Genomic DNA, 120,844 nt, shown 5'->3' with positions numbered 1-120,844 from the left:
GTTAGGAAGCTGCTGACGTGGACTCTTGAAGGGTAAAGGGGCTACCCAGCTGTTATTTGTGTCTTTCTGTAGTCCAGCCTTCATTATTTTCATGAATGAAGCGTCCTGAATTGAAGGAGCAACTTGGTTATCCTCTTTGGTCCTCTTGAACACATTGCATCCAAGATGGTCAACATCGCAGATGGACTCTTGTTCAGGACATGTTGGAAGATGGTCTGCAACCTGGATGGCGCTGTACCTTTCTTTAACACAAAACACATTAGGGCATGGGTTAAAGATAGATGGCCTTCGCAGCTCTGTGGTATTTGTATAGAAGGAGCTGACTGCTGATGGCCTATGGACACTGCCGAGACACACGTTGCCCACAACAACCCACCCCAGATCTAACTTCTGAGCATAGGGCTGGTTGTGTGAACCATTCACTTGTTTGCGGACTTTATGTAGTCTGATAACGTCCCGCCCTAGGAGAAGCATGATCTGGGTATTTGGGTCCAGATCTGGGATGAGGTGTGCCAGTGACTTTAAATGTGCATGATGAATAGCGACATCAGGGGTTGGAATCTCATCCCTGTTGTTGGGAATTTCATTGCATTCTGTGAGACTGGGTAATGGAATGCGGACAGTCCCATCAAGAGATTCCACCTCATAGCCACTTGCCCTCCTACCTGCTGATTCTTTTACTCCTGCACATGTTCTCAGTATGTATGGCGCACATGGGCTTTTGTCACCAAACACTTCAAAAAACTGTGAGCGAACTAACGACCTGTTGCTTTGCTCATCCAAAATTGCATACAGCTTCACTGCTTTTTCTGTGTTCCCAGCTGGATATACCTTCACGAGGCATATTTTGGAACAGGATCGGTCCATCAGATCTCCCCCACAAACCTTTGTGCATTTGGCTGTGATGTCCGATTGAGGCAAAGTTTCAACTTCCTCCCCGCCATGGTCTGGAGCAGGGTCCTTCACTTCTATCCAAGGTGCAGGCCCTGGATGTAGAGCTGTGTTGTGCCTTTCACTTTTGCACTCAGAACACTGCACTTTGACCTTGCAATCCCTAGCAAGGTGCGATGATGCTGAACAGCATTTGAAACACAAATTGTGCTCCTTCAAGAACATCTTGCGCTCATCAATCGGTTTTTCTCTGAATGCACGACATTTGCGTAATGGGTGTGGTTTCCCATGGATGGGGCATACTTTATCACAATCATCAAGCTTTGATGAGAACTTACTAGAATCAGAACTAGCTCTGGAGGATACGTCCGTTTTACAGACTGAGATTCTTCTATGCTTGTTTGGCTGCCACGCTAACTTTTCAGTCCTGGGGCTGATGTCTGTCTGAGTGATGAAGTTGAAGCTTGGATCGTTGGCAATGCTAGCCTCCTGGCTAACAAACTCTACAAAAAAGGTAAAGGGCGGATACGGCACATGCTCTCGCCGCTTGTACGATGCGCCAGCTGAAGCCCACTTTTCTTGCAGACGAAAGGGGAGCTTCTGCACGATTGGGTTGACACCTCTTGCTGTGTCGAGGAATGAAAGTCCAGGTAGGTCTCCTTCATCCTTAGCCGAAAGAAGTTCCATCAGAAGATCACTCAACTTTGTTAACTTAGTATAGTCTCGATTTCCTACCTTTGGAAATGTGTTAATGCGCTTGAAGAGAGAATCCTCTATTGCCTCTGTTGAGCCGTAGGTTCTATCAAGTCTTTCCCATATCATATCCAGCCCAGCTCCTGGATGATTAACATGAATTGCTCTGATCTGCTCTGCGTGTTCTTTTGACTCCTTGCCAAGCCACTTTAAAAGAAGATCCATCTCTTCACTCGCAGTCAAATCTAAGCCACTGGTTGCAGATAGAAATGAGCGTTTCCAGGCTCTGTAGTTCTGTGGCTTGTCATTAAATTGAAGTAAGCCTGTAGACACAAGTTCACGGCGTGCAAGATATCTCACAAAATCATTTGGGTTGGGGCTGCCATAGTTGGCGTTAGGAGATATGGGATAGGCTGAGGGAAATGCACCACTATAGTCATTTTGAGATCTGAGATTCTGGGTTGGAGTAGCAGAACTGTGTTCAAATCTTACTTGTCGTGGCTCGTGAACATCTTCTTCCTTACAGATCTGAACTCCATGTGAGCTGGGGAACGGCTGTGATTTTGTTGGCGTAACACTTTCATGCCGCTGATGCTCTGTCTCTGATACTTTGCCTTGGTCCGCAACATACTGTTGTGTTCGTTGAATAGTTTCTAGAGGGTCAGAATCTAGTACAAGGTCACAACTACGTCTTTCACTATTGATATCAGCTGCAGCTTCTAGCACTTCTGCCTCCGCAATGGCTGCAGCAGTTTCTTTCTTATATTCTAGCATTTGCATTGAGGCTTCCAATTTAGCCTTTTCTAGTTTTAGGTTTATTTCCTCCTCAGCATAAGAAAGACGAGCCTTTGCTGCTTCTGCACGTGCTCGTGCCTTGGCTGCAGCAGACCCAGTTGATGATGCATAGGAGTGCACAGAAGGAGCGTGCGAATGCGTTTTTGACATGGTTGTTTCTTCTGACGTGGACTGAACAATTTCTCAGCGAATCTCTGCTTAGATGTGCTAATTGTCCATTAGTTGATTGTGATGATGGTCTCCCTACCATCTGTCGGCGTTTCCACGTTATCTTGCCCGCTAGGAAGTGTGGTTTCACTGTACTGCCTCTGCTATGGTTGGGCAGTCAGCTAAACTCCTTCCCCACATCAAGACTCTGACGACACGATTCCCGGTTCACAGGTTTATTGACACAGGGAAAGGTGAAACTGTAACAAACAGTACAAGGCATAATCACTGTACTTATTCACCATGTACATATATAACGATGAAAATATATTAACCCAGTTTTTTAATATGTCAACATGCAATGTTCATATGAATTACTTCCCTTTTTAAGTCAAATACAAACATCAAATTATGATTTTAACAAGTCTTGCTATAATGAATGCATCCAATACGTTTGTCATTCCCCTTTAACCCTTTAGAGCCGATCGGAGCGGGAACGCTCTGTTATGCGTAACTATTTTTAAATCCCAGTAGCACTGCAACCACGTAAGCTAGCGCAAAAATTTTTTTTTGCATATGAAACCGGAGGAGTTGTACTTACATCTGATGCCATCAGCTTGTCCTAGGTCACGGTTTCCTTCCACATAAAGCTTTGCAAAAACTGCATAAAAAGCGCTTGCAGGAACAAAAACATAATATTCCAGAAACACGCTTTACCGATCTGATCAGCTGTTCAAAACACTTCCTACGTTGGAATAGACGTCAGCGCGAACTTTTGCATTTCCGCCATTACCTGCCCGAAACCGGAAGTGACGTCATTTTCGCGGAAATGTAGTCTTTTTTGCGATCAGGGCCTCAGGGCCTATACTGCTCTTTTTAAAAGTTATCTTTGACTTTATGACTTTCTGTGTCGTTTCTGGGATGCTTAGGACTCATATTGCACTGCTGGAAATAGTTTATTTTGATGCATATGCTGCTTTTTTGCAAATTTGCAGTATAATATTTATTTTCGTTTTTCCTGCAGTGTATAAAAATTCAAAAATAAAACTATGAAGACACTCAAAATAAATTTCCTGTGGTGGGAAACTATTTTGTGCAACTTTTTTGTATTTACAGTTTTGAGGGATAAGACTCTTAAATTTCTCTAACTACAAATATATGTTAAAAAATCAAAAACGATTTTCAATTTTTTTGTAGTTTATTGCACTTTTTTGCAATTTATGTAATTACTATGCACTTAATGAATACATATTATTAAAATCTGGGCTATAATAGTTGTATTGATGTATAGCAACTTGAAATGCTCCCAAAAATGGCTCCACAGCATGTAAAAATATAATATAAGCTCTGGCGGACTTGGTTCTATGGTAGGTCTTAAAGGGTTAACTAGCTCCATAAGCGATTGCTAGCTTAAACTGCATAAGATTGGTTTTATCATTAAACTTACAGAAAAATGAACTTACTTGAAAGAAAGTGGTCTATACATGCACATAAAATATAAAACAAGTCTATACATACCCACAATGCTACCAAAGGCATAGGATGTATGTGGATGCTACTGGATTTATCTGGCTAAGGCCACCATGCTGCACATGCCTTCTCCTTAATTCACAGACTTACTTCCTGTTTACCAATGACATCATGTCCTATTACAGACTACAGGTTTTAAGGTGGCACCAGAGAGTTACAATTGCATATTTAAACATTTACCAAATCCAAGAAAACAGTCTACCTTAAAAACTTTTGATATCAGAACAGCCCCTCTGGCCAACACCTGGGCCCTGTTTCAGGAAGCCGGTTTAGAAAACTCAGAGTGAAAAACGATACGCAGGGTTGAGTAACCCCGAACTGTCCAACTCGGAATATTCGGTTTCAGAAAGGCTGATAACAATTAGTTCAGTCAACGCGGAGTTGCTTTAACCCCAAGTGAAGCGCGCGGACGAGGATACATAAAGCCCTGATTAGTGGAGCACAGATTAAGCGAGTCACCATGGAGACGGAGGGAAAGAAGGCGCGGTCAATGTATCTTACAGCGCTTGAGGCCGAAATTCTGATGGCAGCATATGCCGATAACACGCAAATTCCGCGGAAAAAAGTAACACAGCCACAGCTGCAAAAGAAAGAGAGCATGCATGGCAAAACATAGCCGACAGAGTCAATGCGTGAGTGTTAATATAAACATTGATCGAGGGATTTCCACCCATTTAACACGTTATTTTATCATATGTTATTTTATTTGTTATTTTATACATTTTATTTTGTGACGTGATGTGAGCGCAGGTGCAACCCAACAGGCCCCAAACGTTCCTGGCAGCAAGTAAAAATGAAATATAAAAATATAGTCCAAACAGGTAAGGTGTAATTGTATTATGAGCCATAGTGCTTGGTCTGTTTGTCCGATGTAAATCAATTGCAGTTAGAGGCTACATTAATTTTCTTTCTGTAAGCACTTATTGAAATTATCTGAGCACATTACAAGTACATATTTGCTTACTCTGTATGCTCAAAGGTGACCCGTTATAGCCAACAGAAAAAAAGCGGAGGCCCGAAAAACAGGTGGGGGTCCTCCACCACCACCACTCACAGAGGCTGAGCAGTTGGCCCTCAGCCAAAACAGTGGGCGCCCTGTGGCTGAAGGCATCTCTGCGGGGACATCCTCTGAGTCAATAACCCCGCAAGACACAAGTGCCTACATAGGGGGTGAATTCAAAATAATACATGATGGGCATACATCCTTTCTTCACAGTCACCTTTGCAGTGCTGCTCATTCATTTGATAAACTCTTTACCATAATGGAGTATTTTGTAGTGAAGTTATTTTCCTACTGATTTTGCCTTCCCTCAGTCTTGGTTGTCTTTGAGAGCATAATGACAATGAAGTGTAAGCTGAGTGCTATATGTTTGTTAATTGCCATTTGGTCCCTTGTAAGTTATAAGTGACCTGTATAAACCTCATATTCTATCAGTTGATGGTGGTGGTGTACTGCATCTGGTGCAGCCTCCTGTTGAGCCAGACCAACATGCAGTTGTGAGTAATACTCCACAGATTATATGAGGTTACAGTAGAACAGCAATGTTGTTTATTTCTTTACTACAGGAAAATAATGAAGAAACATTGACAGCTGTTACAGAGGAGGAAGCAACAGAGACACTTTATGAGGTTTACATCTTTTAATACTTTGTGTACAGGAAACACAGGCGACCAATAAAGCCAGTTGAACAAAAAATCAGTTTATTCTTCTTTCAACATGTTGAGGTGATGGGTCAAAAGAAATGATTGTGACATATGGTGTCTCTGACTGCGCTTCCATCTTGTATGTCCGTGGGAGGGTCAGGATGTTCATGGTTTGGATCACTGCTGCTGTTTGGTTCAGAAGGACAGTGTTCTCCTCTAATTGTGGCAATGTTGTGAAGAATCACACATGCCACAATAATGTCACATGCCCTTTCTGGGGTGACTGAGTCTTTGCAGGCACTGGAACCGGGCCTTAAGCATTCCGATAGTCATTTCAATTCTGGCTCTTGTCCTGCAATTAGCCAGATTATATCGCTGCTGTGGGCCCGGTTCAGGGTCAGGGTAAGGGGTAAGCAAATAGGGTAAACATGGATACCCCCTATCACCAAGCAAGTAGCCAGTGAACTCTCCTAAGACAGAAGGGTACACTTCAGTTCAAATGTCCCTGAAGCAATTGGTCTTTATATATTTTAAAGTATTCTCAACTCACCATGTCCAAATTTTGTGCTCAGTGTACATTCACGGAATATTTGTGAGTCATGGACAGAGCCTGGCCACTTGGCTTCCACATTTGTGATAATGTTGGCAGCATCATGATCTTCACAGTGCAGAGAACACAAATTAGCATCCATTACTATAATGAAATAATCTGTTAGTTTGAAATGCTACAGGGAACTATGTACCTGTACATTAATGCTGTGGAAAGACTTCCTGTTCACATAGTCTCCTTCATTTACTGAAGGAGCAATGATTGGAATGTGAGTGCCATCTATACAGCCAATCACGCCTGGGAACCCTGAAAATAAATGTAAAATTTAAGTAGTAGTTCAAGTATCACCACATCATAAATTAAGTTTTGTTCATCCTGATACCTGCAATTTTGTGGCATCCCTCTTTGATAAATCTTGTGGGTCTATGACCGGGGAACACCACAAACGTGTACAGGAGACGTTTCAGTGCAACTGTAACATTCCTGACTGCCCGACAGACGGTAGCCTTGGAAACGTGCTCAGCGTCACCAATATTATACAGAAAGCTCCCGTTTGCAAAAAACCGAAGTGCAATACAAATAATATGTACAGAACTGAGAGGATGTCCGCGATGTGTCACATGAGCAATATTAGGCCTGAGGATGTTATTCAAATAACTTATAGATTGTGCTGAAAAACGGTAACGTTCACACAGGAAATCATCAGGAAATGATAAAATGTCCAAACGCGCTCTAATCACTCTCTCCCGGCGGAGAGCTCTGCGGAGAATTTGGGCTTCACGATCTACTGGCTCTTCAAGGAAGGGGCACGCCATGTCTGACACTTCCTACTGTCAGGTTTCCGACAAAGGGGCGGAGACAGTCAGGGTTAGTTGTAGTAAACCTGCTAGGGGGCAGGTTAGCTTCACGGAGTGTGTCGTCATAGTGACTCACTCAGGCTTCAGCTGAACTCGCTTTGTGAAACCGAAAACCCAGAGTTTTTGTTAACTCAGGGTATACTTACTCAGTTTTTCCACTAAACCGGCTTCCTGAAATAGGGCCCAGTAGGCGATAGGGTAAAGTGTCAGATGCGCTTCCCAAACCCCTGAGCCACGGTCGCCCTATACTCAGTCCTGTATCAAATATCTTGATCTTAATTCATACAGTTCAACTGTTCTGTGTGTATGGAACTTTGCCTTTGTTTTATTGTGTCTCTTCATATAATGGCAGCAAAAATGAGGGTTTAAGTTACTGGGTATCATTTCTATTTTATTTTATCGTTTTTAAATAGTGTGAATTCATAACAACAGTGATCCCTGCTTTTAGTGTACTGTAAGAACAGCCATGGTTACTTCTTGCTAACTCGACACACTTTAGTTCAAAACACCTCACATGTGGGAATAAATTCCTCTCACCGTCAGCTGATCATTTGTGATATTATTCATAAAAAATCATGTAAAGTTCATCACATCCTTGAATACAAAATTCCAATACTTAACCAGCAAAAATCAATTCTTGACTTTATTTGTAGATATAATCATTTCCACTGCAAACTTAAGCTTTCTAAATAACCTATATTCAGTTTTCTGTTGCCTGTACATATACCTAATGAGGTTACTATAGAATCTGTGGCAAGATCTGAAAACTGCTGTTCACAAATGCTGTCCATCTAATCTGACTGGGCTGGAGCTGTTTTGCAAATAAGAATGGGCAAAATTTTCAGTCTCTAGATGTGCAAAGCTGGTAGAGACAGACCCTAAAAGACTGGCAGCTGGAATTGCAGCAAAAGGTGGTTCTACAAAGTATTGACTCAGGGGGCTGAATAATTACGCACACCCCACTTTTCAGTTATTTATTTGTAAAAAATGTTTGGAATCATGTATGATTTTCGTTCCACTTCTCACGTGTACACCACTTTGTTTTGGTCTTTCATGTGGAATTCCAATAAAATTGATTCATGTTTGTGGCTGTAATGTGACAAAATGTAGAAAAGTTCAAGGGGGCTGAATACTTTTGCAAGCCACTGTAATTATGTCATTTTTATCAGCTATGGAGTCCATTTTAAATATATTAACATTCATAAAATTATTATTTGTTAAACAAGGTACAGAAGTAATAAATTATTTTATGTATCAGTTATTAACGTAATCAGTTAACTAAAAGTTCCATTAGTTTAATTTAAGATTATTAATTAATTTATAATGGTTATAATAAAGGTTGACTGAATACTATTAATCAGTACCATAGCAGTCATGATGGATTGCTTCCAAATGTTTGTTTTACCAGGATCAAAATATTTAATGGCTGCTGACTTTCTGAGTAGTAAATAAAAACAATGCAAGGCAACGATTCAGAAGTGCGCTCCTAAATCTTATGCTTCATTTGAATAAAAGTGGATTTAAAAAACAAAAACAAAAAGCAACAAAAGGTTTTAGATACAGCACTGTGCACCGATATTAACAATGATCAGGTGTGTGTTTGTTCCAGGTACTGTAGCTGTGATCGGCCTCGACCCAGTGAGCAGAACACATCCTTACACTAACAAGTGCTGCGATGTTATCAAACTGGCATGACACTACCTTCATTCAGAGCAGAATAAGAGCTGCATTCTTCGCCGTCTCTCCAACCTCATATTTTCATTCCATTTACCATTTTCTATTTTTTTGCAGTTCAAATGACAAGATCAGTAATACATTTAGGATCCATCAATTTACGTGCTTGATTTAATTAAACTGTCTGAGTGCAAAGCAGGAGGAATCAACTCTGCAAAAAACTGTAAGAAGCGAGAGCACGTGTTGTTGGAGATTCTCGAAACTGATGTTTAGTCAGCAAATTCATCTATAGGGTGATAGATGGTTTCTGTCTCTTCAATCAGATAAGGTCTTAGCTAATTTTCAAGCTTTAAAAACAAATACTGCAAACTAGGCCTAGTGTCTGACTTGAAGTGTGGAGAGCTCGCTCAGAGCAGAAATTTATGAGCAGAGAGGAGTTCTGGATGGAGCCAAGTGTCCATGACCTCTGAATAAAAACCCTGAAATGGTCTACATAGCCAGAAGGCGTGAAAGAAGTCATCATCTTAAATGTCAACAGTGTGGACATCTGCTGCAGTAGGGGAGACCGGGGATAGTTGTAACGTGGGTTAGTTGTAACACTTCCAATTTCTCCAATCAGGGCTACGTTTCAAATGATGTGACTCATCCTGTGCATGCCCAATTCAGTTCTGCTATCACATGTGAAAAATCAGCACATTTTGTCAAACACAGACAATTTAACATGAAAAAAAGTAATTTGTATGCCAAAAAGTAAGTTTTTCTATTTTATTTCAATTTCTAATAGCATTATCTGCTTTGCAGTTAAACTCATCAAACTTAAATGATGTTATTTGTATGTCTATGGGGATATATTCTGTGTAGGTCTTTAGTGCTAGTGTTTTAGCCGTTGGCTGTAATGTTAGCTAGTTCATGGCTATAGTCTGGGTCAGTTGTAACAGCAACAGTCTGGGTTAGTTGTAACAATAATGCAGATGTTACAACTTACCACACTATTACTTTAACTTATATTAAACAAGTTGGGGCAACGACATCAGCAGAGAGAGGTTCACTGGTCACTTTTGTATATGCGGTTAATGCCATTGGCAACACAATTCCTCCACTGTTTGTGTTCCCACACATACATTATGCAGACCTCTGTGTCAGAGATGGACCAGTAGGAAGTACTGGTAGTGGAAATAAATCAGGATGGGTGCAAGAAACAGATTTCCTCATCTTTCTGAAGCACTTTGCAAACCACACCAAGGTAAGCCATGATAAAAAGTAATGGAATTGCGATGCTGGTGAACAACTACATTTTTTCAGCTTCATTGTTATGTTCAAAATTGGTGCAAGAGTTGTAGGTTATAATGCCCACTGAGCCAATGAGGCCAAACTCAAGGAAGACCAACCAAAATTAATGAAATATTCAGTTGCAGAAAATTCCATAATTTGTCTTTTTTGGGGGGTTGGAATATGTTCAAAAGCTAGATTTCTGCATTCTGTCACACACACACACACATAGCTACATAAATGGATGTAAGTGCGTTCATGTGTTGAATAAACAAAGATTACATGTTAATGTTTCGTTAGTACCCTTATTTCATTGTGTTACATTTCACCCCAGGATATGTTACAACTAACCCAGACTATGGGGTTAATTGTAACATTTCACTCTTTGTGTTTGAGACCATACCATGCAATGGGTAATTGTGCTGCAGAGCTGCACTATTTAATAGCCGAGACATGTAAATACTTTGCATTACATTTTGAATCCACTACCTTAAAAGAGCTCCAATTTACAGACAGAAATGTCAAAAATGTCTCCCCTACTTTGTGTTCAAGCGTATTTATTTTTAGTTTCTTAAAAGTCAAAATTTGGCATGTCTACCTTTACTCTTCAAAACAGCCTGAACTCTCTTTACCAGCTTTCTTTAGTTTTCTTTAAGTAGTCTTTCGGAATAGTTCTCCAGGCTTCTTGAAGGACATTCAAAGTTTTTCTTTGAATGTTGGATGTCTTTAGTTCTTTTCTCCACCCCACACTGCTTTAATAATGTTGAGGTCCAGGCTCTTGGGAGGCTAGTAATGGCGATCCATGGTGATTGTTTTCTATCCAGGTAGTCTTTTGGCATTGTGTTTCGGATCTTTGTCATTCTGAAAAATGAAGTTGCTGCCAATCTGGTGCTTTATAGAGGTTTTCCTCTTGTGGATGAAAATCTGACTGTACTTTTCTGGATTCATTAGAAGCCACAGACCAAAATGAAGCCCAGGCCATGACAGGGCCTGGCGGTGGTGACCTACATGAAAGATATAAGAATATTGTTGAGCAAGACATGCTCATTCTCTTCTCAAGCCCTCTTGCAAAAGATCACAACAAGGTCAGCATGAGGTTAGATTAGATAAGTATAGTTTCAGGTGATTTGATTATTATTTTGTGATTACAGTTTTTTCTGAATGCTTAAACCCTAACTGTGATTCCTGTAGCACAATCTCTAAAACTATTCAGACTTATAGCAAAACCACTCACTGAGTGTGCAAAACTAAAAGCACAAAAACTGCTTTGCACTCAGTTTGCAATTTTGTAACACACACTTTGCAAAACTGTAGGCACAATTCACTGCACAACACTCAATTACCAAATTTCCAACACACTCCTAGCAAAAGTATACACATGTATGGCTATCATTAACACTAATTTGCCAACTGTCTGGCACACTTTCACATGTGAAAACTTTTTTAGATAATTCGTTCACTTTGCAATCAGCCTAAGCACTATAATACAGGTAAGCTGTGTGTGCGGAGTACAATGGAGGGAGCAGAAAGAGTGAGAAGTAGAGGAGGCCGAGGAAGAGGACGTGGAGGTGAAGAAGTAGGATGAAGAGGACGACAAGGACAAGGAGGAGCAAGAGGAAGACGAGGAGGGGGGAGAGGAAGATGAGGAGGGGGGAGAGGAAGGGTAGGAAGAGTAAGAAATAGAATTGCTGATGACATCAGAGCTACAATAGTGGACCATGTAATCAACCGTGGAATGACCCTGAGGGTAGCTGGCCAACGGGTCCAGCCTAACTCGAGCCGCTACACTGTAGCAAGTACCATAGGGACATCTTGAAATGAGAATCGGTTAGTACAGTCACTTCGCACAAAGATTTGTAGCACTGCCATATGCCAATGAGAAACACACCAATACCATTGATGTAAAAATACTGAAATTGTTACTTTACAGAATTGCTAGATGACCAGATGCTGGGGGCAGAGGAAGCATGTTCACTGCAGACCAAGTAACCCATATAGTCATTATGGCGATTGCAAATAATCCTATACTTGGAAATAAACACTTGTGTTTGTTTTGATGTGTTTGAATAAACACCAGTACTTGAAGTTTGGATCCCTCTATGCTTATGGATCTATGACAGAAGTATGAGCTCAAACTGACATAGCCTACCTTGTGCACAGAGAAAGCAAAAGCCAGATGTGTTTTGTATTCATACCATCAGTGTGCAGTTGGCGCATTGTGTGCTTAGTAGATGATGGCTTGTGTGTACTGTTTGATACGGAAACACCATTTTTACGAAGGTGTGAAGAGTTAATCTAGCTGTGTTTGCTTTTGCAAGAGAACTACAATGTTTTGATTATTGGGTGACAGGTTTTCTTATTTGTGTGAAGAGTTTTGCAAAATTAGCCAATAGTTACAAAAAATGTGCTTAAGCAATCAGAAAAAACTGTAATATCAGTTCGTACTGCTTTTGCTCTGCTCCTGTTAAAGTTCTTTATTAAAATATCCTGCAATAAAGTCTAGATTGTCGACATTCCCGTTTTAACCCTTGTGAAACAGTAAAGGTAAAAATCTAAGTATTAATCCTCAGCATGAATAGCTCTTAAAGGTTACTCAAGTCTTTTAAAAATAACAGACTCCTGGGGCCTGATTGATTGATATTTTTCCAAATGTGAGTAAAACATTTTGGATCATAAATGAATGTTTTAGTTTATGTAACTCACATCCATCCATCCATTGAATTAACTGCTTATCCAGTTCGGGGCTGGAAAAGGTACACAGTCATTTGTACCTGGTGCTGATATAATATATAAGTTTAACCTGTAAACATTTACTTTTACCAAAATAAATTTAATCAGTGGCAAACCTTCACTTGTAGCCTTTTCATCAAACATTTCACTTCAATTTGCATGTATTGAAGTACCCCCAATTTAAAATAGGTAAATAAAAACAAAATTCAATTATTTGCAGTGTAATAAACTCATATTTTATTCACAACAGAACATAGAAACACATCAAATGTTTAAACTGAGACACGTCACTCTTTCATGAAAAATTATGACACATCTCAAAAAAGTTAGCATATGGCATGTTTGCTACCGTGTAGCAAACATGCCATGCAGACCTGATAACCTATTTATGTTTTCATGAGGATAAGTAACAACGTTGTTAACTATGGAAAAAATAATGACATCAATATTCAGTGTGACTGGAGAATTTAAATGGAGCACTGGGGTTTTTAACAACTGCGGGGAGAGTGGAGCTGGAAATTGACAGATGTACTGGTGCTGCATCTATAGTGATGTGGACTCTGTTGCTATGAGGAGAGAATAATGTGAAAACAAAGCTGTCAGTTTACCTGATGATCTAAATTTCTACCCTCACAACTGTATGGAACCATACATGCTGAAAGGTTGGGACTGATAACCAAGTCTCAGTAATCCACTAATCAGGCGTGTCACATTTCTCTAAAAGGGCACTTTGTGAACAACTGAGATACCCCAACAGCTTTAACAAAACAGCATTATTTGATGCCTTGGGGGAATGAAAATTGATCCCTGATGTATTACTTCAAAGTTACACATGTGGTGTCAAACATACTAACTTTAAATGCAAAACTAAAATGGTAAAGAGTTAAATGTTTACAATTCAGACTTTATGCACACAAATCATGCAGTTTCATACCTGGACTAATATAATTAACTAATAACAACTTGAAGAGTGAACAATTTAAAGTGATCCCTCTTTGATTGAACAGTGTTGTAGCACAGTCTTCTGGGACTTGATCTCACACGTTCAAACAAGCATCTGAAATGAGACAAACCCATTTAAATATTCAGAGAAATTCTTGGTGTGTGTGTGTGTGTGTGTGTGTGTGTGTACCATCAGTTTTCTTCCTGCTCTTCTGCACAGGCTGTTTCGTCCATGTCAGTTTGAAGTCAGTCACACCCTGCTTAGCGAGTGCTGCTTGCAGCTAAATAAGAGGAAAGAAGATAAATTGTGTTACTTTTTATTTCGTAGCTTTTTTGGAGGGGGCACTTTTACGCCTGTCATATTTGTGTTTGACACTCACATTGTTTTCTTATCAGTACCCTTACTATAATTCGTGCCACCTCTAAAATACATGATTTCAGGAGTGGAGAAATTCCCCATATAATGCTATTTTTTTATCGGTCATTAACAGTAAGAAAGGATCCAAGCTGAATCTTGGTGTTTCAGCTTGGATCCTTTCTTACTGTTGAAACATGTTTAAATTATACAGCTTTCTGAAGTGTGATGGTAGCTGTCCTATTTTACATGGAAGCAAACAGAGGTGAGAACATTTTTCACATTTTCTTTAAAACTAAAATTCATTATGACACATAAATACAAAGGATTTGGGGGGTTTTTTGTACATTTTCAAAGACCTCTATTTTTTCTCTTTTGAATATTTGTTGCTGATCATTAATAGGACAAAACTATTTCTTATCGAATTACTTGATTAAGCAATGACCTAATCGATAGATTACTCGATTACTAAAACACTTTAAAGCTGCACCCTTAGCCTTTAGTTTACAGTGTAAATCACAGTGAGATTGATGCTTTAGTTATCTAGTGGTATTAAATAAAATGGAATTGAATTAAATTTCCCTTAATCCATCTTTCAACAAGTGAGTGATTGTATTCACCTTTCCACTAATTCCATTAAGCTTTTAGCTGAGTAAATGGTGAATAACAGGAAGACTTAAGACTTATAAACATAGATGAAACATTTTGTGTGTGTGTGTGTGTGTGTGTGTGTGTGTGTGTGTGTGTGTGTGTGTGTGTGTGTGTGTGTGTGTGTGTGTGTGTCAAAAAGAAAACAAGAATAAAAACACAGACAGATAAACACAACACTGTTGTGTCTCCATTCTCAAAGTTAATTTGATTGAATTATTTGCGCAAAGTACAAAAATGAATGTAACAAAATCTTATGATCAAGCAGGACTAACGTGTTTTGTTGTTTATGGCACACACACACAGTATACCTGCTCCATCAGCGCAGCCTGGTTATCTGGAGTTTCCAGGTCAACATCAGTTTGGATATTCATGCTCAACACTGTCTTCTTTGATTTGTGAACTACACAAAAACAAATCATTTCAGAATAAATCAGATCAAATTTGACAAATACTTGGTTTAGAGGAAGTTATTAATACTATTTTAGCATATTATTAGATGTTCTTAGACTAAAATAGAATGTCTTCAGCATATACCAAAACCTTGTTAAAATTTCCAGAACAAAAACAAATTCAGTGCACTCCTTTGACCTGAATGAACCTCATAGCTTTTATTATTGGAATTTCTTTTCGTATAAATTTGTCAATTTTTTGTTAGTCTTTGTGCTAAATTTAGATATTTGAAATATGAAGCTTACGATTTCAAGAATTAAATGAAACAAAGAAGTGTATTATTTTCATTACGTCTTGCTTTAAATATTTTCTGGTCGTACCATCTGTGGTAACTGACTTGAATATTAAAACTAGGGAAATATCATTCATACCTGCATAGCAGAAGAAAGGATGTTGCTCACTACATGGTTCAGTGGTCCAGGTTCCATTTCCCACCAGTACAGCAGCACAATTATTCTTATTGTTAGGTTGTCCAGTTTTCCAGTTCACGAATGTGCTGATTTGTTTGGTTTCTGACCAAAACCAGACTGGAGAAAAACTAAGGCCAATCCACAGTGGTTCATATTCAAGATTATTATTTCGAAATGCACGACTGACTTTATCAAATGTTTCCACATCAAGGATTTGTGCCAGAGTTGAATTTTTGTTTTCACAGCTGATTTTGGCCTCATTCCAAGTCACATCTGTCTTATTAACAATGTAATCACTGCCTGTTAAAGAAACAGAAGTTATAGATTCCATTAGTAACATTATACATATATTAATGATTTCATTTATGTTTTTAAAAATAGGCTATGCAGAAAAAAAGCTGTGATTTAAATACACCATATAAATCATATGTCAGTACTGCATATATACTTCATTATTATTTTAATGAATATCCATCAGGTTTGAGTTTCACCGTGAGCTTTTTTCCAGTCTCTAACTAGAGTATAAAAAAAAGTTGGATTTTTATGTTTTGAGCCTCTTTCTGAAAAATAAGTACCAAGGTCAATTTAATATAGTGGAGTGAAATCTTACAACAAATAATCTTGATTGATACCTACCATTAAAACAAATGAAATAATACTTGTATTTACATTTTTCACTATACCACCACCCATGGTAAGTGAGCCCACAGTACCCAGTGTCAGCCCGTGGTTCTCGGGCCCACATGAAATATGTGGCTTGTGTTCCATCCAGCCAGACCCACCCTAAAGGGCCCACGAGTCCTATCCAGGCTTTGCCTGTGTATCCCCCAGCTGAGGTGTTCATCAGTGCAGTGTTGTTCTCTGGGTTAGTAATTTGGGCAAGTCCAGTGTACTTCATGATGCAGTAAGTGTTGGCCTCATCCCAGGTCTTATTCTCACTGATAAAGTAATAGATGTTTGGAAAGGAAGCAGTGGAGACACAGAAACCTGAAGAATAAAATAGATTTTTATTTGACGTTTTACGAAGAAATACTGTTTATATTTATTCAGAATGTTTGTATACTTGGTACTGCAGAAAATGTTACTTTCTACAGTAAATAATTTCCTCAGTAGATCCTATAATAGGAGAAATATGTCAGTGATGGTTCAACTTGTGGTGTGGATAGAAGACACTTTTTAAATTGTACTTATGTTAGTGAATCTGAACATTTCTAAGTTGATACGCGCTCCTGCGGTATGTGGAGTCAGCATTCTATCAAACCATGATTTCTCAAATTAGAAAACACAATTAGCTTTTCATTGAGAAAGAAGTGAAGTTAAGCAAGAAAAACATACAACACTATGAAAAAATGCAGGACAGTACTGCAGTTGTAGATATATGAATAATAAATATATTAAGCCAAAATTTCAGTCTACAACTTTTCTGTCCCTGTGTTGTATTATTATTTATTTATTTTTACATTTAGTTAATTCCTTACTTTTTATTCATTTAATTATAGTCATAATGTTGGAGCAACAGCGGTCTTCAAATATCATTTCATAAAACTCTATGCAATATTTGGTCAGTTATTACCTCTCTTTAAAAAAAATCAAGGTAGAAACAATTTCTATTTGGAAAAGAACTGTGAATTATAATTATAATTACATACTGAACAAGAATTTAACAAACAGCACACTCCTGAAATATTACCTGAAAGCATGAGAAGGACTACAAACACATCCATGTTCACTTTGATTAACTGTGGAGAAAAGAAGTTCAGTAGAATTTATAAATTGAAAGCTATAATAAATATACAACATTCACTGTTAGAATGAGAGTGGTTAAAAAACAAAGCGATTAGAAAGGACCGAAATTCTTACAGGTATTTAAACATACCACAAAATGTTTTGTGTCTTGTTTTCTTGAATGTTTAACCTGACACTAACTAACTAGCTTTAAATATATAATATAAAAATCTCCTCTATATTTTTGCATTTAGTTAAGGGCCTCGTGTTAATGTTTATACCTTAATATAAAAATCTATTACTACAGCAAATTCAAAAAGAAAGTTGTATATATGTAGATAGATAGATAAAAACTTACCACACTTCTTGAGTTACCAAACACGAACAGCTGCTCGTCACTGTGTGTTCCTTTCTCTCTGAGGTTGCTGTTATAATATAATGCAAATAAGTGGAAAGTTTAAATTTCACTTGTGACACACCCTTGATGACACTGTGAGGCTTTCTCGTGACCCTCCCATATAAACTGTGCTCTCTTTAGAGATTTACAACTTCCATGATTTCTTATGAAAGAATTCTCTTTTTCACATTGGTTATAGTTGATTAATATAAGTATTCACAGCAAGATGTGACGCCGACATAAGTCACATTTTTGTTTGAACTGAGTTTTACCAAAGTAAATTACATCAGTGGTAAAACTCCACATTGTATCTATTTAATAACGTGAAAATTTTATTGAAATTGAGCACTGAAAAAACTTTTAGGAATGTTGCAAGCTTGTGCGGCTGTGCATGCAAACCTCCACTGATTCATTCAAATGTTCAGACCACATAATGTAAAAATCTATTACAAAATCCATTTTACATTACCAAATACGATAGCTGAAATGTAACAATATGAAAAGTCTTCAGAAGCATCACCTGATGTGTGAGGAATTTTGGAGGAAATTAAATTAAATTGGTTTGTAAATAGAGTTTGCATCATTATTTTTTCTTCATTAGGATTTTAAATTGAATCAACTTCAACAATTATTGCTATTATTTGTTTGTTTGTTTTTTAAAATTATTTGGGGGTCACAACCGAGTTTTTTAGTTAACATAAGTAGCATCCGTCCATTGTTTACACATACACGTAAAACTAAGAACTAACAACTAAGAATTTGTTGTAGTTTAAACAAGTTATTATAATAATAACTATGATTATGAACATGTAAATATTACATAAGCTCATAGCTGCTAAACATTAGTATTGTTATTGAGTGACAGTTATATTTCCCTTAAACAAATAAAAGAATAACATTTTTTGATCATATTTGTCATAAAAGAGGCTCACAAGAATAAAAATAAGACTAATGTGATAGGACCATGATTGCACTTAATTTTTTACTTAATTGTAGGTCATGAGAATTATTTAACGAAATTATTTTCTCAATTATCATGAAAGTACAAACTGGAAACTCCAGAATTTTGATCTATTTGGATAGCACAATCTACCAATATTGTTTTTAAGTACAATTTTTTAATACAATTTTTCATATTTGAGCAGTGCAGCATGAAAGTTGAATGACTTTTTTTTTTTTTCATTTTTGGGATTATTGATTTCATGCTATAAAGTATTTTGTGCTTTATTTAGCAATTTTGTAAAATGTAACTATATATCATCTAAATGTTTTTTATCAATTTAAACTGTTAAACTATTGAACATTTTTAATGTAATGGTCCCAAAACAGCTCTTGATTTATTTTGATGGCAAGAAAGATCAGGGAAAATTTTAGGCGCTTACATTTAGTTTGTGAAATATTAATTTTCAAACATGGTTTGTGTGTTCTTTTTTCAAAAACTGTAATTAATCTGGTGATTTCATGGGGCAGTAATGTGAATTACAACCCCATCAAAATGAACTACACAAAGTTTTTTGTGTCTGGATCGTAATCTATAAGTTTGCATTATACGTTAAGCGCACATAAACACATATTTGCCTACAGTGTATGTACTGGTCCAACTACTTGCACAAGTACATACAACATATGTTGCTTAGTTATGGCGTTTCATGTATGCCCTGCCTGCTAGCATCTTGCACACTGCTGTTATGTGCTGGATTGTTTCAGGGGCATCTTTACACAGCACATGGGATCTTGCCTGGTGTGATGAACTCCAGCCTTTATAGATCTTGTGCTCAGAGCTTGCCTCTGTGGAACCTTCTGGCTAACAGAAGGCCGGACAGTCCTGATCCTTAAGGACCCCCAGAAGGGACCGGCCCCATCCAACTACCGGCGAAGTGATTGAAGCTTTCTAACATCTTGCTGCATGTAGAAAGTGATCTGAGCTTCATCTCATCTCCTTCTTTTACACAACATCACTGTTGGTCTTCTAGTCAAGTATGTCACAGTGACTTATTGGATGCGTGTTACCAGCTAATTTGTCTTATGATTTTCATATGAAAATAAAGTCGAAGACTGACTGACTGACTGAAGGGTGGCCAATTCATCGTCTGCATTCATATGTGGAGCATTCAGATCTCAACCTTAAAACAATATTCAACAAACTTGTAAGTATATCTTTATATTTTCACCATTTGAGTGTTATAATACATTTAGATTTTGTTATTGTTAATGTTTTTTTATTGTCTCTTTACATAGAAATTACAGATGGAACAATATGTATTCATTCTATTGCATATATTCTATGTCAATAAATGAACAGTGTTTGTCTCTTTTTAGTTTAATATTGACCAAAAATAAACACTGAAAAAGAAAATGAAAGACATCTTTCAACAATGTGACAGAGGGCTTAACTTTTGGACTCTTAGCTGTAAGACGTCCCCCAGAGCCATTCAAACTACATCAAAGTGATGAAGTAATAGATAAACAATTAAATGACAGAAAAGTTCCTGTTTTTTCATAATGTAGTATAAAAAAAAATCTGTTTCTTTCTCTTGTGTCTACAGTAAAATAAGTAAACAAATAATTTATCTGGGCAATTAGACTGTTAGAACAATTTTTACTGTAATTTTTATACATTTATTTCTTACAATTTAAGTATCTCCTCTGTCAGTATCGCCTCTGTCAGTGCGCCCCAGGGTGGCTGTGGCTACAATGTAGCTTGCCATCACCAGTGTGTGAATGTGTGTGTGAATGGGTGGATGACTGGATATGTAAAGCGCTTTGGGGTCCTTAGGGACTAGTAAAGCGCTATATAAATACAGGCCATTTACCATTTACCATATCTAGTGTCGTATATTTTCAAAACACACGTCACAACAACTTTGAACTTCACCCCAGCATTAACAACAATAAGCTTTCATCAAATATCCCCAAACTTTAATTTAATTTATCACAAATTACCCAAAATTACCATGGACATGTCACCCGAAATCTACTTACCAGATTTTATAATTTACTTTAATTTAACCACTCCTGAGCCAATTTAAAGGTTGAGATCTTCCATTCGGCGAACAGATAATTTAGAATTCATCCAATGTGCACAAATTTGCATTTTCTTTGAACAGGCTTGTGCTTACCTTTAAATCTTTTTAGACCGGTCTCGTGTCCGCCTCATATCAGATCGCACCTTTCCGTCTGCACCTTCTGTGCTCTGCAAAAGCATGCAGTTTCCTGTCAGCCTGCGACCTAGTTTACACTCAGAGCTGGCCCTCTCTTATTAAAATACATAAAAGAATATATAATCAGCAAATAAGCACTAAGAATATATATTTATTTATTAACAATAGTAATCTTCTTTTTTTTAACATATCCCCAAAGTAAACTTTTAAAGTCATTATTTTCTGAGCTTATTCTCATTCTCAAAAGCATGTTATGTCATTCTTTAACTGATTAACACGTCAGTCAGAGAAAACTGGAAACAAATGCAAAGTAATGCAAAAGCTCTAAAGTTGGTGTTTTATTTATACCCATTTCCTTCTCTTTACAGTGAAATCAGAAATGGGCTGTTTCCCAACACTGACTCTCCTCTTCTTTGGTAAGATCCCAAATTTGTATAATGGAAATGTGTGATTTGAATTGTAAAGTTGAAAAGGAAAACAGTGTGTCAAAAAGAATTATATGTTTCATTTTATTAAAACTTTGAGGAGGTGCAAAGAGGTGAAACAATAACTTGATACTCCTTTTCCAGGCATTATATAAACCCCTAAAAATGATCTTCTAAAGCTATACCTTTGACACTGTGCATAACATGAACTACTCCCATGCAGACACTTCCTCAACTCTCACTCATAAATTTTCAGGGACAAGAACTTCACGTCTCTCTTTTATGAGCAACTGCTCTGCTCCATGTGTCTGTTTCAATGGAGAGCTGCAGAGCATACACAAACAGATATTGTGTAAATGCAAAAAAGCAGTCCAATATATTTGTTTAATATGCACACAGAAGGATATATACTGGAAGGACATATATAAAATGATTTCAAGATTCCTTACAGTGTTACAGTGTTGCCCATTGTTATTTGAGTTGCTAAATTCTAACATTGTGTCTAAGCTCTGACTAAAAAGGTAAATATGCCACGGTTGAAATAAACTTGAATTATTGTTTCGTCTTCAGATAATCGAGTAGTTATGACCCATTCATGACCCCAGCAACGAAGTAAAATATGCTGTTGGGATATGTTTAAAAATAAAAATATTTTCTATTACAAAAACTGTATGCAGATACTTAAATCCCAAATATAATGGCAAACACTGAATTCAATATTGATCATATAACATTTGGTCATTACTGCAACGTTACTGCCCTCCTTTAGCAGTTTTTATAGTAGTAGACTGGTACCCTGTGTAGCCTGTCAAAAAAAAAATTAAAAAATTATAAGGGCAAAAAGAATCTTTAATGTTTGTTTTACCCTTTTCTTGTGTGTACTGTGAGGAATCTAATACTACTTATACTATCTATTATCATTGTTAAGGATTTAGTCTCTGCTCCTGCTCAAAGTTCCCTCCTCGTAAGTACTACTACGTTGACAAAAAAAATTAGCTGGAACGATGCTCAACAATACTGCAGAGAGAAGTACACAGACCTGGCCACCATTGAAAGCATGGATGATATAAGCAGGCTAAATTCATCTTTTTCCTACGACTGGGCATGGATTGGACTGCAGGATGACCCTGAATCCTGGAAGAATACGTTAGGCAATGACACCAACTCCTGGAGATGGGCAATAACTGGTGAAACGAGCAAAATTGATTACCACAACTGGGACTCTACTCAGCCAAATTATTATCTTGCAAAAGAAACCTGTGTGATAATGGGTCTTGGAGGAAAGTGGAACGATAAAAACTGTGGTGAAAAGAAAACTTTTGCTTGCTACAATGGTAAGAAAATATTTTCATTCATGGATTTCACCTACTGACCTGACTACTGACTTCACCTGCATTTTTCACTGGCAGATTTGACAGAAAGCATCACTGAAGATTTGCTGTATAAAATATAAGAAAAACCTTAGCTCAAAAAGTTTGAACTTATTTGAAAACATTAAATTGATTATCCAAAACTTGTAATCATTCACTGCAATGCTAACTGATTAATATCCCTAATAAATTGAACATCTATCATCTGCCATGGATGCTTAAACACTTGCTTCATGTGTTTCCCCCTCACTGGTTCATTTTCTATCTGCTGCAGTTACAGAGCAAAACAAGAAAAACTACATGTACATCTCTACTACAAAAACTTGGACCTCTGCTCGAGAACACTGCATAAAACTAAGCATGAACTTGGCAGTGATCGAAAACAGTGAGGAGAACGCTGAGGTCAGTTCATTAAAACCAAACAGTGATGACATTTGGATCGGTCTGTACCGAGTGCCATGGACCTGGTCTGACAAGAGTCAGAGCCCCTTTAAAAACTGGCAAAGTTCCAGCCCAAATAACCCTCCGGGTAACCAGCATTGTGTGGTGGAGAATAACCTCCACGTGTGGGATGACGACATATGTACAATAAAATATGTTTTCATTTGCCATCAAGGTAAATGTTCAATAACACACACACACACATAAAGAAAACTTGTCCTGACTAACCCTAACTCCTGTTTCTCAATTTGTCAAAACTTACTGTTATTTTATAACAACATGTCTCCTTCTAAGCTGCAAAGTTGAGGACGACAGTGAAGCTGAAGTTTGTGACTGATGTTGACTTAAGTGACTCTGCAACTAATGCCCAGATCCTCCAGCAGGTAAAATCCTTGTTTTTGCTTGTGGAAAAAAAAAAAGCAAACAAACAAACAAAAACTGAAAGAGCAACCTACTTATCTTTCCATTCTATCACAGCTAAGAGCCAAGCTAACAAGTCAAGGATTGACTGATTTCAAACTGCAATGGAACATTCAACCCAAGAAACAAGAGAACGAGGAGAATAGTGAAACTTAGAGAGATTTGGGGTGCTTTGGATCATTGCTCAGCCTTATAACTCAAGTGTGCTAAAGATTCAGGGCAGAAATTGATGACCAGACATTCTCCTGAAGGATTTTCTAATGTTTTAGAAAAAAATATATATATATTTTTTATGTTAAACTATGACAAGTCACCCAGTTACCAAAGCATAAAAGCAGCCCCAAAGCATTAGACTACCACAACTGCTTTTTTTGATGTGATATTCTTTTTATGAAATGCTGTGTGATTGTTTTTTGCATAGCACAGTAAAAATCTCCAGAAAGTTTAACTTTCGTCTCATTAGGCTAAATGGTTTGATAAACAGTTTAATGATTTTGAAACCTTAAATACTAAATTGACCTACGGTTTTGTTTTTATCTGATATGGTTAAATGTGAAATGTCTGACTTGGTTTTGTTTGATAAACAATTTGGTGTTTCTGAAGATAAATATTAAATTGACTCTTATTTTTTGTTTGTTATCGTCAGTCAGTAGCTAAAAGAATTAACTGGTATTTGTTTTATGTTTATTTTTTGAATTTTTGATCCTTCTACTGATTTGCAATTTGTTGTTATCAGTTAACAGCTATAGAGTTAACCGCTAATTGGGTTTCTATTCTGATTCTCCCTTAAATTGATTTCTGACATCAGCACAGCAAATTCAAAAGTGTTAAATGTTTTGGTGTTAATAGTCTTCTTGCAAAAGTAGAGTTAATTTTACTCTAAGCAGAGTCACATTCTTTTAATGTAACTCTGAGGTGTAAAATGATAGTAGTTAAAATCGAGTGTTAAAAATGAGTGTTTCTCTGTCAAATCTGGAGGTGTTACAATGGAAACATTAACTCTTGACCTCTTAACTCTGAACTCCTACAGAGGCTATGACACCAATAGAGTAAATTCACAGACTCCGCCCCCAGCACGGCTCCAATTGAAGCTGAAGTGAAGCCGTTTCAGAACATTTTCCTCTACATATTTGAGTTGTTTGCCATGCTTGGTAAGTCATTTTTTCAAAGATTGTTTCAATTATTATTATGAGCTTTTACTTCTGTGGCTCTTTGGAGTTGAGACAAAGCTGTGTGAAAGGCATTAGCCATGTTGCTCGCTGATAGCATAATATTCTGTTTTAGCTAGCTGAAAGGTATTGTTTGCGGGCAAATACCACAGCCTTGAAAAAAGCTTGCATGTGAATTTTCAGTCAAACCTTTGGTCAAATACACCTAAAACAATGTCTAGAATGTGAAATATTGGTATAATGGTGCTACTTGAAGCCTGAAAATGATCGCCCATAAAAAAAAAAAAAAGAGCGAACAGCAGTAGCAGACGTCCTGACTGGATTCTACGTTAGCATAGATCCCTCCAGAGTTTTGTGCACACGGTTTAGGTAAAAATTAAAAAGGTTGAGGTTTTACATTTAGTTCAGTATTACCTGTTGCCTGTGTCTTTGTCTTTTGGGAAAATACTTTACACAAGTAATGGCTCAAAGAGGATTTCTTTTTTTTTTTTTTTTTTTTTTTTTTACTGTGCTGCAATTGTTTACTGGATTATTTGTGCCGTTAATTAGTGTCAACTAATTTTTATTCAATCTCCGCACAGGATATGCTTGTGAAGATGGAATATGGGGGAGAGCAGAAGTGCATTGAAGTTCCACAAAGGGATGAATGAAGGACATGCATATTGTATTGAAGAAATAAGTGATGAGAATGCTGTTATTTGCATTTACCATGTCAGACCTTTTGATAAACAACATTCTAATGAAAGTGAGACCATGTACACTGTTACATCTTTCAGAAAATGTTTTGAAATTGTGGTGCACAGTTCAGAATAAATGTTTTTCAAAAACCATTGCATCTTTTTAGTAAATGTTTATTTCCAAAAGAAATTTCTAGAAGTTCAGAACAGTAAAATTCCCGCTTTTTAGAATGAATTAGAAGATAACTCTTACGTAGTTAAACTAAAATACTCTTTGAGAGTTAATATATAAACTCTTAACACCAAGTGTTAAATTATCAACTCCAGACAGATTTGGTGTTTAACACTAAATCAGAGTTAACGTACCAACTCTCCAAAAAGAGTTAAATTAACACTCTCTGGTGTGGACCCATATAGACACTTTAATAGTGTTGAAATCAAATCCGACAGTGTTAATTTGGACATGCTGGATTTGCTGTGAGGAAACAGCTATAAAGTTTGGCATTTGTTTTCGTGTCTGTTTTTGAATATTGATCAGTTTAATTTGATATTGTTATCTGTCTGTAATCAGCTGAAAGCTATAGAATTTCCGGTATATGTTTCTGATCCTTGCAGTTAATCTTGAGATTAATTTTTCATTATCAGTTGGTGACAAGTTAATAGTCTTGGGGTTAGTTTTTGCTTTTACATTTGATCTTATATTTGATTTTTGTCGGACTGATAAATGTTAACAGTTCTAAATTAACTGCTATTCTGTTTATGCTGTATAATTTTCTTTGATTGACTCTTATCTGTTTAATGTATAGTCAACTGAGTGAATCAATTCCTCAATTCATTCTCATATTTGTTTTGTTCGATTCTGAAATAATTACTGTTACGTTTATTGATAAATCAAATCTTATTATGTTTGATTAATTTCTTATCAAGTCTTGTTAGAGATTCTTTTTGAGTTAATTCCTAAGCTGAATTTTGGCATGGTTGATCTCATCTTTTATTAGTTTAATACAGTGTTTTTCTTTTTTGAATTAATTACCAGCTGGGTTGAATAGCTGTGATTTTGCTTGCTTTGAATTAAAATCATTAAGTTTGCAGTTTTTATTTTCAGTATTATTTTATTGTTAAAATTGATATTTGCAGTTTTGGGAAAAGAGAAAACCATTGCTTTGTCATCGTTTCAAAATAGACATTGAGTGTCTAATTCTTAGTCATTGGTGAAGTTGAATTTCGGTTTCGGTTTCAAAGAATAAAAGAAAGACGTAATAATAATTAGACCTGGGAGTAAGGGAGCCCTTGTTCCTAGAAGAAAACAAAAACCAGATAGAAAAAAAGAAAAAGGGAGGAACTTGAACAAAAACAATAAAAAGAGAATTTAAATAAAAATGTAATGGCGAGCATTGCAATTTCACCCAGAATGGAGAATTTGGATCAATTAGAGAAATATGTCAACAATAGAGAAAATAGCTGCACTATTGACTGCCTAATGACTGATCCATTCTGTAGCATGGAGGAGTCGGGATTTTGAAAAACAGTTTGAAGGTGTCAGCAACACATTTGTTTTCCATAATAGTTTTTATTACTGTTCATTACATCAGCAGGTACAAATTTTATCATGTTTAATGTTAATTAGTTTCTATTGGAATTCCAACAAAAGGTAAAAACTAAAAGTTAAATATAACTTTTAAAACTCTAGCTCTATAAATAAATAACTGAAACATAACTGTAATAGTAACAAAACCTTAGATATAATATCAAGAATAGCAAAAAAACGTCCTCAGACTTAGTCAGAAATTGATTGTTCCAACCATAGAAAGAAATTCACATGCAGCATTGTGCAATATCACTTTTAAAGACAATTTCTTTTACTCCACATCAAGATTACTACTATCAAAAAAGTAATCCATTACATTATAGCCCTACTTTCAGAAACAAAATTTGTACAAATAATTATTCCATTCCATTTGTTTGTGATATTGTTCAGAGAGTTGGTAGCTCATTAAATCGACCTCTCAGTGTATTGACTTTATGTCATTACATATTTGATATTGGCAGCATCCCCTCCATCACATAATCAGGTTCCTTAATTTCACTCAGAGTGACAGCTTTAGCTAAAGGCATCATTCTCCTCCACAGGCCTCACCACCAGTGTTATGGAGCTGTACTTAGCTTGTTTGCACTTCTTCATAATTTGAAGGCATTATCAGCTGACATTCATGTTATAACCCTTGCAAAAAATAATGCAAATACTTCAATATGTAATTTCAATACTCTATATTATTTTGCTTGTGTTATTTTGTAATTTATTAAAGTCAACACCACTACTGTAAACCTTCCCAACAACAGGACACAGGCTATGAAGACTTTGCCAGGACTCAACTGAGAGGCACGAATATGCACAACATTCATTCAGGAAACTGAGACTGGCATCTTTGGTTTTCTGTCTTTTTCATTTACATTTGCTGTATGTTTAAGTTAATGCACCAGAAATACTGTGAGCCAGAAATATTAGGTTGGACTCTGGACTCAATAGATCTTGAAAAAAAGTTGAATTGTTGAAGTAGAATTGCTGCATTTTGTGTTTGGGTAGTCTGCAAAAACCTTTTATCATTGTGTGAGAGTTGGAGGCAATTAGCTGTTTATCTAATAATTTTTGTTTACTAAGGTTTAAAGTTAGAAAAAAGGAATGTTAAACAACCTTAAATTACATTGAGCAGAACACTGCCTCTGCATTGCAGGTTTTAACACCAGGCAACTACAAAGAAATATTACTTGGATGTTTGTAAGTATGTGGGGGAGGAGGAAAAAACAAAAGTTCATTTTAGTTACGACTGCCTGAAATGTTGTTAAATGATGTTTTCAGTAGGTGAAGCAGGCTGGCGAGATGAAAACACCACAAGGCATGACAGTTCTGTGGGTACCACCATAATGTAAAAGGGACAAGAATGTGTGAAATGTGTCCTATGTGGTCCCTACCTTGGTTTCAACCCTTGCAGCAAGTTGAATGCTTGGCCACATCCCTTTCAGCAGTCATGTCACAGTAAGTGTTTTGATTTTAACAGCTGCTGGAGGTTAAAGTGAGATCAGTTAAAATGTTTGAAGCCACAGAAATCAGCACTATCTGCAACAGAAGAAACAGATGTTTCCAGCTCTGTGGGATTTTGCTCATTTTGATCTTTTTTCAAAAACTGTAATTAATCTGGTGATTTCATGGGGCAGTAATGTGAATTACAACCCCATCAAAATGAACTACACAAAGTTTTTTGTGTCTGGATCGTAATCTATAAGTTTGCATTATACGTTAAGCGCACATAAACACATATTTGCCTACAGTGTATGTACTGGTCCAACTACTTGCACAAGTACATACAACATATGTTGCTTAGTTATGGCGTTTCATGTATGCCCTGCCTGCTAGCATCTTGCACACTGCTGTTATGTGCTGGATTGTTTCAGGGGCATCTTTACACAGCACATGGGATCTTGCCTGGTGTGATGAACTCCAGCCTTTATAGATCTTGTGCTCAGAGCTTGCCTCTGTGGAACCTTCTGGCTAACAGAAGGCCGGACAGTCCTGATCCTTAAGGACTCCCAGAAGGGACCGGCCCCATCCAACTACCGGCGAAGTGATTGAAGCTTTCTAACATCTTGCTGCATGTAGAAAGTGATCTGAGCTTCATCTCATCTCCTTCTTTTACACAACATCACTGTTGGTCTTCTAGTCAAGTATGTCACAGTGACTTATTGGATGCGTGTTACCAGCTAATTTGTCTTATGATTTACATATGAAAATAAAGTCGAAGACTGACTGACTGACTGAAGGGTGGCCAATTCATCGTCTGCATTCATATGTGGAGCATTCAGATCTCAACCTTAAAACAATATTCAACAAACTTGTAAGTATATCTTTATATTTTCACCATTTGAGTGTTATAATACATTTAGATTTTGTTATTGTTAATGTTTTTTTATTGTCTCTTTACATAGAAATTACAGATGGAACAATATGTATTCATTCTATTGCATATATTCTATGTCAATAAATGAACAGTGTTTGTCTCTTTTTAGTTTAATATTGACCAAAAATAAACACTGAAAAAGAAAATGAAAGACATCTTTCAACAATGTGACAGAGGGCTTAACTTTTGGAGTCTTAGCTGTAAGACGTCCCCCAGAGCCATTCAAACTACATCAAAGTGATGAAGTAATAGATAAACAATTAAATGACAGAAAAGTTCCTGTTTTTTCATAATGTAGTATAAAAAAAAAAATCTGTTTCTTTCTCTTGTGTCTACAGTAAAATAAGTAAACAAATAATTTATCTGGGCAATTAGACTGTTAGAACAATTTTTACTGTAATTTTTATACATTTATTTCTTACAATTTAAGTATCTCCTCTGTCAGTATCGCCTCTGTCAGTGCGCCCCAGGGTGGCTGTGGCTACAATGTAGCTTGCCATCACCAGTGTGTGAATGTGTGTGTGAATGGGTGGATGACTGGATATGTAAAGCGCTTTGGGGTCCTTAGGGACTAGTAAAGCGCTATATAAATACAGGCCATTTACCATATCTAGTGTCGTATATTTTCAAAACACACGTCACAACAACTTTGAACTTCACCCCAGCATTAACAACAATAAGCTTTCATCAAATATCCCCAAACTTTAATTTAATTTATCACAAATTACCCAAAATTACCATGGACATGTCACCCGAAATCTACTTACCAGATTTTATAATTTACTTTAATTTAACCACTCCTGAGCCAATTTAAAGGTTGAGATCTTCCATTCGGCGAACAGATAATTTAGAATTCATCCAATGTGCACAAATTTGCATTTTCTTTGAACAGGCTTGTGCTTACCTTTAAATCTTTTTAGACCGGTCTCGTGTCCGCCTCATATCAGATCACACCTTTCCGTCTGCACCTTCTGTGCTCTACAAAAGCATGCAGTTTCCTGTCAGCCTGCGACCTAGTTTACACTCAGAGCTGGCCCTCTCTTATTAAAATACATAAAAGAATATATAATCAGCAAATAAGCACTAAGAATATATATTTATTTATTAACAATAGTAATCTTCTTTTTTTTAACATATCCCCAAAGTAAACTTTTAAAGTCATTATTTTCTGAGCTTATTCTCATTCTCAAAAGCATGTTATGTCATTCTTTAACTGATTAACACGTCAGTCAGAGAAAACTGGAAACAAATGCAAAGTAATGCAAAAGCTCTAAAGTTGGTGTTTTATTTATACCTATTTCCTTCTCTTTACAGTGAAATCAGAAATGGGCTGTTTCCCAACACTGACTCTCCTTCTCTTTGGTAAGATCCCAAATTTGTATAATGGAAATGTGTGATTTGAATTGTAAAGTTGAAAAGGAAAACAGTGTGTCAAAAAGAATTATATGTTTCATTTTATTAAAACTTTGAGGAGGTGCAAAGAGGTGAAACAATAACTTGATACTCTTTTTCCAGGCATTATATAAACCCCTAAAAATGATCTTCTAAAGCTATACCTTTGACACTGTGCATAACATGAACTACTCCCATGCAGACACTTCCTCAACTCTCACTCATAAATTTTCAGGGACAAGAACTTCACGTCTCTCTTTTATGAGCAACTGCTCTGCTCCATGTGTCTGTTTCAATGGAGAGCTGCAGAGCATACACAAACAGATATTGTGTAAATGCAAAAAAGCAGTCCAATATATTTGTTTAATATGCACACAGAAGGATATATACTGGAAGGACAGTGTTACAGTGTTGCCCATTGTTATTTGAACTGGAATCCATAAAAGAGCCCAAAATCAAGTCTTTCAGGAGCAACTCAGCGCTGAGTTGCTAAATTCTAACATTGTGTCTAAGCTTTGACTAAAAAGGTAAATATGCCACGGTTGAAATAAACTTGAATTATTGTTTCGTCTTCAGATAATCGAGTAGTTATGACCCATTCATGACCCCAGCAACGAAGTAAAATATGCTGTTGGGATATGTTTAAAAATAAAAATGTTTTCTATTACAAAAACTGTATGCAGATACTTAAATCCCAAATATAATGGCAAACACTGAATTCAATATTGATCATATAACATTTGGTCATTACTGCAACGTTACTGCCCTCCTTTAGCAGTTTTTATAGTAGTAGACTGGTACCCTGTGTAGCCTGTCAAAAAAAAAATTAAAAAATTATAAGGGCAAAAAGAATCTTTAATGTTTGTTTTACCCTTTTCTTGTGTGTACTGTGAGGAATCTAATACTACTTATACTATCTATTATCATTGTTAAGGATTTAGTCTCTGCTCCTGCTCAAAGTTCCCTCCTCGTAAGTACTACTACGTTGACAAAAAAATGAGCTGGAACGACGCTCAACAATACTGCAGAGAGAAGTACACAGACCTGGCCACCATTGAAAGCATGGATGATATAAGCAGGCTAAATTCATCTTTTTCCTACGACTGGGCATGGATTGGACTGCAGGATGACCCTGAATCCTGGAAGAATACGTTAGGCAATGACACCAACTCCTGGAGATGGGCAATAACTGGTGAAACGAGCAAAATTGATTACCACAACTGGGACTCTACTCAACCAGATTATTATCTTGCAAAAGAAACCTGTGTGATAATGGGTCTTGGAGGAAAGTGGTACGATAAAAACTGTGGTGTAAACAAAGCTTTTGCTTGCTACAATGGTAAGAAAATATTTTCATTCACCTACTGACCTGACTACTGACTTCACCTGCATTTTTCACTGGCAGATTTGACAGAAAGCATCACTGAAGATTTGCTGTATAAAATATAAGAAAAACCTTAGCTCAAAAAGTTTGAACTTATTTGAAAACATTAAATTGATTATCCAAAACTTGTAATCATTCACTGCAATGCTAACTGATTAATATCCCTAATAAATTGAACATCTATCATCTGCCATGGATGCTTAAACACTTGCTTCGTGTGTTTCCCCCTCACTGGTTCATTTTCTATCTGCTGCAGTTACAGAGCAAAACAAGAAAAACTACATGTACATCTCTACTACAAAAAATTGGACCTCTGCTCGAGAACACTGCATAAAACTAAGCATGAACTTGGCAGTGATCGAAAACAGTGAGGAGAACGCTGAGGTCAGTTCATTAAAACCAAACAGTGATGACATTTGGATCGGTCTGTACCGAGTGCCATGGACCTGGTCTGACAAGAGTCAGAGCTCCTTTAAAAACTGGCGAAGTTCCAGCCCAAATAACCCTCCGGGTAACCAGCATTGTGTGGTGGAGAATAACCTCCACGTGTGGGATGACGACATATGTACAATAAAATATGTTTTCATTTGCCATCAAGGTAAATGTTCAATAACACACACACACATAAAGAAAACTTGTCCTGACTAACCCTAACTCCTGTTTCTCAATTTGTCAAAACTTACTGTTATTTTATAACAACATGTCTCCTTCTAAGTTGCAAAGTTGAGGACGACAGTGAAGCTGAAGTTTGTGACTGATGTTGACTTAAGTGACTCTGCAACTAATGCCCAGATCCTCCAGCAGGTAAAATCCTTGTTTTTGCTTGTGGAAAAAAAAAAAGCAAACAAACAAACAAAAACTGAAAGAGCAACCTACTTATCTTTCCATTCTATCACAGCTAAGAGCCAAGCTAACAAGTCAAGGATTGACTGATATCAAACTGCAATGGAACATTCAACCCAAGAAACAAGAGAACGAGGAGAATAGTGAAACTTAGAGAGATTTGGGGTGCTTTGGATCATTGCTCAGCCTTATAACTCAAGTGTGCTAAAGATTCAGGGCAGAAATTGATGACCAGACATTCTCCTGAAGGATTTTCTAATGTTTTAGAAAAAAATATATATATATTTTTTATGTTAAACTATGACAAGTCACCCAGTTACCAAAGCATAAAAGCAGCCCCAAAGCATTAGACTACCACAACTGCTTTTTTTGATGTGATATTCTTTTTATGAAATGCTGTGTGATTGTTTTTTGCATAGCACAGTAAAAATCTCCAGAAAGTTTAACTTTCGTCTCATTAGGCTAAATGGTTTGATAAACAGTTTAATGATTTTGAAACCTTAAATACTAAATTGACCTACGGTTTTGTTTTTATCTGATATGGTTAAATGTGAAATGTCTGACTTGGTTTTGTTTGATAAACAATTTGGTGTTTCTGAAGATAAATATTAAATTGACTCTTATGTTTTGTTTGTTATCGTCAGTCAGTAGCTAAAAGAATTAACTGGTATTTGTTTTATGTTTATTTTTTGAATTTTTGATCCTTCTACTGATTTGCAATTTGTTGTTATCAGTTAACAGCTATAGAGTTAACCGCTAATTGGGTTTCTATTCTGATTCTCCCTTAAATTGATTTCTGACATCAGGAAACAGCTATAAAGTTTGGCATTTGTTTTCGTGTCTGTTTTTGAATATTGATCAGTTTAATTTGATATTGTTATCTGTCTGTAATCAGCTGAAAGCTATAGAATTTCCGGTATATGTTTCTGATCCTTGCAGTTAATCTTGAGATTAATTTTTCATTATCAGTTGGTGACAAGTTAATAGTCTTGGGGTTAGTTTTTGCTTTTACATTTGATCTTATATTTGATTTTTGTCGGACTGATAAATGTTAACAGTTCTAAATTAACTGCTATTCTGTTTATGCTGTATAATTTTCTTTGATTGACTCTTATCTGTTTAATGTATAGTTAACTGAGTGAATCAATTCCTCAATTCATTCTCATATTTGTTTTGTTCGATTCTGAAATAATTACTGTTACGTTTATTGATAAATCAAATCTTATTATGTTTGATTAATTTCTTATCAAGTCTTGTTAGAGATTCTTTTTGAGTTAATTCCTAAGCTGAATTTTGGCATGGTTGATCTCATCTTTTATTAGTTTAATACAGTGTGTAGTGGCAATTCCTTTACTTTTGAATGATCAAACGTCCCACAACTTAAAGTCCACAAGCCACTGCTGCACTGAGGTAATATTTCGTACGCAGGCAAAAGAAGTCCATTGTCCAAACCTTTTAGTTGAGAGTTTTGTTTTTGGTTTATTTATCCATTTGGCAAGCAATAACAAGATCCTTCCTACTGCTTCTCCTGCTCTGGTAAAAAAACCATAGGCCCACCCCAATGCATGCTGGTCCTATACCAGTCTCTTTATTTATAGAAACAAAATGGCCCTACAGCTCTTACTGACTAATTTAACAAAATAACAACAAACAAAACAAATCATTTAAAACAAAATATTAACCAACAAATAAACCCCAAAATATAAATAAACTAACAAACTTTAACTAATTTCAAAATAATAAAAAATAAAGAACAAATAGCTCCAACACTCCGGCCCCTAATTGTGCATACTATCACAATTACTTTAAAGTCCCAAAAGGAGGAGCTATTCCCTTAAACAAATGAGACATGTGCCTGACCCTCTGGTAGCATCTCTCCCATCCGGACGTTGTAATGCTCTGACTGTTGAATTGTATGGAAATAAATGATTGTTGATTGAGCATTGATACACCGAGTATTGTCCTTCCTTCAGCCCAAAGATTCAAAGAACTGCGTGTTTTCAACAGTCTCTGCGCACATATCCTTCCAAGGCCACCTGCGTAGGCTGCGGACTGCTGACTTTCGCTTAACTGGTTGAAAGGACACCGGATACACACACGCATGTACACTGACACAGATACGCACTCAGCCACCCTCACCCATCCCAAACGTGTCTGATGCTTGATACCACACGATGCACATGGCAGGTCTGTCCAGTGCTGGATTTGAAATTTGAATTTGAATAAAAATTCCCCCTAAAAAACCCATATTCATTTATTCCTTTCCCTCTGAATACCATTTGCAAACCTCACCTCCTCTTCCTCCAGCAGGTCTCCCTCCTCTTCCTCGTCGTCCTCTTCTTCATCAGAGTCATTCATATCCTGGTTGTCCCTCTCCCTCTTCAAACTGTCATCCTTCTTGTTGCTTGGGTGTGGAGGTGAAGTCACCTCTCCTGGCTCTGGTTTCATACTCTTACCTTCTGCCAAACACAAAGGTACATTCATGACCCGTTATCTGTTCTATTAAATGAACTTAAAGGCTACTCTGGGAAAAAATATAATAAAAGCTAGAAATCTTTAGAGGCTGTTATAGTTCATTTTCAACAAAAGCAGGCCATTAAGGCTGTATTACAGCTGTGAGAAAAGAATGTGTGAGATCATTCTGTACTGTAGGTTTTCATTTACAGGCCATCTGGTTAAACACGGAGGCATTTATTGCTGAGTTTTACCTCACTCAGCACTCCCCATTAAAACATGCCGTGTCCCTCCTACCTGACTTCTTGCTATGGTCCCTCTCCATACGCTCCAGGCTCTCCAGGAGGTCATCCACTTTGCTTTTGATCTGCGTCAACTCTCTCTTGATTGTCTGTAGCTCATCCACTTTCACTGTGGAATGGGGGTGGGGAGTTAGAAAGCCTTATTCTACAACGAGGGTACATTTTGACAGTTGCCCCCCGTATCAAAGGACGTGTATAAGGTTACTGAAAGATTATTATTTGGTCCAATGTTTAAAGTAATTAGGAAAATGTACAACACAGTGGGTTTGGTTTGTATTGCCAGCAATAAGTCTGATAAGCCAGATGCTAATTAAATGTATTTAGACCTTTGTAAGTGGCCGATATTGCTGCCGGTACTTATGGTTGTGCTGGTGCATCATGTGTTAGTTATTGTGTGGCCATACAGTCACTGCCCAGTCTGTAGGCCTGACTGAATAACCCTCTGTAAATCTTTACAAAAGCAGATTTATGCAGGATGTTGATGATGATAACAGCACCAACAACAACAGTTTGGTATTCAGTGAAACTGATCGAATTTAGGATAATATACTGTTGTGCTGAAGTTCCAGACAGCTGCATGGACCAGGTAGCCGACTCACTTGTTCTGGATGAGGAAGTCCTTTGACTGCTCTTGGATGAAGAGGAAAAGCTGCTTTTGGTCCGCCGGCTGCTTCCTCCACTAAGGCTGACCCGCGGGCGTTTCGACGGGATCACAGCCCGTGACAATGGGGGAGGAGGAGCAGGGACACGGGACGGGTACGAGTACATTCTGTTATCAAACAAGAGGTTTTACATTTTTTTTAAAAATGAATAAACATACTCTGTGCTGAATGTGAGAACAGAGCAGTGGTAGAAGTGAAGCATTACTGCTTTTTCTAATCAAATAACATTCATACCCATTTTTGAGTGACATCTTCAAGCATGAACTGCTGAACAAACAACAAAGCATGAACAAACAACAAAGATTGGCACTGTGCGTGAGTGTAAAGCACTCATCCATCATCAGGGATCTACTCACCTGTCATAATAATCTCTCTGAAAATCATAATCGAGGTCAAAGGAGCTGCTGCTGCTGCTGTGGAAGAACAAAAGAACAGAAAGCTTGTGTTGAAAAATATGAAGACTTGCTGGTATCACTGCATTCTTTCTTTTCTCTAACTACATCAAGTTTTTCCTTTAGTGCCAAATCAAAAGTCACTTATGCCCTCATCAAGAACAGTGATGGGGGCATTTCTGGCTTTCTGTTCAGGTTTGCAGCTGATACTTACCTGTACATGTCTCCAGCGGAGCGTTTGGTGCTTTTTGATCTGTGCGGTTTGGGTTCTCCAGCCAGGTTGATGTCTGCCAGACAGTTACATTATTCATTGATGATTTTCTTCACGATGAGGCTTCCAGTAGCAAAATAAGTTTTGTCACTGGCCTTTCCAAAACACTGGTCCTTGTTTGTAGTCTCACAGAACGCACCAAGCCTTTTGCATCCTGGTTTACATTTAAGACTTTCGCCATCATCCATGATCCTCTTGGAGCTGTAGCGTCTGCAATTAAAACAACATCTCCAGGTATAAGACATCTTTTAGTCCTCATCCATTTTTGTCTTTCTTGCATCAGAGGTAGGTACTCAGAAAGCCATCTCTTCCAGAACAACTCTGCCATGTACTGTACCTGTTTCCACCTTTTCCTGACATGCAAATCACTTGGATGAAACAGTCCTGGTGGAAAAACTGGTTTATTTTTCAGCAACAACAAGTGATTGGGTGTCAGTGCTTCAAGATCATTTGAGTCATCTGAAACTTTAGTAATGGGTCTGTCGTTCATTATAGCTTCAACCTCACAGAAGACTGTGTGGAGTCCTTCATCATCCAGAACTTGCTCCTTAAGAACTGAGGCTAAAATATTCTTTATTGAACGACACACACCACCTTGGTGAGAGGCTGCTGGAATGTTGAAGTTCCATTTCATGCCATCCTGAACAAAAGCCTTTTGAATTTTGGCATGGTCCAGCTCAGTCAAACTTTCTTTCAACTCTCGATTCGCCCCAACAAAATTTGTAGCATTATCAGATCTGATGGTCGAAACTGGGCCTCCTCACAGCATTTATACAAGAGTCCGTATCAAGTGTATATGCAATCTCCAGATGTACTGCACGACTGGTGAAACAGGTAAAAAGAACTCCATACCTTTTAAGGAGACTTCGTCCTCTTTTAACACTTATAGGTCCAAAATAGTCCACTCCAACCTTTGTGAATGGAGCTATGTCTGGCAGGACTCTCTCTTCAGGCAGATCCGCCATCTTTTGTTCAACAAACTTTCCTCTGTTGCGTCTACACGTGATACAACGAGAGATAATTTTCCTGGCAGCAGAATTTGCATTTAATATCCAGTAATTTTGTCTTAGTTTTGACAACATGTGTGCTCTTCCTGCATGTCCCAACCTTTGATGGATATGGCGTAAAATCAGTGTTGACACATGCATATCTTTTGTCAAAATTACAGGATGCTTTAATTCCATAGGCATGGCTGCTTTATTCAATCGGCCACCCACTCTGAGGATTCCTGCATCCAACACTGGATCAAGTTTGTAGAGACAATTTCCCTTAGAGACTCCTTTGAGGCCATTGCAGATTAAAGCCATTTCAGTCGTAAATTTCTGTTGTTGTGCATATTGAAGAATAGCTTGTTCTGCCTTTGCCAAGTCTTCTGGAGTGAGATTTCCTTTCTTCAAAGTGGTCTTAAATCTTTCCATTCTTATCTCCACTTCTTTCTGACCTTCCGGATCATTCTTATTCAAACCTGCAGCAAGCAACTCTTTCCTCTTCTGTGCCAACAACACCAAGACCTCTTTCATCTTTAAAAGCCAGGCTACAGAGATTTTAAGTTTTGCCCAAGACGAGAAGTAGAGGATAAAATAGCTGGTAGGATTTTGTAATTCTCTCACAATGGCATTCATTGTCAGGTCCCTTTTGACCTCTGGGTCATCTGCAGAAATTACACTGTACTCCACATCCAGTTTAGGCCATTCCTTTTCTGACTCATAGAGAAATTCTGGCCCTTTTATCCATCTCCTACATTTGAGGAGATCCCCAGCTCTCATACCTCTGGATGCGTCATCTGCAGGATTCTCCTTAGAAGAAACGTATCTCCACTGATTCACATCTGTTGCTTCCCGAATAACAGCAATTCTGTTTGCAACAAAAGTATTGAATCTTCTGGTTTCATTGGAGATGTATTTCAGTACTGTTGTGCTATCAGTCCAAAAAACTGATTTTTCCAACCTGACTTGCAGCTCCTTTTGCAGAAGCCTGTCCACCCGAACTGCAGCCGTCAATTCCAACCTGGGAATTGTAGTTTGCTTGAGAGGAGCAACTCTAGCCTTTCCCAGGATAAAAGCAACATGCGTGACGTTATTCTTTTCCAACTTTAAATATGACACCGTTCCATACCCATCTTGACTTGCATCAGAAAAATGATGAAGTTGTGCCCTATCTGGTCTTCCAAAGCAATTTGGTTTAATGCAACGTTCCACTTTAAACTTTGAAATCAGCTGGAGATCCTCCAGCCAATCACGCCACCGCTGGGAAAGAGAGTGGGGAATAACTTCATCCCACTTCAAATTTTGTCGGCAAAGCTCTTGTAGCAACAGTTTAGCTGGCATACTGAAGGGAGACAAGATTCCCAAAGGATCATACAGTGAGCTGACCACAGACAAAATGCCCCTTCTGGTTGTTGGACGGTCCTGCAGGGAGGTTCTGAACTGGAACTTGTCTGTTGCTATGCACCACTGTAAACCCAGTGCTCTCTCAACTGGAAGTTGATCTGTGTGCAAATCCAGATCCTTAATTTCCTTTGCTCTTCTTTCCTCTGGGATTGACATGAGCACTGTGCGACTGTTGCTGATCCATTTTGAAAGCTTAAATCCTCCTTTAGCGCAGATATCTGTCAGCCTCTTCACCATGTGCACTGCCTCCTCTTCTGAAGCAACAGATTTCAAACAATCATCCACATAAAAGTTTCTTTTGACTGTATCAACCACTTCAGCTGGAAACTGTTGTGCATTATCATCTGCAGTTCTCTGTAGAGCATAATTTGCACAACTTGGCGAAGATACAGCTCCAAACAAATGCACTTTCATCCTGCATTCCTGTGCAGATCTTGAAGTGTTGCCATGTTGCCACCACAGGAAACGGAGAAAGTTGACATGTTTTTCTGAGACGTGAACTTGGTGAAACATGGAATCAATGTCCGCCATTAATGCAACAGGCTCTTGTCTAAATCTGATCAGAACCCCAACCAGCGAGTTTGTGAGATCAGGTCCCTGTAGAAGCTGACTGTTCAATGATGCTCCTTTATAAGTTGTTCCACAGTCAAATACAACTCTTAATTTGCCCTTTGTGGGATGATACACTCCATGATGAGGGATGTACCACACCTTTCCATCATCTTTGTGCAACTCATCTACAGGCACAAACTCGGCATATCCTCGTTCAAGCATGTTGTTTACACATTTAGTGTATTCATCCTTATAATGAGTATCCTTTTCAAATCTCCGTCTGAGACTCTGGAGACGCTGCTCCGCGACACAGAGGTTATTTGGCAAACTGGAACCTTCTCTCCTGAAAGGCAAATCAATGTGATAATGATTTCCAATAAGCTTTATTGAACTACTAACAATATCCATGAAACACAGATCTTCTCTAGACATTTCAGTCTGCTCCGCTGATGATCTTTCATTAAAATCATGATTGTACTGTTTAATCAACATGTCTTCAAGACGCTCAACAGAAATCCTATTGGCTGTTACAGCAGTGCAGTTGGTTTTATTTCCACTGTTACTTCCAGTGCGCAGGGGACCATTTATGACCCAGCCAACTTTTGTTTTTACAGCATAAGGTCCACCTCCCACACTGTTTATCACCTTCCATGGCTCCAAAACATTGGAAGCATCAGTGCCTATCAGTAGCTCCACATCTGCATTAACGTTGTACAGTTTAACAGGTTTAAGATGAGGCCACTGATCGATGTCGCTTTGCTGGGGAATATTAACTGTAGAAACTGGCATAGTCTTTTGAGTCAAAACATCTGGCAATGGCATGAAATCATTTGCTTCCAAACCAGACACTTCCAAACCAGACAGAACTTGTGTACTAACAATCCTATCTTGACTCATTGTTCTCAAAAAGATATTGGTCTTTTTACCCTTTACATTCAGCCTTTTTGCCAAAGTTTCTGTACAGAATGTACCTGAACTTCCAGGATCCAAAAACGCATAAGTTTGCACAATTTTATTACTCTTTTGGCTCTTAACTTGAACTGGAACTATAGAAAAAAATTGCATCAACTTCATGACCAGCCCCAATATACCCACATGTCTGAGTGGTTGCAGTTGAAAAGTTGACATTAGAGTTTGTCCTCTGTTGAGTTTGTTCCGAAGACGCACCTGGATCCTTTCGCTCTATATGAAGAACCCCTGGGTGCCTTTGGTGACACACGTCGCAATCCAAACGACTCCTACAGTCTTTGCTTGTGTGACCAACTTTTAAACAACCAAAACAAATTCCCCTTTCCTTGATAAAAGTCAACTTATCCTGATGCGTTTTAGCTTTAAACTGCTTACAATTCTCTAGTAAATGGTTGCTGTGTGAACAAAACAAACAACTACGCAGAACAACGGAAGTTGTTCTGCTTCCAGTTGATTGAGCTTTGATTCCTGGCACTGTACTGACATTAGTGGCAAAACTACTTCCTTTTCTCCTTTGCTTGGTAGAACTTGAAGCTTTAAAGCTGCTTCCAGATTGTGAGTCTTGGATGTTGCCAAACACTGGATCTGATGCTACTTTTACCTGTTTTATTATAAAGGCAACCAGATCAGTGAACACTGCTCTGTAACCATTTTGTTCCTGCAGTTCATAGGCAACAACTCTCCATTTTTCCCTCAATTTGTATGGAAGTTTCATAACAACCATTCTCATATTTGAGGGCAAATCCAACTCCTTCATATAAACAACTTGCTGCATTAGATTCGAACATCCTTGAAGAAAAAGAGAGAATGACTGTAGACCTTTCACATCCTCACTTTTAATAGGTACCCAACTCACAATCCTCTCCATATATGCAGAGGCAATTTTATTTTCGTTCCCAAAATGTTCTTCAAGAAGATCTTTAGCTGTGGAATAGCCCTGCTCAGGAGGTAAATGCTGACAACTATGCACCAAATCTCTAGGCTGCCCCCTAGTGAACTGCTCTAAAAAATGCAGACAGTCGCTCCAGTTATCAGTTTTAACTTCCACTCCATTTTCAAAGGCATTCATAAATGATCTGTACTGTAAAGGGTCTCCATCAAACACAGGGATGTTTCTGGCGGGGAGGACAGAAGATAAGTTTTGTTTTACAAGCAAAGTAGTGATGTCATTTTGTTTTTGCAGAATATTTACAATCTCCTTCGTGCAGTTCCCAGTCAAAGTAGGAGACTGAGGCTGTGTTTGCTGCGTCACTTGAGCTGAATCATCAACCTGATGTTGGGTTTGACTTTGTCTAGGTACGATTACTTGTGATTCAGATGCAGAATTTATACCAGAGTAATCTCTTGATGTTGGAACAAATGTATCGGCACAAGGATTTAAACTAGGCGCTTCTTGTACGTGCCCTCTTTCAAAATAAGAGTTCATTCCATCAGAATGCTCAGAGCTACAAACTGAATTTATTTTTAAGACACGAAGCTTTGCATTAGTGGCTGCCAGCTCTGTTTCCAAGGATAATGTCTCCTTTTCTTTTCTCAGTTTTTCCTCTTGCGCTTCGATAGAATGTTTTTTCTTTAATGCAGCGAGTCGCTCCATGAGCGCTGCCTTGTCAGCCGCAGCTTTAATGCATGCGGAAGATGTTGATGAAATTCGACTTTGCTGTGACAAGGTTTTTGAAGGTGGTTTTACACTTGAGATATTAGAGACACTGTCTTCAGGTTTTATTTCATCCAAACTTTCAACAGCTTTATCATTGCGAACAGTATTGTTTTGTTCAGTATACGGCTCGCCCGTCTCCTGCAACCAAACCTTTACTTTGTCCATAAAAACAGAGAATGCTGTCACCTTCGACTGAAAATGTGCAACTTGCCTTTTCACTTCATCTTCTGGCAGTGGCAAACTTAAAAAGGATTCTTGCAAAGCGTTTGCATCTTGATAGCATTTAATAAACTTCCCAAATTCAGAAGACACTTCCTTAACGTTTTCATGTGAGGTCATTAAAGCGGAAATTTTCCCCATGTACTTAGATGCTTGCTTACACATTGAACTGCACTTTTCTTGGCATGTCTTTATATACAAATCCAAACCTTTTGGCGTAAATTTAACGCTTCTTTTCTCTGCTTGCATCTCAGTGTCATCCAGTGGCGGCTGGCCCATAGGCTGACCTATCAGCGTCGCTGAATTAAATGGTTTGGGGGCGCTTAAAATTGCGCCCCTGCAGAAAACGCGCGAAGATTTGCTGTTCTAGAATTTTACCTCAGTCAGTAGCCTAAGTGAGCTATAAGGTCAGAGAGAGACGATGGCAGCGGTATTGTTAACGGTTGAGGCACAGCCTCCCCCAAATTCGGTTAGATCGCTTCTAACCTACCCTTTTGCCAGAAGGACAATGGCAGAAAAACTGCAAGTTAAAGAGTTGGGACCTGACAAGCCCGAAATTCAACTAACCCAGGCAACGAAGGAGAAGTCAAAAGCATACAACAGGACTTTTTGTCGGAGTTGGTTCCAGCGCAAGTCGTGGCTGACAGGCTGTGGAACAGCTAATGCACTTTTTTGTTTCCCGTGCATACTGTTCAAAAGTGACAAGTGTGATTTGACGTGGACACAATCTGGACAAACCGACTTAAAGCACCTCTCCGAACGAATCAAGAAACATGAAAGCTCTCGAGTTCATATGGACAACAGTGTAAAGCTAGCTGTGCTAGGGAAAACTAGCATAGCGGCGCAGCTAGATGATGGACATCGGATTGCTTTAAGAAGGCACAACGAAGAGGTAGATAAAAACCGTCATATTTTATCTAAAATCATCGATTGTATTAAGTTTTGTGGTGCTTTTGAGCTAGCAATGCGGGGACATGATGAAAGTGATTCCTCAGACAATCCAGGGATTTTTAGAGGTTTAGTCGACTTGATGGCATCAATTGATCACGACTTGAGGCAACACCTTGAAAATGCTACTGTATTTAAAGGCACCTCGAAAACAGTCCAGAACGAGATCCTGGATTGCATGTTGGCAGTTCTGAGAGAAAGGATCGTGGAAGAAGTAAAGGCAGCGAAGTTTTTAGCCATTCAAGCTGATGAAACCACTGACATTTCTACACACTGTCAGTTAGTCATGGTGCTAAGATACATTGACCAACGAAACCGTATTCAAGAGCGTTTTTTTGAATTCATCAAGCTACCCAATGCTTGTGCAGATGCAATAGCCAGTGCCTTATCGGAGAGGCTGCGCTTCATCCTCCCCCAGGGACAAGAGAGAAAGTTGATCGCCCAGGCCTACGATGGGGCCGCTGTAATGAGGGGTACCACTGGAGGAGTGCAGCGTAAGATACAGGACATTTATGCTAACGCTCACTACGTACATTGTTATGCCCATCAGTTAAACCTGGTAATGCAACAAGCAACCTCCCACATCCCTCAAATCAGTCACTTTTTTTCCGACATAGCAGGATTCGCTTCTTTTTTTACTAAATCGAGCAAGAGGACTGCAGTGCTTGACGAGGTGGTGGCGCACCGACTTCCAAGTGCATCGGCAACCCGTTGGAACTTCAACAGTCGTGCTGTGAATACAGTGTATGAACATAAAGACGATCTGGTGAGGTGTTTTCAGACCATCCGTAACAGTGAAGGATTTGATGCCCCTACAAAGAGAGATGCCGGTGGTTTCGTGAGAATGCTGGAAGACGAAGCTTTCTGTTTTTTCCTGGCCTTGTTTCACAAGATAATGCCACATGTAGACATGCTGTATAACCACCTACAGAAGAGAAACATCGATTCTGTCACCATCGCAGGGATCACCCAGACATTCATCAGCCGCATGCAGGCTATCAGGTAGGCATAAAAGCATAAATATGTAACCTAGAATAAATGTTAATTATCTATGCATAGATTCTATCAAATTCTCTGCATATATTCTGTGTTCTGTGACTTAAATGTTTAATGGAATTCAGATAATTTTGATTTATATCAGCCTTTGAAGTAATTTTATGAAAAATATTTGATTAAGTATATTTGATGAAGTATATTCCCAGTAATGATTTGATGTAGCCTATACCATAGGCTATTTCCTGAAATTATGGCCAGGGCCTTTATTTACTTGCACTGGTTTTCCCCCAGCCATTAAACCAGGTCCGGTTATTAATTAAATCCGGTAATTCCCGGTAATTAGAACACAACCTTTGTTTGGTTTGTGTTTGGTTAATATATCCCTATTCAGTTTTCAGAAGCCATTAATGAAACTTATGTATTGGATCAGGGAGGCACTTCCTAATCTGGTTGTGGATGAGGAGTACAGGGGACCTGTTCAAGACCCACCCACAAAGAGACGGAGAACATTGGGGGAAGACAGGCAACACCATTTGGCACTGGAGGTAAGCACTAGCTGCTTGGTCTGATTTAAATCGGATCATCAGATAAAATCTAATGACGATGCTGTCAGATGTCATTTGATATAGTGGTCATGACTGTTTTGTTTTGTTATGGACAGATTTTTTTTTTCAGAATAATGATTAACATGAGACATGTGCCAAAGTCTTACCACTGAATCTAACTCTTACCAATTATATATTATTGGATAGGTGTGCGACACCATTATGAGCCATGCCAAGGAGAGGTTTTCTTTCACCAAGCACCTTGTCAGCGCCACTCTGTTGCAAGGAGACTTGTTCCAACAACACAGCAAAAATTTTCCAGATGCAGCACTACAAACCACAGTGGAAGCCTATCCCTCATTGGACAAAGCCAGACTTAAAACAGAACTGTCCCTGATCTACGACAACGAGGAGTTTCAGAGTTGTAGTGGTGCGCTGGCGCTCTATCAGGTTCTGATGGAAAACAACCTTCAAGACACATTCACCGAAACTGTAAGTCTTCTTAACATCCTCATCACCACACCAATGACAACATCAGAATCGGAGAGGTGTTTCTCTACTTTAAAGAGGATAAAAACTTTCCTGAGAAACAATATGGCTCAGGATCGGCTCAACGCTCTGGCTATGCTGTCCATAGAGAAAAAACTCACACAAGAACTTCCTGATTTCAACACCAGGGTCATCGAGAAATTTGCCACTCAGAAAGACAGACGAGCAAAGTTCTTGTACAAATAAGAACCCTTAACCATATTTACTCTCTTTCTCCATCCCTCTCTCTTTCTCTCTTTAGCCCACCCCCCCAATCAGTTTACAGTTGTTGTTTTCAATAGTTATTTTTCATTCATTCAAAAAAAAAAAAAAAAATCTGTTCATGTTCATTTTTACAAATCTATACAAATGGCCAGAATATGGTTGTTCATTTTTACAAATCTATACAAATGGCCAGAATATGGTTGTTCATTTTAAATTTAAATTAAAATTGTGTTGTTTGATGTACTCATTAAATGGGTCATTTTAGTCGATATCATAAAAATTGCCCCCCCTGAGATTTTTTTCAGGAGCCGCCACTGGTGTCATCCTCTCGTTTAATCTTAATATCCGACATTTTTATTGTCTTCTTGGATTATTTCAAACTTTATAAAGATACACAGCACACTGAGAATCTATAGCCTAAAGTACAAACATGACATCCATTTACCTGCCTTTTGCAGCGAACAAACATTTCCACAGAGGGCGTTGGCATGTTTCAATTAGCGATCCAATTTTGCACCAATTTAGTACGTCAAAACTCAGTTCATCAGTCTTTGTAGTGAAATAATGTCTTTAAACTCCAATAGCTTCACCGTTTTCCTTTACGGCTTAAACAATATTATCACTCACCAGCTTTGATGAACGAGTGACATGTTGATCCAGGCCTCAACATCAAATCCGTCTGGATTACTCACCAGACGATCCAATACCTTTTATTCGAGTTCGACGGTGATCCTTGAAATCCTTATATCCATTAATGAAGAATTATTCCTTTGTCCACGGGAAGGTTTTTTACTTTGTGTAGTGGCAATTCCTTTACTTTTGAATGATCAAACGTCCCACAACTTAAAGTCCACAAGCCACTGCTGCACTGAGGTAATATTTCGTACGCAGGCAAAAGAAGTCCATTGTCCAAACCTTTTAGTTGAGAGTTTTGGTTTTGGTTTATTTATCCATTTGGCAAGCAATAACAAGATCCTTCCTACTGCTTCTCCTGCTCTGGTAAAAAACCATAGGCCCACCCCAATGCATGCTGGTCCTATACCAGTCTCTTTATTTATAGAAACAAAATGGCCCTACAGCTCTTACTGACTAATTTAACAAAATAACAACAAACAAAACAAATCATTTAAAACAAAATATTAACCAACAAATAAACCCCAAAATATAAATAAACTAACAAACTTTAACTAATTTCAAAATAATAAAAAATAAAGAACAAATAGCTCCAACACAGTGTTTTTCTTTTTTGAATTAATTACCAGCTGGGTTGAATAGCTGTGATTTTGCTTGCTTTGAATTAAAATCATTAAGTTTGCAGTTTTTATTTTCAGTATTATTTTATTGTTAAAATTGATATTTGCAGTTTTGGGAAAAGAGAAAACCATTGCTTTGTCATCGTTTCAAAATAGACATTGAGTGTCTAATTCTTAGTCATTGGTGAAGTTGAATTTCGGTTTCGGTTTCAAAGAATAAAAGAAAGACGTAATAATAATTAGACCTGGGAGTAAGGGAGCCCTTGTTCCTAGAAGAAAACAAAAACCAGATAGAAAAAAAGAAAAAGGGAGGAACTTGAACAAAAACAATAAAAAGAGAATTTAAATAAAAATGTAATGGCGAGCATTGCAATTTCACCCAGAATGGAGAATTTGGATCAATTAGAGAAATATGTCAACAACCGGATGCTGGATGGTATAAAGGATAAGAAAGCAAGATCTACACTGGATAACAAATGGTAAATGGCCTGTATTTATATAGCGCTTTACTAGTCCCTAAGGACCCCAAAGCGCTTTACATATCCAGTCATCCACCCATTCACACACACATTCACACACTGGTGATGGCAGCTACATTGTAGCCACAGCCACCCTGGGGCGCACTGACAGAGGCGAGGCTGCCGGACACTGGCGCCACCGGGCCCTCTGACCACCACCAGTAGGCAACGGGTGAAGTGTCTTGCCCAAGGACACAACGACCGAGACTGTCCAAGCCGGCAACCCTCCGATTACAAGGCGAACTCCCAACTCTTGAGCCACGATCGCCCAAATGGAACAAGAAATTACATACCCAGGAGTGAAACCATATTCCAAATAGAGAAAGAAGCTAATGAAGAATATGAGCAAGCACACTGAGAAAGGAAGGAAGAAGGAAGGAAATCAGGAGGCTCCAAGAGGAAGGAAACTGACAAAAAGCGAGAGCACATGATGACAATAGATATGTGCTACTGGATGCTAAGAGGAAAAGGAAGACGAGTAAGAATCCAAGATCCAGACTGCAAGTTACAAGGGGAAGACCAAAAATCACAGTCATCATCACAAAGAACTGGGCTGCCAACTACAACTCCTGGAGTTTCTACTGTGCTTAAACTCTACCCTGAACTACCTGACTGTTTTAGATTGCCTAAATCTGACAGCACACCTGGGGACACCAGTCATCCAGCAACCCTGAATGCAGTGATAATGGATGTCACACCTGAAGGAAAACCTGATGCAGAGGGAGAAAAACAACAAGATGCTGGTGAACAGAGTGTGGAAGAGAGAAGGTGGTACTTTTCCTTTTCCCGCCATGTTTGGTTCATTTGATGTCCTTGTATTTCCTCACTGCCACTTCCCTTGGGCAGCTTGTATCAGTTCTTCCAATTGTTCTTTCTGTTTTACTGGAATATTGGCTGTAAAAACTGTCTCCATTGTGGTCCATTGACATGAATTGCTGAGTCTGTATAGATGTTTTACTCTTTTTCCTTCTGAAAGTTGTAGAGCTTTGGTGAGAGCCACGATTTCTGCCATCTGAGCTAAGGCAGGTTGTGTGATGTTTCCTTGTACCGATGTTCCACATCTCTCCATAGCAAATTTCCTCCCCTGTATGAATATCTGTCTGTATAGAAGGTGAGATACGGATGCTCCAGTGGCTCAGTTCATAGATCGGATGTCCCTAATTGCTTCCTTTTGCAGTCTTGTTGTTGATGTTCCATTGATGTCATTCCCTCAGCCATGCTGATCACTTGCGTGCTAGGTGATATGCGGCTGTATAAGTCCCTGTCAGTACTCTTGCTGCAGCATTTTGGATTAACTGAAGACTTTTTAGGGAGTTTTTAGGACTTCCTAATAATAATGAATTACAGTAGTCCAGCCTGGAAGTAATAAATGCATAAACTAGTTTTTCAGCATCACTCTGAGACAGGATATTTCTAATTTTAGAGATGTTGCGCAAATGGAAGAAAGCAGTCTTACATATTTGTTTAATATGTGCGTTGAAGGACATGTCTTGGTAAAAAATGACTCCAAGGTTCCTCACAGCGTTACTGGAGGCCAAGTGTGATGGCATGCCACACATGGTAAGCTCCACACCTCACCACCCATTGATTCACTTTAGTTTAATTTACAGTCACTACTTTAAAATATTCTACTTATTGTTCCATATTGTTTCTTTACACAACCCTGGTTCAGCAATGGAAGCGGCCCGGTTAGCTGATGTTTTTGTTGCTGCCAGAAAGAGGGGCCAAGCATGGAGCCATAATGCATGGAAGGCATCGAGGGACACCCGGAAGATACCTCAACAAAACCATCTGGATTCAGCAAATACAAGCACCAGTAAGACCCCTCAGTCTACCACTAGACCACCAAAGGCCTCCGGTAAGAAGCTCATTTGTTATCTTTGTGGATTTGAGGGCCATACAAAACCTATGTTCCCAAGAAATTCTGTTAAAATGGTGCAAATGTGCTTTGCCCCCCGTTCTAATGTTGATCATGAGTAGGAGAGTGACAAATCCATCAAAATGAGTCAGATTGAAGTGAATGGGGTTCTACTCAATGCCCTTCTTAACTCTGGCAGTTCTCGGTCTCTTATTCACTCAGATTTTGCCCCACCTAATATTGTTCGCACCAGTGATACAATTTCAATCTGTTGTGTCCATGGAGATGAGAAAAGATATCCGACAGCTGACATCTACATTAAAGTTCAGGACCAGATGTGTCTGCTGAATGTGGGTGTTGTGAACAGTTTGCCTTACTCTGCTGTGTTAGGGCGTGACCTTCCTGTGCTTTTTGATTTGTTGGAGTGTGAGCAGACTGAGGAGTACAATGTAGCCGTTACCAGAGCTCAGGCTAAGCAAGTCAGTACCCACTCTGAGACCCTGAGTGCCCTTCCTTTTTTTAATGAGGAGTTTGAGATAACTGTAGTGAAGCCACGGAAGACCCGCAGACAAAGAAGGCAGGAGAAATTCAAATTTTCACTTGTGGATACACTAACAGACGCTGAGCCAACACAGTCACCCCTAGGGTTTAATATTCCAACTGAAATCGCTGAACTCCAAAAATCTGATCAATCTTTAATATCTCTTTTCCGGAAGGCCAAAGAAAAGGAACCTGGAGTGGAGCAGGTTCTTAACAGTGAGTACATCTTGCAAAATGACATTCTCTATTGTCAGCAGGGGTCGGTGCTGCAGCTGGTGGTTCCCCAGAAGGTTAGAAACGCCATTCTCACCTTAGGGCATTCTATTCCGTGGGCTGGCCACCTTGGTAAACACAAGACCACAGCTCGCATCAAACATCATTTCTACTGGCCTGGTCTTAGCAAAGATGTGGCTCAGTTTTGTAAAAGTTGCCCACAGTGTCAGATAACATCTGCTAAAATCCCCCATAGAGCTCCACTCCAACCTCTCCCTGTCATCGGCACTCCTTTTGAGCATCTTGGAATGGATATTGTAGGGCCTGTTGGGAGGAGCAAAGCAGGAAATCGTTACATGCTTGTTGTAACAGATTATGCCACAAAATATCCTGAGGTGTTCCCTTTAAAATCTATAAAGGCCAAGCCCATTGCATTTTGTTTAGTGCAGTTCTTTGCAAGAGTTGGGTTTCCACGAGAAATACTAACTGATCAAGGCACTAACTTCATGTCTACTTTGTTAAAGCAAGTTTATCAGTTGTTGGGTATCCGGAGTCTGAGAACTTCACCATACCACCCTCAAACTGATGGGCTGACAGAACGGTTTAACCAGACATTGAAACAGATGCTCAGGAAGTTTGTCAACGACAGTGGTAACGATTGGGATCAATGGCTGCCATATCTACTCTTTGCTTATAGAGAAGTCCCCCAAGCCTCCACAGGTTTTTCCCCTTTTGAGCTGTTGTATGGTTATGAGGTTCGTGGCCCTCCAACTCTGTTAAAGGAGATCTGGGAGGGAGACAAGGCGGAGGAGGGACCCAAGAACATTTTGTCTTATGTCATTCAGATGAGAGAACGGTTGGAGAAAATGAGTGAACTTGCTCAATCACATATGGTGGAGGCCCAGCAGCAGCAGAAGTCTTGGTATGATAAATCTGCTAGTCAGCGTGCGTTTGAGCCAGGACAAAAGGTGCTCGTGCTCCTCCCCAGTGACAACAACAAATTGTTGGCAAAGTGGCAGGGGCCATTTGAAGTCATGAGGAAGCTGGGACCCACCACATATGAGGTGTCCACCCCAGGGCAGTTGCGCTCCAGCAAGGTCTTGCATATAAACCTTCTGAAGGAGTGGGTGGAGCGTATTGAACACAAGGCAGATGCAATGCTCCTACGGCGAGTGCCTGAAGAAGATGAAGCAGATGATATCTACCAACTGCTGGCTCTCTGGATTATGATCTCAGCCATCTCCCAGAGGACAAGCAGCAGCATGTAAGAGAAATGTGTAAATCAGCAGTCTTTCAAGAGAATCCGGGGAGAACTGACATTGTCGAACATGATATTGTGGTACGAGAAGGTGCCTCTGTGAGACGATTAAGTTACAGGATCCCGGAACGTCTGTTGCCTTCATTGAAGAAGGAAATTGATTTGATGTTATCCCTAGGGATCATCAAAAGATCTAAGAGTGAATGGTGCAACCCTGTGGTCTTGGTACCCAAAAAGGATGAGAGTATGAGGTTCTGCATTGATTTCAGGTACCTGAACTCCATATCCATGTTTGACTCCTACCCGACACCAAGAATTGATGATCTACTTGAACGTCTGGGAAAAGCAAGGTACCTGACCACAATAGATCTGTGTAAGGGTTACTGGCAGGTCCCACTCACTCAACGGTCCAGAGAGTTCACAGCATTCAGAACACCATGGGGGCTTTTCCAATTTACAGTCTTGCCATTTGGACTACATGGAGCTCCAGCAACTTTCCAACGGCTAATGGATCAGGTATTACATGACTGCGCTGACTTTGCTGCTGCTTACTTGGATGATATTGTTATCCACACAACACCTGGGAGGAGCATGTGGAACACCTGCGAACTGTTCTGGACCACCTGCACTCAGCTGGGTTACGGTGAATCCGTCAAAGTGTGTTTTCGCCGCTGCTGAGACAGAATACCTGGGGCATGTCATCGGCAAGGGGGTTATCAGGCCACAGGTCAGCAAAATCGAGGCCATGGAATCAGCCCCCCTGCCCCAAACAAGGAAGCAGCTGAGATCCTTTTTGGGCATGGCAGGTTTCTACCGTCGTTTCATCCCTCAGTTCTCCAACAGGGCAGCTCTGCTCACAGACCTGACGGGATCACGTTCCCCCAATCACATCCAGTGGACAGAGGAGGCAGTGGCAGCATTTCATGACATACAACAGTCACTAAGTAAGCAACCGGTTTTGTACAGTCCCAACTTTGATGAACCGTTCATATTACAGACTGATGCTTCAGATCGGGGCCTGGGAGCTGTCCTCTTTCAGGAAACCATGGAAGGCCGCCATCCAGTGGCTTACATCAGCCGGAAACTGTTTCCACGGGAAGTTCGATATTCCACAGTAGAGAAGGAGACCTTAGCAATCAAGTGGGCCCTGGACTCCTTCCGCTACTATCTACTGGGAAGAGACTTCACCTTGGAAACTGATCACAAAGCACTCCAGTGGCTTGAGCAGATGAAGGACACAAATGGGCGAATTACCCGCTGGTACCTGGCCTTACAGCCATTACGATTCACTGTCCACCACGTACCAGGCAAGGAGAAACTTACTGCTGACTAGCTCTCTCGCTGTTCCAGCGAGAGCTCTGAAGAGGGGAGGTATGAGATGGCATGCCACACATGGTAAGCTCCACACCTCACCACCCGTTGATTCACTTTAGTTTAATTTACAGTCACTACTTTGAAATATTCTACTTATTGTTCAATATTGTTTCTTTATTAAATGTATTTATTTTTCCATCACACCTTCCAATGTTTATATGGCGTGCACACATATTAACCTTGCAATGTCAAAGTTCTGTTTTATGTTATGTTAATACATCTTTGTTTAAGTTACCTGGGGGTTGGCTTCTCCTCTTGTCTGGCAAAAGGTGTGGCAAAGGGCTGGGAGACCTGAAGTACCACTGACAGCTTAATTGGATTGCACCACATGCTTCATTGCCTGGGGGGTGTTTCATGTTTGTTTAATTGTTTTGTATTAGTTGGTTATACGGCAGCCATCTTGTTTTCCCCCATGTGTGTCATTTGGTTTAGCTAAACCAGTATTTAAGTTCCCCTGTGTGTCATTTCAGCAGGTCAGTTTTTCATAGGTTTTGTTTGAGGTTTTGTTAATTATTATCTTGAGTTTAGTCTATTGAGTTGACGTCTTTTATTGGTCTGCCTGTTTAGGTTTTGGCTTTGTTAAATCTATTTTCATATTTTTGGGTCAATAAAACCCCCCTTGTTTTTTTTTTAAATTAAAACCACCTGTGTCCTTTATGCTTTACTGCTTGGTCCCTGACTCCAAGGTAATGCCATCCAGAGTAAGAATCTGCTTAGATACCATATTTCTAAGATTTTCAGGACCGAGTACAATAACCTCAGTTTTATCTGAATTAAAAAGCAGAAAGTTTGCAGCCATCCAGTGTCTTATTCTGCTTTAAAAGATATAATTGATCATCTCAAAATCTCTGGTTCCCTACACGATATTCTTCCTTGTCGTTTCGTTAAGGAAGCTTTACATATTATTTGTCCTTGTATCTTATTTCTGCTGAATGCATCATTGTCATCAGGTTGTGTACCGTCTGTCTTTAAGCATGCTGTTGTGCAACCTATTATGAAAAAAAAATCTTGACCCTAATGGTCTCACTAACTACAGGCCCATCTCCAAACTCCCTTTTAATTCCAAAATATTTTGGAAAAGGTAGTTCTAAAACAACTTCAAGCCTTTTTAGATGCAAATGGTATTAATGAAAAGTTTCAGTCTAGTTTTAAACCTCGCCACAGCGCAGAGACAGCCTTACTTAGAGTTTTTAATGATCTTCTCTTAACTGTTGACTTTGGCTATTACTATGGTTACTTTGGCTATGACTTTGGCTTTGGTTTTAGTTTTACTTGACTTGACTGCTGTTTTTGACACGGTTAACCACAACATTCTTCTATCAAGATTGGAACATGTTGTTGGTCTCAAAGGTACGGTTTTAACTTGGTTTAAATCCTACCTCTCAGAGAGGTCGTTCTCTGTTGCTATGGGGCAACACTCCTCGACTTCAGTGGGCTGGTTTAAATTGTGCAAATGTACTGTTTATAAGGTTGGAGAAACCTGCAGTCCGCTGGGACTGAAGAAGTCACTTGGATGAGTGGTTAAACGTTTCTCCCATTGAAAATCCTACATGCACATGAACAGAATCAACTTTTTTGGGATTTACTTACCTGGATGATTGAGCATGCATCAAGACATACAGTAATATGGCTAAGACACACTGAAGGAGAGCATGATCCCGTCTCTTCAGAAACTGGGCCACAGGACAGTATTCCAACATGATAACAACCCCAAACATGCTTTAATGAACTGAGGGTAAAGGTACTTGACTGGCCAAGCATGTCTCCAGACTTAAACCCTATTGACCATCTGTGAGGCACCCTCAAATGGTAGGTGGAGGAGCGCAAGGTCTCTAACATCCACAGGCTCCATGATGTCATCATGGAGGAGTGGAAGAGGATTCTAGTGGCAACCTGTGAAGCTCTAGTGAACTCCATGCCCAACAGAGTTGAGGCAGTGTTGAAAAATAATGGTTGCCGCACAAAATATTGACACTTTGGGCACAGTTTGGACATTTTCACTCACTTTGGTTGCCAGTGGTTTAGACATTGATGGCTGTATGTTGAGTTATTTTGAGGTGACAGTAAATTTACGCTGTTATACAAGCCGTACACTGACTACTTTACATTGTATCAAAGTGCCAAATCTTTAATGTTGTCCCATGAAAAGATGGGAGGGGTGTAGTCACTTTTGTGAGATACTGTAGATTAGTAATGACAAACCTCACTATGGTCATGTTTAGACTATTGAATGTTTACTAAAGAGGTGTGTGTCTGTCTGTCTTGTATAGCTGTATGTTGGTGTGTTCATGGTTGTGTATGTCTGTTGTGTATATTGATGTGTGTGTTTTTGGTATGGCTGTATGACTTCCATATGTTTATGTGGTAAATTGTAGCACTGGAGACATAGCATAAATTATGCTGAGTACAGAAGAAGACAAGAAGAGATGTGAAAGGTGACAAGGGGAATAAGGTGGTGCAGCCACCCAAGAACCATTTTGAGTGACTTAAGAAAAATAACAACATCAAAATCTTCATTGTTTTTTCGCCTGACTCGGCACAGCCATGGCGCGATGTTAGTGATGACAAGTCAGGAGCCTCCTGGAATAATCTTATCTTGGATTGGGAACAGGACCTTGTGTTGCACTAGGATCTCTTTGGGAAACCAGTCATTGAAACTGAAGTCCGTTCCTACAGGCTCCCAGCCACAGTTCTTCACCAGCTCTTTTTGTTTAAAGTGTTCAAATTTAGCCACAATTGGTCTGTTTCTGCGTGCATCAGCTCGTCAACCTCCCAAACAATGGACACGATGGAAGCTGATGTTTTTAACTACATATTCCGAAGTTTGAGGTGAGTCTGGATGAAATGACTCGCTGTTGTTTTGGGGTCCTCTTCTGCCTTCTCTGGTACTCATGAAAACACCAAGTTGTCCTTCATGTGGTGCTCGATGACAGTTTCTTAGATTAAAAAAAAAAAAAAAAATTTCTTCTGAGGTCTGGGCCGTACCCTCAGTGAGGAATTTCACAGACCTGAATGTTTCCACCTGCTGCAGGCGTAATGCCTGAAAATCTTTATGGAGGATTTTGAGGATGGCCAGGCGTGCGTCAAAGATGGAAAGGGTTTTTTTTTTCTTTTTTTTGGATGGCAACATGTCCACTACGTTGCTGTTGTGTGATGAAGCTGGCTTTGTTTCGAATACAGTTACATTGTTACATGGTTTCGCAAAAACAACACACTCAAAATAGTGTCCAAGTGTCACGGTTTGTTTGGAATCATGTATGATTTTCGTTCCACTTCTCACGTGTACACCACTTTGTATTGGTCTTTCATGTGGAATTCCAATAAAATTGATTCATGTTTGTGTCTGTAATGTGACAAAATGTGGAAAAGTTCAAGGGGGCCGAATACTTTTGCAAGCCACTGTAATTCCTGTTGTTGCCTTAAAAGCCTTCAATGAATAATCTTGCAGAAAAAAACATTAGTAGCTAAAATGTTTTCAGTGGTGCGCCATGTTCAATGATGCAGAGATCTCACAGTCTCTCACGATACTCCAACATCGCTCTCTTCACTTACCTGTCGCCCTTCCCTGCTCTCTCAGCTCTTAATCTAATCGAGCATCTGTGAGATCTGCTAGAGAAACAAGAACCATGGAGGCCCCCCAAATTTTTCAGCAATTAGAGCTACAGTAGCTGGTCTGTAAGATCACACCACATGGGCCAGCCTTTGCTCAACACGTGCTTCAGTGAGCCTTGGCTGCTCAAGACCCATTGCTGGTTTACCACTTTTTCTACCTTGGTCCCTTTGATAGATACTGACCACTGCAGACCAGGAACACCTCACAAGAGCTACCATTGTGGGGTAGCTCTGACCCACTCATCTAACCATCACTATATGGCTCTTGTCAGACTCCCATACACTTACGCTTTTTCCTTTTTCTAATTTTTTCCTTTTTTCTAGCTTTTGCTCCTTCAGCTTTCATTCAACATTAATTTAAATGCACACTTTTCATTTGGATCACCAGATACTTTCATGACTCTGGCTTTAAGGTGACTTATGAAGCTTAAGCAGCAGCCAGATGAAAAAAAAAATTGAATTTCCATGCCGAAAATGTTGTACTGATGTGGGGTTTTTTTGTCTTTTAAATCAAACAAGCACTCCGATAAGGTGGTTGCTTTCTTTGATCAGGCTTGTTTTCCTTTACTCAACCTCAAGCTTTTGATAAATGCCTTAATGTTAAAAGGCTGAGCAGGTGTCTCTTGAGAACAAGATGTTTGATTGAAAAGAAACCAACTATGAGTGATGACAGCACCATCTGCTGTGGACTGTTTGTCACTCCCACACAAGATCTGGAGGTTGGGAAGAATAATTCACATGACTAATCTGATGTTTCAAAACTAAGTTGAATCTGACAAGCTGCACACCCTCTAGAATCTTTAAGACATTAAAGGAGTCTTACATAAGGCAAAAAATTACAATGCTTTATTTAATTGAGCAAAGAAAAAAAAACACTGTGAAATGTTGTGCAAAAAACTGAAACTCAGATGCAAGATTAACATTCATCAATGAGAACATTTGTTTTAAAAAAGTATATATAGTTGCATAGTAACTGATGTGAAACAACAGAAAATAAACGTGACTATTTTGAAATTAAGCGAGTTAGTTACTGCAGCACCACTTGAACACATTTTAAGCAAACGCAAAAAATATGACTTCATTAAACAGAACGAGTTGTTTTGGAGAACAAAAACATATAATGAGCACTTTGCCTTGGGTTGTGACTGTTTTACATGACAAAAACCTTTAAGATGAACCTTGAAGTTACTTATAAAATTTTGTAAAAATTAATCAAGCAAAAAATAGTTTTATCTTGAACATATAGATATCAGTACTACATAAAGTGATGCACAGTGTTTAAAATGATTAAAATCATGATAATATGGAAATTATTTCAGCAATGACAATGCCAAAGGTTTTCCATCCATCACTTTGTGCCATCTTCAGCTGGATCAGTTAGCCTTCTTCTTGATGCCGAGCAGCTGAGAGACGATGCTGTGCAGAGCCCAGTACAGCAGAGAGAGGGAGACAAAGGCCTGGACAAGTTTGACAGAGGTGGTTAGGATCAGAAGACTCGAGTTGATCCATTTCATTCAAAATGACAACTACCGCAGTTTGTTAATACTTGTGTTAACATTACCATTACCACCAACATTACTGGGAGATAAAATTAAAAAACAAACTAAAAATCTAAAAACTTGCAACTGCAGCGCTGTGTTATCAAAATCACAGTGAAATCTGTTCAAACTTTGACTAGAAAACAACTCTGTAAAACTTCCTGAGCTCACAGTCTGACTTTCTATTTACATAAATGGATGTAACAAATGATTTAGGGAGATTATGTCATTGATCAATTTTTTTAAATTGTGAACTATTGATATGGTCGCACTTTCAGGCCACAAGACTGCAAAGCTTGTTGCAAAACAACTCCATTGTTGTGATTAATATCATGTAAGACTAAGAAAATGTTTACATTTGATAACTTTCACATTCAAATTTGATTAACAATTGTGCCCAACAGAACTCTTGTGCCTCAAAGAACAGCAACATTTTACGTGACTGGGATCAAGATGTGGTTATCGCTAGTGGATGGATTGAGTTTATGTATACAAGTTATAGGGCATGATGGTCTTGGAATGAAAACTAATTTATTTGTAATATAGTGGTAATACAATTTTATAGGTGCTTGACAATATACAGAGAATACGTTGTATGTTATGTAAATGTTTTCTTCATTTGGTTTATGAGCTACAAAAAAAGTCTCCTCCACTTAGAACTATTTGAGCACTGAAAGTACTATAAGCTGTATATTTGCTCACTTTTGTATGTATACATGCTCTTTAATTTACAAAGCTTAAGTGTAGCCTATAAAATGTTGTGCTGTCACAAGAGTTAAAAAAATAGATAAAAAAAAACATTTCTATTACAACATGATGTTAAACTGTGAAAGCAATGCTGCAACTGAAAGAAAACAGACACCTCAGATGCAGCCAGTCTCAGGATGATGCAGAAAGTAGGCTTAGAAGTTAAGAAGCAGGGCTTCTCCCCCGATGCTCTCACAACAGGGTCACAAGGGTCACAGCCATAGGGAACCTTGCTATTCAGAGAGAACGAAGGGGGGCTTTGCCCAAAACAGCCCTTGCCTCCACTCCTCACTGGGTTCTGGCTCATAAACTGCATCCTACATTACAACTCAAGCCAAAATCAGACCGTTGTCCATCATAGGCAAAAAAGGCCAATAGGGAAAAAAAAGCCCAATTTCTTCCTGGACACGACAGCTGTTCTCCTCAGAGACAGAGAGAGGACGTACAGCACAGACCTCTCTCTGCTTTTCCACCTCTCGCTACCTGCTCTGAGAACAGCCTCCCTGCTGAATGAACCACTGGATGAAACAAAAGCAAAGAAGGAACTCGGAATGTGATGATAGAATCAAACCAAAGTCTCATTCATTTTTCAAATGACGTTGATTGTAACACTGTACACCAGTACTTATATACACAAAAGAAAATAGATTTGAAGGGAAGGTATCAAACTTTTTCCACACTACATTTAATTGGCAGCTACACCACCAAGGGTTTTCTACAAAACGTGTTTTGACACAAACAGATTAAACCATCTAACAGTATATAAAGTAGATAAAAATACCTGTAGTTTTGCCATCTAACATTAAAATGCTGCTGATACATTTATGAGTAGTACTACTGAAATAAAAACATACCTACATTCATACAAACAACTTTGAATTGAATGATTTACTCTGGAGAACATTTGTAAAGAAGGGTATTATAATTTTTTTAAGAACCTAAGACTAACTTTTTATAATGCACTGGTAATATTAGTTCTATTTAGTTCATTAAAACGTAATTAAGAGAAATAATTGGTCACTGACTCAAAAAAATAATAATAATGAAGTGTTACTGTTAATTATAATATCTATCTTCATAAAGTTGAGTAACTGATAAAAATATCTGAATGTAAGTCAGAGGAAAACCTCCTTGAAACTGCAGATACTTATTTTTAATGTGAGCATTTTGATCAGCGTAGTTCACCTCGGATATACAAACACTGATCAGCTGTCTGGTAAGATTAGCAAAACAGGAACACAACACACATTTTGGTAAGTTGTAAGAAAACACTTTCTGATAACAACACAAAAAATAAAATAAAAATAAATTTACTGCTACATTTATTAAGTAAAAGACAAAAACATGCTATAGACAAACTATCACTAAGTGAGATGTTTTCAGTTAGGTTCAGTGTGTTTTTGATAAGGCTTGAGAATCATGTAGAAACTCAAATTTTAAATCAGCGATCTGCCTCTGCAAAATATTGGGTAGAGGTATTTCAATAGTTTCAACAACTCCCAGAAGGAAAAACAGATGGAAGATTACAAATCCGTAAAGCTGCATTGTGTTTGTCTAAGATGGATTGAGATCGAGAGCAGTATGCAGAATTGGCAGAACCTCGCAAATCACATTTCACTCAAACTAAGGACCGAAACCTGACAGAGGTTTCTATCAAAGCCGCATGTTGAGGGCACCAATTTTTCCCTGTTCCCATCTCTCCGTTTGAGCCACTATGCTACATGTATATAGAGTCTGTAGGAAATCCATGTGGGACAGATTACATAGTGGAAGGAAGCAGGTTTGATCATCTACAAATAAGCACTACGGCCAGACACCACTGACTCCCAAAGTAGACATCTCAGCAGATCGACTCACACTCACTCAGTTTGGGGCAGAAAGCACTTAGTTAAGGGTAGTGCTTCAAGGAGCCACTAACATGTGGTTCTGTAGGTTTTTTCTTGTTTCTTTGTTTACCTTTGCTTATTCCATTTCAATACCAGTCTGGTTAGAAAGTAGTCACGCTCCAAGCTCCACTAAGAAATTGATGCACACCACATGTTTTGCTCAAAAGCAGCTCAGTTACTTCAAGATGCCAGTTTATTAGATACCAAAAAATAGTCTAGTAATACTCTATCGTAGTCGAATGTGTTATGTAGTATAGTGGTAATGTTTAAATATTCTTAATAAGGATGCTCAGCTGTAGTTTCTGATTTGTATAAACTGCACCGTGTTACAAAAATAGACATTTGTCATGTCATGTTTTTGTTTACCTAAATTATCAATGAGATCAGATAAATAATAAAAATGCATCTCCCTGAAATGTAACTGCATTCATTGAAAAACTGTTTTCTTCACTTGGCTAAGCTAGAACTTGTTTTTGGCAATAGCTTAAAAATTCAAAAACTACAAAACTAAAATAGGGATGAAATGAAGCATGGCGGCTCTTTGTATAAATTTCAAGTCTGCATAAACATATAGATTAGTTGACATCTAAAGACTTGCAACACCTATTGTGTGTCTCTTTCAAGCTACATTTAATCACGATTAACCAACTTTACTGTAAGTAAACAATTATCTCTGCCTGGATAACATTTTAGTGCTTTACTCTCAGTGAAATGTCGCTTCAATGTGACCAGTTCCCACACATGTATTGGCCTTGAGAACCACACTCATCCAACACCATATTGAGCTGGGTCATTTTGGGTGCCGCTGATGGATATTAAGCATGAAGGAGACATTAGACACCCCAGGGTGCGCCTTAGTGTCCTCTAACAATAACAGTAACAACCTTCCAGCCTTCAGTGGGTTAACATGGCGGAGTCTTGCTGTTCTCCAATGCAGCTGCACTCGTGATTGAAATGAAAACAAGGCAGAATGGCTGCTGTCAGACGTGTGATATATGACCTGTAATGGGATGTTTCCAGAGCTCCCTCTCCATATGGCTGCCTACAGTCCACCAGACCTGGACTGAACTGCATCGGAAAATTATTCGGAGCTTTTTTTGTTTGAAACTGCCTGTGTGGGTGTAGCGTGCTACATCAGGACATTGCTGAACTGGTGAAAATAAACTATATAAAATTCTTGTTAATAATCCAAACGCCACATTTCTAAAGACTTGAGAGAAATGAAATTACAGTTTGCATTCTGTTTGATTTGTTATAACAATTTGGTTAATTTTAAGTTTATATAGCAACTCTGTGCTGCTTGCCACGTACCAGCGCTCTAACGCAACTACGCCACATTTGATAGCATTTGTTAATAAACAGAAATGCAGACACAGGTGTCTGATTAGTTCACTGGTGAGGTGTTAATTACTGGAGGTTCATGTAGTGTTAAAAATTATTAACATGAGTTTCAGATTGACACGAACACCCACTAAGATCAGAAAAAGCATCTTGAAGAGTCTGAATATTGTTACACGAATTTCTGCATTCTTTACTTCAAACAAAAACATGGGAGAAATTAAGTTTCGGGGGTTTTGGCAAGAAAGATTTTATAAATTGTGCAAATTTATGTACTGCATTTTATTTTTAAATACATGTATATAAAATATACACATTAGATTAGATTAGATAGAACTTTATTAATCCCTCGGGTGGGTTCCTCTGGGAAATTCGATTTCCAAAAAAGCACAGCACCGACAGAAGTTACAGAATATTTTATTTATATATATATATATATATATATATATATATATATATATATATATATATATATATATATATATATATATATATATATATATATATATGTGTGTGTACAAAAGGTATTGCACAGTGAGGTGAAGAGGCACTACAGCTTAGTTGTTCCCCCCTCCTTTGTCCTCCTGTTTCCCCTCCCTCTCCCCTCCAGGGAGGAGTTAAACAGTCTGATGGCGTGTGGGACAAAGGAGTTTTTAAGTCTGTTAGTTCTTGTCTTTGGGAGAAGCAACCTGTCACTGAACAGACTCTTCTGGTTGTTAATGGCCGTGTGCAGAGGATGCCTGGCATTGTCCATAATGTCCATCAGTTTCTTTAATGTCCTTTTCTCTGCCACTGTCACCAGAGTGCACATATTATACACATGCACAATATTATAGATTTTAGCCTGTCTTATATAAACTTTTATCAAGGGGAAATAGTCACTTGCTCACATGGTGTGGAATGATGCAAATTAACAGTGACCTTTAACCATTAAAAATTCTGGTGGGACTATTCTGGGACTAGGAAAAACGTTCAAAGTTGCTCTCACATGGGTTCAATTAGCCCACAGGTTTTGTATACAGTTCATAAGTACCTTTACCAAATATATGAGTAATAAAACTAATTAAAATGCCAAACATTGACGTCTTTATAATCCCCCCCCCCCGCCCCCCAGGTTACTCTTTCATATCCTCTTGTTTAAGATCATCCACTTAGTTCCAGTGTTTTTGCATTTTGTCATCTCTGTGTTATCTGATTTTTGTTTTAATTATCCATTTCTTTTAACACCAAATCTTTTTTTCTATTAATATTTACACACTTTCCATTACAGCTTTAACATAATTTTACAGTTGTAGTAGTGCGTTTACTCTGTACATACTTGCGGTAAATAATAGTTGAAGTTTGAAATTTACACTTGGAAGTTAACTAATCACCATTTTCATCTACAGAAGTATGGACACATGAGCATAGGTAGCTTTTTGTGCACAGTCCCACACAAGTACACCTGCACATATACACAAAACATGTGTACAGAGAGAGAGAGGGAGAGAGAGACACACACACACACACACACACACACACACACACACGACTTCCTGTCTGTTCATTATGAGCAGATATACAGTCTCTGTGCTGGTTGTTTGAGCAGACTCAGGAAGGATACGCCGAGCAGTTTAACGTCCCACCAGAGAATGAGTGTAGTGCCTACTCTGTAGCGCTGCCATGAGAAATATCGCCGTTACGCTCCCACGCACACACAACACAGCCAGACAAAACACATGTGAAACAGTAGTGGCTGCATGGCGAAGTGTAGCAAAACACAAAGTGGCCTGATGATATGCTAGTTTAGAGTGATACAGTTGTTTAGAAGTTTTACTTTACACATCTGGAGAGCTGCAGTCATCTACCATGTGTCTCTTCGAAGGTCACATGTAAGGTCAGCTACAACTCATCCAGACCACTATGCCTCATTGAGACCATACGAGAAAACCCAGAGGACACCAGCTTTCATATCTCTTCAGCACACTTCAGAGTCCAGCAGCCTGGCACCGCTTCAGCCTCAATAAGAGAAGAAGTCATCACCTCAGTATTAACCGTGGTTCCCTGGGTGGCCAGATTGGCTGGTTAATTGCTAAAGAGCACACTAGCCAGCAGGAAAGCAGAAGGCGAGCTATTTGGCAAAACTCCAGAAAAGGAAATGAAAGCAAAAACAGTGTATGGAGCAGACAGGAGGTTATGCTCTTGCAAAATGAAGCCCCCGTTTGTATTTTTATGAAGCCGAGAGAAGATGTTTGGGTCCACTGTGGATTAGCTCAATACATTCCTCTAAGAAGAAGTACACATGAATGAGCCTCCAAGGGCCTCTAAGACGTGTATCTTTACCCTGATTTCTATAATCCACCCACTGACATTTATAAAAATTAAAACAGTCTCTGTTGTACATTCCTACTGTGGAGTTTGGTGCCAAGTGCATCTCTACAGGCCTGAGCCAAACCACTGGTACAGCAGCAAAACTTCTCTACAAATATCTACAGCCCAGTTTAAGTTTATTTAACTATGGCAATCTGAAACAAAAATCAGACCTCTTCAAAAGAACACGTAAATCAGCAGCACAGATAACATTAAGGAATTTGGCAGCAATATGAAAGAAGGACACAAATCTACCACGAGCCAGTAAGACACGTCCGTGCAAAGATGATAATTTGGTTTTCATAAGCAAAAATGAAGCTTTAGCTTCTGCAGAGGAAGAAGTCCATCATTTTAGGAAAGTATTAGTGAGTTTGGTCACCTTTGCAAGTAAGTCACTGTCTCAGAGCTTCAAGACCTTCGTCTTTACAGAGAAGGATTTGTCCAACAAAAACTATCTAAGAATGATAAGTGGCCTTGTTATGGCTACTGCTGAGACCTTGCCAAAGCAGTAGACAGACTTCAGGTCCTGTATTAGGTCTTTTCTGTACACAGCAACTGCTGAATTTCTTAAGGACATAACTTTCTGATACCGTTTATGTGCTGTACATTTTTTAAGACACGTCACTGTCTTTCTCCTCCATTTGCCCAATTTCCTCATGTTCTTAAAGGACACGCTGCACATCACATAACGACACGCCAAGTTTTCATCTAAATAGCTCTTTGGGAATCATCACGCTGTTGAAAAAATGCTATTTTACGACTGCCCAACTGTTATCTTTGGCAAATGTGATGTAGCAACAGCCTTAAGATAAAATTGGAAATTTGTTTGAGTTAGGTGCCTTTTTATGCTTGAATGAAAAATAAAAAAAAAATCCCTTGAAAATGATCGAGTACAAGGAGCTGACTGGAGTTAGGGAGCAGCTAGTATCCAAAGAAAAGTTGAAAGACAGTCACAAAAAATATACTGTATTATTATTATTATTATTATATTTATTATCATCTTCATCATTAAAGTATGGCTCATTGAAAGGAACAAGATTTTGGTTGGTTTTTGTTACTATGAACCACATTATCAACAAGCTGCTGCACACAGTCAGCATTGCCTGTGTAGTGCAATGTGTCACATTTTGAGTGGCCAAAACCAGGTCCATGTCAATTATATGATTGTAAAAGTGCAGGTGCATGCTTGAATGTTTGGACCCCGGCATGAGAAACATGTGGCAGGTGTTAAAATGTGGATTGGAGATTTTGGCTTTAAGTGGTAGATAAGGACTCAAACAAAGTCTGAAAGTTCCACATGAAGTTCCAAGAAGAAAAATGCTGTTGGCAAACAGACCTTTTTGTTTTTTAAAACACCTTTTTAATTGTCAGGGTAGAAAATATTAATTGAGCCTCAGTTCATGCAGTTTGTTTTGTGACCGGACAGCAGAGAATGTGCTTATTGTGGTCACTTCTCTGATAGCAGCCACTCAAACTTTTACAGCCTCAGATTTGAAGACTTTCCAAACTTGAAACCCCCCCACTGCTCACAAATCCTGGCAGAAGGAGACATTTTCCAGCTCACTTCAGGCAAAAAGCTGTAGCTTGAACTACTAAGGAAAAAAATACACCACAAAGAATTTTACTACAAAATCAGACGTGTGATTGTTAGCCAGTAATCCAATGAACGTAGCCTCGAAAGAGAGATTAATAAACTGAGTCCTGAGTGATGAAAGCTTGCACTGCGATAAAGATAGCTAAATTAATATGCTAAGCCTTCATTCAGCACTATCGAAACATTTTACAGTATAAAACTTTAATTTATTCTGAACTTTAAACCTTTTATAATTTGTAATGTTTTGAATTTGCGAGCAGACTTCTTTGGAAACCGGCATTCAAGTTCTCTGAAATCAGCTTTCGGTGCCTTTTAGAATAGAGAGAAACCACGTGCACACACCAGAAGAGCTTTTGTCAGGTTCAGTCAGGTTCACACGCTGGCTCGGAAGCTATATCACAAACTGAATGACCCATGAATTAAAGCACAAATAGGAATACAAATTTAAAAGAAAGCCACTGTAGACCAGAAAACCTGATACCGCAAAAGCCAAACTAAATATTCCTAGAAATCTCCCAAAGGTCCACTTTCTGTTAGATTTCCATAACTTTACCTGGCAAGTGGTTTGACAACATAAACCAAGTGGTTAGTCTTTGACGGGCACGATCCCCTGCACATTGAGTGATAATATTTCACACTGTGTATGCTCGACCACCCCGCTGTTTACTCCAATGGAACAGTCCTACCCAGCATTTCTCTTTCAAATCCCTCCATTTTCTCTCTGGGAGGAGATTTCCTTTCCTTTTCCATTCCTGCGAGCTCTCAGATGATGTCATGCTCGCAGAGTTTCCACAGGCCCAAACAAGCCTGTTAACCTCAGCACTGCCTCTTGCCACCACACATTCCTGCTTCAAAAGAAGAGACCGCTAACCCCTCGCACCTGAGTTTTGTCCAGTGGAAACAACACAGCGACCTCTCACCGCCGACTGCCTTATCTGCTCACTCATGGCTGGGATGGTGGGAAAGCCGGGGTGTGAGCTGTAATTTTTAAAGACAAGTATGGTGATTTGTTGAAGATAAAGCGAATGTGTGTTGAGGCGAAGCCTTTGTGTTTGACATGAACTTAATAATATTGTTGTGACCTCTTCATTTAGCTGTGGAGCACCTCATCTTCCCGTTTAGTCTGACAGAAAAGGGATCTGAGAGATTGGCAAGTGGTATCAGCAGGAGAACGGAGAGTGAAAATCCTAAAGGGTTTAAAACATTTTTTACATGTATACGTTTTGGGAATCAAAGGCATTACACAGATTTATTTTTCCTTCAAGAGTCAAACCCGCATGAGCTAATAAACTACTTAAATTCTTTTATTACAAGGAAACCATTCAGTCACTGTAAATGAAAAGAAAAGCAGACCATAATAAAAGCATCTCTGGCTTTTTTAAATTATTTTAGTTGGATGCCTTTTTTAAATTTTACATCCATCTGCAGCTATCAAGAATAATGGAAGGGGGGGGGAGGGGGGAACGAATTGTAAACAAAGTTGTTGTTTTTTTATTTCTTACTAAAACCAAAAAACTGGTTTGAGCCTGGCAGGTGAATTTTTATGAGCTCTCCTCTTGAATTGCTGTTAGTGGTCTTTGAGAGAATAGTTGCATAATTACTCTGGGATACAGAGTGTCTACGATCTGCTCTGTGGCCTGTTTTCTTGTGCCTTCAGGCAAAACCAGAGGCCCACACAGCATAAAACCATGTGTTACATCACAGTGCAAATGCCCCACCCACCCAGCCACACTGCAAACACAGAAATATAGGTGACGCAAAGGGTAAAAGAATAAAACAAAATGTTTGAGGTCAAACATAGGCAAAAATATAGCTTTTAGGTGATGACATCCTCAACTGCACAACGTTGTGGTTAAATCGATTAAATGTTTAGTTATTTAGAATCAAATTACTGATTTAAAGAAATGTTTATTTAAATCAATTTTTAAGCATAAATTACATATTCTCCAATTGCCACGGTTAGCTGCCTTTACGAGGTGTAAGGAGGTCCGCCCGAACAAAAGCTTAAAAAAGAAAAATAACATTTTAACTTGACCCATCTCCTTGTGCACCCCTGCACTGCGGCTATTTTTATTTCACCCTGAGAAAGTCTCATTTTGACCTCTTCAACTCGCACACCCCCATGCACGCCCAAACTTGCCCACTGCATCAAAACAGACTCTTTAGCTTATGTTTCAGTGTGGAGAATGGGAAATAATCGGAAGAAAAATCTGGTTTGTAGTGCTGGTTAGCAAAGGTTGTGTTGGTGTGACCAGAAAACCCAGAAGTGCGCTGTGACCAGTGTACAGTTATTCATAGCCTTCTTAAATAAATGTCACTCATTTCAAACCTAAATGATTAAACTGTGCAGCCACAGCACAACAGGCTTTGTTTATTTAGATGTTTTAAAATTGTCTATCATGCATGCAAATCTGATAAGCTATCCAAGCTGACATTAATGTATAAATGATTTCTTAAACTCAGTATGTTGCGCACAATAAAGTGCTTAAATATTGACTGTAATTTAAACTTCTATTCTTCTATAGTTTGTGCACCAGAAAGACACAGATTATATTTATAAGCTGCAATATTTTGTGGTATGTATATGTAATTAAAATTTTATTTAAATGACATAAATTAAAGCAAATTAAAGCTAACAGCACACACAAATACAAATAAATATTACATGCACAGAGAGCTAAAGCTTCCATCAGCCCTGGTTACCAGCTTAGTCTCCTCTGAAGCAGTGAGGCCGTCATGTGAGCCGCACAGACGTGGGTTTGGGCGGGCGAGTGGGCGGCTGGGAGCAAGAGGCAGCCCTGGTTTACAGGTCAAGCCTGCAGCTTTACAAGGGAAATCTCCAGAGCCACTATAAATACCACTGTGAGTTTTAAGGGTGCAGTATATCACACCACTGGTTTTGAAGGACCACAAACCGACCTAGTTTTTTTTGTTGTACTTCCCCCTCCCCCTCTCTCAAATGTACAGTGAGTCTGAAGACAATTAAATGGGAATTTACCCCTTTTACATTTCGAGTGACTGTTAATTGATTGGCTCGACTTCAAAACAAGCCCTCCCTCTGTAACAAAGAGCCCGCCGTTCGCCTCACGCGTCAGATCCATATATCACTTGAGTACCTTAAAGTCTGGGGGTGGTTCAACCATATTCCCCTTTGCTGTATTTCTGAACAAAGGGCACAAACATGTCAGGAACCATTTCAAGTAAATTGTGAGGATTTTCAATGAGCCCCACCTGCAAGCAAGACATTCATTCAGCTCAAACTGATGTACTATGACTTGAAATGAGGCCTAATGATTTGCTTAAGGAAACGGCTGCATAAAACTTACAGCCCTGTCAAAGTGACACAGCCGTGCAGCATGTGCAGCATAAATCACCCCGTTTCGTTGCTCTCGAGGTGATTGGTTACGCGCTTCATTTTAGATGAATTATTATTCATTCAGTTTTATTTCATTTTATGGTGAGAAAAAGAAAAGGTTGGAGAGCCTCGGGTTGTCATTTGAACACCTGAGCGCCACAGATGTGCAGTCAGAGGACATAAAAGCAGCGATTGCAAATCTCACGTGCAAATCTCATCAGCCAGCGCTAGTTAGCAGCAGACGACGTTAATTGGTTCCAGAAGTGTTGCTCTCATTCACACTAGCTGAGACGGCAAGCGGTGAGCGGAGGCAGAAAGCGGGAGGACAAAAAAAAAAAAAAAAAAAGCTGCAAGGGAGGGCAAGTAATGAGAGGTCAGCCGCCTTACAGTTGAGCTGCCAGAGCCAGAAAGGCACGCCAATTTTATGGTCAATTGGGCGACGCATCTGGACTCATAGATCACAGGGCTGCGAGGCTGGACTTAGCACCCAGCTCACACATTTCACACACACAACACAGACCACACAACACACACAATTACAGGCAAACAGGCTAGACACACACAAACCGAAGAAACACGATACATGAGGCATATGCACATTTAATACCAGAGCTTCACATATTTTTCCTCAATGATTTCATAAAGTAAGGATTTCTAAGTGCTGTACTGTGAAAATCATACCACTGTCATCTTAAGACATTTTTTTCAGTATTTTCCATAGTTAACAAGCTGGAATTAGGCTCCAAGTATATAATCAGACTGATGCTAAATAAAACTAGTTTCAACATGCACAGAGATAGAAAACATACTACCACCAGAGAAAGCAATTAGTAAGTAGCCTTAGAAAAACATGCTCATGCAATGATTCACTGTATACCCAGTCTTTATTCTACACCCTAATAACAGACTAATTAGGTGTTGTTGGTTGGACTTTGTGTTTAGACAGTTTCAATGTTGCATATAATGTATTTTGGACAAAAACTGGTTCTCGTTTTCAAGCTGAACTATGCTTTGATGGAGGGAATTACACATGCAGCCAAACACTATATCAAGTCAAATGAATAAAGGATTTCCACCACATGTAATTATGGTACTTTGAAAAATTATATGAAATAGTTTTTGGAAATTATTCGGAAGGTCACCACATTGAGAATGTGAATATCAAAGGTATAAGTTCCATGGGGTATGGGGTATTTTAAAAAACCTAAATAAAAAGGTCATGCGATATGACTGGAAGCTCCAGAACAGCTACTAACCTGAGGTTAGTTTGTTTTGTCAACTGCTGTTTCCATGATCTTTGAACCTCGGCTGCTGAGCCAAAAGAAACATAGTAGTACAAACAGCTACAATTTCCTGATGAATGAGCAAAATCAGACTGCGGATGAACAACATCATGCCGTGTGATGAAAAGCTCACACACACACGCACACACACACGTGAAAAGAGAACTCAAGGTAAGATTTTAGCCAAATTTAAATTTTTCTCTGTCGACAGCGCTGCTTTTAAACATCCATTTTACCATCATGTTTTAGTGCTACTTTTTTTTTCTTTTAGCAATAAGGCCATCGCATTTTGCTGATCCGGGCACTCGATTAATACATCAGATTTCATTCTTTGTTTTAACTGGTAACCGCCAATATCTGCAGCTGAAAAAACAACTTCACTGTGGCTAATTAATGTTATTTCCAAGACTTGGCCAAACTACAAACTTAAAAATGGGTAAACATGGCCTCTGGGACCAGTGCATGTAGACACGCCATCAAAGATTGTTTAACTCGTGAAAGGGACAACACCTTTGTAAGTAATCTAGACGAATACCTCATTTTGAGACAGGGAAATGGCAGCTAGACAGGTGGCTGTTAATTCAACGGTGCCGCCATTATTGTTGCACAACAACTCAAGATAGTGATGATATCACAAAATCAGTGGATAAAATTTAACTAAATTGTTTAGTGGATCAAATGGGCAATGTGAACCAGTTACAACTTGCATATCAACTAAGAGCAAACATCATTACCAGGATGTATTAACACCATCAAAGGAATGCATAAAGACAGACCATTATTCACTAATAATCAATTCTGCTAAAAGAAAATGCTAAAGAAAGATGTTGCTAAACCAGCAAATGAACAGCCTTTGAAATATGCAATACGTATTTGTAATCATAAATTTAGCAGAAACTGCAGTGACTCTAAAGATCAGGGTGCACAGTAGCACATTTTAACAATGCAGCTAGTAATAAAGCAATGTGTTACTTTGGAAAACAGCGAGAAGCAGCAGGAATGAGCAGATAAACTGCTAATTAAATATATAAATCCTCCATAGTTCACCTGTCTTATGAATTGTCACATAACTGCATCTATGCAACTGACTCAGTCCAATTTAGCAGGTCTGATGGGGTTGCCACAGAAACAGAAAAGTACGTGTCATTAGCAGTAGCCAGCCATAAAGCGTGTTGAAGCCGCAGTACGATGACTATTAAATGTTTCTTTCTTTCTGAGGCTCAGTTGGTTCCAGTTTGCTGTTTGTTTGTGGAAACAATACGAAGCCCTCAGCATACAGTTTGTGTTGATGTTAAGACCAGAGGAAGTTATGAGCGCTGCAGTGACCGACTCAGCAAAGCATTAGCGACTAATGCACAGTCTGCCTCAGCACACGGCGAGCCTACTCTGTAACTTTAGGTTGGTTGCCACTTTAAAGCTGAGCTGCAATTTCCTGGCACCACATAGAGTTGATCATGGAATATCTAAAGACTTTTCACAAACTGACTTGTTGCAATGGTGGCATCTGTTAAAAATACCACACTCAAATTCAGTGAGCTCCGTAAAATAACCTATTCTCTCACAAATGTTTGCAAAGGCAAACTTCTTCGCTAGGTGCTATGAAATCCCCTGAATTCAGAGATTAAGAGATGTGGCCCGATACTTTTGCCTATAGTGTCTGTCGTGGCAGTCCTAGACAAGTTATGTCTAATAATCATAAAAAAAGTGCCAAAAAAGCAAACGAACAGAGTTTTTCCATGAACTGTATGCTTGTTAATATGTGTGTCCTACATTCCAAGTCACCTGCTGTACACCAGCAATAATAGGTGCTTAGAATTGCTAAATTGCATTATCATGCTGCATAAGACAAGACTTGCAACTACTAGCAACATGGATTAAATAATTCTCAAGACAGAGCTCACAGATGTGTTTAAGTGTAAGGGCTTTTTTCTTCCCTGCGCACCTATTTATTATTTATATATTTATTATTTATAATATAAAATATCAGCCCATCTATTTTTTTAAATGCAGGTTTAAGGTACTTTTGCACTGGCTTCACTTTCCAGATATGAACACCAATTCCATCTTCCATATACGGCACACATATTTGCTTATTATTTAAGTAGAATGAAAAGAAAATCTCAAGTCCTGCTGCCTATTTTAAACTGCACTCCACACATTACAGTTGCACTTACCTCTGTAGGCACTGCCAGTGAAGGTGCAAGGGGCTTCATGTAGTTGTACCTCAGCAATGTCATCATGACGACACAGCGAAATAGCTCCAAGACAGCCAATGATGGCCTGAATATAAGGACACATTAAGCAACAACGCATCACTTAGATGGAATAATTATATTTTAATGTGAGCTAATATCAACTTCCTGTGCTGATCAAATAGAGTTGATGAGGAGAGATTTGGTTTGAGATATATAATAATTATAATAATAATTATAATAATAATAATAATAATAATAATAATAATAATAATAATAATGGATTGGATTTATATAGCGCTTTTCAATGCCACTATTCATTCACACACTGGTGGAGGCAAGCTACGGTTGTAGCCACAGCTGCCCTGGGGCAGACTGACAGAAGCGAGGCTGCCATATCGCGCCATCGGCCCCTCTGGCCAACACCAGTAGGCGGTAGGGTAAAGTGTCTTGCCCAAGGACACAATGACCAGGACAGAGAGCCCGGGGATCGAACCGGCGACCTTCCGGTTACAGATGCGCTTCCCAACCCATGAGCCACGGTCGCCCCACTTTGAAGTCAGCTCCAGTGTTGTGGTACTTGCGTCAACTGAATTTAATCTTATATTCACTCACAACAAAGCATGTATAGTAGGAGTGTGTCTTTATCTTGTTTCTGTTTCTTTTAGTGAATTTCACAAGCTAAGTATGCAGAGTTTTATTTGGTAACAATGAAGAGAAATGAAATGATTCAATGCAAGGTTCATAGTTTAGTTACTGAAAACAAGGGTACATACTGCTGACCACCCCACAGTAATATTAATACTAATGTTCAGACCTTTAACTCTGGGCTGGCAAAGACCTATGGCTCCCAGAGATTCTTTGAGAGTTTTTCTTTGATTCGTTCTTGGACCCCAAAAGAGGTTGGACTGTCTAAAAGCAAGCCATTTTCAGAATCATTGAGTTTAAGATGCAAATACATTATTAGGAATTAGCAGCTCAGAGGAGAATAAAGAACAACTGAAGAAATCTAAACAGATAAGTACAATCAACTTGGCATTTTTACTTCAATGCTAATTTTAACACTCCACATTTTGTATTCCTTCAAATTCAGTCTTTGGATGATTGCCACTCAAAGCTTGAGAACCTCTACCAAAGCCAGAATAGTTCTCAGTCTTGCTTTTCTCTAACCTCCCCGAGACATTTTTAACTGTTTAGTCTAATTTTTAAATCCTCTAAAAGTCTCTTTGAAAATGAATCCATAAAGAAATATCTGTACTGTACCTCTGGTCGATGAGGAACCCCAGAGACGTGAGAGTGAGCAGAACGTAGCCAGTCATACCCAGAATAGTTAACTGGGACAGTATCTAGGATTGAGATACATTTGCATACCATGAGAAATGCGGTCAGGAAAAAATACATTAGATTCAAACCCTTAAATCAATATCATGGCCAGTCAAGTTACAATCACAGGAGACCTTACTGGGAGAGCAGTCATAAACCGCAGAGCTGTAATGCCAACCAAAACATGTCTGACCTTCGGAATAAGTGTACTGGCACACACGATATGCTGCCTCTTACTTTACACTGACATGCCTAGTTTACATAGACGCTCTAATCATCCCAGATGGGTCTTGACAGGGGACTTGACCACAGTTGAAGAGACTGTAGTTTGAATCCCCTAAATGGAGCCAAAACAACCAACTTTGGAGGAGAAATCCAATGCAGATTCTCACTGACCTTTCCAAGCTATTTGGAACATACACACAAACAGACTTGCATAAACACAAAGAGTAACGTACGCTCTAATCTGTGTTCTCTAACCTATGGCCTTGGCTAAGGGCAGCCGTTGGAAAGCCATTGTCTCCTGAGGATGCTGTGGGCTGTCAGCTTTGGTTTATATTTCTCTGACACTCAATACAGAGTCTAACAGCCAAATCTCACTGACTGCTCCCATGCTGTAAATACCCAGAGGGCTCGCGCTTGCCAGCACAAAAATCAACCCATCAACAGGATGCAATAAAACTGTATTTCTATACGTTTATCCAAGTCATAACCCATAAGCTGCCATAAGCACAATATTACCAGGAGCCTCTTACAGGAACACAGATACAATAATGTTTTCCATGAATCAGACAAGGAAATAATTTGAGCTCAGTCCATCTGTGAAGGACTGACAGTCTAGGGTGACCTTCATTCATAGTTTATTAAGGCAGATTAATCACTGCAATGGAGTTCAAGGGCTATGGATACCATTATTTTTGGTAAGCGTATAATGAGAGGAGAATTGTTTTGATATCAAAGGTTATGTGAACTTTTCTGTGTCTGATAACCCGAGAGGCTCAGCAGACCAGATGTATTTAGTAACCTAATCTTTATTTCTTGTTGTTGTTTGTTTGTCTTTCTATCATCCAGGGGGCATGCAGCTGAGACACTACACTAGAGAGAAATTCCTCCATAAAGCCCTAAGTGTCATCAACTCACATTTCATTTCCAAGAGTTTTTAAAGAAACACTTTGTGCTTCTTTTGTCATGGTAATTTTTCAAGTGATCAACTGACAACTTGTAGCAATATCAGCAGAGGTCGGAAATGACAGTTAACATCTGGTGGCAACACTGTAAGGACTGATTGTGTTATGTTGTCTCTTGAGATGAGCAAATTAACTAATTACCCAGGCCATTATTGATGAAGACTGATCAAACAGGAAAAAACAAGCAAACCAAAAAAAAAAAAAAAAAAAAAAAAAAAACAGTGCCAGTAACATGTAATAATGAATCAGGTATCAGGTAAGTAAACATGATTCCTGTTATACTGAACTATTTTAAGGAGAGTGTGTTTCCAGCAAACCATTAAATGGGATAACAAAATAACACACCTGTTAATGTAAAGTAACAAGGACAGCTCTACAAACGACATCATCCAAAGTGACCACACATCTGAATAAACCTCTCTTCTAAAGTAAAGTAGTCTCAGCATTTTATATTTTGTAGAACTGATTGCACTCTTACTGTATTAGATTCAAATGGGGGGAAAAAAGCAGGGCTTGCTCTACTGTGTGATTCATTAGCCAATGAGCTTATAGTAGCTCTTGATTTTACAGTCAGAAATGCCCCCATGCTCATGTGTCTACCTTCAAAAATCTGAAATGTACTGTGGTGGGAAAAAAGAAAAAAAAAAACTTTCACTTATAAGGCTCCAAATGGGACTTTATGCCATGAAGCTTCTGGCGTACAGCTTTTGTGCTGATGTTAATGCCTGGCAGTTTGGGAGTCTGTAGTTATTAAGTCAGTTATTGAGAGCATTGGTAACTATTACATGCACTCTTATATGCACTCTTCAACTTTACAATCTGCGTTGCAGCTGTTCTGAAATACTTCACAATACCACCATCTGATCGTGGAATATCTAGCAGAGTAAAAATCTCAAAAATTGACTTGTTGCATCAGTGAATCCTATTATATTAGCAAACTAATTCAGTGAGCTCTTTAGAACATTGCTTGTAAAGTCACAGTGCACTTATTGCTTTATTTCATACACCTGTGGCAATGCTATTGAGAACACCTTAATTCAGAGATTACCAGTGAAGCTCAGTACTTTTGCTCAAATAGTGAATATTTTTGTACTTTCGGTAATTTGCAAAAACTTCAAAAGAGTGAAAGCAAAACCTGTGTTTGTGCATGTGTGTGTGTGTGTGTGTGTGTGTGTTTCACTTTTGGTCTGCTGGGTAGAAATGCCCAAACATACTTTAAATGAGAAAAAGTTCTGATGGTCAATTTCCCTCACTGCCTCTAATAATAACCGTTTAAAATACGTACATGTAAAGCATACACACTGGCCTGATGATGATGTAATTGAAGAGTAGCTTCACTTGTTTGAAATAGCCATGTTTTCATGGCTTCGAATTAACACAAAGCACATAAATTGTCCGGCAGCGTGTCTTCAATTGTCAAGCTAAATAAGCAGCTAGCGAACATGTGGGTATAAATACATAAGAGTGACATGATTTATTGTTGGGCCAAGGAGCTCACTTTGTTATTTTCCCTCCAAGTCTGATGGCTGCATCCTGAAGGCTATTTGGTTTGGGAAATGGTTGACTCGACACAATTAAGGCGTTTGTGTTCACTGCTGGACCACCAGCTGGTGTTTCGTTCGCCAAAAGGGAGGGGATCCCTCGATGCTGGAGAGGAGGTGTGTGTGAGAGGTGACCACAACTAACAGAGCCCCAATGGAGGTAGCAATCGGGGGGGGGGGAGAAGACAGGGCATTTTATTTAGAGTTTGAAGAGGTTGGGTGTGACAGCTCTTTCTGGCTAACCAAAACTGTGCCTGGGGGAAAAAAATCCTTCCAAAGATAACTGCTGGGGAGGTTCTTTTCTTTCTTTTTTTTCCTGAAGGAGGAGGAAGGGGGTCTTTTGGCTTGTTGGGTGGAAAATAATAGACAAGGTTGCTTTAAAGGGGAATGCTGATCCGTCATTCTGTCATGATGTTAGACACAGCTAGTCTTTTTCTGCTGGCTAAGTAGAGGACTCTGCTCCATTATGGACCAGCCACAACAAACTGGATAACTGGATGAATCAGTGTTGGAAAACAAACACGTAAACTCAGTCTTAAATTGGGAACTCTGGACCACCTTGTCATACTTTGAGGGATTACAGTAGCCTAAACAAATCAGTAGTTAGTCTAGACTAAGCTACCCCAGATTTAATCCTATATATCTGACAAATCCAACTAAAAAAAGGGAATTTAAAGAACTCTATGAAGGGAGCTGAAGTGTCACCCTCCAAATAAAGTTTAATAACAATCACTTTGTCTAATGTGACAAATACATACCATCTTGTTTTCAAACAAATCATGGTAAGTCTTCAGCACCAAAAGGAAATGTATGACTGCATAAATTTGTACAGGCAGTGACCAGCTGGGATTATGAGGCACTTCCTTTCCGGTAACCTGTGAATGGAAAATAAACATGTTTAATTCCCCGAACCCTGATATTTTTGAACAGTTTCTCACAGCCAACAAGGCTTAAATACTAATTTTACCCTGATGGTAACAGTTTTAATGTCATGCTGTCATTTGAATTCAAAACTAGTACAAAAAAAATCTTCTAAAAACATCATGTATGCTATTATTTCTGACTCAAAAAACAACTGAAGCCATTAACCAGTGACACATTACCCCACATTCACAGAAGCCTGTGAATAGTTAAAATAGTTCAAATGATGATAGAACATGCACCAAGACTATTCACAGGCTTCTTCGTCCACACACACAACAACAACACATGTCTGCTTTATGATTGTGGCATTATCACAATAGTCTAAAAATTTCAGATTGATAATCAATAAATTTTCTCAGATGTTATGTTTACACAAACAAAGTTATAGTCACCCATGCCCAAGCAACGTACCCCTGTACAACTGCATGCTTGGGCATTTGAGGCATGTTCCTTAACATTTGACACAGGTACTGACAGCAATGCTATGCTAATTTTTAATAACATTAGATGTAGGGTGTTAGGTCAATATAGGTTTTATTATTTGCTACACCTCACGCTAGTTTGCCTTAAAATGATACACATAGCTCCCATTGGACAAAGAAAAAGACGACTTTAAGGGTACTATGACATGCAACAGAACATAAACAACAACAGAATCTGTTGAACAAATAACGAGCTAAGCGGTCCAGTCGTCTCATATTAGGTTAACAGACTGGATTAAAGGAAACCGTCTGCAACCACCAAACTTTCTTCTCTAAATGCATGTCACCATTTTGCAGCATGTTCAGATATGTGCATGAATCATTTCCAGCAAATCATCTGAGTCATGCATGGCAAAATTATTCTCTACCAGTAATAACAGAAACAAAGAAAATGCCATTTGTAGAATGCAATTGCACCCAGTGGCTAACTCTGAGAATATGCCATGTATAAACACTGCATGCTGGTGGTGAAAAAACAAAACAAAAGGGTATGATAAAGATGAGGAAAAGATGCTAAACTTTAATTTAAAAAAAAACAAACAAACTTGTAAACCCACCCAATGTGCCTTTCTTCAAAAAGACATTTTCTTACTTTAGCATCCTACTAGTGGAATTTCAGAACTGGTGAAAATTAGCTTGTTGTTTTCCATTTACAAAGTCATCCAGGATTTATTGGGTGCAGCGGTTTCCCTTAAACACTGAGGAATATCTGAGTCCTTCTGTAAGAATTCCCTGAGTCATTTGACCTGTTTTTCCCTTCTGTCCAAGACAATAAGTAATTAAGCCCTGAGGACTTTATGGGAATGAAAAATAACTGGCCAATCAGCAATGCCTGTTTCTCATTCAGGGGGTTTCCCAGGATTTTGAGGAACCAAACCATCACATGTGGGTTCCCCCTCAAAATCCCATCCCCAACCCTGTAGATATTCCAGTCTGCTGCTCTGCTTATTCTCAGAGTTGAAACACGTTGAACCCTTTTTCCTCTTTCACTCCCCTCTTTTTCCTCTTTCCTTCACCAGCAGATATCAAGAAGTAGCCGCCTACATAAAGCCTTTCAAGATATTTCAGTTAAGTTCCAGCTCTGACCATGTTTAGAATTACCCTGCTGGGTTTAAAGAGCCAATTTAATCGTAAAGTCAAAGGGGACTTTTTTTTTTTGCAGTCTGAAGCATGAGGGAACTAAATATGCGACACCATCAGCGTTATTTCAAAGCTAACCACCGGGGCATTCAGCTGGAGCCTGTATTTCTTTCTGCATACACACAAAGTCACGCACACACATGCACATTTACGCTAAACTGCAAGTGGTTTTATTCACGCAGACTGTGTTTAAAGACAGTGAAACTAAACTTATTGTGTCGCCTCTACAAAGGCTTTGCAGCTTTTATTTGATGTGGCAGTTTCTTGTAAAACTGGCAGAATATACGAGTCCTTCAATAAGGAATGCTCTGAGTCATTTAGGCCTGTGTGTTGTGTCTGTCAAAATGATGGGTAATGAAGCATGAGGGCATTTTGTCCTTAGAAATGATGCAAACCTTTGGATTGTCATTGTGGTCACCCAGCCGACGTTTACCAGGTTTCCAACTTGGACCGTTGAGGAAAGTTGACAGTTTGTTGCTGATAGTTTTGTAGGTTTTGGATTTCTTCCACAAATACAAGTAGTAATGCAACTAAAAGGGAAAAAAATACAACCAAATTAGACATTAATACATAATCAAACACTACATTTAACTGATGAATGCTAACAAAGGAACAGCAATAATCCTAGAATGAATGTTTCTATTTTCTTTGGGCAGAACATTGCTCATGCAGTGCTCTGCCAACAGTGATGGCAGCAAAAATAATCATAACATCCACCTGGCATTACATTTTATTGGCCTCTTTCACCTCAACTGGGCAGTTTGTTTAGAGTAGAGTCATAATGTTATAGTTACAAAATGGACACTCGGCCAGTGAGGGAAACATGAGCTCACACCTCATCTACCAAAGGTGTTTATACCCAGATGGAGGTGAGCTGCTTGACCAATCGCCAACTTGTGGTAGCCACATCAATGATGAAAGATGAGACTAACCTGCACATAGAGGATTTCAAATCTTTTGATGGGGAAAACCAGGCCGTACACGACTTGGTTGGCTTCTTGAGCAAAGGTACCTGGGGATGGTATGAATAGCGGTGTGCAAAACAAAATGATGTGAATAAATGACTCAAACTTCTATTCCTGTTATTTATTCTTAAAACCTGAGGTAATACATTAAGGTTTAAAAGTTTAAGATGTTTAAATATCCAACAAAGAAAACGTGTCACCAGAAAGACAAACATGAAATGAATCACATGTTTCTATTGTTATTAGCATTTTCTTCATCTTTAAGCTATTTGTCCCTCCACCCAGCTGCTAAATGCTCCACGTTCACCAGCTTTTCAATGATTTTATCTGTTGTTCACTTGACCAAGACAATAAAACTGAAGTGTAAAACGAAAATGAACTAAAAGATGCTAAAACTCTGAGAGGGTTAGTGACAGACAATGGTTAACAAAGGTTAATTCGGCCTCCAGTTTAACAGTGAAAATGCTACTAAGGGAATGTAGAAACGCTCCTTTGAGTCAGTATCCTTTGCATAAACTGACTTTTCTTTGAACATATACCCTAAAAACAATAAGGTACTATAAAAACACCAGGAACATCTATTCAACATCTATAAAACCACCATCAACTACAGAGAAGTGTGTTTCTCATGATTTAAACAGATACCCTGCACAGACATTTGTGGCAAACTGTTTTATTTTCATCACTGTAGTATTGGGTGATACCTTAATTTTTCAAGCCCAAGCATCACAGGTATGTCTGCATGTTCTCAGTTATGTAGGCCACGGTAGTCTTAAGCATTTGAGTTGAAAGGAACAGGATTTCTTTTCAAGTTCATGAAGAGGTTTCACTTCTCATCTGTGATGTTTCTTTGGTTCTAAAAACTGATGGAGTCCCAGGTATTTCAGGAGGAGTGCCTCTGAATATTCATATTTTGGACAATGACAACAATTTGAGAGGAGGCCATCTATTTCTACTGTGAGCCATCATCACCAAATTGAAGCATACGACACCAAATATTCCCCACCTATAAGTCACAGTCTTGACATCCCTTTGCAGGCATTTCAATCCCCACTCAAACCTTGAACCAGATGACCTTAACTTTTATGGCCATGTGGCATGGCAATGTCTCAGACTCCACATCTTTACTCCTGTGAGCATAATGACCCATGCCTGGGTTCACAGCCTCACTCATGTAGACTCACAATCACTCTCAGGACCACCTCCGAAGGGACAACCTCAATAGGGGTCTCCAATAGTTTTTGAAACTAAAGAAAATCAGATGAGAGGTAAAATATCTTCATAAACCAAAGAATTTCAGTTGTTCTGAACTCAAGTAATCAAGATCATCACAGACAGGAGAAACTAACAACACCTGGAAGACTTTCATGGTACAGAAAGTCCATCATACAGAAATTTGATCATAATTAAAGTATTTCACCTGAATGCTTTGAATCTTTGAAGGGAAAGTTCAGATTTCAAATTTTAGAAAAAATCTATAGAAATACAGTTTCCCGTGCAAGGGTTACTATGCAGTTTTGTGTATTTGAGGTCTGTGTGGCTAAAAATAATGCATGTCAACAGCAGCTATAAATGGTATAGTCAGTGCAAGAAGAACCATTTGCCTTTTGCACAAAACAGATGTGGGGGGCAGCACTGGTGGCATTAAGAATTAATCCCATTGTAGGAATTTTATTATTTTAGAACAGATACAAATGTTGATACAACTCAGTGGTGATCCAGCTGTCACACTCTACAAATGCCATCACAGACTAAAAGTTACACTGTCATAAATAAAGTACATTCACTTGCATTCAAAAGAAAAACAATAAGAAGCAAATACAAATGACTTACCAAATAATCTGTCCCAAATAATCAGAATACCACCATAGTTCTTGTCAATGCAATAAAGGTTCCGCCCTGTTGAGTTTACATTCGTGAGGTTGCTATATTACTTATTCACATTTTAGATAGATAGATAGATATAAACATTTTCAGAATTAACTCTGATCCATAAAACATCTCCAACATGTCTACTCATTCAATCTTTCAGTCCTTATGCAATGTTTGATGTAAACAGCGTAAGGTTGGATAAAATTAGCGTCCTCTTACCATGATGAACTCTGTGGTGTTTTGGAGTGTTCAAGATCCACTCCAGAGGTCCAAGGTCTCTGATTAACTGGAAGAAAGATATAAAATCAACTTTAAAGTAATAAAGTTTCATTTTCCTTATACAAATTAAAATACAAATAAACCGTCTTTACTTGGTTTCCCAGTGACAGCATTGACGTGTTTAATTTCTTTTTGTCCTATTTGCTTCATTTATGCTCCAGTAAAGACAAAATTCAGACAGTAACCCTAACTTATTATTTTCCATCTCCCAGAGAAACCAGAATGAAACAGTTGTTGCTGTTATTGCCACTAGTCCAACTGCCTGTTTGTCGAAACACTAGAATAATCACTCTTCTTCCATCTGGTCCCATTCAGTCATCTCAATGTAATGTCTGCAGTCATTAACACCTGTGTGTATGTTGAAGGGCGCAGGGGGTCCCAAAACAGAGCAATAGTACCAAATATATATTACTTTACATGCAATAACAATTCTGCTTGGAATGAAGTGGACAGAAAACCCTTTTGCTGCAGTGGGTAAACTCACGAAGTTTCATCTTCTGGAGAGCAGGAATGCTACAGTACTGTAAGTGAAGGCAACTGGTATAACTGGTCTGATGGTGGCAGCACAGAAGTATTCATGTAGCTACCACAAAGAAAACTGTCAATGATCACAATGAATTTTCTTGAAAACTGTGGATGCTTAAGAAACAAACATTAAATAGTGGAATGATGAAACTTTATTTGAATTTGAATAAAACTGTTGCCCTAGTGTTTTCAATTGGCAAAACCATTTCTCTGACCAATGGAAATATCCATCCATCCATCTTCTTCCGCTTATCCGGGGCTGTGTTCCGGGGGCAGCAGCCTAAGCAGAGAAGCCCAGGCCGCCCTCTCCCCAGTCACTTCCTAGAGCTTGTCCGGGGTAACACCAAGGGCTTCACAGGCCAGCTGAGAGATATAATCTCTCCAGCGTGTCCTGGGTCTGCCCCAGGGCCTCCTTCTGCCCCAGGGCCTCCTCCCGGTGGGACATACCCGGAACACCGCGCCCAGGAGGCATCCTTGTCAGATGCCCGAACCACCTCAACTGTCTCCTTTCAACGTGGAGGAGCAGCGGCTCTACTCTGAGCCCCTCCCGAATTGCCGAACTTCTCACCGTATCTCTAAGAGAGAGACCCCGCAGGAGGTGCCATAGGGGTTGGGTGCATTGTGAGCCAGGCGGCGGCCAGGAGCAGAGGTCCTGGCGGGCCGATACCCAGCTACCAAGACTGGCCGATGGAAATAATTTGGGCAACTTTAAATCTAAACTAGTACTAAAAAAAGTTAAATATTCCAGCAAATTGCTGTTGGAAGCCTTACTATAGCTGTCAGAATCACTTTCAAATATTCATAACATCCATAATTACATTTGTTGCCCTGATTAACACACTCAAAAGAGTTAATTTCTCCAATAAATAATATTATTTATGGTGATGTTAGCACAACAACTACAGTGTTGGAAAAAAGACTTTGTGGCAATAGCAGAAAACTCCTGACAATGGTTAAAGACATTGTTACACACACACACACACACACACACACACACACACACACAGTCTAGTCCAACACCCATGAGGTTTAAACCATCAGGAATACATTTTCTTATTCATTTCTTGTTGGAAGGTACCAAACTGATTCCTCCGTGAGTCATTATAGATTAAAGAGGTCACACTGAGCATATTTCACACAGTTCATGTTTCTCTTTTGGTTGCAAGTCATATTTCGATGGATCACATCAGTATGACAGACGGAGAAATGTGCGTGGTTGGACAGAATTTCTCTGCGATTCATTATTTCCACATAATGGCTGCGCCTGGCAGCCGAGCGTGAGAGTTTTATCTTGAATGAAAGGGGTCTCCACCACTTCACTCCAGCTCTGAAGCTGCAGCGAATAGTGAGCCAGTAAATTCTATGACATCAAAAAAAAAAAAAAAAAAAAACAGAAGGCATAAATTACATCCCTCAGAAAATTGTGACTATTACGACTGTTCTCACTAATAGCGCACTAAAAGATCGAGGGCGTTCCAAATCCATTCATTCCCTCTAACGATTGTGGGGATTGTAAAAGTGATACTCTCAGTCACTTTAAAAGGCAGACAGAATGGTCATGCTTCTGTTTGGAATATTTCATAAAATCTCATTATTTTTTATTGAATACAGGCTCCACTGCAACATGGAGTCCACAAAAGTCTGGCTTAACAGACAGATTAGCACTGGCACAGAGAGACAGACAACTTTACAGATTTTATTTTCCTATTGATTCTTTAAACAACAACCACATTAATTCAGGTAATACTAATCTGGTAGTGCTACATGCTGCCTGAAAATATTTTATAATTGCATCATAGAGGTGTAATACCTCTTTGACTAAACAATGAAGTTGCAGCCATGTTACTGAATTATGCCATTGAATAATTGACATATAAGCATTTTTCCAGACATTATGTCACCATAGATAAACAGAACTTTGAAAAACTACCCTGAATTGAAATCTGCAGAAGAATTCCCCAACGGTAAGGTGATTATCTGCCAGTTCTCAACATCCAATGTCTATAGCCAGGTGACTACTTAATGTCTATTTAGATAATGCTTCTAAATAACTGCTCAAAAATGCCTGAAGGCATTTAGAGTCTGTTGTAGAACCAAATATAACATGCAAAAACGTTTCATTTCAGCACTTAATTGTACCTCATTGAAATTTCGTTATTGTTAGAAAAGGAATTCTTACATATGCACTAAAATATTTAGCTTCAAAGTAACAGCTGTTCTTACAGCTGCAAACAAAACAATTTAAAAATATTGCAACTTTAACTCTGAAGGCAAACGTTCTCCTTTTTGGGAATGTTTCACTTTTTTAAGTTTCACTACTCCTCAGAAAGTAGGTAGCAGGTGTTTGCAGACAACTTTAGATCTTCCATGAAAAATGACTATTAACCTACAAGCAACCACTCAACCAGGCAGGAAATGCAGTTTGATGACGACATACATCCAGAGTCAGTAATGATTTAGATTCAGTTTAAGGGAAAAATATATATACATAAAAACATAACAAGTGAGTCGTTTTTATAGGAAAATGCCATTCCAAACCTTTAAACAGAAACAGTGTCATATTTATAATATACTGACACCAAATCTCTTATAAATACACACCTAGTGAAAACGTAAGCAAAGAATATGGAAAACTACCGTGGGTTAGTATTAAAATCAGGTCCTTGTTTTGGCATTTTTCCACAGAAAAAAAAAACAAAAAAAACCAAACACATACACTGTTGAATGAGCCTGTTTGGCATTTACCTCAGTATGGATCCAGAACTGGTAGAGCAGGTTTAATTGTATGTGAACAGCGAATATGGATGGAGGTACAGCCAGAGCCATCGGCAAATAGAAAACCTGAAGAAAGAAAGATTTCAACAGAAATCTAATGGAACCAGAGTACAATGTGACAGGGTCCCAATAACACAGGTTTATTGCTCCAATAAGGTGGAACTACAAGCCTGTTTTTGCTAAATGATGCTTTTATTATTTTCCTGACTGACTATGTTAAACAAAAGTAAAACAATCCAGGTAACAATGTCCTGTAGGTTTAAGTGTTTATTATTCAAAACTGAATAAAACTCTTTCCACAGTCAGATTTGAGTCTTGAAGCTTTCAAAGATTTAAGTGAAGCACTTTAAATTAATATTTCTATTCCATCTATTGTCATTTATTTCAATTTTTAAATGCAGCGCCAAATCCCAATAGTCAATTGCCTCAAAGTGTTTTATATTAGACGTTATATATTAGGAGTCCATTTGTTAGGGACATATTTTGGGCAGATTTGGTGGTCAAGAGTCTTTACAGCAGTTGGATTGCACTTGAGTAAACGAGTCAAACTCCAAGTCCACTGTGATCAGAAGAATCAAGTTATCTAGTACTAAAGTGTGACTAGATTTCTTTTTCATTGTTTTTGGACAATGAGGCAGCTCCATGGTGCAGAGAAATAAAAAAAAACATCAAGTTTTGGATATGCAGACAATATTTCAGTCGTTCATCATCCAATGTTTCCCATGAAATTACACTGTATTCTTGTTGTTAGCAATGACACTTGATGCACCCAGGCTTAAATTAAAAACGTATGTCACAATGACATCAACTGACTCTTCAGTGAAGTCATCATCTCATCAACCTAAAACTACTGCTGGCACTGGTGGTAGTCCATGTTCTACGTTGCAGCTGTACAGGTCTGCACCTGGCACAGGTTCTGTTTAGAGTGGCCCTCCAGCTCAGAGCAGGTTTCTACACCACAAGCAGTAAAAGATGCAGTCTGCTACAGTGGACTTGGAGTTTGACTGTGGAATGAGAGACTCTTTGGAGATAGCTAGTTACTGTAGTTAGCCGAATCTCGTTTTTCAAATTACAACTGTCTAATACTGTAACTTATGTTTGAATGCAATCATGTTGTTCTATTAGAAAAAAAAAATCTGTGTGTTTAAAACAAAGGCTATCACTTGAAACATCCTTTAAAAGAATGAATATTGTCTTACCCATGAGGTAAACGGCTGGGTGACAGATTGTCTGAGGGCAGTGGTAAGGTTGTAGTACTCTGAACTGTGATGAACCTGGTGAGCAGCCCAAAGGACAGCAACCTCTGAAGAGCAATCATACACACACACACACAGTTAAAGATTAGACAGCAGCCATGTAGCCCTCTATATACAATTCATGCACTAGCCTTAAAGCCTCTCAGTATAACAAATGATTTATGCCAATCAAACCCTGCCCAATCCCCAAATAAGCAACTATACACTTTTATCCCCAGGAGGAGCCATTTTAACCTTGCTTCTGGCCAGCTGTGAAGAAAACCTGAGACCTGAGCCTTGCTGGTCATAAGGGGGTAGGGATTTCAGGCTATTATGACTATGGGGGTATTTGGCTGCAGCTGGTTAGCATCCAGCTTGATGTCCCAGTGCTCCAGTTTACATTCCTCTGCTGTGTTGTGATACTTGCTACATTAATATCTGTGTTACACTTCATTTTAACATCCAAAGGGAACATGCTTGTTAAGTTTCACTGGATCTCCAGATCGTTTCCGGACCACCCCGTCTGGTCTGTGCTTTTTGGCACCTCCTGGCTACTTTGGCTTCTGCTGCTGTACAAGGAGAATAGTAACCTTCAAATACTTCAGAACCACATAACCCTATATGCAGACTATATATGGTAATATATTCCTTATAGTAAAAGCCCCAGTGATTAAATTAGGTTTGAGTTTCATATGGCAGCCTTGCTGTGTAATGCGATTACATTTGAGTTAAATTAGGCATTAGGATGTGTGAATGTGGTCACAATTGGGTAGTTGAAAATTAAATAACCTACGCTTAGAATTGGCTCAAACGGCACTTTATATTGTTTTATTATTATTATTATTCATTCATCTAAATGTTGTCTCATCAAGACATGCCCATATCTTTTCTGTCTAGGTTCGCCAACTCTTTGGAATTCCTAGGACTTCAACATTGACTACATTTGATTAGTCAATCTTCATCTAAGACTTTCACAGCCTGAAACCTGTCACAGCTGATGCAGATGGCCAAATTAGAGCAGCAATTAACCTGAGCATGCCCCTAGTGTGGCTACAATGCAACCTTCACACAGAATAGAAAACTCAAATCAGGAACCTTGTTGTCAGGCAACTTTGTCAACCACTTCATGACCACCCCTGAAGTGAAGGATGGTAAAAGGTTCTTTTCACATCTCAGTTGTAGACAAGAGCAAAATCAATCACAGTCCAGGCTTAATAAAAATAAAATAATAATTACAAGAACTTCCATACTAACATGTCCAAGTGAAATTAAAAATACGGGTTGTAAAATTACCCATCAATACATAAAGTTGTAAATCAATATTTGACAAATCTGCTCTTGTCATTTACGGATTGGTTGGTGTTAGCAATGTCTTGCTTACAAATGACTAAAGAATAAGCATTACATAGAAGCTACAGAAGCCTACTAAGGATTTCCAAGGACCAGATCATACATGAGAACACCATATAAAGATGAAAGCTGTGAACAAGAACCCAAGAGCCTCACGTTTTGCAGGTTGCTGATATTGATGTTCATGTGTTCACTGTACAAACCAATTAGAACACTGTTAATGGAAGGACACTACACAGGAAGAGACACTTCGAGGACAATGGTTTATGAACAGCTCAGTGACACCTTTATAGAAAAAACAAGAAAATTACAAATATATAATGTTGACAAGTTTAACTCTTCCTTCCTCTCCATTTCACAAATCTGTGAGTTGTATTAAGGCCAGCAGTCATGAAACAAAAATGGGTCGCGGGTCTCTGCACCTGAACAAACAAACTGCTGAAAACCTAAGGTGAGTGGTAAGAGAGCGGAGGAGCATGGTGATCTGTTCTAACACATTTCTAATCAGTGACAGTGAGGCAGAATTCAGTTTCAGAAAACCAACCAGAAAACTACCGCTCCTGAGCAAAAGTCCACACCACTAATATTTAACAGGGTTATTGCTGGACTTCAGCAGGTGTGAGAATAAATGTCACAGACTGTTTTTGGAAGTGTCATTTATCGTGTTAAATGGCATATTTTGGATTGACTCAAAATGGAAGCAACAGGGTTGGATTTTGTTTCAAACTTTATTAAACCTAAGTGCCACTGAAATCTGCTGATGAGGCAGAGGAGAGAAGTGTGGGAGGAGAGGAAGAAGGAAGGAGAGTGACTGAACTACAACAGTCAAGCACAAAAATTATGATATTTCTTCCGCTCTGAACCATAGGGTATTCAAAGATGAACTGTCCTGCTAAGAGACATATTCAGAGGATAAGCCAGCCTTTGTTCAATTCCAGCAGCCTGAAGCTCTTGCTTTTTTTCTTCTAACTGGAGTCATGCTTGGCGGGGTTCAAGACTAAGGGCGGCTAAGATTGATGTTTGTTGTCATTGATAGGAAGTTGGAACAGCTAAGCTTCACTGCAAGCCCATGTCCTCATCTCTGGACTCGGCGGGACACTGCATAGTTTGGCAGGGTCTATTCAGGAGGGAAGCCCCGTTAATGGTGAGAACCAGTGCCACAGAGCCCACGTTCCCAGCAAGAGCACAGAAATGCTGTGGACGGCCCTTCCATCTGTCCTCCAGTGAGCCTTAAATCAGGATTTCTAGGGAACAACAAGGATGAGTGCATACTAATCAGGTGATGGACATTTATGACACTTTTTTACCACACCCACAGGAGATACATGTTTGTGACTGTCAGTTCCCCAGTAAACTTGGGAAACCTAAATGTGCCACTGCTTTGCTCAACTGTTTAACCCCTAGTGCATATCAGTGTAACTGCAGGTACCAAAAGCAGTTGTAATCTTATTTAGTTCATTTAGTTTTTATTTATTGTCAGAACGTACAATATTAGAGCAAAAACAACCTCAACAACCAGACAATCCCTTATGTGAAGGCACTTGGTATAAATAGGGTGGTAGTATCCCCCACCCCCACTCCAGCAGAACCAATTTCAGGGAGAAACAATCAACTGTCACAGGTGTGAAATAGATGGGTAATAAAAGCGTAGCATTTTTTTTTTTTTTTTTTAAAAAGGTTACGATTGTGATATGCAACCGTAGTTTCACTTATGTGTGCTTATGAGTGTTCAGTACATTGGAAGTCTGAGTAGGCTGAACCTATAGCAGCACAACTAAGAGATGGCTCAAGGTCACCTGGTTCAACCCCAACTAAGCTTTATTAAGGGTTTTAAGCCAAATCGTAAAAATCAAAAAGGGGATCTCTGTCTTGAACCCAAACTAGCAGATATTTAAAAGTGGCCGCTAGCAGAAAAGCTAAAGAAACTAAAAGATAAAGCAAAACTTGCAACTTTCTCCTGAAGCTCGCTCCTCTTTTCTAAGACACTGCTACCACATAAGTATGGCCACAGCACATGGTTCATATGCGTTAAAACGAAATCAGACAAAACAACAAAACACCCCCCCTCCAAAAAAAGACTCACTTGGAATAAAGGCATTTTTGAACTTTCAAATGTTTTTCTAAAAGATTTTTGATTAATTAGTTAACTTAAATTTATTAATTTAAACAACTCACGATTTAAGATTAAAAATGGTAATGGATTTTGGGCTCTTTGCTGCCATGCTAATGGAAGCCTGCTAACAGACCGAGAATAGAAACACTTAAAATGTGATGTTTAATAGGTAAGCAAATGCTAAAAAGAAGGTTTCAACTATGGCATATTTATACCTATTAGTGCAATAACTAACGGGCACTAAAGACCAAATATTGCTGAGGATGAAAGTCTCGAACTAGGAAATTATTAAAGGAAGTGAAATTTTCCCCTGGGTCAGGGTCTCAAAGTCATAAACAATCCAGTGTGTGATGAAGCCAATTTTAATAACACTCACTCATGTCATTTTATTTGGGAAAGAAAGTGTGATGGCAGAGTTTGCCTTCTAACGTCATGTGACCCTGAGCAGGAGCAGAGGAAGCCTGAACAGCTGGCCGTCACTGGGGACCATTTGTGACCTGGAGATTTATTCTTGTTCTTCTCTGTTCACAAAAGAGAGATTTCTAGGCTAAAGAACAGACTCACCACATACCACACAACTGATTTCCTTTTCCTCCTGTAAATAAATCACTTAAAACTCAATATTGTGGACACACTTTTTTTGTTACAACCTAGAGTCAATTGCAACAAAATGGGGGTTCATCCAGGATAAAATACCCACAGAATCCCTTTACTGTAAATGTTCATGTTTTTCCTTTTCATTCATCTTTTGAACAGTTTGTTCTGCAACATTTTAAACACTGCAGCAGCAGAAACTTACTGTCCAAGTACATGGGCTCAATTGAAGAGATATTGCAGGACGTCTACGTTATAACTTTTTTTAGAATCATTATCTGGCACGTAATCAAGGTCCATAATAATGAAATCATAATCAGTCATGTAATGTGACTAGGTTAAACTTTGACACGGCCTGTTTACATCTATCCAAACCATGTCAGGAGCAGTGTTTATATAACCAGAGTCATGTAAACACAAGAGCCAAAGTCCAATTGAGATCCATAAATTTAGCTCTAGTCAAGGCCACCACCAAGCCCCTACAAGTGCCAATTTATACCTTGAATAATGCTTCTATAAGAAGAAAATATGACTAAATAAAAGAAAAATAATCACCATAGGAGTAGATCCAAACTGACACTCTTAACCATGTAAAATGCTTTTACAGTTACATCAATTAGATGTCTAAATCATCACCCGCAGAGACAAACACTTGGCAGTAATAAGCAACATCCTTCAGCCATCATGTGCAGCCCTCTGAGTGGTGGGCTGCCCTGTCAATCACAGGACTAATGGGCTGTGAACAGCTCTCCAGTGTTTGGATTGGAGGACTCTTGGATAGGGTGCCAACCCAAACAGCAACGCAGGGCTCAGTGGGATGGTCGGCCAACTCTCCTCCATCTCTGCCATACTTCATGCTGTCCACACAGTTCAGTCACACACTCTAAAGTAAACACACTAACCCTGGTCAGGCCCACTTGCAGCTCTCACAAACAGGGTGTAAAAACTATGCAAAGAAAGTGACAGGAGAAATAAAATTGATTTTCTGTTTAATTTTGTTATATCAACATTGTGCTTTAATTGATCATATTTCCACGTCCATTATTTCAGTGTGCTGAAATCCAAAGCACCAGTTCTTTGCCCTCCCTTTTATTGCTTTCTGTTGCAGACCCAACATCAGAATCCACCTCTTCAGTTCCCAGAGGTTTACTGAACTGTTTAAAAAGTGGTGAAACACTGTTTAGCATACACCTTTCCCAGCTTCATTAAAATGCCTTGGTGGCATCAAATTAAAACTGAGTATATTATAAAAAATTTAATTTTGGTTTCAGCATTTGATGTGTTTCCTTTGTAAAACTGTCCATTAAATACAGAGTTCAGATATATTTAGTTACATTTTATTCAGCTAGCAGGGTTATGATAATATGATGAAAAGACAAAAACATTTACAGTTGAACCCATTTATAGTTTTTAGTATATAATAAGAGTTTAAATGACATTTATAATGTCCAAGTTTAAAGAGAAATTTCAATAACTGTTTTGCATGTGTATGTTTCAGGTAATCAGACCCCATTCACATGAAAAGGAGAGACATTATTTTATTTTTCATTTTAAATGTTACATAAAAAGACTATATCCAGCAAATCAAATAAAAACAATAATTGCTGAAGTAATGTCTTACCACTCAAGAACAAGCAATGTAGTAATAGTGAAAAATTTAACAGGAAATGAGAAAATCCTACGTAAAAATGCAGGTTTGGTTAAAATTCAAAAGTAAAAAAAAAAGTTTTACTAATCTATCCTCATATTCATTTTTCACATTCACACTTCATCTCTCCACTCAGTGGAAGTTTGTCCTCAGCTATGTCTGCAGCTGAAATCACCTCTTCTGTCAAAACTGTTGACAGAGGGAAGTCTGTCCATGCAGCGAGCAGAGCACACGAGGGCAGCAGACAGCCTGACTCTGGCCTCTGCTGAGCTCAGCGACCCTCTCAGTGATCATAACACACACTTCTTTTCCACACTTTGGTTAAAGCTGTACATACAGGCACTGTGGATATTATCTCTTTGTGATGTGTAGGTTCAATCAGACCAGTTTTTCTTGGTCTCATTCTACAGTTCTTTCCCTCTCAACGCACACAGAGCAGACAGTATGAGCAAAGAGGCCTATAGATCACTGTTGATGTTATCTTTACCTCCCATGAGGTCTTTCACTTGCTCTGTTCTGCTTGCGTGAGTGAGACTCCCACATCCTGACCAAACTGTACAGACAGAACCAGCAAACCAAGCAGGAGTCCAGATTCTTCTGTTGGCCCTGCAACCTGCACTAGGCCAGGAACTTGCTGTCAGAATAAAGATTTATGAAGACCTGGCTGCCTGGGGGCCTTTTCAAGGCCCAGACCCTCTCAACCTTGCCCCACAGCCAGAAGGTGCTTCTCTTTAAACAACATCCACACCGCCCAGCTCTCCTTTGGGATGGAGGACAGTGATAAGCACATCTGTTTGTCTCAACAACTGCTGCTGTCTGCAGGGCTGAATGACAGCGGGTGTTTGGACACACCAGCAGAAAGTTAAAGTTAGGTTTGTTTGTCGAGTTGAGTTCAGGTTATCTACTGGGATTGCAGCTAAATTTAATTGTCTGTATGAACTAATCAGAATCAGAAACTTTATTGTCATTGTCATGAGAACAACGAAATTAAGAATGGTCCCCGATCATTGCATCATCCCTAGCAATATCAAAATATAAATAAAATAATAAAATTCAATAAATAAAATAGATAGAATACTTAAAATACTAATAAGATATAACAGTAAAACATTCACATACATTCCCACACACATGCTTCAGACCGTGCATAGATTAACACAAGAGTGGCGTGATGGACATTTTTTTGTAGTATTCAGATGTGTTATTGCAGTTGGATAACAGCTGTGTTTGAGTCTATTAGTCCTTGCTCTGATTGCCCTGTACCGTCTGCCTGAGGGCAACAGTTCGAACAGGGAGTGGCCAGGATGTGAGGTGTCTGTTTTGGGCCTTTTTAAAACAGTGGGCGTAATAAATCATCCATTTCCTTGACTCTAAATCATTTTAACTTGTATGCTTAAAAAAAATAAAAAATAAAATGCCATCAAGCTGATGCCTCAGCTGATATGTGACACTGGAAAATGTCACATAGTATCAGCTGCAGTGGTGCAGCTGCATCATATTTGCTGCTAAACCGCAATCCATGTTGAAACCTACCTCTACCCAGCTTCTCCTCCTCCTATGCTGCATCAGACCAAAACAATTTGTTGTCACTGACCAACTAAACAACACCACTGTCTGGATATTGCTGCTTCTGATCTACTGTGCATGCAGAGAAAGTCAGAGAGGGCCCACATTAGAGGCATAATGACAAATATAAGGGAGTAAATAAACATCTTTAACTATAATGGTCCTCTCTGAACCAAAAGTAATGATTAACAGGGTTAATATTACGTGTGTAAACATTAAAATTGATTAACCAAAATTTTTTTAAAGTACTCCTATCTAATTGTCACCGAAAGTAGAAGATAAATAATCCTGTGTCCACTTTATATAGTTTAGTTCCTTTGCTTTATCATGGATAAATGTAAAGTGCACTACTTTATAAGGATTACAACATATACAACTGAATTTTGAGTGCTACTTCTTATCATATTTCTGTTCCAGCTTGCATCATGAATAATCCAAAACTACTTTAATCTAGAAATGCACTAGCCAGTATTTAAAAAAAAAAAAAAAAAAAAAATCCAGTTAAAAATGCCAACATACACTGTTTACCAATTCCAGTTCTGTGCTGTTAAAATCAGATTAAACTGCCCTTGTCTCAAAATACATCACTTTGTGGAAGTAATGATACCATCTCACAGGACCTTTAAGTGATGCTCTGGTGTTTCTGAGCTCTGTGAGCAGCAGCAGTTACTGTGGTGAGACAACTGCAGCATAACTCCATTACCTCACATATAATCAGAGTACAGACAGCTGACTAGCTGATTAATGGCTTTACTCTGGCAGGCATGCCTGGATATAGATGCTGCCCAAGAGCAGAGCTGCTATTAGTGGCACTCGCGATATGAGGTTAGAATAAACAGAATCAACAGTGCTGTCAACAACATGGCCGCATCTGAATCAAGCTGGCCTGCTGCTCACCCAAAACCATCTGCGTTCAGGCTGGTTCATAATAGCAGCGTTTTTAACATATATAGTGCGTCTGCTGCTGAAAGAACTGTGGGGAGAAGGAACCCAAAAAAAGCGCGGGGTTAAAATGGGAATCTGTTTTCTATTCTTGTCAGTCATCAGGTTATTGAATCAATGCGTTTATAGAAGGTGGCTTCTATGGCTGCTAATAGATAAACTAGCGGCTAAATGTTTACCAAGGGTCATATTATTTCAGAGGCCAGAGGAGTTAAATTTTCTGGAAATCTGTCAGCAATTGAACACTTACATCTTTTCTTTCATGAAAAGATAGATAAACATTACCAAGCAGTACCAAGTAAAGTTACAGCAATGATTCGTGAAAATTCTGGTATTAGCAATGTGATCAAGCAAATACTGATATCGGGAGTTAGCATAAACAAACACTTCATTTGAGCCTGTGTGTGCGCAAAGGTCATTCAAATGTTTGGAATTCCAGATTTGCCTCAACTTTAACCACAACGGGTGTTTTCCTAAGCAGAATCACACCAAGTGCCAAAGGCCATAAATACAGTGTAGTAAAAGGCTTTCGCCATTTCTTTTGTGAATGAGAATCCCGAGTTTCATCCAGCTCAAATTAAAAAACAGAGCTGGACATTGGACCGCTCAGTCTTCTTTAATTTGATGTTATCCCCAAGATCAGTGTCTGGAAAGAGCAACATCAAATTAATAAGGTCTCCTTAGTAAAGATGGCATCAGCACAGACGACTGCTGCCCTTCCAGTTATCTTTGAATCATCTTTTCATGTGGAAGTCAAAGAGGGGAAACTATGAAAATATCCATAAAGCTGGTCAAACAAAGTGATATTTCATGCTGAGGCTGACGTTTCCAAGCATGTAGTTGGTTCTTCTAGCATTTTTCTATTGTGATCTTTTTCTTATTATGCAATATTACAAGTTCTATCTTATTCATTTGGACACTACAATTACAGTTGCAGTGTTCAGACTGTTGAGGCAACAAATGGCAACAGTGCTCGTCTTACATCCATTTCATTCTTCAGTGCTTCTTTATAGGAAACATGCCTCACTCACATTGGAACATTTTGGTTGAACCTTCCTCTGGAAGAAGCTGGAGGTCAGAAAATGGTTGACCAAGATGACCTCGCCTGACCAGAGTGAGGAGTGAGGACCGTGCCGGCCCTGTCCTGTGGTCAGGGACAGCCACTTCCCTTTGGTAACAAGGGAAAAAGCTTATATTCCTGAGCAAGCACTGCACCAGATGACTATCTGCAACCTCACAATCTTCCATAATAACAACCCAAAGAGGCTGGAGGAAGAGGAAATGAAAGTAAGTGGAACATTTTTGAGACATAAAACTGATTCTGCAGTTCAAAAATAAAATAATTCCAACCGAACACACCACAGAGATATGTCACAGTATTGGCGACATTCCTCTGCATCATGTGACACCAAGAGGACGACAACAGTGGGAAAACGTCATGAGATCGCCTTTCAGGTGTTATTGGATGTTATTCAGCAGACAGAATACTTCTTAAAATCAGTGAATGTTACTTAACTCAGTTTTCTTGGATTGTCAAAACGAAAATCTGGAGCTTTGTATACATGATAGATGGACTCTGCACTTTTCCAGTCAGAAAGTTGATCCTTGCCCAGTTTTTTTTTTTTTTTTCCCAGATCAGGTAGTGGTTTGGATTTATTCTGTCCCAACAGTTGAACTAAGAGACCCAATTAATAGGACTGCCAATCCCTGCCTCAATGATTTACAGATACTTTGAATCACCGGTGAGCATCCAGACAACATAAAAGCTTATCATCATCAATACAGCTGCTGAGCAGCTACACAGATTTTCTCATTTTTCAAATATGATGCAATACATTGACACACGCTGATGTTTTTGTATTCATTAGCCAAGTCTTATGTTGCAACTTTGGCTTTTTGCAGATTCACTTGCTTCTTTTAAGTTATTAAACTTTTTTAAAAATGCATTTTTCTTCTTTCATGCATTTCCCATTTAAAAGGAAAGCAGGCTTTTTAAAACAGATGCCACATGGACTCATGAGTTCCTCAGCTCACAGAAAAATATGAGCATCCTGTCATCCTGCCAGGAAAGTGTGGTGCAGTCCCAGTCCATGTAAGACGAGGTAATTCGCATCTGTACTTTGACACTCGTTTTCATGACCAGGTCATTGATCATTTAAAGGTTTAGTGTGCAGGTGATGCTAACAAGAAACGAGGATCCCTCATGTCCCTATAAAAATAATAAAGTAATATGTGTGCATCTAAAGCTATTCCTCAATTAAACAGTGTGTACTGAAAGAAAAAAATCCAAGTTACTCATCTTTGCAGGCACTACAGAGGTTGCCGTGTAGATTTTTAAAACTTGAATGCTGTATGTTCATCATTCATAGTTACACCAGACACTGAATGTCTGATTGTAATTTACCATCTTACACTGTATTCCAAAGTGCCTAAACTCCAACTTACACAAAGACATAACCATGATGGTTATATGCCTTGCACTCTGAAAGTGCACAGTAAAAGTCAAAGTAAAACTGACCACCAGCATCTTGAGCTGATGTTCTCAGTCACCTCAAAAGCACAGAGGCCAGTTCAGCTGTGGCAGAAAGTTAAAAAAAAAAAAAAAAAAAAAAAAAAAACACAGCTTCTGTTTAGTCAGATTCTAACATCAACACAGAACCAGTGGACTTTCATCCAAAGCTATGTGGACTAGACAGCGGTCAGCTTGATGTGCCTCTGACACAAATAAACATCAGCGCAGGCCACAGATAAATAGCTCTCTTCCGATGTGCTGAGTGGCAGCTGAGCATCTGGCATGAACATCAGACAAGACATGTGGAGAAGCCTTTTTTTGTAGAGCCACTACTCTACAAAATTCTTTGACATGTACATTTTTTTAATATGCTTTTTTTTTAAGACATATTCTGAAGGACGTTGCTACTTCTGAGACATGACTTTATACACCCTGCTGCTGCAACAACTCTGGGTTAAGACCGGAGTCCTCTGGAGACCATGGCCTCTCACATCTGCACAGCTCTAAAGCAGCTGGATGTAACTCAAAAATAATTGCTTCCTCTACAACGTCCAGAAAAGCATGATGTGCATCCTATCTTCACGACTCCTCCCTGTGGGGATGGCAACTAAATCAATATTTTACAGCCATTTATCATCAGCTAACTTTGCAGCTTTTGTTATTACTTTACATACTGGCCTAACAAGCGTAAGATCACCAGTTTGATCCCAAGAGGAGACAAATCCCTTTGCCATTTTGTGAGGTAGAGCATTCTGTGTATATTAAAAAAAATGAAATAAAATCTACTAACAATCAAACATGCAGAGCTACCTGCTACGACATCCTCTTGTGAATAAGGGAGCAGCCAAAAGCAGCAGAGTGATTCACAACTCAGCAGCATTAACCTGGATACATGTTTTAAATGGTTTTATTACTATTGACAAATTGCTCATTGTGAATATTTTACAACAAACACCATGAATCCAAACTGACAGGAGTTACCAACCTTGACCAGGACAATGCTCTTTATAAGTTGATTTCAAGCAATGTTACAAAACAGTGTGGATCTAGATACTTGTGCACCTGGAGTTATGGAACACAAGACACATCTTGAAGAAATAAGCCATGGAAATGGAGGATCAGCCCCAACTGAATGACCGGAATATCTCAGGTCTATGCTTTTGCCAGTGGCAATGGTGCCAGGTAGTGATAATTCTGTAAAGCAATTATTTGTCAACGACCTTTTTCTAAAGAAATGCAGACAATGAATAAAAACTAATGCACAAGGACAAAAACGATGATGACATGTATGAACACTTGCTTCAACTATAAGGAAAATATTGTGGAGAGACTAGACCCAATCAAGTTGTGTAGAAAGGTGCGACCAATGTGGAAGTGATGCAATCACAAGCAATGTTCTTGTGCAGTAAGGTTAGACGGGCACATTTAATCCAACCCTGGGAAACTACACAGTGGTTTTTTTGGAAACGGTACAACTAGCTCCCATGCTCCGTTTCCCATGAAAATGAAAAGTAATGTCAACACGGGACGAAGAGACGAATGGAAACATTTTGCGTGTGATATCAGGGAAAACAAGACGCTTCGCAAACCACGTGGAGCAACTTAGCGGCAAAAAGATCCAACTTTTATTATTTCTATTTTAGTCAATTAACTGAACTTTAGATTTGGTTTGCTATTATTCCTGTTGTGATATTTAGTTGAGTAAAACAAAATCAAGATGTGTTGTCAATTAACAACCTTACCTGTTGGAACAGGTAAGAATATTTTGAATGTACTGTGCTCATTATGGTTGAAATTCCTGAATAAATAGAATCTCGCATTTAATATGTTACAATGTGTCTACATTCAAATTTTTCAGCCAAAGAAATAATGACTATAAACTTGTAATTAAAACAAAAAAAACAAACAAGCATGTAACAAAAGAGACTCTTCCTGTGCTATAGTTTGTATTGACTGACTAACAATGGTGAACACAACAGAAGGTGAGCACGCAAATTTAAAATCAGGTATGTCGTTGGTTTTTTTTGGGCAGGACTCAGAACTTTTTAGCTGCACCCTTCAGGTAAAGGAGCAATTGTGTTTTCAGAACACACGCAAAAAACAACAACTATTAACATAGCTTGTTACACAAAACATTTTTTTTTTGTAAATTAAAATCTGCACAATAAATTCCCTTCAGCTGTGAGTGAGTGTACGACTGGTACCGTGAGCAAAACGGTGGACCCAGTAGTAGCCAAAGTCCACTCCCAAGAAGGTGAACCACCAGGTCCAGGCAGAGTCCCAGGGCAGCTCCACCAAGCGGTAGTGGTTCCACACATGCATGTAAGCGCTCAGCTCACAGCCTCTCATCAGCAAGCTGTGGAGAGGAAAGGTCAAAGCTCAGTGTCGGCTCAAATGTGCTTATGCAAGTACAGCATTCAGTTTGTGATCATGTACAGCTGCGCTCCAAGGATCACGATAGTCATCTGTTCACCTTGTGTTCTACCTTGACAGAAATTTGTTTAATTTGTAAGTAATTTTGTACATCAGGTATTACAAAGCCTCCCCTGTTTGAGTTCCCATCATTCAGCCGTATTACTGCTCCCCATTTCAATCCACATTTTAAAACGATGCAGAACTAGAAAAGATTATGTTCAACTAACTTTGAAACTAACGTTATATTTACATTGAAGATGAACCACTATAAGAACCATTTTAGAAGAACCACCTTAAAACCAATTTCAGTAAGCTGAAGTTTGTTTGATTAATAGTTTTAATAGTTATATTCAGTTCTGTTGCACATCCTAAACCTGCCATACTGCATGCTTTTATCGCCTAATTTATCTGTTCCCTGCTGGCCTCCTCACATGAACTCACTTTTAACAGGTAATGGTTCTTTAATACAAGATCCAGAGTTACAGCACCTAAAAAAATAAACTAAAAAACCTAAACTAAAAAACAAACAAACAAACAAACAAACAAGCAAACAAAAAACCACATTGCTCAGCCATATAAAAAAAAACCAAAAAAAAACAAAAACACGGTGTTTAAAATGAACAGAAGCCAAATTATGCCTTACTTGCACTATTGCTATGTGACCTGACCTGCCTAAACACTCACAGTGGGAGTCTGGAGACCATTCCAGCAGATAGGGAGGTGATTCCATCACTGATTGTGATCACTGGGGCCCCCGTCTTCAGAAAGCCCACCACCAGCTCCAGAGTCATCAGTCCCACAAAGAAAGGAGTTGCCTGCACAGACACAAAATCATGATTCAGCAGTGTTACAAACCATGAAAACACAACTGTTCCAAGTCCTCTGTTGCCATTACCCGTTGTGTTGAGCATTTGTTTTGGCAGATGAGCTAAAAGCTTGCAGGACTTTCATGTCTTGTGATCCATGATGTTTGTTTCACTGTATGAGCCTGGAGCAACGGGTATAAAACCACAACCAATTGGCAGATTGGTGAACAAAAACATTTATCCAAGCACGGCAGCAGTGGAGGTAGAAATTATCTCAGTGGATGAATTAAACATCAGTGCTAACCAACAGCAAGCTTTCATTTCAGTGATGTCAGGCAGAACCCAAGCAAAATAGAATGAGGAGCAAGATCTTATTTTAAGAAACCTAATTGTCTTCACGCTCACTGATAATATAAAGTCATACATGTTCAGAGAGAGCGCATTAAGTCTGTTAGGCTACGTAAGTAGATGGAGACCGCAGGTAAACAAGCTACGCATCTTATGTTACAGGAACACGTAAAGGGCTGATGTGCCCTTTTCCAGCTCCACAATTTCATCATGGACCTCTACTAAATCAACTTTGCATGATTCACATTTCAGTAGAATTCTTACTCACCTTATACTGTGCCTTTATGCAATTCTTAAGTTCCTCTTCTATTAGAAACAACCCACTTCATTATCACTTTAAGGCCATTCTCCCTAAACAGTCAAATTTCTTCTAACTGGCTGATCTACACATGGATTCATCCACCTTTGTATTCAATGCACATTCTGAGCCACAGTTTCATGAAACATGGAATTCTTTGAGCTGACATTGGGTAGGCACACTGGTAGGAAAAAAAGAGACAATGACAGCTGAGCGTTTCAGGCAAACTGACGTCTAAGGTTTTAGGTGTCGGGGGGGGGGCGGGGTCATCCTAGTCAGATACCCAAAGCACATCAACGTTTCTGCTTTTGATGTGTAGCAGCTCTACTCTGAACCCTTCCTGAATGACCAAGCTCCTCAGCCTATCTCTAAAGGAGAGCCCAGAAACTCATATTCACTACTTCTATCTATGATCTTATTCTTTCACTCAATACTCACAGTTCACAGTCATTGAGGAGGGCAGGCAAGTACACAAGTACACTGGCCAGTAAATTGCCAGCTTCACTTTCATTCTTAGCTCTCTTCGCCACAACAGATGGTACAGCAGCCATGTTACTACTGACGCTGCTCTCTACACCCTCTCCACTAAGTCAAGAAGGTCCCAATATATTTAAACTCCTTGACTTGGAGCAGAAGTTTGATCCTGAAATGGAGTGCACACTCCACCCTTCTCTGGCTGAGAAGCATTGCCTCGGGACTAATTGGGACTAAATTCATACTTGGGACTAATTGTTATCACACTGTTTCATACTCAGCTGCAAACCTTGTGAGTTGGAGGTCACTGCTTGAAGCAGCTAGAACCACCACATAATCTGCAAAAAGCACCAAACTGGAAACCCCCCAACACTTGGCTGTGCCTAGAAATTCATTCTTTAAGTCTCGGAAAACAAATATGGCATTTTTAGCATAACCTTAAATAATATTTTAAGAAGAGCCTCATCCGCTATGCAAGTTGGTTTTTAGTATTTTTTTTTCTTTCAGATGAATGTTTGATAATTTTATAATTTTAAAAAGCAGTTTAAAATGCTCATAAGTCAAATAAGTAATCTTTTTCAATTGTAATGGACTGTACATAAACTTTTGGTGTTTTCGCAAGTTGGAAAACACTCATCTGGAAAGATGTGCACCAACTTTTACTCATTTTAAAGATACATAGTTAAAAACTGAAAGTTCACACTTAAAGAGAAACGAACAACAGCAGAAAGAGTTTCATGGGGTAAAATGCCTGTAAATGAATAAAACCTACTTTAAAAGAATAACTTCTTACATTGTAAGAACCAAATAGCAAACAAAAAAAGTTGCCATGAACACATGACAATAACTGCTTTTGACAAAACAAATGGTGAGCACCAAGCAAACAGTCAGTGACATGCCTTTATTTGTAACAGTCGTGGAAAGCCGTAATAACCTCTTGATGGGTTTGTCAAACATGGAACAAATTAGTGAGGAACGGGGTTAGCAAACGGGTCACAACAACGACTTTGGCAGCATGTGAGCCCTGCTGCTTAGCTTTAGCTCAAATGTGCTCATTGACCAAGTGACTGCAGTCATAAAGGGGACACACGGCCCCCACATGAGCAGCAAGGAATGAAAGGCGTGACGAGACCACAGAGGAGCACATCTGCAGGTGAGGAGGGAGGAAGTGTGCGTATTCATGTGTGGATTAAAGTGAGAGTGTGTGTGCGTGTACAAATCCCCATGTGAATGATTCAACTTTAACATGCAGGTGTGTGATGCAAGTGTGTGTGTGAATGTGTGCGCACAAGCAGAGGCGAGAGCACCACCAGAGACCAGTGATCACACGCAACACTCCAACATCTGGCAGCAGACTGCAAAGCTGCAGCAAACAAATGGGCTCGCTGCGTAGGCAGACCTCCTCCAAACCCGCTGAGAGAGAGATTATCATTCTGGACGCTGGCCTAAAACCCCCACCCCCCGACATCACCCCCCTCTCCTATCTAGCAGATAGTTTTACCGCTGCACCCCTGAGTTCTTGACAGCTTGCGGCAAGACTTTTCAGCAAGGCAAGCCGATTCTCAAACGGCGCATCAAAAAAAAAAAAGCTTCTCTTCATTATTTTGTCTTTTTAATACTTGCATCACCTTCTTTATTTTCAGTTCTTTATGATCTTGCATGCGGTCACACTGTTCGCAATTATATTTTGAACTAAAAATTGCACAAGCCTTTTTTCTTTTAAACTTGAGTATACTTTGAGCTTGTGTGGACTGTTTGTTGTGGCGTTGTAATAATTGTATTTTATTTTCTTCTGAATTCAAACCTACATGGAAAATGACATTTGTGGACCAGATGTCCCCCCCCAAACAGCCATTTTAAAAGGTCACAGTTGAGTGATGTTGGCTAAAAACATGCAGACTGACAAAACACTTTTATCACTGCTGTCTGAGAAATTTTGTGTTTGCATTCAAATCACCAAACAGCTGAGAGAACTGGCAACAACCCAGCCCACAATTCCAAATAACTCCAAAAATCACAAGATTGCATTGTGATTTTCCCCCCTTTTACTAATTTGGCCTGTTGGGATCACAGAATGACAGTGGTGAAGAATAATTAACGACATGCTGTAAACAGTGCCGAGTCACTAAACTGCTCAGGCACGCCCAAGCAAAATATTAATCACCAGTAAGCCCTGCAGCAACAACAAATTTGCTTTATCACACTTGTTAGTGGATTTTTAGGACTCCTGCTGCGAGGGTAATTGTTCTCCTCCCCTGATTTGCTCATAAAAACTCATAACAAACATGTGTTGTTAAACCTGCACCAGCCATTTGTCACAATAAAAGAGTAATTGAGATGCTGTAAAGTGACAGAAGGAGAAAAGAAAGAACGTTGCTATAAATTTTTCATTAGGCAGAAGTAATTAGATTTATACAAGTTGAGCAGATTGGTTATGTCTGTGAAGGTTCTCAGTCATCCAGGTCATCGTAGTCAAAGGAGCTTGCACCATTTGACCTTAGAACTGAAGAAGCTTCTCGGATGAGAGGTGAAACGTCTTCAAGCAACCTAAAGAAGTCCAGACGCTTTTATTTGCAAGCTCCTTTGAAGCAGATTGGTTACTGTGTTGATACAAATGTAACTTTTCCATACTTAATGCAATATTCTCCATAGGTTGACATTTATTAAGTTAAACTTCAAATTTCACTTCATATTTACTCATGCACTTACTCCCCAGAGCTCTAAGTGCTCTGAATAAAAACTGTTCAGTTCAAAAGTCTCATTTAGAAAGAAGCAAAACAGACTGTTTGACCCTTTTTCTTCTGACGAATACTTCAACGGTTTTAAATATGCCGATTTTGAGTTGATTGACTCAACTCAAATCAATACTTTGCTGACCAGGTGAAAAGGCTCTGTCAACTGTATCTGATAAAGTGAGGGGACAATGGGGCGGGTTCAGCATAACCCTAAAACACCAGATGTATTAGTTGTGAACGAGAACGAGGCGACACCCACCTGCTGCACATACTGAGGGACATCCTCCACTTTCTCAAAAGATGATTCATTCGGTGTGAGCATGAAAAACATGGCTCGGGCTCCCCTCGACACCGAATCGTATTCCATGGTTTCAGATCTGACAGCGGATCACTCACAGCTGCTACACAGGTGAGTTTCTGTTACCTGTGCAGGTGCGAAGTTCTGCTATACCACTTCAAGACGTCTGCTCACAGTCTAAGTGCCCTGCCCCTTTCACCTAAAGTAGGTCGCTTACGAAATAGAGAGCGTGCAAGCGGAAGAGTAAACTTCTCACATCGAGGAAACCGACTCTGCCCGGGTTTAAAGTGGCCGCAGGGTTCTGTTACTGCGACCAATTACCTTTAAATCCCCTTTATAGGACGAAAGTTTACCTTTGGTCAGGCTGATACATTAGTATCATTTGACGTCATTTTATCTCGCGAGAGTTTGTTTACGCAGCTTACTGTCTGCGTGTATTGGAGGGTGGAGAATGTTTTTTGTGAGCTGAAGTGAAGTTATCCAGCTGTTTAATCTTCACGCACTGTTGCTATTTGTCTGAATGTCAGGTAAAACTGTTCAAAGTATTCGACAGGGTTACAGCCAATATGAACTAGACAAGGGGCATATATGTATAGATTATATATAGTTTACAGTTTATATAGATTACAGAGGCATACTGAGAGATGCATCCAAGCACAGAAGTGAGTGAATAAGATCACCACACACTAGAACAGCTGACAGTTCCCTCAACACATTTCCATTTATTCTTGGTCATGCTTTAAAACTAGCTGCACAAGCTGATGAATGACTTCTTTTTTGGTTTTAAAGAGACACGAGGGGTACTTCCCAAAGTCTGACCTGCAATGGACAATCAGCTCAGTGTCCTCTTCAGTCAAGCTGGGTACATGATTGGTGCAGAAGTGCCAAACTACTGTGAACCGAATGATTAGACAGAGCTCAAACAGCAGTAACTTATTGGGTAGACCTGGACCCTTAAAGGTCATAAACTAAATGTGAGATCTTGTGTTTGCAGGAGACACGTTACTTAAACCATAGAGACACATACTGTGCATGTTGTAGGCCTGTCATTGATCATGTGAAGGACAAATTCACAGTAGCATTGTATTATTTGGGGTCTGTTTTCCCAAATGCATCACTATGTAAATACTGTGAGTATAAATGAAAACGAAAGTTTAATTTTTACAGTTTTATGCAGTCGTCATCGTGTACACAGATTTTTTTTTGTTTGTTTATTTGTTTGTTTTTAATCATGTAGCTTATTTGAAAGTTAAAGAAAGACAACTTAAACTCATCTATTTGTTCAGTATCAGGTAACAAGGGAATATTAATTTTTTTATAAGCACCACACCTTGAATGTAGTTTAGGTTTAAATGCACTGATAAGATTGGGGCCGCTTTAGGGCAATTTGCTTTTTGTGCACCACTTTCTCTCAGATTGTTGGTTGCTAACTGATAACCCTATAATGTATCTACTATCAGTCAATCAATAGTATCATGTCCTGTCACTGATAGTCACTTCAACTCCTTACCTCAAAGTTTATAAAACATTAACTCGGTCACCGCCCGCTTAGCGTTGCTAGCAGTTATTTCGCTTGTAATCATCTAAAGTCCTTGATTGTCATTGACTTTTTAGGCCTTTTGATCCTTAAATGCAGGAGAAAAAAAGTTTTTATAATCTTATTTTGTTTAAGCATTTTATGTCAGATTTGAAGTTTTATATACGCAGTTTTGAAATTAAAGTTACTTTTTTAATGCTACCTAAGAAAATGCCCAAGATGGCTACCAAGTAACAGGATTTGATTCTTGAAGGGTTTTGTTCCATTCAACTAAAATAAATTCTAAGGATTTAGCCTTACTTATTGTTTTACACTTGTTTTTGACCATGCAAATGTGTGCATTGCATCCTATATCATGATGTGCAATTAGTGAGTGCCTTGCTAACTAAGCTTGATAGCCAACCAGAGCTATCCTTAGCTGATAATAAGACTCACTGCTGGATAAAATATTTAACATTTTCTGTTCACCGGGCTATTAGCATATGTTATGCTGTCATACTTAGCATACGAATAAGTGTAATTGTGTATAGTCCTTATTTTAAGTTGTTTTTTTTTTGTGGTCACATGATCATTAACCACATGACATTAATTTGTGGACCATTTGTGACATACGGTTACAAAGAATATACATTCTTTGCCATGTTAAAGAAGACCACCTTGTGATTTCTTTGGTTCCAAGTTGCATGGAACACACTCACCAAATACTTACAAGGCAGTAGTGAAACTGTGAAAAGTGTGATACAAAGCAGAAACAAAGACCATTTGCCTTCAAAGTAAAAGCTGTGGCTTTTGAAACACGTTGACCACAGCTCTAAGGTACAACTTTTACTTTGACGTCAAATAGTCTCCATTTATAGTTTGTTTTGCACTTTTTCAAGCTTTACTGCCATTTTGCTAGTAGTTAGCAAGTGTTTGCAGACATGCCTGCATCTTCCATGCAAACTATGGGCAACCCCAATAATTTGTTGGCAACCAGTTTTGCCTAGTGACAGCAAACAACCACCAGGAACCACATGACAACCAGTCAGGGAATGCACATTTTCCCTCTGTAGCTGTGGTTGTGTCACATCTGCTATGGCAGACAACTCTTGAGCTGTATGCACATAACATCATGCAAAAACCTCTATAAATCGAGATCTGATTTATAGAGGTTTTGGCATGATGTTATGTGCATACATAAAGCCATATACAGGCAGATTGAAGTTGGGCAATTTTTATATTTATTCAAGAGTTTATACGTAAACTTTAGAGGCTTAAAGAAAATTTTACTTACTTGCTTTTGTTTTAATTACAGCAGCCAAGCTCCAGAGGTCAGGGGAAAGCTGGTTGTGGCAAGAACATATCTGTGACTTGTTTATCAGTTACATATATGGTCTGTTACATCGAGGACGATACTGTTCCCAGCTTAAAATTTAAGACATTGTGGAAACGGTGAGTGTTTCATATTTGTAAATACTTTCTAAAGAATAATGCATGGTAATAAAGTGGCAGGGAAAACGGAAAAAGAAATCACGCTCATGCTGTGGGTTTGGGGGAGCGAAAAAAAATGCAGTGGTGCCTCTTAAACAAATTAGCATGCACAATCACAACGCGCTGAAAGATGAGATCAAGACATGAAATTATTTTCAACTGGATGTTGTAACAGAATCCGATCCTTTGCGGGCTGGAGCCCCTACCCTGCCCCCAGGCAAAGGTGATTTTAGTTTGCTCCCACATCACCGGCTTTCTACACACTCTGCAATTTTTAATTGGTTTCGGCTTCACTTTGTGGAACATACATTCATCACCTTGGATTCATAAGTGTGGATGGCTGCATAAATGGGGGGAAAAAGTTGTACATAAGAAATTCCATTTACCACTGGTTAAATTTTTATTCAATTTGCAACAGACCCTGAAAAGGGGGTTTCAGATTTGTTTGCAAAACATCATCTCCAGGCAGAAAAGTGTCAGCTTAAGAACCATCAGTGTTTATTACTGCACGAGCTGAATAGTCTGGGTATAGAATCGTTGTTAAGGTAAAACAATACTGATATTTATTTACAAATCATTTATATTAGCTAGGCAAATTTCATTTCCTGGCACTTGATTTGACCAATAACTCCATTACATTCTAATTTACAGTTTTTACAGTAGAAACCGATTGAGGAGCAGACTGTATGTTTAACAGTGCAAATCAAAGCCACAGCCTGCTTTTCTCAAGGCAAACATGGAATGTTTAAATGAATATGATTTCCAAATTTGTTTGTACTGTCCAGAAGAATTCTATAACCAATGATCTCACATTTCCAGATTCATAATATTTTTCTCTGTTTTGGCATTTATTGAGGACTTTCTAAACCAATGGCACCGTCTCCTTTTATGTGCTCAGTTCATCAAATTTACATTTTGCCTGCATGACAACTCCGTCTCTACTATACATCATTCCTCTGTACATTTGTACATGTTTTTTAGCATCGTTGTATGACGATGGCGAATCAGCAAACAGCAGTCCTTCTAAGGACGGTCCTGAGGCGGAGGCTCCGGGGGCACAGGGTTGCATGTGTGTGCATCATAAGTGGGCATGCTCAGAGCTCTGGTCGCTGTCATGACTGTCTTCATTGGCTAAGGAGTCCGTCGAATGGTGGAGCGCCGCAATGCCAGAGAACTCTGAAGGCAGCAGCGTCCCCTTTTTCACGTTCACCAGTTCTTTCTCTCGAGCTGCTGCCCCCTGCTGGCCACCCTTCACTCTTTTCCACTTCATCCTCCTGTTCTGGAACCACACCTTCACCTGCAGAGAGACAGAAAATATCAATGTTGTTGCACAACTCAACATAAATCACCAAAAAGTAATTAGGAAGCCTTAATGCTCTCGACAGCAACGTTCTGTTAAAGTTTGGCAGCTATTTCTGCACCAACAATTATGTATGGATGTTCGGTTACATCTGGCACTTGGTGTCTACCTGTTTTTCCCTGACTCAACAGCCCCGACCGTATTTACGTCTCTCAGACTGATGATTAAGCTGTTGCTTAAAACGGTTTACACGTCAAATAGAAGCAGTGGCTCCGTTAGTGTCGACACACGCGCTCGAAGGGAGGGGGAGGATGAGATGGGAAGCCGAGCTTGTCCCTGTCATGCAGGGTGGAAGCGGTTTATTTTTGGGGAGTGTCATTCCCAGGGGGGGTGAGCAGTCACATGGTCAGGAAGTTAGTTGACAGCACAAACGTTTGTCTTAAATGTTAAGGGTGTACAATGGACTGAGCACCACCTGAGATTCTTCACAGGCTTTGGGGTCTTTGCTAAAAGCAGGAGAGGGACAAGGACTGAAGCTGAGCAGCATTTATTTAGTAATATTCTCAAGACATCAGAAAAAATTACTATTCAGACTCACCTGCAGTGTACCTGAACTGCTTAACATTACACTGAAAGTGACACTCACTTTATACAAAATACCAAAGACCCTGAACTCAGGTTTGGGTAGGTCAATCTACAGGTGTGAAACAAGCATATAGGGAGAACTTATAAGGCACTTGGTTTTCTGGAAATGGCCTCTCTGGAAACACTCTGGTGCACTAATGTAATACACGTACAAAAGAAGACAAGACGCACTGGTTCATGCAATTTAAATTTTCAAGTCAAATCTGGATAAAAATGATATTGATTAAAACCTTCAAAGTTTGATTAGGTTCATATCACATTTTTGTTTACAACATTTAATGACTGCAATTAGGTGTGTAGCTACAATCTACTCTCTTATCTACTCTCAATCTATAATAAACTCTCTGTTAAACCCAGTCAAGCATTGGCGTTGGAGCTTTACAGCTGCCATCTTTGAAAATATTTTTATTTTTGCAAGACATAAAACATCCATCAGATTTCCCCAAACAGCACACACAACATAAATCAAGAACTGATTGCTTTGCCAATATTTACCTCACTATCTCTACTTCCCAGACCAAACTGAGGTCACACACAACATATGCTGCATAAGCTGACAAAATTTCACACACATTTCCTGCTCTGTAAAGCCACGTAAAGATTAATTGCGATAGTCTTGGAGAAGGCTGAAAAAAAGTTGGACCTTTTCTTGAGTTTTTGCGACTTTGAAATGTGATGGAAAAGCAGAGCATGGTACATTTCACATTCATGTTACAATTTACATTTGCTTTCAGCCTGAGAAGCACATTACTCTGAAAGTCTACAGTCACCACATTTAGTGGGATTCAAAGATTTCACTACGTTTTCATATAAACTCAATATACACTGTAGCTGTCTACTTTGTTAGGTACACCAGCTCAACTGCTTGTTAACGCAAATGTTCATCAGCCAATCACATTGCAACAACTCAATATATTTAGACTTGTGGGCGTGGTCAAGCAGCTCTGTTGAAGTTAAATCCAACCATCAGAATGGCAAAGAAAGGTGATTTAAGTGACTCAGAATGTGGCATGGTTATTGTTGCCAGATGGGTTGGTCTGAGTATTTCAGAAACTTCTGATCTGCTGGAATTTTCCCACACTACCATCTCTAGGGTTTACAGAGAATGGTCAGAAAAAGAGGAGCTATCCAAAGAGCAGCAGTTCTCTTGGCAAAAATTGCCTTGTTGATGCCAGAGGTCAGAAGAGAACGGCCAGATAGTTTTGTGCTGATAGAAGAACAAGAAGAAGAGCCTCTCTGAATGCACTACAAGTCACCAAAGAACGGGAAACAAAATTGGAGAACAGGATTGGAAAAACATTGGCTGTTCTGATGAGTCTCAATTTCTGCTGCAACATTTGGATGGTTGGGTCAGAATTTGTCGTAAACAACATAAAAGATTGGCTTATCCTCCCTTGCATCAACAGTTCATGCTGGCGGTAGTGTTGTAATGGTGTGAGGGAAAACTTTCTTGGCACACTTGGAGTTCCGTCATACCAAGTGAGCATCGACTAAACACCACAACATGCCCGAGTATTGCTGCTGACCACGGCCATCCTTTTATGACCCCAGCGTACCCATCTTCGTGCCCCTAACATGCCATGTCACAGATCATCTCAAACTGGTTTCTTGAACATATCAGTGAGTTCACTGTACTCAAATGGCCTCCATAGTCACCAGAACTCAGTTCAAGAGAGCACTTTTTTGGATGTGAAGGAATGGGAGATTCCCATCATGCATGTGGAGCAGAAAAATCTGCAGCAACTGTGTAATGCTCTCATGTCAGTATGGACCACAATCTCTGCTTATTAAAGTGGTTGGTGAGTATATACCAAACAAATCTCTATTCAGTTTTGTTAAATGTACTTTTTTACAACTGTAGTTTTGCATATTCATAAAACTTGTAAAGTCTTTTATTTTAAAAAAGTACTTTTACACATTATTTGCATAACATGTTAAGAAACAAAGATATCAGTGTGTTTTTTTCTGCCCCACACCACACAGTTACAAAATCGCACAGTTAAACAGCATCACTGACCGTCTCATCCTATTAATAGCTAAACCTTTACACTGTCCTTTGAAGCACAAACCCTGGAAACCACATCAGATATCCACAAGAATCAAAGTCTAAACACATGACTGAAAAAAAGATCACAACACTACAGTACTAAATTAAACATTAACAGTCCCATGATCCTTTGCACTCGTGGAAATATTCCATTCTCAGAAAAGTCAAGTAGAAACTTTTTAACAACGTGTTCTATTATGCAAGTAATGCACACAGCCCAGTAAAAACTAGGTTAAATTTATTAAAACATAATTTTAAATGAGGACATTTACAGTGCACAGTAATAGACCCTTGGTGCTACACTGGCCTATTTGCAGTGTTGACCTGTCGCCCACTTAAAACATTCGGTGGCTTACAAAGCAAACAAAAAAAATTTGAGGCTCAACTGCTGAAATCCTATGACAAGCAAGAGGGTGAAAACCTTTTCCCAAACACTTTTCCCAAACCAATTGTTGTTAAATGAAGGGATGATGCAACAAGGGGAAACATGTCCCAGTTCCAGTTTCTTACTGTGTTTTTGGCATCAAATTAAAATGAAATTATATGTTAAAAATGTATGATTCTCAAATAGATTGACACACCTATTTATTGGCTTTTGTAATCTTAGCATTTAAATATATCTTTTAAATTATTTGCATTTAATTATGTATTTATTTACATTCTAAATGGGGGGACAGGGTCGTAAATCAAGACTTTTTCTTGATTTAATCTTAAATCAATTTAAGATTAATCTTTTCTTTTCCTCCCTAACAAATCACCTCTTAATCTATTATACATTTTAGTGCAACTTTTTTTACTTTCTTGTAGCTGACATATTTATATGTGAAAGCAGTAAGAGTAAGTGGAACTAAAATCATTAATGTGTTCCACTAAGCTCTGGAATTTAACCAACATGCACGCTATAAATGCATGCTATCAAATTGGTCTCTGAGCGTGGGCCGATTGATGTAAAATGCAGGCACATGAAATAAATAACAGGAGACAAATGGTTGAGGGAAGAAAAAAGTGTCGTGTCTGTTGTTCTGTGACACCCGTTTGGAAGCTTTAACTCGCACTAACTTGACCCCATGCCCGCAATATTATGCGGTGTGATACACACACACACACACACACACACACACACACACACACACACACACACACACACACACACACACATATACATATATATATATATATATATATATATATATATATATATATATATATATATATATATATATATATGTATATGTATAAAAATTTGTGGGTCTAATGTGGTGATTTGCTTCTAAGAGCATCTCATAAAACGTCTGTTTTTTACATTCAAACTACACCTTATCACAACGCAAAATATTGCTGGCATGGGGTCAACTAAGTGTGAGTTAAAGCTTCCAAACGGGTGTCACAGAACAACAGACACGACACTTTTTCCTTCCCTCAACCATTTGTCTCCTGTTATTTATTTCATGTGCCTGCATTTTACAGCAATCGGCCCACGCTCAGAGACCAATTTGTATTTGCAGGGGCAGTGGGAGAGAGGAAGTGACTTGCTAGACAGCACTTCCTTAAACCCGTCTCCCTGTCTTGACTGTGGATGGCCTGAAAGAATAGTCAGGAACATCTGGAATATGATAGTCCCTTCATACAGCCACATCTGGAGTACAATAGCCCTCACACTGAAGTTACAAAAACACAGTAGCAAGCTGAAAAGCCTCCTCGTCGTCCCGAGGCCGCCTTTGTTTTCACAACATGGCATTAATGTGCTAATGGGGGGTGGGGGGGGGGTTTCAATAATGTCTAAACCCAGGGGAAAACAAACAGTGGTGGGTAGGAACATACTTGTCTTTCAGTGAGGTCGAGGTTGACAGCAATCTCGTAGCGCCTTAGTCTGGTTAGGTAGTTGTGGTGGGCGAACTCTGCCTCCAGCTCTCGGATTTGCTCCTTGGTGAATGCCGTCCTCTCCTTCCTGGGCTTGCTGCTCACGTCTGACTTGTAATTCCCATCCTGGGACTCTGAAACCAAACACCACACAGGTTTGTGTTGCACTCAGAGCAGATTTATATGCAGCAAAAATAAAAATAAGGCAAATGTTACGTGGCAGGTGCAAATCAGCAGGGGGAGAAAAGGGGCAAAGTAAGAGAAACAGTGAGAGCTGTCAGTCACACTTTATTGTTCAGACATTGTTTATGAATACTTTAAGTGGCTGGAAGGACTCGTGGGCGGCAACACATGTGTGTCTGCGCGACGGCAGCTGTGCTATTACAATAGGCTGGCTCTTTTACTGTCAACATGGATGTAATTTGGCTTGAAGAAGTCTGCTGCTCCAGCTTTAAATTTTATATCAGGAAAGGAAAAAGTGTCTGAAGTGCTGCTATTTGCATTTATTTTGATCCTATTATTTTTCAACTGTGTGTCTTTTGATTGCCATTAAGTTTGCAGTTTTCAGAAAGCAAATATACTGCAGTCATAAGATCAGATGTTAGATATGTAAAATCCAGGAAGCTGCAAATGAACGTCTTCAAAAATGCATATATCAGTAATACAAATATGGGCAAAGTGGGAACTTGGAACAAATTATGCACTTCCTTAAAAAAATATAAATTCCTAGCTTGTGACATCTCCACTTTAATTCATCATGCCAGAAAAATACTTTTTGTTTTGGTATTTCCACAAACTTTCCGAAGAAAACACATACGGCTCATTTGCCCTCCAAAATTTTCCTATTGTGAGCAGTCTTTGTGGTTTCTCTGTTGGACACGCTTCAGTTGCACATTGCAGTTGAAGGCAGCAGCGATTGCATGCTAATTCATCTGCGGTCCTGTTCTGTCGTGTGTGTTAATCCAGCAGGTCTACGTCAAGCCAAACTGTAAATAGGCGTGCAGCTCAGAGCCAGACTCACAAACGGTGCAAAGTGTGAAGCCACATAAGAGAGGAAACTTCAACTTTAACTCAGATTTGTCCCATCGGGGACCCCTGCTGGTTCTGTTTTCCTGTCATAAAGAGAATCTTCCTTCTAATTAAGTGTATATTTTCTCAAGCAAAATAACTCCCTTGAGTCTGAAGAGAAGATGAGAGGTAAACTGAAACTGCCCTACAAAAGTTATATTTGTATGGTAGTCACACAGTTTTAGAGCCAAGGACAAACAAAACATATATAAGACTGCAAGAATTCCCTCACGGGTTTTATGAAATGAAACCGATCATTGCTTGACCCGCAACTTGTGTCCAGCTCCCCCTTGACCTTGCCTTTCCCTCTCTGTAATTTCAGTCCTTTTGCTACAGTGTGTGTCTTATTGAAGCAGGCCTTTCAGATGTGTTCATCCACTCTCTCTGGTAAACACAGACATTGTGTAAAGAGAAATAAAAGTATAACAGAGCCAGCTGCTCCAGACCAATAGGCCTGGAGCTGAAACAAGCGGCGAGCTTTTATGACCCAGCCACTACACCACAGCAATTAGGTTCTCCCTGTAACTTTCATCTCTCCACAAAAAAGCAGGAATAATATGAGAAAAATACATGCACCCAGACAGGGCACATCGTTGAGGGTTCCCAAATGAACTTAGCGCATTACAGGAGTGACGCTTTTAAAAAATAATGTAAGATTGGATGGATAAAATAATGATCGGGTTATTTTTCTTATGCTGGGAACATAAGCACTGGTTGTTTTCCCTTTACTGAAAAATGTATTTATTTTTTTAAATTTTATTTTTATGCACAAAAAAGGATTCAAACACATCAACGATGCCGCAATGTTTTTCTTAAACTGCTTTAAAAGAAATTTTGAATGCCAGCAAAACGCCTTCGGCACTTCACTCGTCTGTTTTACAACTCTGCCTCAACAAAATAAGACTTGAAGCACCTTTTATTGTTCCCCACAGAAAATCTAGTAACTTTTAAAGGACGACCACTCCCTTGACAGTACTGTGCAAATGTGACTGAGAAACTCAGCAAAGGCCCTCTGCCGTCACTGCAGCTGAAAGTCTGCTGCAGGTTCCCCAGAAACCAGACACACGGACTCATCTCATTAGCTGACCCTCCGTCCTTCCTTAAGGAAACATTCACAGTTGGGTATTAAAGACAGAAAGCCGAGAAGCTTCATATTTGAGCAAAAAAGGGGGTAAACTCTAGCATGGAAGTGAGCTCTCGGGTTTTGTTATTATTTCTGTATCTAAATTCAGGTTTCGCTCAAGTTTCTCGTCCAGATGGTGAAACCTAATCAGAGCTCTATCTCATGCAACAGGCAGCGCTCTGATATTTAGACAGCTGAATGAGTCAGCAGCCTAGTTAGCCCCAATAATCAGCATGATTGGTGTTAGCATTGGGAGAATGCACTGCACATGTAATGAGTAGTGACTATTGTTGCAGAGGAAGTGGGATCTGGAGGCAAGGGCTCAGTTTTCCAGTGATTTGACAAAAGAGGAAAGGGAGTAGGAGGTAGAGTAATGAATTAATGGGTTAAATGTACTATTTCAACATTTTGCATGTGGACAACTGGACATTTAGTGCAAAGGAAAATAAAACGTTGAAATCTTTGTCTTTTTATGTTGTAAAATGGCAAATATTTCAGTTCACTTATGGAGTTTCTAATAATCACCGCAGAATTTGGATTGAAAACTAAATTAGTGCCAGTGGTGTTTTGTTTTGTATTATTATTTAAAGTCAGTCTGAAGTTAATCCTGTTATATTTCCCCAACTTTTGGTATATAAACTTGTTGTCAGCTACAGCAACACCCAACCAGTCAGAGGGAGAAAAAACACACTCTCCAAGTATCCTGTGGAGATGTGGGAATATCACCGGTCAACTGCGGATGATGCACTGTGAGTACAGAGACCTTATCCAAAGGGTGCAGGATTAGCAATGACAGGCTGCAATCCTCAAATGGAAACAAACTGGCAAGCAGACTTTCTGTGAGAAACTCTCACTGATATCACTTTGCTAGTGAGATTTCTTGCGACCCGACCCCGGCCATTTGTCATTGTGTGATTGATTATTGTGGTGCCTGCAGGTTGCAAAGGTTTTGCAGGTCATCAGCTGGTTTAGCATCAATTTAAAAATTGTATTAAAAAGCTGTTTATTTATTAATGATTTGTGAGAAGTGTGCTTTTTATAATTATCTGTGGTTTTGAATTTTTAAATACATTTGTATGAATGAGGCCCGATTTAAGAACAATAAAATGATTATACATGCATAGTTCAAGGGTGATTTTTGGGAGAATCACAAATGTAAAATTTAACAAAAAGGTGTTGTTAAAGCTCACTGCCCTCGGGACCTTTACTGTACTGAACATACAACTGCCTGTAGATAAAAATAAAGGAAACTTGTAATGGTCTTTTAAATTTTATAGGAATTAAGTGGTGTTTTTTTTTGTTGTGATAATAAGATCATTTAAAATCAATGAAAACAGATCAAATATTAATATGATTAGCTACATTCATTTTGTAACAGTAGGAAGTTCCCTATCTAAACTTGGCCTTTGTTAAACATGACACTCAAATATTTTCACTTTCATTTTACTTCAGTAAACCTGCGATTTCTTTTAACTGCAGTTTTTAGTAAATGAAAACAATTTGCGTCCGCCCGGTTGTTTAGTGTGCCATGAGGCACCGGTGTAGTCTTTTACAATCCATGACATTAATTCTTTACTGCCCTCTTTATTCTCAGCTCTCTAAAAAGTGTCGCAACAAACCAGATGTGATTTTTAAACAAAACATGCCAGTAGTCAGATGTGCCCGCACACTTATGATGTGGCCTTTGCTCCACGCTTCAGTCCGCCTGTCGCCTCCTGCCTTGCTGCGTGTCAGCCGGCACCTACAAACTGCTTTCCAGACGTTTTTTTGTTTTTGTATCAGAGCTGCAGAATTCCCAACAGTCGTGCTGTTGAATGATTTAGAGTGATGTGTACAGATGTTTCTGTTATTCTTGAGCTCTGTGTGGAATTTCTTAAACGCTGATATTTATGTTAAAATGTTTATCCAAGTAAAATAATGAACAAAGAGATTTTAGAAATGCCTCCAATGTATTTTACATGAAGTCTCGGGTTGTGCAATGTGTCAGCTTTAAAAAACACACGAATGAAATCTCTGCCTTTAGAACTGCTTCACTTCTCGCTTCAGAAAATCCCAGCTTCTCTTACCTGAACTGTCACTTTTCCTCTTGCCGTTTCTCTTCTCGGCCTCAGCAGGTGACAAAGTCTGTCTGCCAAAGTCTGCAGGCACACAAGAGGCCCCTGTAGGGGTGCTGCCACTGCCTAGACTGGGGGTGCTGGCGCACATACTGGGCCCACCGGGGTGGCCCAGGTCTGAAGGCGTGGGCCCATTGTCGTGGGATGAGTGGGAGTGTGGGTGGCAAAGACTGTGGCGAGTACTGCTGCCAGGTGACGGCATCTGCGGGATATGCCAAGATGTATGGTGCTGAGGTGGGTGGTGATGCTGCTGGGAGGGCAGGTGGCCGCGGTGAGGGTGGTGGTGGTGCTGCCCAGGAAACAGGCTGTCGTCACCCGGGTAGCTGGAGATGATACAGGGCGAGGGTGAGGAGGTAGAGGAGGAGGACGACGAAGAGGCCAGGTCAGGGTAGGAGACGTGGTCCGAGCGTCCGTGAAGCGCCAGGGGAGACTGGGTGAAGGCGGGATGTAGGGCCTGCGCCGGGGCGTGGGGGCTCCGCAGGCAGCCGAACAGTGTGTGATCCATTGTGTGCAAACACACACACGGCCCTCCAGGAAAGGCGAGAAGGGCAAGCGTAAGAGGCAATGTTACTAAATCAACCAAAAACAGAAAGATCACAAGCGCATATCCAAGATGCTTCCCTTTCTCCCTTGACTATCCCAAAACTTTTCTCTTCAGTTACAAAAAAATAGTCAGAGCAGCAAGTAAAATGTGTTTTGAAATGGGTGTCCTGTGGTAATCCAGAGCATGCGGCCAGTTGCCCGGCTGTACAGGATAAACAGTTAGCCCAGGACAAGTTGCAGCTGAGCCTCTCAGATGTCAGGAGGAACACGGGACTGGAGCTCTAGGCTGGGAGCAGAAGGAGGTTCCTAGGAACTGCAGAACGAGGGGAGCCAGCGCAGGGGATGTTATAAATAGGGTGTAACGTGAGAGGGAGGCTGGGTCATAGACTGCATACGCGCTACTGACCACATACATATGATCACCCTCCAAAAAGCACAGCATAATAAATCTGTACTATTAAAATGGCTGAGCCTCAGGAAAGAAGGCAATTTATTTTGGACTTGGATCTGACCTCGGGTGGCCATCTTTTTTTCCTACAAGAAAACAGCCTTAATGGTTCATGGGTGGGGCTGGGGGAGGGAGAGGGAGGTCGTATGAGGGGAAGGGAGAGAGTGTGAAGAGAGATCGAAGGAGAGGTGTCAGGGGTTAACTCAGCGTGTCACCCCATCTTTGTCAAAAGTTGGTGGTAGCGGGCAGGATGCTTGTAGCATCCATTAAAGGTCACTTTAAACCATCACTATCACGATCATGTGATGTTAAGAGAGCTATTTTGTCACTGCGACGCAGACTTGCAACTTATTGGCAACAAATATGAAAAGTTTGGTTCCAAAATAAGTGTTTGAGTGAAAGGAAGGCTAACGTTTTGCCCATGCTAGACTTAGAATGACCACGGTTCCTTTTTAATGTAGTGTAACCAATCATTTTGTGAATGTGACTTTTTTTTGGAAATGGTGTTTATCTCATTTTGAAATGAAACACATCATTAAACCGATATGGATACATTTCGACTTTTGATACGAGGTCATGAAGGTCACGAATCTGCTTCCTGAAATAACAAACTTTATTCCACTATTTTTTTATCACCAATAATTGCCGTGGCAAATGTGGAAATGCTATTGTATACAATTTTAGATGCCAACACATTGTTTTTGTATAAACTATGCTTGTAACAAATTCTCTCTCTCTCTATATATATATACATTTATTTTTATTTATATATATATATATATATATATATATATATATACATACATTTATTTTTATTTATATATATATATATATATATATATATATATATATATATATATATATATATATATATATATATATATATGTGTGTGTGTGTGTATGTGTATGTATAATATTAGTATGTGGAGAGTATTCGAGTGTAGAAAAGGAAATGAACAGAAGGAAAGTTGTTCATAAATTCTTTGCTCCTAACATTAGTGTCTCTCTTTAAATTTGTTTGGCTATAAAAGAAAAGTCATTCTTTGTGAGAAGTAGGGGAAAAATAGCAGCTGGAAAACAGCTGTGAATGTGTCACTGGTTTCTTTTATTTTCTCTAATTATTCATATCCAGAGCTCAACTAAAGCTCAAATAAAATCAAATAAAATTCATTTATTTTTCTCCTGTCAACCTCATTTAAGACAGAAAGTCTTGGAAGAAAAAGATGAGACATAATAATGATTTGTAGCTGTATGGTATTGACCTAATGGGGGAATTATAAAAATGGTTCTATGCAATTAAATTTTCTTAGTCATGTAATTTAAAATGTAACATCTATTATGTAATGTAATCATATAATAGAATTAAATTGTAACTTAAG

At 39.0% G+C, this 120,844-nt stretch overlaps 8 protein-coding genes and 2 long non-coding RNA genes across 11 annotated transcripts; 4 read left to right on the top strand and 6 right to left on the bottom strand.

Moving 5' to 3' along the window:
* Positions 1–12,990: 12,990 nt before the first annotated feature.
* On the bottom strand, positions 12,991–16,437 carry LOC146564643 (macrophage mannose receptor 1-like). Its single transcript, XM_085290408.1, has 5 exons — positions 16,225–16,437; positions 15,550–15,888; positions 15,037–15,128; positions 13,913–14,003; positions 12,991–13,837 (listed from the first exon to the last, which is right to left on the bottom strand). Exons 1-5 carry the CDS (start codon positions 16,430–16,432, stop codon positions 13,818–13,820), a joined length of 750 nt encoding a protein of 249 aa, XP_085146534.1. The 5' UTR covers positions 16,433–16,437; the 3' UTR covers positions 12,991–13,817.
* A 103-nt stretch (positions 16,438–16,540) lies between these two features.
* Positions 16,541–17,740, bottom strand: LOC146564642 (uncharacterized). The gene is made up of 3 exons (XR_014894295.1): positions 17,672–17,740; positions 17,279–17,327; positions 16,541–16,575 (listed from the first exon to the last, which is right to left on the bottom strand). It is a non-coding gene; the product is annotated as an uncharacterized LOC146564642 (long non-coding RNA).
* A 5,286-nt stretch (positions 17,741–23,026) lies between these two features.
* Positions 23,027–24,041, top strand: LOC146564641 (C-type lectin lectoxin-Thr1-like). Its single transcript, XM_085290407.1, has 3 exons — positions 23,027–23,282; positions 23,402–23,490; positions 23,585–24,041. The coding sequence occupies exons 1-3, from the start codon at positions 23,027–23,029 to the stop codon at positions 23,681–23,683; spliced, it is 444 nt and encodes a 147-aa protein (XP_085146533.1). The 3' UTR covers positions 23,684–24,041.
* Positions 24,042–24,618: 577 nt separating this feature from the next.
* LOC146564640 (uncharacterized) lies at positions 24,619–25,524 on the top strand. The gene is made up of 2 exons (XR_014894294.1): positions 24,619–24,678; positions 25,278–25,524. It is a non-coding gene; the product is annotated as an uncharacterized LOC146564640 (long non-coding RNA).
* A 3,653-nt stretch (positions 25,525–29,177) lies between these two features.
* On the top strand, positions 29,178–34,094 carry LOC146564639 (macrophage mannose receptor 1-like). The gene is made up of 6 exons (XM_085290405.1): positions 29,178–29,263; positions 30,641–30,688; positions 31,653–32,057; positions 32,359–32,700; positions 32,818–32,906; positions 33,001–34,094. Exons 2-6 carry the CDS (start codon positions 30,652–30,654, stop codon positions 33,097–33,099), a joined length of 972 nt encoding a protein of 323 aa, XP_085146531.1. The 5' UTR covers positions 29,178–29,263; positions 30,641–30,651; the 3' UTR covers positions 33,100–34,094.
* A 947-nt stretch (positions 34,095–35,041) lies between these two features.
* On the bottom strand, positions 35,042–37,077 carry LOC146564638 (heterogeneous nuclear ribonucleoproteins C1/C2-like). Of its 2 annotated transcripts, none has more exons than XM_085290404.1 (5): positions 36,970–37,077; positions 36,720–36,776; positions 36,301–36,470; positions 35,697–35,810; positions 35,042–35,401 (listed from the first exon to the last, which is right to left on the bottom strand). In XM_085290404.1, the coding sequence occupies exons 1-5, from the start codon at positions 36,975–36,977 to the stop codon at positions 35,196–35,198; spliced, it is 555 nt and encodes a 184-aa protein (XP_085146530.1). In that variant the 5' UTR covers positions 36,978–37,077; the 3' UTR covers positions 35,042–35,195. The 2 variants fall into 2 exon arrangements, with proteins under 2 accessions (XP_085146530.1, XP_085146529.1); XM_085290403.1 differs by having other exon boundaries at positions 35,181–35,404; positions 36,970–37,075.
* A 1,257-nt stretch (positions 37,078–38,334) lies between these two features.
* On the bottom strand, positions 38,335–46,407 carry LOC146564636 (uncharacterized). Its single transcript, XM_085290460.1, has 3 exons — positions 46,385–46,407; positions 42,200–43,075; positions 38,335–38,365 (listed from the first exon to the last, which is right to left on the bottom strand). The coding sequence occupies exons 1-3, from the start codon at positions 46,405–46,407 to the stop codon at positions 38,335–38,337; spliced, it is 930 nt and encodes a 309-aa protein (XP_085146586.1).
* On the top strand, positions 43,604–46,148 carry LOC146564637 (zinc finger MYM-type protein 1-like). Its single transcript, XM_085292542.1, has 3 exons — positions 43,604–44,763; positions 45,188–45,302; positions 45,510–46,148. Exons 1-3 carry the CDS (start codon positions 43,607–43,609, stop codon positions 46,035–46,037), a joined length of 1,800 nt encoding a protein of 599 aa, XP_085148668.1. The 5' UTR covers positions 43,604–43,606; the 3' UTR covers positions 46,038–46,148.
* Positions 46,408–57,505: 11,098 nt separating the features above from the next.
* Positions 57,506–105,688, bottom strand: agmo (alkylglycerol monooxygenase). Its single transcript, XM_085292541.1, has 13 exons — positions 105,272–105,688; positions 101,036–101,166; positions 100,141–100,292; positions 87,176–87,279; positions 85,947–86,042; positions 82,617–82,683; positions 82,359–82,424; positions 80,493–80,572; positions 79,956–80,090; positions 77,773–77,889; positions 74,227–74,309; positions 72,946–73,051; positions 57,506–58,138 (listed from the first exon to the last, which is right to left on the bottom strand). The coding sequence occupies exons 1-13, from the start codon at positions 105,377–105,379 to the stop codon at positions 58,055–58,057; spliced, it is 1,329 nt and encodes a 442-aa protein (XP_085148667.1). The 5' UTR covers positions 105,380–105,688; the 3' UTR covers positions 57,506–58,054.
* A 3,021-nt stretch (positions 105,689–108,709) lies between these two features.
* On the bottom strand, positions 108,710–119,321 carry meox2a (mesenchyme homeobox 2a). Its single transcript, XM_085292540.1, has 3 exons — positions 118,427–119,321; positions 114,131–114,303; positions 108,710–109,614 (listed from the first exon to the last, which is right to left on the bottom strand). The coding sequence occupies exons 1-3, from the start codon at positions 118,977–118,979 to the stop codon at positions 109,396–109,398; spliced, it is 945 nt and encodes a 314-aa protein (XP_085148666.1). The 5' UTR covers positions 118,980–119,321; the 3' UTR covers positions 108,710–109,395.
* Between the last annotated feature and the right edge of the window lie 1,523 nt (positions 119,322–120,844).

This window comes from Mchenga conophoros, linkage group LG11 (assembly GCF_057382185.1).
Source record: "Mchenga conophoros isolate Kocher_MC1m ecotype Shallow Benthic linkage group LG11, M_conophoros_male_GT1.1, whole genome shotgun sequence".
NCBI lineage: Eukaryota > Metazoa > Chordata > Actinopteri > Cichliformes > Cichlidae > Mchenga > Mchenga conophoros.
This window is presented reverse-complemented; position numbering and strand designations above follow the sequence as displayed.

Excerpts from the sequence above, each read along its gene's own strand:
- LOC146564643 (XM_085290408.1), bottom strand. The coding sequence starts at position 16,432 with ATGAACACCTCAGCTGGGGGATACACAGGCAAAGCCTGGATAGGACTC. Across the intron at positions 14,004-15,036 it reads AGGCTGCGCTGATGGAGCAG|CTGCAAGCAGCACTCGCTAA; the intron begins GTATACTGTGTG and ends CCTCTTATTTAG. Across the intron at positions 13,838-13,912 it reads GAGCAGGAAGAAAACTGATG|ATGCTTGTTTGAACGTGTGA; the intron begins GTACACACACAC and ends GTCTCATTTCAG.
- LOC146564641 (XM_085290407.1), top strand. The coding sequence starts at position 23,027 with ATGAACTTGGCAGTGATCGAAAACAGTGAGGAGAACGCTGAGGTCAGT. Across the intron at positions 23,283-23,401 it reads TGTTTTCATTTGCCATCAAG|CTGCAAAGTTGAGGACGACA; the intron begins GTAAATGTTCAA and ends TCTCCTTCTAAG. Across the intron at positions 23,491-23,584 it reads ATGCCCAGATCCTCCAGCAG|CTAAGAGCCAAGCTAACAAG; the intron begins GTAAAATCCTTG and ends ATTCTATCACAG.
- LOC146564639 (XM_085290405.1), top strand. The coding sequence starts at position 30,652 with ATGGGCTGTTTCCCAACACTGACTCTCCTTCTCTTTG. Across the intron at positions 30,689-31,652 it reads ACTGACTCTCCTTCTCTTTG|GATTTAGTCTCTGCTCCTGC; the intron begins GTAAGATCCCAA and ends ATCATTGTTAAG. Across the intron at positions 32,701-32,817 it reads TGTTTTCATTTGCCATCAAG|TTGCAAAGTTGAGGACGACA; the intron begins GTAAATGTTCAA and ends TCTCCTTCTAAG.
- LOC146564638 (XM_085290403.1), bottom strand. Across the intron at positions 36,471-36,719 it reads CAGAGAGATTATTATGACAG|AATGTACTCGTACCCGTCCC; the intron begins GTGAGTAGATCC and ends GTTTGATAACAG. Across the intron at positions 35,811-36,300 it reads GACTTCCTCATCCAGAACAA|TGAAAGTGGATGAGCTACAG; the intron begins GTGAGTCGGCTA and ends CCCATTCCACAG.
- LOC146564637 (XM_085292542.1), top strand. The coding sequence starts at position 43,607 with ATGGACAACAGTGTAAAGCTAGCTGTGCTAGGGAAAACTAGCATAGCG. Across the intron at positions 44,764-45,187 it reads AGCCGCATGCAGGCTATCAG|GGAGGCACTTCCTAATCTGG; the intron begins GTAGGCATAAAA and ends GTATTGGATCAG. Across the intron at positions 45,303-45,509 it reads AACACCATTTGGCACTGGAG|GTGTGCGACACCATTATGAG; the intron begins GTAAGCACTAGC and ends ATTATTGGATAG.
- LOC146564636 (XM_085290460.1), bottom strand. The coding sequence starts at position 46,407 with ATGTCGGATATTAAGATTAAACG. Across the intron at positions 43,076-46,384 it reads TCGGATATTAAGATTAAACG|GGATGACACTGAGATGCAAG; the intron begins AGAGGATGACAC and ends CCAGCCGCCACT. Across the intron at positions 38,366-42,199 it reads ACCCAACATCAGGTTGATGA|AATATGCACAACAACAGAAA; the intron begins TTCAGCTCAAGT and ends AAGCTATTCTTC.
- agmo (XM_085292541.1), bottom strand. The coding sequence starts at position 105,379 with ATGGAATACGATTCGGTGTCGAGGGGAGCCCGAGCCATGTTTTTCATG. Across the intron at positions 86,043-87,175 it reads CCCAGCCGTTTACCTCATGG|GTTTTCTATTTGCCGATGGC; the intron begins GTAAGACAATAT and ends TTCTTTCTTCAG. Across the intron at positions 58,139-72,945 it reads CACTGGCAGTGCCTACAGAG|GCCTTTGTCTCCCTCTCTCT; the intron begins GTAAGTGCAACT and ends AAACTTGTCCAG.
- meox2a (XM_085292540.1), bottom strand. The coding sequence starts at position 118,979 with ATGGATCACACACTGTTCGGCTGCCTGCGGAGCCCCCACGCCCCGGCG. Across the intron at positions 114,304-118,426 it reads GAGGAAAAGTGACAGTTCAG|AGTCCCAGGATGGGAATTAC; the intron begins GTAAGAGAAGCT and ends GTTTGGTTTCAG. Across the intron at positions 109,615-114,130 it reads TCGACCTCACTGAAAGACAA|GTGAAGGTGTGGTTCCAGAA; the intron begins GTATGTTCCTAC and ends GTCTCTCTGCAG.